Genomic DNA, 144,179 nt, shown 5'->3' on the forward strand with positions numbered 1-144,179 from the left:
GCACATCTGCACTTTAAATGTGGTGCCTGGTGTGATGAGGCGGGGAGGTGATAGTGTGACAGGCGAATCGGAGCCCACCTGCCATGGAAGTGGCATATTTCCCAGGAATGCATAAATAGTGGGGCGAGTTTTCATGCTATATCACGGCCGTCAGGTAAAACATCGTGAGTGCAAATCCGGGATGATTCCATCCAGTGTTCTAGAATTTCACTACCTTTTATGAGAAATAATAATCATGGCATCACCCCGGAATAACCTGGTTCTAATTTTAAGATTACGTCATCTTGTTCTGGGCTTCCACATCAGAGGAAATAATTTCTCTCTACCTTCCCTTTAAACATCTTAAACACTTCAGTTAGATCAGCTCTTATTTTTCTATACTCCAAGCCATATGTAACCTGTCCTCATAATTTAACCCTTCCAGTCCCATTATCATTTTGGTGAATCTGTGTTGCACCTTCTGCAAAGCCAACATATCCTTCCTGAGATATGATGACCAGAACAGATTGCAATATTCCAGATGACTGCCAGCCATAAATCTGTATTTTAACTTCCAGCCCTTTATCTCCAGACCTCTTGAAATGAAAGCTAACATTCCAATAGCATTTTTAAAGAATCCTTGGTGCCTCAGATGTTCAGGAAGTCAAATCGAGGCTTTTCCAGTCTTCCCCAGATATTTTCTGACCCGCTGACAAGGGTGGTGCTGTTGTTGTCTGGCGCACTGACCTCTACCTCACAGAGGCTGAGCGTCAACTCGCAGACACTTCCTCCTACCTCCCCCAGACCATGACCCCACCACTGAACATCAAGCCATTGTTTCCAGGACTGTTACTGACCTCATCACCTCTGGAGATCTTCCCTCCACAGCTTCCAACCTGATAGTCTCCCAACCTCGGACTGCCTGCTTCTACCTCCTACCCAAAATCCACAAACAGGATTGTCTTGGGAGACCGATCGTGTCAGCCTGTGCCTGCCCCACGGAACTCATTTCTTGCTATCTTGACACCATTCTCTCTCCCCTTGTCCAGTCTCTTCCCACCTATATCCGCGATTCCTCTCACGCCCTACATCATATCAACAATTTCCAGTTCCCTGGTCCCAACCACTCCTCTCCACCATGGATGTCCTCTACACCTCCATCCCCCACCAGGATGGTCTGAGGGCTCTCTGCTTCTTCCTTGAACAGAGGCCCGAACAATCCCCATCCAGCACTACTCTCCTCCGTCTGGCTGAACTTGTTCTCTCACTGAACAATTTCTCCTTAAACTCCTTTCACTTCCTCCAAATAAAAGGTGTGACTATGGGTACCCGCATGGGCCCCAGCTATGCCTGTCTCTTTATGGGGTACATGGAACATTCCTTGTTCCAGTCCTACTCCGGCCCCCTCCCACAACCCTTTCTCCGGTACATCAGTGATTGCTTCGGTGCTGCTTCATGCTCTCGTCTGGATCTGGAAAAACTTATTAATTTTGCTTCCAATTTCCACCCCTCCATCATTTTCATGTGGTCCATCACGGACACTTCCCTTCTCTTCCTTGACCTCTCAGTCTCAATTTCTGGTGATAGACTGTCCACCAATATTCATTACAAGCCTACCGACTCCCACAGCTACCTCGACTATAGCTCTCACACCCTGCTTCCTATAAGAACTCCAACCCATTCTCTCAATTCCTTTGTCTCCGTCGCATCTGTTCTGATGATGCCACTTTCAAAAGTAGTTCCTCTGACATGTCTTCCTTCTTCCTTAACCGAGGTTTTCCATCCACGGTGGTTGATAGGGCCCTCAACCGTGTCCAGCCCATCTCCCGCGCATCCAGCCTCACACCTTCTCCTCCCTCCCAGAAACATGATAGGATCCCCCTTGTCCTCACTTATCACCCCACCAGCCTCCACATTCAAAGGATCATCCTCCGCCATTTCCGCCAACTCCAGCATGATGCCACCACCAAACACATCTTCCCTTCATCCCCCCCAACAGCTTTCCACAGGGATCATTCCCTCCGTGACACCCTGGTCCACTCCTCCATCACCCCTTACACCTCAACCCCCTCCCACGGCACCTTCCCATGCAACCGCAGAAGGTGCAACACCCGCCCCTTTTTTCCCCCCTCCTCACCATCCAAGGGCCCAAACACTCCTTTCAAGTGAAGCAGTGCTTCACTTGCACTTCCGTCAATTTAGTCCACTGCATTTGCTGCTCCCAATGCGGTCCCCTCTACATTGGAGAGACCAAATGCAGACTGGGTGACCACTTTGCAGAACACCTTCGGTCTGTCCGCAAGCATGCCATTTCAACACACTGCCCTGCTCTCATGCCCACATGTCTGTCCTTGGCCTGCTGCAATGTTCCAGTGAAGCTCAACGCAAACTGGAGGAACAGCACCTCATCTTTCTACTAGGCACTTTACAGTCTTCCGGACTTAATACTGAGTTCAACAATTTCAGATCATGAACTCTTTCCTCCATCCCCACTCCCTTTCCGATCCCCCTTTTTCTAATAATTTATAATTTTTTTACAAATATATTTTTCTTTTCCCACCTATTTTTAAATTTATTTCGATCTATTGTTTCATCTCCCCCTTTTAGTCCATTTCGATCCCTTCCCCCCACCCCACCCCCACTAGGGCCATCTGTCACTAGCTTGTCCTGCTTGCTACCCTTCATGTCCCCATTAGCACATCCTTTAGATAATATCATCACCATCAACACCCCTTTGTGCTTTTGTCTATGACATCTTTGGCAGTCTCTTCTTGGCCTCCACCTATCACTGGCCCCCTATTGAGCTCCTCCTGTCCCACCCCCCCAAAACTACCAGCTTAAATTTCATCTCATTTCTATATTTTTTAGTTCTGATGAAGAGTCATACGGACTCGAAACGCCAACTGTATCCCTCTCTGCAGATGCTGTCAGACCTGCTGAGTCTTTCCAGGTATTTTTGTTTTTTTTCTGATTCCCAGTTGTATATGTGGACTTATATCTGCCTACCAGCTTTTGTGATTTCTGTACCTTGATCCCCAAATCTCTCTGCTTCTCCATAGTTCTTAACATCTCACCATTTAGAAAATACTCTGATCCATCAGAAGTGCATGATCTCATACTTCCGTATATTGAACCCATATGCCACAGTTTTACCCACTCATCTAATCTACCAATGCCCATCTACATTATTTATTATGCCACCTGACTTAGTGTCATCTGCAAACTTGGATTTACAGTTCTCTATTCCTTTATCTAAGTCATTGATAAATATAATGAAAAGCTGAGGCCAGGAAATCATTGAAGTTGACAGGACAGATTGAGAGAGTGGTTAATAAAGCATGTAGTATTCTAAACTTTATCAATAGGGGCATAGAGTACAAAAGCAAGGAAGTTTGATTAACCTATGTAAAGCACCAGTGCAGCCACAACTGGAGTATTGCGCCCAGTTCTGGGCACCATGCTTTAGGAAGGCATTAGCGAGATTGCAGAAAAAATTTACGAGACTAGTTCCAGGGAAGAGGAACCTCAGTTACGCAGATAAATTGGAGACATTGGAATTGTTCCCCATGGAGAATAAATGGTCGAAAGAAGATTTCATAGAGTTATTCAAAACCATGAGGGTCTGGACAGAGTAGATAGGGAGAAACTATTCCCATTGATGGAAGGATTGAGAACCAGAAGGCAAAATAAGAACTATAATCTTGAATAGGACTGAGTTGCCTGGGCTTTGAGGGCTGGATTACTAAGGTTTCGGATCCACATGTGGAGTCTTAGATTGGACACCCATTCAAATGAGGAATGGTTATGGCTTTGAGCCAGTAGTGCCCCTGTTGTCACTTCTGCCTACTATTTGAACATCAGCTTAGCCCAGCATATGCCTCACTGCCATGATTGGGCATAATTCTGAAACTAGTTCTGTTGCTGAAGCCAATAAGTGGACTTGGACAAAAAGAAATCCTATTTGTTCTTGGTCCAGATATGTAGTTCCACAATAACAAATGGAAAAAAAAGTTTGAAAAATTTGTGCAACTATCAGTGAAAAATATTGAGGAGAAAATAACCTTTCCTGTTATCTATTAATTTTGTCAATGGAAGATCAAGAATAAAACTTACTAAAGTGAAGTCTATATTTAAGTGTAGTACATTTTAAAACAAGACATAAATAATATCCATGCTGGATATTTCAAAGCCATCAACATGGAAAGTAACAACAATGGTAAGACTGTTACTGCAGCTGTAGCAGGAAATCACAGGTTTTAATGCTCACTGTGCAATATTTTCACCTGATAGCCACAAATTTAGTTAAATAATCTATGGCTTTGGTGAGAATTTCTTTGAAATGTCTTAGAAGCTTCCAGTTTCCAAATTTATGTTGTAAGTTTCTTTGCCAGGTGCCCCGTGACTTTTATAAACTAGCATTTCTGAAAGGTTTGTAATGGTATTCACTTCCAAGGGCACCCTGGAAAATTACTGACGGTTGCTGGGAATCTGCTCTCTGGAGTCATTGGGCATTTGACCAATACCGACCCCCACAACCCTGCCACCACCTTAAGGTCCATTTATATAACAACCACTTCCATTTTGCTCCAACGCTAAACTAACAGTACACAATTGGGGTCAGATGTTAAAAGGGCTGAAGGGGAGAGAAATTAGATTTTTGGGGGTGCTGACTGACATGGCTTGATATTGGCACTACAGGGGGTATAATGTAATTTTCTTCTAAATTGTAATGCTGGGTGGCAGATATTGCAAAAACACACGTGCACAGAGTTTTCTCTTGGACAGTGAATTTGAATCAGGATACCAAGCAGTATAAAGAAGGTTCTGTCTGGCTGGCATCTATACTTTAAGATAAATATTCACTATTTAGGAGCATAAGAGAACATAAGTAGTAGGAGTTGGCCCTTTGGCCCCTTCAAGCCTGCTCCCGCCATTCAATAAGATAATATCTGATCTGACTGTACCCTGAACTCCACTTTCCTGCATGCCCACAACCCATAAAGATAAAAAATGTCTAATTTAGCTTTGAATATATGCAATGATGAAGCCTCCACTACTTTCTGGGGTAGAGACTTCCAAAGATTAAGCAGCCTCTGAGAGAAGAAATTCCTCCTCATCTCCATCTTAAATGGGAGACAGTCACCTGCTGTCCTACTAACGCCATTTTGACTGGCAAGAAAGCAGCAACATTTTCTAAAAAAAAGGCTTTGACTTTCTTTTTCCCTCAGTTGAAAACCAAAGAGAATTTCCAATCGGCCATGTGCCAGAGGTGCCTTGGACTCCTGCAGAACCTTTGAGCGACAGTCAGGAGGTAAGAGCAGCGTGAATGTTGGTTGTTTAGGAATGGGCGGAGGTGGAGTCAGTGTCAAAGCAACGGACCATTCGCAGCCAAGCCTGGAATGGGCTGGAGTCTCCGAAGTGCGACTCAGTTCACCTTAGGAGAAATCAGACAGACTCTTCTGTCTGTGCTTGACTAGACAGGCAATGTAAGTTAGTAACTTTCTACCGCACCTTAATATGAGATGAAGCAGCTTTCGCGTGTACCGAGCCTATGATAAAATAACTAAACGCTTTATTATATCTGTTCAGTTCTGGCTTTGTTTTGCAGCAGGTAGAAAACTTATCTGATGAAATTTGTTTTGTGTTTTCTCACAGAATGTCGTTTGTGACCATCCAGCTTACTCTCGGTGCTCTGCTCATGAATGGTAAGAATGAAACATTATTGGCCTTTCTTACTCTTGTGCTTGCTAGTCCCAACTATCTTACATTAAACGACTCTTAAGCCACCCACTAGTTGAAATGTTAACTGTGTATACAGGAAACTTATTCAAAGTACCAACACCGGCGAACTCCAGGATATGTTAAAACCACGAACTTCGTACATTTCAGGCAAGGACACTTTTACTTAAATGCTATGTGAAAGTTACATTCCGCCTTACTGTAAAAAAAAGTTTCATCCTCCGTCTCTTCAGATTGTGTGATATTGTTTGCAAACTTTTTCTTGAATAAAATGCTCAATGTCATGGTGATGTGAAAAACACACTACATCCGTTGACATTGAACAAATTTGAATTTATTTGTATGGATATTTATGAAATGCTGTACAGTTAAAATTTAATTTATGCAATTTTTGAATGCCAGTCTGGTATGCTGAATGTATGAATAGCTGGAAAGCAAAAGTTTGGCCAAATTTGATAGCATAGAATTATTTGAAATTATAACAGAAAGCTTTTCGGTTCTGAAGAAGTCATATTGGACTCGAAACATTAACTCTGTTTCTCCCTCCACAGAGGCTGCCAAAACTGCTGAGTTTTTCCAGCACTTTTTGTTTTATTTCAGAGCTCCAGCATCCCCATTATTTTGCTTTTATAATAGGATAATTTGATTTGGGCTCTAATTATAATGAACAATTGTACTGGTAATTCGGACAAGTTCTGGGGCAAAATCTTCCCAGCCCCACGGAGACAGATGTGGAGGTGGAACTGGTTGCAAAATTTGAAGGTAGCACATCAGGTCACCTCCCCAACACATTTCCAGCTCTGAGCACTCTCTTGACCCGAGTTTAATGTGGCAGTAGCTGCCCCACCCAGCAGCAGCAGGTAACCAATTATGGACTTATTAAAGGCAAGATGATGCTGCTGGGATCTTCCCAATACCAGACAGGCCTCCCCACTGAGGTTGAAGCTTGATGGTAATATGGTGGCAGGTCACAGTGGAGGATCATTGATACCACTTCTAAATCCCCCCCACCCAAAGACATGGGCATCAGATGGCCACGGCCATGGCTATAAGCAATCCTGTGGCAGGGTTTCCCCGCCTCCATGATGACCTGCCAACTATGGCCATTCTTCATTTTGAAATTTTCATAAATCTTCAGAGAGCATCTCCATTTTGAGCTTATGTGCTTCAACAGCTCCTACCTTGCTGCTGGTTGTCCACATTTTCAGACCACCTGACTGGGCACCCTGCCTCGAGAACCCACCCACTGTCCTTAATTAGAAGATGAATGGGGAAGTGGCTCATTAACCAAATGTGGACAACATAGCTATTGTGATGTTGTGTGACCAGCCAACACCATTGAACTTGTGACCTGCTTTTGGTCCTGATACTAGAAAATTCTTGGAAGTGGTAAGATTTCACCCCTGGCCTCTAGATCTTCAAGTAGCCAACAGCAGTGGAAACAACATGTAATTTCTTGAGAAAGATTTGGTATTCATTTGTTTAGTGCCTTAACACATGCATCAAATGCCCCAGAGCAATTTTGCATCAAGTAAGATACTTGTTCTTGAAGTGTACTCACTGTTTTATGCCAGGTTATGTAGGGCACAGCACACCATCATATTGCATGACATTCTTGTTGGATGGTATTGAAGGGTGGCCCCTGAGTGGCCAAGATACCTAAACTTGTGGCCCAGATAGACAGCCAGGCAGGCCAAAAGCACCTGTTGAATCTCTTGTGTGCTGCTGCGGTGGATTGTTGCATTGTGTCAGCAACCAGGTCTTCAGTTGTACCCCTTGTCAGCCAGAAGCCAACCACTGAGGTTGTGCAGAAATCTGAAGAGCTGGAGACTTAGCACAAACAGGCAGACCCTCTTACAGTGGTCACATACTAGCTGCACATTGAATGACTGGAATTTCTTATGATAAATAAATACATCTGGCTGGTCTGTTGGAGCCTTGATAGCCAAATTGGTGCTGGTGCTGAGGAAAGCTGGCCATCGAGGAAAGCCTGCAGCCCTCTGGGCTTGACTGGCCACATCTTTTTCAAACTTGATGTACTGGATCGCTCTCAGATACAAGGCATCCGTGACCTGGCTAATACATTTGTGGACAGCTGACTGCAAAACTCAATAGATGTCTGTTGCTGATCTGTGAAATGACCCAGACATATAAAAGTTCAAAACAAAAACAGAATTACCTGGAAAAACTCAGCAGGTCTGGCAGCATCGGCAGAGAAGAAAAGAGTTGACGTTTCGAGTCCTCATGACCCTTCAGCAGAACTGGGTGAATCCAAGGAGAGGGGTGAAATATAAGCTGGTTTAAGTTGGGTGGGGGGAGAGAAGTGGAGGGGGGGTGGTGTGGTTGTAGGGACAAGTAAGCAGTGATAGGAGTAGATAATCAAAAGATGTCACAGACAAAAGAACAAAAGAACACAGAGGTGTTGAAGTTGGTGATATTATCTAAACGAATGTGCTAATTAAGAATGGATGGTAGGGCACTCAAGGTACAGCTCTAGTAGGGGTGGGGGGGCATAAAAGATTTAAAAATAATGTAAATAGGTGGGAAAAGAAAAATCTATATAAATTATTGGAAAAAACAAAAGGAAGGGGGAAGAAACAGAAAGGGGTGGGGATGGAGGAGGGAGTTCAAGACCTAAAGTTGTTGAATTCAATATTCAGTCTGGAAGGCTGTAAAGTGCCTAGTTGGAAGATGAGGTGCTGTTTCTCCAGTTTGCGTTGGGCTTCACTGGAACAATGCAGCAAGCCAAGGACTGACATGTGGGCAAGAGAGCAGGGTGGGGTGTTAAAATGGCAAGCGACAGGGAGGTTTGGGTCATTCTTGTGGATAGACCACAGATGTTCTGCAAAGCGATCGCCCAGTTTACGTTTGGTCTCTCCAATGTAGAGGAGACTACATTGGGAACAACGAATGCAGTAGACTAAGTTGGGGGAAATGCAAGTGAAATGCTGCTTCAATTGAAAGGAGTGTTTGGGCCCTTGGATAGTGAGGAGAGAGGAAGTGAAGGGGCAGGTGTTGCATCTTTTGCGTGGGCATGGGGAGGTGCCATAGGTAGGGGTTGAGGAGTAGGGGGTAATGGAGGAGTGGACCAGGGTGTCCCGGAGGGAACGATCCCTATGCAATGTTGCTGGGGGGGGTGAAGGGAAGATGTGTTTGGTGGTGGCATCATGCTGGAGTTGGCGGAAATGGCGGAGGATGATCCTTTGAATGCGGAGGCTGTTGGGGTGGTAAGTGAGGACAAGGGGGACCCTATCATGTTTCTGGGAGAGAGGAGAAGGCGTGAGGGCGGATGCAAAAGTTCAAGGTGGTGGTCGCCTTCATTGCAATGACCATTGAATGCTTTCAAGCAGCCTATGCTTGCAAAACCCAAATCAGAATATCTATTGTTAGATGTGACTCTGTAATTGGGTGGCATTTGTTGAACAATCCTGAGAATGCTAATAACTACACTAACAACCAATTTAAGATAATCAGTCAAGCTCAAAACGTGACTCTTTCAGGCATGCTAGAGGCGACATACGTTCATACACAGAGGCTTATTCTCTGAAAACAAAAGGAATATGTCCAAACCTTACGTCTTTTCGAGTTAACCAGGCGGTTAGGAAGCTGATAGTTCTCAATTGCTTTTTCCATGGCAACACCCATGCCAATCAGAGTAAACTTGGCAGCCAGTCAGCACTCTTTTCTCCTGTAGTATAAATTGTTGCAATCATTTGAAATTTGTTCTTGCATTTGTCCTGATGAGTGCAAGATGAAACATCTAGGCAACAAGACTCTCTTTTCAGCTGAATTTGGTATGATTGTTCTCAGTGTCTGTTAATCCCGTCTGTACCTGATCCAAGAGAGAGCTTCTATACCTGGCACACACGATTGCTATATAGCTCCCATTAACCTAGAACAATGTATATTCAGGGAAATACAGATGTTGGCAAAGTGTAGTATTTATTATTTTACAAATTTTAGCCAATAAATGTTATAGCATTTAGGATACTTTGGATCTTGCCTCCCAGGAAACTGAATTACATACACAGCAGAACTGACCCTGTAAACTATGAGGTTTAGTTTTGCCAATTTTATTCAAAAGCATTGTCCTTTTTATCAGAAGACCATTATAGTGTCTATGAGCTGATGCTTAAATAGTCAAACCTTTTTGTCAAAGTACTTTTCTTCCTGATTTTTGGAATTTCCCAAATTTGATTTGATTCATCTAAACATTAAATTCAAAAACTTTGGCTTTACTTAATCCCACAATTATTGCCTCAACCTAATTTAAACAAAACGGACACTGTGTTTTGAGTTTTGCAAGCACAGGCTGGTTGGATATGGTCTGTACTTTGCCTGTTGCGAACAGCAGTTGGGACATGCTGTTTGATATGTTTCAAAGACTGGCAGATCATATGGCCTACATACAAGCATCACACTGGCACTGAAATTCATATACCACATTACTCATTTGTGTGATAGGCAGAATGTCTTTTTGGCTTGATGGCATCATCCTGTTAGTGCCACATAATGGAATCGCATTATATGTGATTCAATGATTGGCTAAATAATCCTCTGTACAAAGAATGATGCTAACAGCCAAATGAATATTGTCAGTCAGGCTCGCAGTTACATGTACTGGAAGCTACATATATTAATACACAGGACCCTGTTCTTTACAGACAGAAAGAACATGTACACACATTGCGCCTGTTTCAGCTAAACAAAATAAGTGACAAATATTTTCTGACTTATTCCTCAGGGCAATGCCTTGACCCATCAAGATCAAGCTACCTGGTTTAAATTTTAAGCAATGCTTGGCAGTTAACTGTCAATCACCATCACTGGTACATTCTCCATGGCGATGCCTCTACCAGTCAGAGTCCACTTGCCAACCAATCATCTCATACAGTGTAAATTGTTATTTTCCCCTTATATTCATATTCTTGTGAAACATCCTGATGAGTGCAAGACGAAAAGCTTCGACATGACTCTTCTTTCAGCAATTCTCAAGTTCTGCACTACCAAATGACTATTAATAATATTGACCAGACCTCTCACCTAATCTTCCTGAACCAGGTTTTAGAATTAATTGAGTAATGTAATAAAAAGCATTCTTTCATGCCAATTTAAATTTATTTTCATGTTATTAAGATACTATCCTGGTTAGCTGAGTTGACATTGAGTTATCACTGACCATTTCTGTAAAACAAAACCGCAAGTATGTGCAGTAATATTATTTTGAAACAAATGACTAAAAACGTTGATCCTTCCTGTTGTTGTATCTACGTTGCTAATTTATAATTAAAAAATCTTTCCTGAGTAAGGGGGAAATAATTGGACAAAGTTTGATACAAGCATGAACAATAAGGGCTGAATTTTGTCGTCGGCGAGCAGGGGGCGGGGCCCACTCGCCGACATGTAAAATGACGCGGATGACATTTGGGGGAACCCCTGATGTCACCCCGCCCCATTTAAATTTTCAGGAAGGCAGGGGCACAGCCAAATCAGCTGCGGGCCCACCAACCTGTCAGTGGCCACTTGAGGCCATTGACAGGATCATTTAAACAATTAAAGGACCTGCCCGTCTAACCTTAAGGTTAGCGGGCAGGCCAGGAGCCCCGGCGACAAATAGAGAAAACATGAAACCTCATCCACCGGCGGGATGAGGTTTCATGCAGGTTTTAAAACATTTTAATAAAGTTTTAGTGTAAATAATAAACATGTCCCATCTCAAGTGACATTGTTGAATGAGCGCACTCTTGCTTTTGGGGAATCCCCCCCCCTGCCCACACAGGAAACGCATGGTGCTTCCCACCAGATGTCATGCTGGGCGATCCTTAATTGGCCCGCCCAGGGAAAATGGTGGTGGGGATCGGCTCCCCGCCCGCCGGAGATTGGGTTGGGCCCGCCCGCCCGGCAGGCGGAAAATTCTGCCCTAAGATTATTTAATACACTTTTAATTTGTGTAAACCCTGTAGGTCCTACATCCCATTAAGAAATCAACCTCCTGTAAATGATTTAGATGGCGCTAAATGCCCAGATCCAAATCATGCTGTTTAGGCTCCTGCATTTAAATTACTCACATCTATTCTGTATACCATTCATAATAAGTGTAATAAATTTCAAGGAATACACTCTTAGTTTGTCTAATCTCTTCTTGTAATTTAATTCTTGGAATCGATTTACATTTCTAATAATTCTAAGTCACATACCCTGTAAGGCCAGTATATCCTCCCAAAAATGTGCCCAGAACTGCTAACAGTACTCCAGGTGTGGTCTAACCAGGACTTTGTATCACTGTAGGATTGCTTTTTTCTGTTTATTCATTCACTGTAGGTGTTGCTGGCTAGATCAGCATATATTGCCCATGAACTGAGTGGCTTTCAGGCATTTCAGAGGGCAATCAAGAGTCAACTGCATTGCTGTGGGTCTGAAGTCACATGTAGGCCAGACAAGGATGGCAGATTTCCTTCCCTAAATGGCATTAGTGAACCAAATGTGTTTTACAATAATTGATGATAGTCTCATGGTCACTATTACTGAGACTAGCTTTCAATTCCAGATTTGATCAATTGGCTTCGAATTCAATCAGCTGCTATGGTGGGATTTAAACTCCTGTCCCCAGAGTATTAGCCTGGGCCGCTGGATTACTGGACAAGTGCTATTACCACTACGTCGCCAAACCACTCCACCACCCCGCCCCCCCCCCAATCTTTGCCTTGTATTCTAAGCAATACCAGAAGAAAACCTATCACCACCTTCTAATGGACATCCAGGAATTGGCAGTAAATACCAGTCATACCAACCACACCCATATCCCAACAACTATTTTTTCTTAATCCCGCTAGAATAATGAGGGAAGACATTAGGTCTGGGCCCCAAACACAAGTGACATCAACAACAGGTCCTATGAATTTGGCATCTTGGATCATTATCAGGTCTCAATCACAATTTTTTGGCGAGTTGCAGGTGTCAAGCAGGCTCTCCACTGAAGCTCTCCCATCTGTTCCACAGTAAATTCAGACACCACACCATGCAGTGTGCTGGTAGTTAAGGCCTGCTTAAAGATGGGAGGTATGGACATTGGGATGTGGAGGGGAATTTTAAGAATGGGCTGGCAGCAGCCAGAAGTGATTTGTGTTGCCCGGGGAGCATTTTGATCCTTCTGGCTTCACAGAAATCTTGAAAAAAAATTTCATTAAGGCCTACTATGGCTCATCACCGCCTCCTCAAGGGGAATTAAGGATGGGCAACCAGTGTTGGCCTTGCCAATGAGGCTATATCCCAGAAACAAAAAAAAAGTCTAATAGGTCTGCACTGGCTGTAAAGAGATGGACTTAAGGCCACAGCTGACCATTACTCTCACCAGGTTTATTATTCTTACACAGCAAGAGATGTCCTTTCAGAAGATGGCATGGCACTACAAGTAACTGTGCTAAAATGGGCTCCATGCAGACAACTTTCTATAGTCATTAGCATGTGTCAGGGTCTGTAGGTGGCAACTTGGGTGTAGGCAATCAGGCTGTGCTTGCGGTTCATTATTCTAACATGCATTCTAACAAGGACACATTGTGATTGGTATAAGCAAAAAACTGCGGATGCTGGGAATCCAAAACAAAAACAAAAATACCTGGAAAAACTCAGCAGGTCTGACAGCATCTGCGGAGAGGAACACAATTAACGTTTTGAGTCCTATCCAGCTCTACCTGTCCCACCCTCCTTAAACCAGCTTATATTTCACCCCTTTTCTATTTTTCCTTAGCTCTGTTGAAGAGTCATACGGACTCGAAATGTTAACTGTGTTCTTCTCTGCAGATGCTGTCAGACCTGCTGAGTTCTTCCAGGTGTTTTTGTTTTGTGATTGGTATACTTGTGAGAAAACAGGCAGCCACACCATTATTCAGATGCACACATATTTTAGAAGTCTGAGGTCTATTGTGGCAAATTTCTTTATGATAATGACTGTCTCCTTTTTCTTGAATGGCAGGAATAAAGGAACAATGGCCACTAAGAAAGAAAGAGCTATTATATAGGACCTTCTACTTCATCAGGATGTCCTTAAGCATTTCACAACTAATGAATTAGTTTTGAATTATAAGGGGTTTAGTTTAGAAAGAATGACTTGTTGGTGGTTCAAATAGGGCAGCACACCTGGGGAAAGAGAATGTAGCAAAACCCAGATGGTTTTAACAGCCAGACCAGATTTTAACATTGTACATCTGCCTCCTGGCTGAAGCTATGATGCCAGGGTTGGCAGGTGGGAATGGGATTTGTGATGGGAACCAGATGCCATTGGGGACCAAAGGGAATGGCCCCTGACATAAGGTGAATGGGGGGATAGGGAGGTGTGGGGGCTCTCAGAGCTAATGTAATTCAAGGGAAGGATTGGAACAATCATAACAAGAGATGCTCAAGGATTCTTTGTGGGGTCTGAAGGAGAATTCATGCTTCTGGCTCCCAAGAAATATTCCAAAAGTTTAAAAAAAAAACTTGCCTCTTGAGGACACTCCGCTGCCTCCCAATAGTCTTCTCTGGGGAAGTTTACCATGATGGTACACTCCTCCTGATTTCCAGTGAAAGTAGCATAGTATTGATCATGTCAGCGAGCCATGGCATTCACGTTTAAATAAGGCCCTCATCAGTTTGTGACAGGAGTCTCATTTGCCTTGAAAGTCGACCAAGATAAAATGCTACTTGGTGGGAATGCAGAGGCTTCATGCTGATATATTGACTCATCCAATTTTAATGCTCCACACACCATTCCCCCCTGACAAACTGCAGGGGTCAGAGGTTAATGGAGACCTGTTGTTTGCGGCCAAATGCTGCAGGCAGATCCCACAAATAACAAAGAGATAAATAGCTGGTTAATCTGTCTTTGGTGACATTGGTAAAGGGATGATTGTTGACCAGGACACCAGGGCAACTTCCTGATCTTCAAAAAAAATTATATCCATCTGAAAGAAGTCAGCTCAGTTAAATCTTATGAGAAAGACAGCACCTGAAGATACTGCACTCCCTTAGTACTGCACTGAAGTGTTAGCTGAGATTATATAATTGAGTGATGGGTTGGGGCTCAAACCCTCAATGTTCTAACTCACAGAAAAGTGCTGCCATCTAAGATAAATTAACTGTTGTTAGTAGCACTAGTCAGGGAAAGTACAATGGATGCACCATTCTCGGGTACAATCATCATTGAGAGACAAGTGTGCAGCGTATGTAGCATATAGGACATCACTTGTAGTACAAACATGTCATCAAAAATTATGAAATGCCTCTAGTTGGTGATGTGTCACTATTTTACTCATTTTAATTTACATAGCCAACACTGTTAGTGCATACAAATTTATTTCGGTAGTTGGTATGTTATATATTTGGAGATTTAGTATACTTAAAAAAAATACTGCTGCCTTTGTTGGAGATGTTTATTTTTATTTTATGGATTTGTTTTATTTACTTATAAGTTGTTTTAAGTATCCTGGCAAAGCATTCAAATAAAAGTAGAACTAAGACCACATTGATGGTATGAATAAAACTTCAGCAATCACTTGAATTGGGTTGTGGCCAGACTAACTAAGAGGAAATGTCTTAGCCAGTGTCGCTGCTCTTGATCATTATCCAGAGACTCCTGATGGGAAGTGAGTGTGTGGATGTTGGCTGGGCACAACTTTGGACTCGGCTATTATTTCCTATCCCATAGCTTGTTGATTCTCTTAGTACAGGCTGGCACATGAAGAATGGCGAGTTGGGCCAAATACTGAGAGGAGCCAGGGCCTCTAGAATCTTAACCTCGCTGTAACTTCAGGAAATGAGATGGATAATTACTGGTTACTGAGCTTTGGAAGGATCAATTACTTGGAGGATCTTCCACACATTGGTATGCTGGTTCAAGTGCTCTCTTGCCACAGAAGATGCTGCCTCTAGCCTTCTGCAGAAAGTCTTGTAGAAAACACACTTGAAAGGTAACGTACCAGAACTGCAAGGAGGAGATTAGCTTGCCTAACATTAATGCAATGTATGCATGGACTGAAAGGTCAACCTTTTCTGCTAATTGTACTCAGTCCAACAACATAATTGCAAGTTAATCATATTGTTGTACAACCGAGTGATTCCAACCTGCTTATGGGAATACCAAGGCGAGTGGGCTCAGGGATGCCATGTCAGTGCAAGACAGGCAATAAGATATGTTTTAGCGGACCAACCAGCTTGTTTGGTTCAGTCTAGTAAAGGATACTGTAATGGATAGAAGGCCTTCCTGCCTTTAGCAGCACGGTGTTTTAAATCTCTGGTTGTCATATCTTGGCTTGAAAAAGCACTCTGGTAGTTGCTTTAAAAAAATGGTTCAGGTAAATATAACTGTATATGTCCCAAAATCTGCTCCTGTGTAGAGTCTCATTTGGCAGCAGTGAAGATCAGACAATTAGGATAGAGATGAGCATGCTCATTTTGCACCATTGCCTTCTCTTCTCTCTTATTCTTGAAGTCACTTCTTGTTGCTATACTTTTCCTAGTACTGTGTATTCCGCTACCTTGTCTAAGTGATTATTCTTTGTGTGAAAGTTAAGATAGAGCAGATCAGCAAGTTATTTGACAGTGGAGGATATCACAGCTGAGCCCCTTCATGTTCTCAGCCACTATCTGTACCCACACATGGTTGGAAATCCCAACTGATATTTTTCATTCCCAACCATTGTGTCCACTTGTCATGTGTCTAACTGCGGCTGAGCTGAGACCAGTATCTCAGCACAAACTGAGAATCAAAGTCAATTACCTATCAAAGCTTTTCAAGTCTTCCGTCGATGTTTTTTTGTTGTAGCATTGATGTCAGTAATATTGTCTTTCTGGCAGGGGTTGCAACTGCACCATTTTTAGCTGATGAAGAAGCCAACCACTTCATTCGAAACAAAAGGCAAACTGATACAATGCAAGGATACTGGGACCCAAACAGTGCAAATAATGTGTGGGGAGTCACTCAAGCAGAACAGGTAAAGCTTGAATGTGATCAAACTCTGATCTAGTTGGATGTGATAATGCGCTTGCATGTACTTCAGATTTGGGGATGATTTTCCTTCGGTTGAATTTAAAATTACAGATAACTTAGGTAATTTAGAGAATTAATCCTACGGTGTAGTCGGCTTACCTCTAGCACACCAAGGAAAATTGAACAGGGAGTTTTGTACACCTGGAGAGGAATTTTCTGTTTTGATTGCCCCCTGGAGACTTTTTAGGTCAGTCACTGCAGTCATTTTAAGTTTTGAACATCAATCCGTGGGGGTCATTTCCATATGAATAATTAGAAACACAACATGTGGTAATTGTAACATGTGTGGAAGGGACATATGACCATTGTTCCTCGATTGGGGATTTTTGCTAACATCATGTTTCAGTCTGCTGCAGATATATTGCTGGAGATTGACAACCATAATTAGTGTGGGTGTACCAACACCACATGGACTGCAGTGGTTCAAGAAGGTAGCTTGCCACCACCTTCTCAAGGGAAACTAGGGATTGGTAGTAAATGCTGGCCCAGCCAGCGAAGTCCATCCCATGGATAAATGAAAAAAATCATTTTTATTGTATGATTACCAGGATGAAGAAGGTGCACTAGATGGACCTTTTTTTGTCTAACAGTATCCATATTCCTGTGCATTGCAACCTACTTTAGATTTATTTTCGGACAGAAAGCTATTGTTGTAATTGTTTGCAGTGGGTTTCATTGTTTCAACAACATTGTTGTCTTTAATTCATAAAGATAGCAGAGCAGGTGATGTGTTGCAATTGCAGAATGTAGGAACTTGTGAATGCCTTTGTGTTCCAAGGGAAACACTTCTAAAGTAAGTGCCTGTAGTTCGAGGAGCTTTGGCTCAGAGTCATTGAGCTGGAGGCCAAGCTGCAGACTCCGTGACACATCAGGGAGGGGGAAGTTACCTGGGTACTTTATTCCAGGAAGTTGCCATGCCCTTTAGGATAGGGTCTTTTGATTTGGTCAGTGTTGAGGACAGGAGGGTATGACCGCGAGTAAAGCAGGTAAACAGACCGAGAATGTATAAGTGGAGAAGCCTCAGAAGTTGCAATTGTCCAACAGGTTCGAGGTGCTTGCAAGCTGCATGGATGAAAGCGAGCTTGCAGTGTAGATGAGCAAACTAACCATTGCATGATAGTACAGGAAGCCATTCAAATGGGGGGCAGTTAATAGAAATATAGTGGCACACCGAGACCATGAGTCCAGAAGGCTGTGTTGCTTGCCTGGTGCCACGGTTCAGGATATCTGCTTTGGGCTGGAGAGCAACCTGCAGTGTGAGGGGGAGGATCCAGTTGTCTTGGTCAATGTTGGTACCAATGACATAGACAGGATAGAAAAGAGGTTCTGCTTAAGGAGTTCAAACAGCTAGGGGCTAAATTAAAAAGCAGAACCTCAAAAGGTAATAATCTCTGGATTATTACCTGAGCCACAAGCAAATTGGCATAGGGCAGATTAGATTAGAGAGTTAAATGTGTGGCTCAAAGATTGGTGTGGGAGAAATGGGTTTCAATTAGCGGGGCACTGGCACCATTACTGGGGAAAGTGCAAGCTGTATCTTTGGGACAGTCTTCACCTGAACCTTGCTGGGACCAGGGTTCTGCCAAGTCGTACAACTAATGCAGTAGAAAGGGTTTTAAACTAAATAGTGGAGGCGAGGAATCAAGTGTGGGAAGATATGATAAATTAAAGAGTGAAGACCAGGCAAGAGAGCAAGCAATAAGGGAAATGATAATCAGGGTGGCAAGAAGGGACAGAGCCAACAGATAAGGGAAGAGGTTGTGAAAATAGTAAAAGAACAGAACCAAAGGCTCTGTATCCAAATGCATTCATAGCAAATCAGGTTAATTGAGAACTCAAATAGAAACAGACATGACTACAAGATGAGAATGGCTGGGACCTGAATATTCAAGGGTACATTACATTTTGGGAGACCATAAGACCATAAGACATAGGAGCAGAAATTAGGCCATTCAGCCCATCAAATCTGCTCTGCCATTCAATCATGGCTGATAAGTTTCTCAACCCCATTCTCCTGCCTTCTCCCCGTAACCTTTGATCCCCTTACCAATCAAGAACCTATCTATCTCGGTCTTAAATACACTCAATGACCAGGCCTCCACAGCCTTCTGTGGCAATGAATTCCATAGATTCACCACTCTCTAGCTAAAGAAGTTTCTCTTCATCTCTGTTCTAAAAGGTCTTCCCCTTACTCTGAGGCTGTGCCTTCGGGTCCTAGTCTCTCCTACTAATGGAAACATCTTCCTCACGTCCACTCTATCCAGGCCTTTCAGTATTCTGTAAGTTTCAATCAGATCCCCCACATCCTTCTAAACACCATTGAGTATAGACCCAGAGTCCTCAAACGTTCCTCATATGTTAAGCCTTTCGTTCCTGGGATCGTTCTCGTGAACCTCCTCTGGACCCTCTCCAGGGCCAGCACATCCTTCCTGAGATATGGGGCCCAAAATTGCTCTCAACATTCTAAATGTGGTCTGACCAGAGCCTTATAAAGCCTCAGCAGCATATTCCTGCTTTTATATTCTAGTCCTCTCGAAATAAATGCCAACATTGCATTTGCCTTCCTAACTACGGACTCAACCTGCAAGTTAACCTTAAGAGAATCCTGGACTAGGACTCCTAAGTCCCTTTGCACTCCAGATTTCTGAATTCTCTCCCCATTTAGAAAATAGTCAATGCCTCTATTTTTCCTACCAAAGTGCATGACCTCACACTTCCCCACGTTGTATTCCATCTGCCATTTCTTTGCCCATTCTCCTAACCTGTCCAAATCCTTCTACAGCCTCCCCGCCTCCTAAATACTATCTGTCCCTCCACCTATCTTTGTATCATCTGCAAACTTAGCCAGAATGCCCTCAGTTCTTTCATCTAGATCATTAATGTATAAAGTGAAAAGTTGTCCCAACACTGACCCCTGCGGAACTCCACTAGTCACCGGCTGCCATCCTGAGAAGGACCCCCTTATTCCCACTCTCTGCCTGCCAGACAGCCAATCTTCTATCCATGCTAGTACCTTACCTCTAACACCATGGGCTCTTATCTTACTGAGCAGCCTCTTGTGCGGCACCTTGTCAAAGGCCTTCTGGAAGTCCTAGTAGATAACATCCATTGGCTCTCCTTTTTCTAACCTACTCATTGCCTCCTCAAAGAATTCTAACAGATTTGTCAGGCATGACCTCCCCTTGATGAAACCATGCTGACTTTGCCCTATTTTACCAGGCACTTCCAGGTATTCAAAAATCACATCCTTAATAATGGAATCTAAAACCTTACCAATGACCGAGGTCAGGCTAATTGGCCTGTAATTTCCCGTCTTTTGCCTCACTCCCTTCTTAAACAGGGGGGTTACATTGGCGATTTTCCAGTCCTCTGGGACCCTCCCAATTCCAGTGATTCCTGAAAGTCACCACTAATGCCTTCACTATCTCTTCAGTTATCTCCTTCAGAACTCGGGTGTAATCCATCTGGTCCAGGTGATTTATCCACCTTCAGACCTTTCAGTTTTCCTAGCGCCTTCTCCTTGGTAATGGCCACCATACTTACCTCTGTCCCCCGACTCTCTTGAACTTTGGGGATGTTACTCGTGTCTTCCACCGTGAAGACTGACGCATAGTACCTATTCAGTTCCTCTGCCATTTCTTTGTTCCCCACTACTACTTCTGCAGCGTCATTTTCCAGCAGCCCAATTTTGCCTCTCTCTTGCCCTTTATAGATCTAAAAAAACTCTTGCAATCTTCTTTTATATTACAAAACAGAATTAATTAATGACATCGTAGTAAAGGAGCCCTAGGTAGCAGTGATCATAACATGACTGTATTTTGCGTTCCCTAGATTCTGGAAAGATCCCATCAGATTGGAAAATAGTGAATATAAAGGAGGGAAATAGAAAGCAGAAAATTACAGGCCAGTTAACTTAACATCTGTCATAGGGAAGATGCTGGAATCTATTATTGAGGTTGTAGCTAGGCACTTTGAAAACCTCAGTGCAATCAGGCAGAGTCAACACAGTTTTGTGATAGGGAAATCAATGTTTGACTAATTTATTGGAGTTCTTCGAGGAAGCAACAAGCAACTGAAAAAGGAGAAACTGTAGATATGTGGTACTTAGATTTCCAGAAGGCATTTGACAAGGTGCCACATTAAAGATTACTACATGAAATAAGAGCTCATGGTAAAGGGGGTAACATGGGTAAAGGATTAGTTAGCTAACAGGAAACAGAGAGTAGGCATAATTAGGTCATTTTTGGGTTGGCAAGATGTAACGAGTGGAGTGCCACAGGAATCAGTGCTGGGGTCTCAGCTATTTACAACTATATCAAATGATTTGGATGAAGGGACTGAATGTATAGTTAATCAATTTGCTGATGATACGAAGAAAGGTCAGAAAGTAAGTTGTGAAGAGGACATAAGGAGCCTTCAAAGGGGTATAGATGGTTAAGTGACTAGTCACAAATTTGGCAGTTGGAGTATTATGTGAGAAAATGTGAACTTGTCCACTTTAGCAGAAATAATAGAAAAGCAGCATGTTATCTAAAAGGAGAGAGATTGCAGAATCCTGCAGTACAGAGAGATCTGGGTGTCCTGGTACATGAATCACAAAAAGCTAGTATGTAGGTACAGTAAGTGATTAGGAAGGCAAATGGGATGTTGTTGTTTATTGCAAAGGGAATGGAATGTAAAAGTAGAGAAGTTTTGCTACAGTTATACAGGGCATTAGTGAGACCACACCTAGAGTGCTGTGTATAGTTTTGGTCCCCATATTTAAGAAAGGACATAAGTGCATTAGAAGCAGTTCAGAGAAGGCTCACTCGACTTATTCCTGGGGGGGTTACCTTATAAGGAAAGATTGAACAGGTTGGACCTGTATCCGTTGGAGTTTAGAAGAATGAAATGTGATCTTATTGAAACTTTTAAGATCCTGAGGGGGCTTGACAGAGTGGATGCTGAAAAGATATTTCCCCTTGTGGGAGAGACAGAAACTAGAGGACAGAGTTTAAAAATAAGGGGTCTCCAATTTAAGACGGTGATGAGAATTTTTTCTGTCGAACTCTGTTCCCCAGAGAGTGGTAGAGGTAAGGTCATTGAATATTTTTAAGGCAGAGGTAGATAAATTCTTAACTAACAAGGGAATGAAAGGGTATTGAGGGTAGGCAGAATAGTGGTGTTGAGGCCACAATCAGATCAGCCATGATCTTAGTGAATGGCGGAGCAGGTTCAAGGATGCGAATGTCCTACTGCTCCTCCTGTTTGTATGTTCTTATATATGTTCATAGAGGAGAGAGTCATAGAGGATTTGATAGTGGGCGAAGGGGCTGTGGGTGGAGAGGGATACGAGGAAGTGATCGGAGTTGTCTTTACCTGTGATTGATGCGATAGGAGTAGTGATGCCATGTGAGGTGGCAAGGTCAAGGGTGTTTTATTTCAGAAAGTTGGTGAAGGATGGAACTGGAACCGATCTTTGCATAGGCTTTTTTCCAAAATTACCCCCTTATCCTCACCACAGAACCTGAGCAATGATTAAGAAAGGGTCAATCAAAATAGGGTGAAGTCTGGTGGGTTGAATGTCAACTCGCAGACACTTCCACCTGGACTATGACCCCACCACTGAACATCAAGCCATTGTTTCCAGGACAGTTACTGAGCTCATCTCCTCTGGAGATCTTCCTTTCACAGCTACCAACCTCATAGTCTCCCAACCTCCGATGGCCCGCTTCTACCTCCTACCCAAAATCCACAAACAGGACTGTCCCGGCAGACCCATCATGTCAGGCTGTTCCTGCCCCAAGGAACTCATTTCTTGTAATCATGATTCCATTCTCTCTCCCCTTGCCCAGTCTCTTCCCACTTACATCCGCAATTCCTCTGACACCCTACATCATTATCAACAATTTCCATCTCCCTGGCCCCAACCGCTTCCTCTTCACCATGGACGTCCAATCCCTCTACACCTCCATCCTCCACCGGGATGGTCTGAGAGCTCTTCACTTCTTCCTCGAACAGAGGCCCGAACAACCCCCATCCACCACAATTCTGCTCCATCTGGCTGAACTTGTTCTCTCATTGAACAATATCTACTTAAACTCCTTTCACTTCCTCCAAATAAAAGGTGTGGCTATAGGTACCCGCATGGACCCTGGTTATGCCAGTTTCTTTATGGAGTATGTGGAACATTCCTTGTTCCAGTCCTACTCCAGCCCCCTCCCACAACTCTTTCTCCGGTACATCAATGACTGCTTCGGTGCTGCTTCATGCTCTCTGGTCCTGGAAAAATTTATTAATTTTGCTTCCAATTTCCACCCCTCCATCATTTTCACATAGTTCACCTCTGACACTTCCCTTCCCTTCCTTGACCTATCTGTCTCAATTTCTGGTGATGGATTGCCACCAATATTCATTACAAGCCTACCAACTCCCACAGCTACCTTGACTACAGCTCCTCACACCCCGCTTCCTGTAAGGACTCCATCCCATTCTCTCAGTTCCTTCGCCTCCGTCGCATCTGTTCTGATGATTCCACTTTCAAAAACTGTTCCTCTGACATGTCTTCCTTCTTCCTTAACTGAGGTTTTCTACCCACGGTGGTTGATAGGGCCCTCAACCATGTCTGGCCCATCTCCCCACCCCCTTTCCGATCCCCCTTTTTTCCAATAATTTATATAGATTTTTCTTTTCCCACCTATTTCCATTATTTTTCAATGTATTTCCATCCATTGTTTTATCTCTACCTTTTAGCCTATTTCGATCCCTTCCCCCCACCCCACCCCTACTAGGACTATCTGCACCTTGCTCGTCCTGCTTTCTACCCTTAATGTCACCTATTAGCACATTTCTTAGCTAATATCACCACCGTCAACACCTCTTTGTCCTTTTGTCTATGACATCTTTTGGTTATCTCCACCTAGCACTGGCCCTCTATCTAGCTCCTCCTGTTCCTCTCCCCACTGCCCCCCCCAACCCCACCCCCCCCCCCTTGCTTAAACCAGCTTCTATTTCACCTCTCTTCTATTTTTCCTTAGTTCTGATGAAAAGTCATTTGGACTTGAAACGTTAACTGTATTCCTCTCCGCAGATGCTGTCAGACCTGCTGAGTTTTTCCAGGTATTTTTATTTTTGTTTTAGTGTTGTGAAGTATGGTGGGACTCCTTATGGTTAGCAACCCTAGGATTACACAGCAATGTTACGACTGAGGTGGGAGGAGTGCACGAAATATCAAGCCCCACTACTCCACAGGCCGTACCATTAATTTAAGTGTTTAATTTTCTCACCAAAATGGCCAATTGTGTACCTGCACCTCTGATACCCAGAAGAAAAGAGACTGACCAGGTTTCTTTCAAAAAATCAGAATAATTAATTTATTTTAAAACAAAACTTCTTTGCAAGTAATGGTCAACCCACTCACACTCACACTCTCCCTGCAGAGACGAGCTTTAGAGGATTGGCGTTATAAAATAAAAGATAAAGTCCACAGGGTCCCGACACCCACGAGGGTTTGCTGGCTACAGATTGATAGCCACACTCAATTTTAGACAAGGTAGAGAGAGGGAGCCAGCCAAGGTAGCCTTCCTTTCTCAGCTTGTTCTCCAACAAGAACTGCCTTCAGAAGAAGCAGGTTCACAACTTAAGTTTTTTTCCCCTCTCCCATGTGACTGCCTGTTTTGTCTCCCAGCTTTTCATTAAGTAAAGTGCTTTGCGGTTCAAACAAACAACTCTTTCTCAGGTACCATATAGGTCAAGAGATTTCTTGGAAGAGGCCTGCTTGCGTACAGTTCCAAGGTGAACTTACGACCTACTTTTAAAAAAGATCCCAGGTTAGCTTCCAGATGACCAGATCATGCTTTCCATTTTGTAAAAGAAAACTTCAGTCTTGAGAGATATGACTCTAACAGCAGATGGGGACCTAGCAAACAAGTCGTCAACAGCAGTAAAGGTGGAGGAAGATGTGCCGTCTGGAATATCTCAGCAGCTATTCTAGCAGACAAAGGCTGCAGTAGAATGAAACCTCTAATTGTCTTGGTTTCCTTGCCATTGGATCAAGGTTTCGTTCTGTCAAGACACGTGTGGAAGCTGGTGTACAGTGGTTTCCCCTTGCTAAAAGATGTCACCCACAGGTTTCTTTCTTTCCAAGCACATCTCCCAAGCCCTTTGGCGAGTGGCAAACGGTGACGGGGGCAAGATTGCTTTGTCTGGAAGCTTTTAATCATGATCTGCCACAGAGGCAGCAGTTATAAGATGGTCGTCTAGCACTCGGACAAAACAGGAGTGACTTTCAGCAGCTGTAACTGCAACTGAACTTCAGGATCCACTCTGCTCACCCTTTACTGGGGAGGGGGCTAGAAAATGTGCCCTAAACAGAATCTTCCCCACCCCTTCTGACTGGATAGACCACATCTAGACAGCTGCATTGTCATACATAAATTCTGGCAATATGTCATCAACATTGCCACTCTGAATGAGACCTGGAAAGCTGGTGAGGGGCAGCTCAAGAAGCTCTGAGGGGGCTGCACTTTGTTCTGGGAAGGGAAATCAGAAGAAGAATGCAGAGTTCATGGAGTTGGATTTGCCATCAAGAATGAACTTGTGAACTGTCTTCATGAGCTCCCTCTTGGAAGAAATGAATGCCTCATGACTTTTCATCTCAAAGTGGTAAGGAGCCAATTCACCACTGCAATCAGTGCACATGGCCAATTCAGGGCTTCAACAATGAAACCAAGACAGATTTCTTTGCCAAACTTGACCAAGCTGTCTGTGGAGCTCTAAAGCAGGGTAGGCTTATTTCTCTGAGATTTCAACCCCAGAACTGGAAGAGATTCCAGTCACTGGAATAAAACTTTAAAAAAAAAAATTAATTCATGGGATGTGGGCGTCACTAGCTAGGACAGCATTTATTGCCCATCCCTAATTCCCCTCGTTCAGAGGGCATTTAAGAGTCAACTACACACATTGCTGTGGGTCTGGAGTCACATGTAGGCCAGACCAGGTAAGGGTGGCAGATTTCCTTCCCTAAAAGACATTAGTGAACCAGGCTGGCAGGAAAGAATTGGAAATGTCAACTCCAATGGCATTCTTCTCCTTACCAAATGGACAGAACATGGGCTTATCACCAATGCCCTGTTCCACCAGGAGAACAAGAACAAAATGTTTTGGCAATATCCATGGCCCAAACATTGGCACCTTTTCTTTTATATTCATTCATGGGGTGTGGGTGTCGCTGGCTAGGCCAGCATTTATTGCCCAGTCCTAATTGCCCTTAAGGAGGTTGTGGTGTGCTGCCTTCTTGAACTGCTGCAGTCCACATGCTGTAGGAACACCCACAGTACTGTTAGGAAGTGAGTTCCAGGATTTTGACCCAGTAACAGTGAAAAAAATGGTGATGTATTTCCAAATCAGGATGGTATTTGGCTTGGAGGGGAACTGCTCCCATGCATCTGCTGCCTTTATCCTTCTAGGTGGTGGAGGTCACAGGTTTGGGAGTTGCTGCTGAAGGAAACTTGATTACATCATCGTCCGTGCCCAGAATCGCAAAGATGTCCACACCACCAGAGCAATGACAAGGCTGATGACTGCTGGACCAATCACCGACTTATTCATTCAATTATCTCCATCAAACTGGCTCCAAACGATCGGTGCAACAGACGAGATGTCCATGAATGATCAACGTCGAAGCTCTGAAGAATCCAAAAGAGATTGATTCCATCAATGCCTTAGGGAAAAAGTTTCAAATTTCAAACAAGAATAGAAGAGTCTCCAGAGTATTTGAGATGTCCTTAAGTCCAATATCATCAATCCCTGCAAAGAGACACTTGGAATTTCTGTCAGGAAGCATCAGGGTTGGTTTGGTAAAAATGACCAGGATATCAACAAACTGATCACAAACACAAGACTTTCTGCACCTGATGGAATGTCCCAAACTCAAAGCAAAAGAAACTGTTTTACCAACAAGTGAAGGCCGAGGTACAAATGTGCACCCGAGATATGAAGAACATGTGGTGGGCAGACAAGACAAAGGAAATCCAACATCTCTCTGACATGAATGGTATCTATGGCTATGGCCTAAGTACTCAAGGACCAGGTCCACAGAGGCCTAAGGATGGGGGAGACCTGAGCAAGGAAAGGGAAGCTGTCATGCCCAGTGGAGGAAGCATTTTGAAGACCTTTTCAATCAAGAATCAATTGTTGACAAGAGTGTTTTCAACTCCATCCCATAACACCCATTTCAAGATGAGTTTGAAGGTGATGAAAGCCATCACATAAAATGAACAACAACAAAGCAGCAGGAAGTGATGGAATCCTGCTGAAATCTTTAAGCACAGAAGAGACAAACTAACATTCCAGCTCCATGCCCTTATCCCACAGATCTGGAATGAAGGGGAAGTTCTGAATGATGTTAAAGACACCATGACTGTAACAATCTTCAAGGGGACAAATCCAACTGTGGAAATTAAGGAGGCATCTCCCTGCTTTCATTGAGGAAATATCATTACAAGAACTCTTCTGAACCGACATATTACACTTGCTGATGAGCTACTCCCCGAGTCTCAATGTGGGTTTAGACTATCAAGAGACATGGCCAACATGATCTTTACATCTCGGCAACTACAAGAAAAATGTCACAAACAACATCAATCTCTCTACATAGCGTTCTTTGACTTGACAAGGACATTCAGCTCTGTAAATCATGAGGCACTCTGGAAGATTCTGCTGAAGTATGGATGTCCTCCAAAACACACTACCATCCTTCACCTACTTCATGATGATTTCAAGAGGTCATCCTTAACAGATCCGTTACAGACCCTTTTGAGGTTGAGACAGGAGTCAACTTTTTTCGATCTTCTGTGCTGCCATGTTCAATCTGACTAGAGACAAGCTCCCTGCTGGAGTGCAGCTTAATTATCGAATGGACGGTGAACTATTTAACCTCCAAAGGCTCCAATCAAATACTAAGACCACTCTGACCTATCATTGAGCTCCAATACGCTGATAATGCTGCAGTAAGTTCTGTGTCAGAAATGGATCTCCAGATAATCATCAACATATTTACTGAGCCATACAAGGAGTTGGGACCTACACTTAACTTTCAGAAGACCAAAGTCCTCCATCAGCAAGTTCCAAATGCACATGCCCCAGCTCCATTGAGTGGGATTCATGATGGGTGCCTGGAAAACGTGGAACACTCCCATTAACCTGGATGTTATATTTCACAGAAGGCTGAAATTGACAAAGACATCCAACATTGCCTGAAATCTGCTCGGCAGCCTTTGGCCACCTGAGAAAGCAAGTGTTTGAAGATCATGACATCAAAAGTGAAAACACGCTCATGATCTACCATGTGGTTGTGATCCCTTCTTTACTGTGTGGGGCTGAAACATGGGCAACATACAGGAGGCATCTCAAAACAACTGGAGTCATACCATCAATGCTGCCTGCAATTAATCCTCCATATTAAGCAGGAGGACTGGCGCACCAACATCAGTGTCCTCTCACAAGCAGGCACCGCAAGCATCGAGGCTATGATCATCCACCATCAACATTGTTGACTATATAGTTCGGATGTCAGATACCAGGCTCTCAAAGCAGATTGTCTTCTCCTAGTTCAGTCATGGCAGATGCATCAGAGGAGGACAGAAGAAGCACTTCAAGGATTTGCTGAAAACCAATAAGAAGAAATACAACATTGACATCAATTTCTAGGAGACCACCGCCTTAGATTGAATTAGATGGCAGCACTGTCAGTGGGAAGGAGCCCAGCATTTTGAGACCCAATAATGTCAAAATAGAGAGAGAAAGAACATGTGGTGATCAAACTGATGAAATATAACCAGACATCCCACATGACGACAAATGTCTGCAGATCTCGAATTGGCCTCATCAGCCATCTTTGGACTCATGGAGGACAATCATCCTCTCGAGCAAGGGAAAGTGTCTAGCAATAATAATAACTTTATAGAATTACACATTACAAGTACATACACCCTAACCCAATAGCCAGTTTTAATCCATGTTTATTTATAGGGGGCTCAAATGAATTCCCAATTAATTCCCAGTCAATGCCATCATTTGTATACGGTACAGTCAAATACAACTAAAATATATTTAATATAGGGATGGTCTTGATAATGTTGATGAGTTTACATTGAAGGAGAGATTTAGTGAGGATAGGAAGGCAGTAAGAGTGCATGATGAATTGAGACGAAGGTTGAAATCACTGAGGATGAGAAGTTGCTTGGCGCAGAGGTTAAGGGAGGACAGCAGTAAAGATTTCTCAGTGAGAAATGTGGCATATACTTAGGTAGGCAGTAGAGAATGAGGACATTAAATGAGAAGTGAGTAGTGTGGAACAAGGTAGATGCCCAAAGGAGGAGAAGGTACCAGAGGGAGAGGCTTGAGAGGCTAAATGACCTATCCACATTCCTATGTTCCTAAGTAAGGTGTGTAATTTGGTGATAAGAACTAGGCTACCACTGTGCCAGTTTGGGGAGCGGGAGAAGAAAGGGGGATTTGGCAAGTAGTGAAACTTATAGCCATAAGGAGAAATGTGCCATCACTTCTCAGCCAGGTTTCCACCTAAACCTGGATGTAGATGCAATCATTAGCCTTAAGCTGATGGATGGCAATGGTCTTTCTCACAAGTGAATAGACATTCTGCAAGCTGCTGCAAAGGGAGGCAGTGATATCCAATCCAATAGTAAAGTCCACACGTGGTCAGCCCCAGGTGGAGTGAATGGGATGGGAGTTTTTTTTTTAATTCATGGGATGTGGGCTTTGCTGGCTGGGCCAGCATTTATTGCCCACCCCTAATTTCCCTTAAGGTGGTGGTGAGCTGCCTTCTTGAACCACTGCAGTTCATGTGGTGTAGGTACACCCACAGTGCTATTAGGAAGGGAGTTTCAGGATTTTGACCCAGCGATAGTGAAGGAACGACGATATATTTCCAAGTGAAGATGGTGAGTAACTTGGAGGGGAACTTCTAGGTGGTGGTGTTCCCATTTACCTGCTGCCCTTGTTCTTCTAGAAGGTAGTGGTTGTGGGTTTGGAAGGTGCTGTTGAAGGAGCCTTTGATGAATTCCTGCAGTGTATCTTGCTGCTGCTGTGCGTCAGTGGTGAAGGAAGTGAATGTTTGTGGATGTGGTGCAAATCAAGAGGGCTGCTTTGTCCTGGATGTTGTCAAGCTTCTTGAGTGTTGTGGGAAATGTACTCACCCAGGCAAGTGGGGAGTATTCCATGACTCTCCTGACTTGTGGCTTGTAGATGGCAAACAGCTTTTGAGGAGACAGGAGGTGGATTACTCGTCGCATGATTCCTAGCCTCTGACCTGCTCTTGTAGCCACAGTATTTATATGGCTTGTCCAGTTCAGTTTCTGGTCAATGGTAACCCCAAGGACGTTGATAGTGGGGGATTCAATAATGGTAATGCCACTGAACATCAAGGGGCAATGGTTGTATCCTCTCTTGTTGGAGATGGTCATTGCCTGACACCTGTGTGGCATGAAAGTTACTTGCCACATGTCAGTCCAAGCCTGGATATTGTCCAGGTCTTGCTGTATTTGGACATGGACTGCTTCAGTATCTGAGGAGTCACGAAAGGTGCTGGACATTGTGCAATCATCAGCGAACATCCCCACTTCTGACCTTATGATGGAAGTAAGGTCATTGATGAAGCAGCTGAAGATGGTTGGGCCGAGGACACTACCCTGAGGAACTCCTGCAGTGATGTCCTGGGACTGAGATGACTGATCTCCAACAACCACAACCATCTTCCTTTGTGCTAGGTATGACTCCATCCAGTGGAGAGCTTTCCCCCAGTTCCCATTGACTCCAGTTTTGCTAGGGCTCCTTGATGTCACACAGTATCAAATGCGGCTTTGATGTCAAAGTTTGATGACCCTCACTTTACCTCGGGAGTTCAGCTCTTTTGTCTATGTTTGAACCAAGGCTGTAATGAGGTCAGGAGCGAGTGGCCCTGATGGAACCCAAATTGGGTGTCAGTGAGCAGGTTATTGCTAAGCAAGCGCTGCTTGATAGCATTGTTGATGACCCTTTCCATTACTTTTCTGATGATGGAGAGTAGACTGAGGGAGCAGTAATTGGCTGGGTTGGACTTGCTTTTTGTGTGCAGGGTATACCTGGGCAATTTTCCACATTGCTGGGTAGATGCCAGTGTTGTAGCTGCACTGGAACAGCTTGGCTAGGGGCACTGCAATTCTGGAGCATGTCTTCGGTACCATTGCTGGAATATTGTCAGGGCCCATAACCTTTGCAGTATCCAATGCCTTCAGCCACTTCTTGATATCATGTGGAGTGAATCGAATTGGCTGAAGACTGTATCTGTGATGCTGGGAACCTCCGGAGGAGGCAGAGATGGATCATCCACTCGGAATTTCTGGCTGAGGATTGTAGCAAATACTTCAGCCTTACATTTTGCACTGATGTGCTGGGCTCCTCCATCATTGAGGATGGGGATATTTGTGGAGCCTACTCCTCCAGTGAGTTATCTAATTGTCCACCACCATTCATGACTGGATGCGGCCAGACTGCAGAGCTTGGATCTGATCCGTTGGTTATGGGATTGCTTAGCCTTGTCTGTCACTTGCTGCTTATGCTGTTTGGCATGCAAGTGGCCCTGTGTTGTAGCCTCATTTTTCAGTATGCTCCTGGCATGCATTTTGCACTCTTCAGTGAATCAGGGTTGATCCCCTGGCTTGATGGCGCTGGTAGAGTGGGGGATATGCTGGACCATGAGGTTACAGATCGTGTTTGAGTACATTTCTGCTGCTGCTGATGGCCCACAGCGCCTCATGGATGCTCAGCCTTGAGTTGCTAGATCTGTTTGAAATCTATCCCATTTAAGAGTGGTAGTGCCACACAACACGATGGTGGGTATCCTCAATGTGAAGGCGGGACTTCATCTCCACAAAGACTGTACTGTGGTCACTCCTACTAATACTGTCATGGACAGATGCATCTGTGGCTGGCAGGTTGGTGAGGATGAGGTCAAGTATGTTTTTCCCTCTTGTTGGTTCCCCCTCCATCCTGTCTAGCAGCTTTGTCCTTTAGCGCTTGGCCAGCTTGGTCAGTAGTTGTGCTACCAAGCCACTCTAGGCGATGGACATTGAAGACCCCTACCCAGAGTACATTCTGCACCCTTGTCTCCCTCAGTGCTTTCTCCAAGTGGTGATCAACATGGAGGAGCACTGATTCATCAGCTTAGGGATGGTGTTATGTAGTAATCAGCAGGTGTTTGGCATGATTAGCCCCCTATTCTCCTCCCTGGGCATGTTAATCAGAGAGATATTAGATTGGGGCAGCTGGAGTTGGTGCTCTAAAATAAAACAGCAGCAAGTGGCGTGATGGGCCTTTCAGAAATTGCCAAGAGAGGCATAGAGGGATGCTGTATCCTTAACCAAGAGGAAGGCAAATCTGGGACAGTGGCAGCAGAACAGGAAAGCAAAGGACTGAAACACACTTAATGCTTTCAGTTGCTTGCTTGTGTGTGGAGTAATGCTGTAGCCTGTTCACATCTCTTACTCTCCTTTACCTGGCATTCAAAATAGTTTAAGCCATTTTATGTACTTTTTATAATATATTTTGATGATCATTGAATGTGTTGTGAGAAACAAATGGATAGGGAGGAGAGAAACCAGGGCCTGAATTTTATACTCATCGTGCATGCACGATCGGTGGGTCTGGAAGTGGACACGATATCCACTTTCGGCCACGATCGCGACTGACATGCATTTTTACTCTGGCTAGCCAATTAGCTGGTGGCCAGTGTGAAACACGCTTTGAGAAAGGCTCAGCGTTGTCAGGGATCGGGTGGGAAGAGGGCGGTTGCCGAAACAAGTGAGGGTGCGGGTGGGCAATTTATAATGAGCTCCCTGAAAGTTAACAACTGCTGTGGAGCTGCCTCAAGGAGCTGCAATGTTGTTCAAAGGATATTTGCACACAAAAAAGCCACAAACTATCTCTAATGCAACTACATAACAACTGACAGCATTATTCATAACTCCTTACCTTAAACATCTTCTGGGCACCATATCCCACCCTGGATCGAGAATGATGCAAAAGTATGAAGGCCGCCTAGCTGATTGGCCCATGTGTCAAGCATAAAAACGCATGGGCCACTAAAAATCTTGGTCGAAAGGGGCTTTAATTGGCTTAATTGCAACTTTGATTGTCAGCAGACATGCTTCTGATTCCTGCGCGCACCCGCCAACTATGATATGGTGCAAAATCGCTATGATGGCAGGACACCCACTCAATGTTTTTTTGTGCTATTTTGCATTAGTTTAGGTCAACTGCACATCCGATCATGGCACGTAAAATTCCAGCCCAGGACTCTGTAATGAGTGATGACATCTTAGGATTCATTTATAAAGTGCAATCATTGTTGTCACGGACAGAATGTATGTACTGTGTTATTTCCCATGGTCTATATATTTTGTATGGAAAGAGGTATGTCTTTTATGCTTTGAGTGTGTATCCCAATTTAATAATTCAGCAGAAAGCTTTTGAGAGTTTAAGAATAGAAGTTATTTATTCTTACACACTTACCCAAATTTATTGCAACGTCTCACACTTGCTCTCACACATGCACCCACACACACCACGATTGGATAAAGATAAAGGTAGTGCACTCTTACAGATTACACTTAACTTGATCTCTGGTTCATGATCTGAGGAGTTCACAGCAGGTTGGGAGGATTCTTGTAGTCAAATACCTAGGAGTTTGATTGTCGGGTGAACTTTAGTCTGAAACAGGTTACGTACTTCAGCTGCTTGATGTTTTGCAGCTTCTTTCTGAAGCTGGTTCAGATTGACTGAACTGATAGTTCTGATGGCCCGGTTAGATCCGATCAGCAAACTGCTCTTAGCTGGACTTTTAAACAGACAAAGAAGAGGTTTTTTTCAAAAAAGGTGTGGTGTTTATGTTGATTCCATTTCCTATGGGTTAGCACCTCTGAGGGTTTGAGACAGTCAGTGTCTTTGTTTTAAAATGACCCATTCAAATCAGACAATACCCCTTTGATTAGTTTTTAGGGAAGGGCATCAAATCACATCAGTCTAGAACGTTCTTTGGTTCCCTTTTGAAATAGGGGAATGGAAGAAGTCAGTTGACCTTGGGAGCCCATCTTTTCCATACTTTTTTGCTTTTCAAATATGAAATTAGTTTGAAGTTCAGGAAATGACATGCTGGTACTGGGTATGATACTATTATTAAATAGGCAAAATTGGCAACTAATTAGCACACAGCAAGGTCCCACAAGTTGCAAGTGGCTAAATGGCTAGATTATCTGTTTTTGGTAATGTTTGTTGATGGAAAAATGCTGGCAATGAATCTAGAAGTCCCTTCTCCTCTTCTTAAAAGTGCCACAGTTCATTCATATCTATCTCAGCCACCCGAATAGACAGGCCGGATTTAATGCCTCACCTGAAATCTGCATGTTTGATATGTGCAAGCATATTACCTGATGGCTTAAACCTTCTATTGGGGCCTGAACCCCCACTTCGTTGATGCAGGGGTGAGATTGCTACTTACTGAGCCAAGCAATATAGTTGGGTTGGATGAGGCATTTACAATGATAGTGACATCAGTCAAGGGACCCTGTAAAAAAAAATGTAATGCTCCCCTAAAATTTCTTAGGGGCAGGGCAGATAATGGGTATGATTTTTAAAGGTTGAAAAGTATTTTCAGGGAACCATGTCATCAACAAGAAATTTGAATAACTCAGAAGAGATCACAAATACCTACAAGAACATTTTAAATTCCACACAATGTCCCAGTAGAATAAAAGTAGCTAGAAAAGCATTGTGCATTAACAATAACTCTTAGAGAATACCAAACACATTCTTTAAAGATTTCAATGGGTAAATTCAATATTCAACAACTTTAGGTCTTGAGCTCCCTCCCCCATCCCCACCCCCTTTCTGCTTCCCCCTTCCTTTTGTTTTTTTCCCAATAAATTATATAGATTTTTCTTTGCCCACCTATTTCCATTATTTTTAAATATTTTAAAATCTTTTATGCTCTCCCCACCCCCACTAGAGCTATACCTTGAGTGCCCTACCATCCATTCTTAATTAGCACATTCATTTAGATAATATCACCAACTTTAACACCTATGTGTTCTTTTGTTCTATTGTTGGTGACATCTTTTGATGATCTGCTTCTATCACTGCTTACTTGTCCCTACAACCACACCAACCCCCTCCACTTCTCTCTCTCTCTCTCTCTCTCTCTCCTCCCCCCTCCCCCCCACACCTTAAACCAGCTTATATTTCAACTCTTTCTTGGACTCGAACTCAAGTTCTGTCGAAGGGTCATGAGGACTCGAAACGTCAACTCTTTTCTTCTCCGCCGATGCTGCCAGACCTGCTGAGTTTTTCCAGGTAATTCCGTTTTTGTTTTGGATTTCCAGCATCCGCAGTTTTTTTGTTTTAATCCTTTATTTATCCTGCTAGTTACATATTCAAAAACTCCGATAAATTTGTCATTTTTCTTTAACCCTGTCGAATCATATTATGATTTTCTAAGAGCCCTGTTACCACTTTTTAAATAATTGATTCTAACATTTTCCTGGCAACTGATGTCAGGCTAAGTGACCTGCAGTTCACTAGTTTTCTCTCCTCCTTTCTTGAACATCATTGATGAAGCAGCTGAAGATGGTTCGGCCTAGGACACTACCCTGAGGCCCTGCAGTCTTGGGACTGAGATGATCGATCTTCAACGACCATAGCCTTCCTTTGTGTTAGGTATGACTCCAACCAGCAGAGAGCTTTCCCCCTGATTCCAGTTTTGCTAGGGTTCCTGGTGCCACACTCTTGTCAAATACTGCCTTGATGTCGAAGGCAGTCACTCTCACTTCACCTTTGGAGCTCAACTCTTTTGTCCATGTTTGAACCAAAGCTGTAATGAGGCCAGGAGCTGAGTGGCCCTGGTGGAACCCAAACTGAGCGTCAGTGTGCAGATTATTGCTAAGAAATGCTGCCTGATAGCACTGTTCATGATCCCTTCCATCACTTTACTGATGGCTGAGAGAAGAATGATGGGATGGTAATTGTTGAGTTGGATTTGTCCTGGTTTTTGTGTAAAGGATATATCTGGGCAATTTTCCACATTGCAGTGTAGATGCCAGTGTTGCAGCTTCCAGACCTGGTAGACCACTCCCCTTTTAAAAAGACCCCCTTCCACTGTATTTTCATTTCTGGGAGGCTGGGGTGCAATTGAATCATGTTCACTGCGTCTGGAAGCAGGCCTGAGGCAGCCAAAGAGGTGGGTGGGTGGCCAAGCTGGCAGGTTAGAATGCCCACCTCCATTTACTGAGATGTTGACCCAGTTTTAATGATGAATGTCAGGCCCTAAAACATTCACCTCTCACCCCACCCCTACATGCTTTCCCATGTATCCTAATTTTCCCCATACTACACCCATGCTTCATGTCCACCATGCCCCCTTCATACCTTGCTATATCCTGAATTCCCCTCCATTACTTCTCAAATCTGCCATACAAACATGTGAACTAGGAGCAGGAGTAGGTCATTTGGAGCCTCAAGCCTTCTCCACATTCAATATGGTCATGGCCTACCCCGATATCCTTTGGGCCATAGAATCTTAGAGGTCTACAGCACAGAAAAAGGCCCATCAGCCCAATGAGTCTGCACCAGCCAAGCAAGTATCTAACTATTCTCATCCCATTTTCCAGCACTAAGCCCATAGCTTTGTATGCCATGGCTTTGCAAGTGCGTTTGACTCCTGTGCTAGTCAAGCATCTATCTACCTTTGCTGTAAAAGTATTCAATGACCCCGCTTTCTGGCGAAGAGCTCCAGAAACTCATGACTCTGAGAAAAAAAATTCCCCTCATCTCCACCTTAAATGGGAGACCCCTTATTCTTAAATATTCACAAGGAGAAACATCCTCTTAGCAATCCATCTGTCAAAACCCCCCCACCCCCCCAGGAACTTATATGTTTCAATAAGATCACCTCTCATTTGTCTAAACTCCAGTGGATATAGGCTCAACCTGTCCAACATTTCCTTATAAGATAATCCCCTCACCCAGCAATAAGTCAACTAAGCTGCCTTCGAACTGCTTCTAATATAATTATGTCCTTTCTTAAATAAGGTGACCAAAACTGTACACAATGCTCTCTATGTGTTCTCACCAATGCCCTGTAAAACTGTAGGAATACTTCTTAACTTTTATATTCCATTCCCCTTGCGATAAACAAGAACATTCCATTTGCTTTCCTAATCACTTGCTGTATCTGTATGCTAACTTTGTGATTCATTACCAGATCACCCAGATCCTCCTTTAGCACAGGGTACTGCAATCTCTCTCATTTAGATAATATGCTGCTTTTCAACTCTTCCTGCCAAAGTGAACAAGTTCACATCTTCCCACACTATATTTCGTTTGCCAAATTTTTGCCCACTCACTTAATCTGTATGTATCCCTATCTTTGGGTCAGCCTTTAGTAACCATATATTCAGTCCCTTCATCCAAATCATTGATATAGTTTTAAATAGTTGAGGCCCTAGCACTGATTCCTGTGGCACTCCACTCATTGCATCTCACCAACCCAAAAATAGCCTAATTATCCCTACTCTCTTTTAGATGACCAATCTTCTAACCATGTTGCCCTCTATACCATGAGCTCTTATTTTGTGTAATAACCTTTGATGTGGTACCTTGTTAAATATCTTCTGGAAATCCAAGTATGCCACATCCATGGTTTCCCCTTCATCCACCTTGCATGTTACTTTCTCAAAGAACTCTAATAAATTAGTCAAACATAATTTCCCTTTCACAAAACTATGTTGACTCTGCCTGATTGTGTTGAGATTTTCTAAGTGCCCAACTATAACCTAGTTGATAATACATTCCAGCATTTTCCCTATGACAGATGTTAAGCTGGCTGGCCTGTAGCTTCCTGCTTTCTGTTTCCCTCCTTTCTTTCTTGAGTAGAGGACTTATATTCACTATTTTTCAATCTGATGGGACCTTGCCAGAATTGAGAGAATTTTAGAAATTTAAAACTAATGCATCGACCATCTCAGTAGCCACTCCATTTAAGAACCAAGGATGAAGTCCATCAAGATCTGGAACTTGTCAGCTTTTAGATTTAAAGCTCTCAGTACCCTTTCCATATTGATAGAAATTGAAGTTCCTCGCTCCCTTTTACCTCTTGATTCATAATTATTTCAAGGGTGTTATTTGTATCTTCTACAAAGAAGACAGATACAAAATAGGTGTTCAATTCATTAGCCATTTCCTTATTTTTTTATTATTAATTCCTTATTCTCACTCCCTAGAGGACCATCACTCGCCTCATTTACTCTTTTCCTTTTTAAATACCTGTAGAAACTTTTAGCATCTGTTTTTATATTTCTAGCTAGCTTTCTCTCATACAAAATTTTCCCTTTTATTATTCTTTGTCATTGTTCACTGTTTTATATTCTGCCCAATCTTCTAACCTACCCCCATTCTTTGCAGAATTGTACACTTTTTCTTTCAACTTGATACTATCTTTAACTTCCTTAGATAGCCATGCCTGCTGTGCCCTTCCCCTAGAGTCTTTCTTTCTCACTGCAATATATCTTTGAGGACTATGAAACATCTGCTTAAATGTCTGCCACTGCACTTCTACTGATCTATCCCTTAACCTAATTTCCCAGTTCACTTTAACCAGCTCTGTCTTTGTTCCATATAATTGCCTTTATTTTAGTTTAAAACATTAGTCTTAGACCCAGTTCTATCTCCCTCAAACTGAAAGTGAAATTCAATCAGTATGGTCACTGCTACTTAGGACACATTTATTATGATATCATTAATTAATCCTGTCCTGTTGTACATTACCTAATTTAGAATAACCTGCTAAATGGCTGGCTATAGAATGTGCTGCTCTAAAAAACCATCTCAAAAACACTATGGACTTACCTTCCAGGCTACCCCTGCCAATTTGATTAGTTCAATCTTTAAGTAGATTAAAATCACCCATGATTTTTGCTGTACCTTTTTTCATGAACCCCCATTATTTCTTCCTATTTACCCCAATCCTACCATGTGGTTACTGATAGAAACATAGAAAATGGGAGTAGGAGGAGGTCATTCAGCCCTTTGAGCTTGCTCCACCATTTTAATATAGCCATGGCTGATCTGCTATCTCAATGCCATTTTCCTGTGCTCTCCCTGTACCCCTTGATGTCTTTAGAGTCCAGAAATCTGTCTATTTCCTTCTTAAATATATTCAGTGACTTGGCCTCCACAGCCTTCCATAGGAATTCCATAGGTTCACCACCCTCTTGAGTGAAGAAGTTTCTCCTCATCAGTCCTAAATGATCTACCGTATATCCTGAAACTGTGACCCCTTGTTCAAGACCCTCCACCCCCAAGGCAGAGGGAATATCTTTGCTGTATCCAGTCTGTCCATCCCTGTCAGAAGTTTATATGTTTTAATGAGATCTCCTCTCATTCTCCTAAACTCCAGTGAATATAGACCTAGTCAGCCCAATCTCTCCTCATACAACAATCCTACCATCCCAGGAATCAGTCTGGTGAACCTTCCCTGCACTCCCTCTATGGCAAGTATATCCTTTCATAGGTAAGGAGATCAAAACTACACAATACTCCAGGTATGAGCTGCTTCTACAAATGACTTCCCACCTTTACTATTTCTTATCTCTGCCCAAACTGATTCTACATTTTAATCTTTAAATCTAAGGCTATCACTCTTTAATGAATTAATTAACTTAATTAACATTGCTACCCCTCTACCTTTTCCCTTCCAGTCCTTTTGAAATGTCACGTACCATTGAATATCTAGATCCCAGTCATTATCATCTTGCAGCCATATGTCTGTAATGGCTATCAGATCATGCATATTTATTTTTATATAAGCTCACAGTTAATCCATTTTGTTATGAATGCTGTGTGCATTTAAATACAGAGCTTTTAGTTGTCCTTTTACTGTTTTTACATCTTCTAGCCTTTTCTGTTAGCTCAGTCATTCAAACAAGGAGCAGAAGTAAGCCATTCGGCCCCTTAAGCCTGCTCCACCATTCAATAAGATCATGGCTGATCTGATAGTAACTTCAAATCTGCATCCTGCCCACCCCCAATAACTTATCACCCCCTCGCTTACCAACAATCTATCCACCTCTGCTTCAAAAATATTCAAAGACTCTGCTTCCCCCATCTTTTCAGGAAGATAGTTCCAAAGACTCACGACCCTCTGAAAGGAAAAAATTCACCTCATATCTGTTTTAAATGGACGACCCCTTATTTTTAAACAGTGACCCCTAGTTTGAGATTCTCCCACCAGAGGAAACATCCCCTCTGCATCTACCTTGTCAAGACCCCTCAGGATCTTATATGTTTCAATCAAGTCACCTCTTACTTGTCTAAACTCCAGCAGATACAAGCCTAACCTGTCTAACCTTTCCTCATAAGGCAACTTGTCCATTTATTACCAGGTATTAGCCTGGTAAATCTTCTCTGAACTGCTTCCAACGCTTTATATCCTTCCTCAAATAAGATGACCAATACTGTATACAGTACTCCAGATGTGGTAACACTAGTGCTCTGTATAACTGAAGCATAACCTCCTGACTTTTGTATTCAATTCCCCTTATAATAAATATTCTATTCTATTAGCTTTCCTAATTACTTGCTGTACCTGCATACTAGCCTTTTGCAATTCATGCACTAAAAAACCAGATTCCTCTGCATCAGAGCTTTGCAATCTCTCACTATTTAGATAATATGCTTCTCTTTTATTCATCTTGCCAAAATAGGCAATTTTACATTTTCCCACATTATACTCCATTTGCCAGATCTTTGCCCAATCACTTAACCTATCTATATCTTTTTTTCAGCTTCCATATGTCCTCTTCACAACTTACTTTCCCACCTACCTTTATGTCACCAGCAAATTTGGCAACATTCCCATCCATCTGTTCATCCGAGTTATTTATATAAATTGTAAACAGTTGATGTCCAAGTGCTGATTCCTGTGGCATACCACTCATTACATCTTGCCAACCTAAAAAAAAGACACATTTATGCCTACTCTCTGCTTCCTGTTAGCCAGCCAATCTACTATCAATGCCAATATGTTACCCCTATACCATGAGTTTTTATTTTACGCAATAACCTCTGATGTGGCATTTTATCAAATGCCTTTGAGAAATCTAAGTAAAGTACATCCACTGGTTCCCCTTTATCGACAGCACATGTTTCTTCCTCAGAGAACTCCAATAAGTTGGTTAAACTTGATTTCCCTTTCACAAAACCATGTTGAATCTGCCTTATTACCTTGAACTTATCCAACTGCCCTGTTATAACTTCCTTTAATAATCACTTCTAACATTTTCCCTATGTTAAGCTAACTGGCCCGTCATTTCCTGCTTTCTGTCTCCCTTTTTGAATAATGAAGTTACATTTGCTATCTTCCAAGCTAATGGGACCTCCCTGAATCGAAGGAGTTTTTGAAAATTAAAACCAATGCATCAACTATCTCACTAGCCACATTTTTGAAAACCCTAGGATAATTGTCCATCAGGACTTGTCAGCCTGCAGCTCCAACAATTTATTCGATACCACTTTTCTGGTGATTGTAATTTTCCCGAGTTCCTCCCTCCCTTACATTTCCTGATATTTTGGCTGCTTCTTGGATGTTACTTGTTTCCTCTATAGTGAGGACTGTTCAGTTTATAGAGTCATAGAGGTCTACAGCACAGAAAAAGGCCCTTCAGCCCATTGAGTCTGCGCCGGTCAAACAAATACATAACTATTCTAATCCCATTTTCCAGCACTAGGCCCATAGTTTTTTATGCCATGGAATCGCAATTGCACTTAAATGTTATGAGGGTTTCTGCCTCTACCATCTTTTCAGGCAATGAGTTCCAGATTCCCACCACCCTCTGGGTGAAAAAATTCTTCCTCACATCCTCTCCAAACCTCCTGCCCCTTACCTTAAATCTATGCCCCCTGGTTATTGATCCCTCCACCAAGGGGAAAAGTTCCTTCCTGCCTACCCTATCTATGCCCCTCATAATTTTATACACCTCAATCATATACCCCCTCAATCTCCTCTGCTCCAGGGAAAATAACCCCAGTCTATCCAATCTCTCCTCATAACTAAAACTCTCCAGCCAGGGCAACAACCTGGTAAACCTCCTCTGCACTCTCTCTAGTGCAATCGCATCCTTCCTATAATGCGGATTCTAGAACTGCACGCAATACTCTAGCTGTGGCCTAACCAGCATTTTATACAGTTCCAGCATAACCTACCTGCACTTATATTCTATGACTCGGCTAATAAAGGCAAGTATCCCATATGTCTTCTTAAGCACCTTATCTACCTGTCTTGCTACCTTAAGGGACTGGTGGACAGGCACACCAAGGTCCCTCTGACCCTCGGTCCCTACCATTCATCATGTATTCCCATGCCTTGTTTGTCCTGCCCAACTGCATCACCTCAAACTTATCCAGATTAAATTCCATTTGCACTCCCCACCTATTTCCATTATTTTTAAATGTATTTCCATCCATTGTTTTATGTCTACCTTTTAGCCTTTTTCGATTCCTTCACCCCACCCAACCCCCACTAGGGCTATCTGTACCTTGCTCACTCTGCTTTCTACCCTTAATTAGCACATTCCTTTACATAATATCACCACCTTCAACACCTCTTTGTCCTTTTGTCTGTGACATTTTTTGATTATCTCTACCTTTCATTGGCCCTCTATCCAGCTCTTCTTGTCCCAACGCCACCCCCCCTTAAACCAGCATATATTTCACCTCTTTTCTATTTTTCCTTAGTTCTGTTGAAGAGTCGTGTGGACTCGAAATGTTAACTGTGCTCCTCTCCACAGATGCTGCCAGACCTGCTGAGTTTTTCCAGGTATTTTTGTTTTTGTTTTAAATTCCATTTGCCGCTGATTAGCCCATCTGACCAGACAGTCTAAATCCTCCTGTGATCTAAGGCTATCCTCCTCACTATTTACCATGCTAACAATTTTCGTGCCATCCACGAACTTACTGATCAACCCTCCTACATTCAAGTCTAAATTGTTTATAAATAACACAAACAACAAGGGACCCAACACCAATCTCTGTGGAACTCAGCTGGACACAGGCATCCAGTCACAAAAACATCCCTCGACCATCACCCTCTGCTTCCTGCCACTCAGCCAATTCTGGATCCAATTTGTCAAATTGCCTTGGAACCCATGGGCTCTTACCTTCATTATCAGTCTCCCATGCGGGACCTTATCAAAAGCCTTGCTGAAGTCAAAGAAGACTATGTCAAATGTATTGCCCTCATCTACACACTTGGTCACTTCTTCAAAAATTCAGTCAAATTGGTCAGACATGACCTCCCCTTAACAAAACCATGCTGACTGTCCTTGATTAATCCCTGCCTTTCAAGTGTAGATTAATTCTGTCCCTCAGGAATTGCTTCTAATAGTTTCCCCATCACTGAAGTTAGATTGACTGGCCTGTAGTTCCCTGGTTTATCCCTTCCTCCCTTCTTAAATAATGGTACCACATTGGCTGTCCTCCAGTCCTCTGGCACCTCGCCTGTGGCCAGAGAGGTATTGAAAATTATTGCCAGCATCCCCTGCTATCTCCTCCCTTGTCTCACTCAACAGTCTGGGATACATTTCATCCGGGCCTGGAGATTTATCTACTTTTAAGCCTGCCAGACCACTTAGAACCTCCTCCCTTTCTATGCTAATTTCTTTAATTATATCACAGTCCTTCTGCTTGATTTCCGTACAATCTTGCCAAACTCCCTTGTGCCTTAACCAGCCTACAATTTCTATGCCTTCCAGACTCACCTGCTCTCTCTTCTAATTGTGGCCGTGCATCTCCCCCCACTGAACCTCCTCTCAGGATCCCATCCCCCTGCCAATTTTGTTTAAACCCTCCCCAACAGCACTAGCAAACCTCCCAGTAAGGATGTTGGTCCCATTCCTGTTCAGGTGCAACCCATCTGCCTTGTACAGGTCCCACCACCCCATCATTCATTTGGCATCTCCTTGTTTTCCATTATCAATTCTCCAGACCCACCTTCTATAGGCCCAATGCTCACTTTCTTAACTCATTTATTTTTAAAATATTTATAGAAACTCTTACTATCTGGTTCTATATTTCTGGCTAGCTTTCTCTCGTGCTCATTTTTCCCCCTCATTAATCTTTAAGCCATCCCTTGCTGATACTGTCTTTAAGCTTACTAGTTAACCACAGATGGGTGTCGGTCCTTGGATTATTTCTTACTCGTTGGAATGTATCAATTCTGTGTATTCTGAAATATTCCCTTAAATGTTTGCCACTGCATCTCTATTGACATATTCCTTAACCTAATTTGCCAATTCACTTTAGCCAGCTCTGCTTTCATGCCCTTAATTACGTTTGAAAACATGGCCTTGAACTCAATCCTCTCTCCCTCAAACTGAATGTAAAAGTCAATCATATTGTGGTCGTTGCTACCTAGGGCCACCTTTACTATTAGATCATTAATTAATCCCATTTTGATGCATGGTAGCAGGTCTAGTATAACCTGCCCTCTGGTTGGCTCCAGAACATACTGTTCTGAGAAATTATTGCAAAAACATTCTAGGCTACCTTTGCCCATTAAAATCTCCCATGATTATTTTTGTGCCTTTCTGACAAGCTCCCATTATTTCTTCCTTTATGCTTCACCCTACCATGTGGTTACTATTAGGAGGTCTGTACACTACTCCCACAAGTGACTTCTTGCCTTTAGCATTTCTCATCTCTACCCAAACTGTTTCCACATCCTGGTTTCCTGAGCTTAAGCCATCTCTCTCTACTGTGCTTATACCATCATTAACTAACCAAGCTACCCCTCTACCTTTTCCTCACTTACAGTCTTTCCTAAATGTCTAAAACTCTTTAATATTCATGTCTCAATCCATGTCTTCCTGCAGCCATGTCTCTGTAATGGCTATCAAATTGTGTTAATTTATTACAAAAGTAAAATACTGCAGATGCTGGAAATCTGGAACAAAAACAAAAAATGCTGGAAAAACTCAGCAGGCCTCTCAGCATCTGTGGGGAGAAAGACAGAGTTAATGTTTTGAGTGCATATGAATCTTCTTCAGAGCAGAAGAGTCATACGGACTCGAAACGTTAACTCTATCTTTCTCTCCACAGATGCTGTCAGACCTGCTGAGTTTTTCCAGCAACTTTTATTTTTGTTTGTGCTTATTTATTTCTATGTTTGCTCCCAGTTTATCTGTTTTGTTTCAAATGCTTCATGCATTCAGATACAGAGACTTTAGTTTTATCCTTTTTATAACCTTTATCCTCATCTGTTAATTTACTGTTAGATTTGTACTCTCCATCCCTCCCTGTCATGGTCTGTTTTTCATTACCTGTAATAACACCTTTCTCTTTTGCCTTGTCTCTACTCGATTTACCACATCTTCCCAAATTTGATCCCCTGTCCCCACTACTCAGTTTGAAACCTTCTCTTTCCCTTGTTATGCGTCTCGCAAGAACACCAGTCCTAGTACGGTTCTGGTGCAGGCCCTCCCAGCTGTACAGATCCCACTTTCCCCAGTACTGGTGCCAGTGGCCCACAAACCAGAACCCACTTCTCCCACACCAGTCTTTGAGCCATGCATTCATCTCTTTAATCTGATTTGTCTTTTGTCAATTTGTATGTGGCTCAGGTAATAATCCAGAGATTATGACCTTTGAGGTCCTGCTTCTTAATTTGGTGCCAAGGTCCTCATACTGACTATGCAGAACCTCCTTCTTTCATTGGTACCCTACATGGGTCCTCCCCCTCCCACTGCACATTCCTCTCTAGCTCCAGGTAGATGTCCCAAACCTTGGCATCAGGCAGGCAACACAGACATGTGGAATCACTCTTTGCCACAGAGAGTGGTGTCAATCCCTCAGACTATACTGTCCCCAACTACCATTGCATTCCCTGTTACTCCCTCCACTGAATGACTACCTATACCATGGTGCCTTAGTCAGTTAGCTCATCCGCCCTGCAGCCCCTAATCTCAACCAAACAAGCTGAAAAAACCTCAAACCTGTTGGACAATTGAAAAAGTCAAGGCTCATGCACACCTACCCTCTGGGTCCCCTTAACTGCCTCAATTGCAGTCACACTGTCCTGTCCCTGACCAAATCAGAAGACCCTATCCTAAGGGGTGTGACTGCCTCCTGGAATAAAGTATTCAGGTAACTTTCCCCCTCCCTGATGTGCCACAATGCCTGCAGCTCGGCCCCTAGCTCAATAACTCTGAGTTGAAGTTTCTGCACCGCAAACATTACTGCAGATGTGTTTGCCGTGGATCACACCGGTTTCCAGAATCTCCCACACCCTGCAATCGCAGCACATCTCCTGCCTGCCCTGCCATTTTCGATATGTCCCAATTAAATAATAATTGCTAATTAATTTATAAATTATTTATTAATAAAGCCTATACCTCCCAATAGGTTTAGGCATTACCAAAACCTTACAATATTAATAAAACAGTACAGTATTTACAATACTGATAAAACTTAAGTTTCTAATAATACTGGTTACTGATTTACCTGCTTCTTCTGCTGCACCAAAGTGGAAATCAAATGATGGAGGCTGAAAAAAAGCACCTCCTCCCTGTTTTTCACCAAACTCCCCACTCAACACATACTACTTCTTGCAGTAAACCTTACCCAAAGCACCTCTTTCCCCCATGCAGCAAATTCCCACTTTGAACCAATTATACTCACTTGGTCAAAAACAGAATTACCTGGAAAAACTCAGCAGGTCTGGCAGCATCGGCGGAGAAGAAAAGAGTTGACGTTTCGAGTCCTCATGACCCTTCGACAGAACTACTGAGTTTTTCCAGGTAATTCTGTTTTTGTTTTGGATTTCCAGCATCCGCAGCTTTTTTGTTTTTATACTCACTTGGTCTCTGTTTCGCTAAGGCCAAAGTCACAGACCATGCACCATTACTTAAGTGTGTTCGCTCTGTCCCTTCTTACTACCCTCTGATTATTATTTCCCTTATTGGTACCTTGGTCTGTTGCCTTGACTTCACTCTTTAATTTATCATGACTTCCCACACTTGATCCCTCAACCCTCCTATTTAGTTTAAACCCTCTCTGCTGCCCTAATTATACAACTCACCAGAGCACTGATCCCAGCACCGTTCAGGCGAAGACCATCCCAACGATACAGCACCCACTTTCCGCAGTACTGGTGCCAGTGCCCATAAATCAAAACCTATTTCTCCCACACCAATCTTTGTGCCACACATTTAACTCTAATCTTACTTACCCTTTGCCAATTTGCTTGTAGCTCAGTTAATGATCTATGGAATAGTGACTTTGATTTAATTTAGCCCTGAGCTATTCATAATCCCGAAGTAGAACCTCTTTCTTTGTCTTATCTATGTCACTGATAACCACATGGACAACGACCACTGAATCCTCCTCTTCCACAAGAAGTTACACTCCAGCCTTGAGCAATAGTCCTGAACCCTAGCACTGGGCAGGCAACACAGTCTTCTGGACTCTTGCTCTCAACCGCAGAGAACTGTGTCCATTCCCCTACTACCACTACATTCCTATTAACTTGAATGGCTTCCTGTACCACAGTTATCATGGTTATTTCACTCATCCACCCTGCAGTCCCTGCTTTCATCCATACAGGCTAAAAGCACCTCAAACCTGCTGGACAATTGCAACTGCTGAGGCTCCTCCCTTTCTACCTTCTTGATCCTCATAACTGCCTCACTCACTCGCACACCCTCCTGTCCCTGACCACAGACCAAATTAGAAGACCCCAACCTAAAGGGTCCTGCCTCCTGGTACAAAGTGTCCAGGTAACTTTCGCACTCCCTGCTGCATCGCAATGTCTGCAGCTCAGTCTCCAGTTCAACGACTTTGAGCTGAAGCTCTTCTAGCTGAATCCACTTGCTGCAGACATGTTTGTCCTGGATCATACTGTCGTCCACAAGCTTCAGTTCTACAGTTGCCACACATCACCTACCCTGCCAACTTTATTATGAGCTAATTAATTTATTATTTCTCTCCCTCTTGCTGGGTCTCTCCCCTTCACTGGTCTCTCCCCTTCACCCTGTTTCTCCCTCTCACCAGGTCTCTTTCCCCCTTGCACCGCTTTTGAACTCTCGCTAGGTCTCTTCCCCTTGTCCGCTTTTGGACTCTCACTGGGGGTTTCCCTCTCGATCCTCCTCACTCCATGTTTGAACTCTCGCTGGGTCTCCCAGTTGTTCCTGCTAGCATCACTTTTGAACTTTCACTGGGTCTCCCTCTCACTCCCCATCATGCCACCTTTGAACTCTCTTTTAAGACTCTCCTTAAAACCTACCACTTTGACCAAGTTTTTGATTATCAGTCCTAATAGCTCAGTGACAAATCTTGCTTGACAACATTCATATGAAATGCTTTGAGATTTTTAAAGGTGTTATATAATTGTACATACTATTATTGATTGTTGTTGAAATACTGCAAGGCTTGGGAAACACAACCAAATTAAAACAACTGCCGAGGATGAGGACAGTTATTTCAAAAAATTGATAGATTGTAGAATCTTATAGCAGGCCATTTAGCTCATCATGCCTTTCCTAGATCTTTGGTAGAGCAATCTAATTAATCCCAGTCCTCTGCTCTTTCCCATTAAATTTTCTGTGTACTTTGGTTAACAGCCATTCTGCCACTGAAAGCAATTTCTTTGTATTTACTCTATCAAAAGTATACATAGGCCTGAATTTTACCTTTGGCGGGCAAGCCTGATTGGCGGGCCCGGGAGCGGATAGGAAACAGACTGCCGACTGCGATTGGCCCTGAATGCGATTTCACACTGGCTGGCCAATTAGCCAGCATGAAACATGCACTGAAATGCTCAGCACTGCTGGGGCGGGAAGAGGGCAGGCGATGACTTTTCCGCGGGCACGGATGAGCACTGCGAGAAAGCTCCTGTGAAGGCAAATAGCTGCTTCGGAGCTAGAGATCTGAAAAAGCTGAAAAAAAGTGTCCATACATCATAATAAATTACCTGAAAGTATAGCTGATAAAAGTGCTATCCACAGAAATTTATTTTTATTTTATTTAATCACAGAAATTTCATCCCACCCTTGAATGAGGTTTGATGAAAAATGCAAAGGCTGATTCGCCCGTCCGCCAACTGTAAGGTTGGGTGGGCAACAAAAAATCAGCGTTGATTGCACCGTTAATGGGTTAATTGCCTTCTTAATTGTCGGTGGGCGCGCTTCAGACTTTTGTCTGAAATATCGCGCGAGTGCCTGATGACGTTGGGATGCTCGCCCAATGTTTTTTTGGGTGATTTTATGCCTGATTGGGCCAGGCGTACACCTGCCCACGGGACATAGCATACTACCCAGAATTTTGAATTCCTCTAATATATCTTGGGATTTGTATAAGGAAACTCAATTGCATTGAAGTATCTCGCCCGACAGACGTAAAGAACATATCATTTTCTTCAACAGTCGCTGCTCTGTTAGAGTTTTATTTCAGTTGGCTTAAATTAGTGTTTATTTTCTCCAAAGAGGTTTTTGGCTGTGCACAGCATGAAGCCCTTGGGGTGAAATAGGCCCTGAGTGACAGTGCATTATAAACGATAGCTAATCGGCTGTAATAATGTCAGTGATAAAGAAAATTTGGTGGGGTGTAAAATTGGCTGTTGATTCTCCATCACAATTTTGTGCTGCTGTGCAAAATTATTTTACTTCTCTAGAGCTTTAATGTGAAAAGCTATTCCGGCAGGGGCTGGAATTTTCCGAGTTTCCACAGCAGCAGAGCCCCACGTGATGGCTACCACTGATCTCAGTTGGCACTATACTTAGCTGTATGAATATTTAAATATGAATCAGATGGACGATGGTGAAAACTGGTAATTAATTTGTGATAAGATTTTTACTATTCATGAGTAACTGTGAAAGACAAGTGGTAGTACAGAACTGGTGAGTTGTTTTCAGTCGCTGGAATGGCTACTCACCTTTTTAATTGAGGTCACTGTAATTAAGCAGCTACTATTAATTTTCTGAAACAAAAACAGAAAATGTTGGAAAAACTCTTTTTATATTCTACTCTATCTATTAATTTTCTGTAGGTCACTTGAGCAATCCCTGTGTAGTAGTTAATGTATTACTAATTTTTACAAACATGAGTTCCTTTTTGATTTCCTATTTCTCACGCTTATAACTACTAAATAAGCAACTATGAAGGAACATCAATTGCTAAAGCTATTTTATAATAACAGATAGCAGGAATCACACCTTCACAAGTAACTAGTTGGTTAGCTGGGCATTCTTATGGTAAGGTGACAATCAGTGTGTGATTTTCCCTTGTACCACATTCCTTAATGTGGTATGGCTGAGATGTGATATGGTAGTTTATGACAAATTAGTCCAAATTGGCCCAATGCCATGAAATTGCAAGGACTTTCACTTCACTTCACAAACAGATGATCTCTGAATCAAGTCTCTACTTTGTCTGACACAGACTTCTCTGTTGTAACTTAACTTGCGACTTTAAGAAATACCCCTCAGCAACATGACACTGCACCTTGGAAAATGCAAAAAGTTGTTACATCTCCTAAATTTTACAACTATGTGAATTAAAGCATGAAAATAAGGGACAATTTTCTGATACTGGCTGGTGACATACTGTAGATCATGGAATATAAATCGACCCATGTAGAGGCCAACCCCATCTTTTCAGCTCTAAAAATCATGTTTTTACACATACTTGGAGTTTATGTTGTTTCCCCTTTTTCAGACAGGACATGCAATACACGTAGTGGTCAACCTCAATTTTTCACCCCACAAGTGGATGCTTTTCTTACTGGTACCTTATAACTGGGTGCAAGGGATCAGGCAGGTGATGCAGACTGTATTGCAAAGATGTGTGGATATTTAAGACAGGCCCACATAGAGCAAAGCCCCTGTACCGAATATGACCACCCACACCCACGCTGGTAGTTCACTTTTACATTCAGTGCATAAGTTGACTCCTTCACAGTTTTGGAGGGACTTTTCGAGGCTTCAGTGGTTGACTTATACGCCGACATCTACAGTGGTTGGAAAGTCATCACAATACAAGCATGAAGCCCACAATTAAATCATGGATTGACTATCTTAATTACAAATCTATCCACTATTCAACTTATCTTTTAAAAAAGCTTATGTACCTATTTAAGTTTGCTTAATGTTTTAATGTGTTAATAATAATGTACAGTATATAATGTAATCAAGAATTTCTGAACAATAACTGGTGTATCATCCACCTCAGCTTCCTCCTGAGGACCCCAGCATCACAGGTGCCAGTCCTCAGACAATTTGATTTACTCCATGTGATATCAAGTAACAGCTGACTACATTGGATACAGCAAAGGTTATGGGCCCTGACAATGTCCTGGCTGTGGGCAGAATTTAATGCCCTTTCCCGTAGTAAGTTTGGAGGCGGGGGCATTTAATAAGGCAGGAGGATTCTGAATGCGGACCCCACTGCCTTCCCGTCTCCACCACGATTAAGTCAGTGGTGTGAAGGCCATCCATGGGGAGAATACCTCATTCAAAGGCACTCGATGCCTGATCGAGAGACGGAGCATCAGCAAAGGGGGCCGCACTGAGAGCCACCCCCAGCCCTTGCTGATGACATCTCTCCCTTGCAACACCTTCTCACCTGTGGCCTGGGATCCAGCAATGATACTAGACCTTGGTTGGGTGTTGTACTGGCAGCAGCCACTGCCTCGGTGGCACTGCTGTCCATTAGAGCTGCCGGCTTTTGATTGGTTGGCAGCTCTTGGTAGGCAGGACTTCTTCACTTGACCGCGGGGAAGGTCTGCTGCTGTCCATTTAAGTGTCTGAGTGCCACTTATTTCGGCAGGCCTTCCCTAAAAGAGCTCTCACCATTTCAGCAGCCGGAGGACAAAACTGCCTGCTTTAAACACCTCCATGTCAGACTGAAGACTTGTGCTCCAAAACTAGCTCCATACCTAGCTAAGCTATTCCAGTGCAGTTCCCTCACTGACTGGCATCTACCCTACAACGTGGAAAATTGCCCAGAGATGTCCTGTCCACAAAAAGCAAGACAAATCCAATTACCACCCCATCAGCCTACTCCTGATCATCAGGAAAATGATGCAGTGTTGTCAACAGTGCTATAAAGTGACACTTTCACAGCAATGACCTACTCAGTTTGGGTTCCACCAGGGACTTTAAGCTCCAGATTTCTTTATAACCTTGGACCAAATATGGACAAAGGAGCTGAATTCCAGTGGTGAGGTGAGAGTGACTGCCCTTGATATCAAGGCTGCGTTTGACTGATTGCAGCATCAAGGAGCCCAAGTGACATTGAAGTCAATATGAAACAGTGGGAAAACTCTCCACTGGTTGGAGTCATACCTAACATAAAGGAAGGCAGTTGTGGTTGTTGCAGGCCAATCAACTCAGCCTCTGGAGTTAGTTGCCAGAGCTCATAAGGCTGGTGTCTAGGCCCAACCATCTTCAGCTGCTTCATTAATGACCTTCCCTCCATCATAAGTGCAGAAGTAGGATTGTTCACTGATGATTGCCCCTCAGGTACTGAACCAGAAATTTCACCATCACTTGACTACATTCTTAAATGTTGGTCTCACCAGTTGGAACTGGTGACTTTCAGCAGTGCTTGCTCCTTCTCTGGAACTCCATCCCAATGAGCAACATGTAGAGGCAGCAAGACCTTGTGGTCCCAAATCAATTTCAAGTTGCTGACATCCCAAGACTTGGTTTCCTGTGCAGGTAAATGTTAGTGGGATCCATACTGAGCAATTCACACAGTGTCAACTGCCTTTAAGTTCTCTGTGTCCAATCGCATTATCATGCCAGGCTTATTCTTCACCAAATATCTAATCATAAGATCAGAAGAAATAGGAGCAGGAGTAGGCAATTCAGCCCCTCGAACTCTCACTACCATTCAACAAAATCATGGCTGATGTGATTGTGGCCACAACTCCAGTTTTCTGCCTGCTTCCCATCCCCCACCAACACCATTACCTCTGCTCCATTGCCTGCTCAACATTTCCTCATAAGACAACCCCTTCATCCTAGACTCCAGCCTGTGAACTTTCTCTGAATTGCTTCCAATGCACTTATATCCCTTCTTAATTAAGGAGACCAAAACTGTACACAGTACTCCAGCTGCAGTCTCACCAATGCTCTGTACAGTTGTAGCAAGACATCTCTACTTTTATACCCCATCCCCCTTGCAATAAAGGCCTACATTCCATTTATTATCCTAATTACTTGCTGTAACTGCATGCTAACATTTTCTGATTTGTGTACAAGGACACCCTGATCCCTCTGTACCATTGTTACTTCCTCAAGGAACTCCATTCTGCACTCACTCTTCTTTAAATTGACCCATTTATCCCTACTCTCTCTTTCTAGTCAATCCTCAGTCCATGCTAATATATCACCCCCAACACCATGAGCCTTTATCTTGTTCAGTAACCTTTTCTGTGGCACCTTATCAAATGCCTTTTGTAAATCCAAATAGATGACATCTACCAGTTCCCCGTTATCCACCTGCAAATTAAGTCATCTAAGATTTGTCAACCACAATTGCCCTTTCAGAAAACTACATTGACTCTGCCTGATTGAATTGTGATTTTCTAAATGTTTTGCTACTACCTCCTTAATAATGGATCCTAGCATTTTCCCAATGACAAATGTTAGACTAACTGGTCTAAAATTTCCTGCTTCCTTCTCCCTCCTCCCTTGAAGACTGGTGTTACATTTGCAGTTTTCTAATCTTCTCGGACCTTTCTGAAACTAGGTAATTTTGGAAGATTACAAACAATAAATCCACTTTCTCTGCAGTCACTTTCTTTAACACCTTAGGATGCATGTGATCAAGTCCAGGGGACTTGTCAGCCTTTAATGCCATTAGTTTCCTTTAGTGATCATGATTGTTTTAAGTTCCTTCCTCCACTTTGTCCCCTGCTTTCCTACAATTCTTGGGATGTGTTTTATGTTTTCTACTGTGATACAAAATATTTGTTCAAAGTCTCTGCCATCTCCACTTGTTTCCCATTATTAATTCCCCAGTCTCACCTTCTAAGGGACCAACATTCACTGTCATTACTCTTCTCCTTTTTAGATACTTGTTGATGGTTTTATTATTTTTTTAACATATCTTGTTAGTTTTTTCTCATACTCCAATTTCTCCCTCTTTAGTTTTTTAATCATCCCTCACTGGCTTCTAAAGTTTTCCAATCTTCTGGCCTACTACTAAACTTTGTACATCTTTTCTTTCAATTTGAAATAACTTCCTTAGTTCACCATGGTTGGTGCACCCTTCTCTTAAGAGTCCTTCTTTCTCAATGGAATATATCTTTACTGAAAGTTATGAAATATCTCCTTAAATATCCATCATTGCTTCTCTATCGTCTTACCTTTTAACTTATTTTCCCATTCCACTTTAGCCAACTTTGTCTTCATACCTGTGCAGTTGTCTCTATTTAAGTTTAAAGACACTAGTTTCACACCAGAATTTTTCACCCTCAAACTGAATGTGAAATTTCATGAAATTATGATCACTATTACCTAGAGGATCCTTTACTATCAGTTCATTAATTAATCCTATCTAATCACACATTACCATGTCCAAATAGCCTGTTCCCTGTTTGGTTCCATGATACATTGTTCTAAGAAATTATCCCAAATACATTCTATGAATTCATCCTCAAAGTTATTTTTGGCAATTTGATTAGTCCAATCTATATGAAGATTGAAAGCTTCCAAGATTAATTCAGCACCTTTATTACAAGCCCCCATTATTTCTTGATTTATACTTTGTCCCACAGTGTAGCTACTGAAGCCTATAAACCATACCTACTAATGACTTCTTTCATTTGCTATTTATGATCTCCACCCAAACCAATTTGGTATTTTATTCCTCCAACCAAGATGTCTCTCTACTGTGCTGATCTTATTCTTTATAAATAGAGCTATCCCACCTCCTTTTCCTTTTCTCCCGTCCTTCTGAGATATCAAGTATGCTTGAATGTTTGGGTGCAAGCTGTTGTCACTTTGTAACCATGGCAGAACCGTCCCAGATTTGCACTAAGTGCGATAGCAGGTGGGTAAAACGTTGTTTCACCTGCCAGCCGCAATGGTGGGTTTTCATGCCCTATTGTCCCAGGAAACACGCTGTTTCCATGGCGGGTGGGCTCTCATTCGCCCACCATGCCAACACCTCGCTGCATCACCACACCAGACGTCATAATTAAAGTCCAGATGCGCTCACACATCTCTCTGCTTCCAGCCCATGACTACTGCAGGGAAGATATCCACAAAATGAAAAATATTGCAGCCCCTAGGGTTAGTGACACGTCACTGGAACACCTTTTGGATGCCATGGTGGCTTGCTGTGATGTCTCCTATGCCAGCTCTGGCTGCAGGATGGGCAGCAGCATGACCAGCCAGGCTTGGGTGGCAGTGGCAGCAGGTCAGTGCCAATGCTGCTCAGAAGAGGTTGGCCATCCAATGCAGAAAGAGGATGAATGATCTCATCAGTGCAGCCAGGATATGGCAACCATCTCAGCATTCTAAATTCACACATTCAAGCCCATCACAAATTCACTGGCATCTCACTCACTGCCAGCTCAAAGGATATCACCACCCTTTCTCTCATGTCCATCTGGTCTTACCTCCTCTGGAGACTGTCTCCTCAGCCCTCACCATCTTGAAGCCACTTGCACAAATCAACAGGTGCCCCCACACACACCCTGGGTTACCCTCCTTCCCCAGTGCAGCTCTCGTCCTGCAGCCTCTTCCCTTGCCTGAGGCCATTTCTCCCTCTTCACCAAGCAAGCCCTAGCCCTGCAGCCATTGAAAAGCCACCCACATATGGTTAGTCTGGCAGGTAGAGACCTGCCGTGAGCCCCCTAAAAATGATCTGGTGCGTCTATGAAGCCTGGCGCTGATGACTGTGAGTGCTGACTAAAGCAAGGTAAGCAAGCAAAGCATGAAGACTGGAGTGAAGAGCAGCCCGCCAGGTGCACATTGTTTACGTGCTGTTGTGAAATACATTGGCGTGTTTTCCCACTGACGTGGGTGGACAATCCAGTGGGTGGGGGGACGATTCCAGCTGGCTGGCCTAATAATGACATGCTGGTGTATTACAATGAGGCACCCAAAGCTTGATGGCAGGAAACGCAGTCTGCCATCGGCTGGCTGAGCGGACGATCGCAAACTGGTTTCACGCCATTGTGAAACTGATCATGCCATATTGTCCGCTCAAGCCGCCAAACATACCCGATGCCTGCAGGCCACGGAAATCCTGGCCCATGTCTTTCTAAGGCTATCACATCACATTCATTTATTTTTATTCATGCAATCAATTCATCCATCTTGTTACAGATGCTCTGTGCATTCAGATAAAGAGCCTTTAATTCTGTATTTTTAACCATTTTTCCCTACTTTGACCTTATTTGCTGGTGCACTCTTATATTTTTATGCTCTGTCCTTTTCTGTTATACGCTAGTTATCACTACCCTACATGATTGCCTTGTGTTTTCTCTTTAACTTTCCAAATTTTCCTTCATGCGAACCCTCCCTCCCCATGCCCCTCCCCTCCCATCCGTGCCTCCCCACCCCAGCTATTTAGTTTATAGCCATCAACACAGCCCTGGTGAAACATTTTGCTGGTACATAGGTGCCAGTATGGTTCTTGTGAAGGCCATCTCAACAGTACAGCTCCCCCTTTCTCCAGTACTGGTGCCAATGTCCCATTTAGTGAAACCCATTTTTCCCATACTAATCTTTGAGCTATACATGCAGCTGTACATACATACAAATCTTATTTGTACAATGCAAATTTGCTCATAGGTCAGCTAATAATCCAGAGATTACCTTTGTGATTCTTTTTAATTTAGCCCTGATCTGTTCATACTCTCTCAGCAGAACCTCTTTCTTAATCCTACCTATGTTATTGGAGGGGGGTACTTACAGTTACAATCATCAGGGGAAGGGTATTTAGGAAATTATTAGGACTAAAAGTGGACAAGTTCCCAGGTTCAGATGGACTTCATCCTAGGGTCTTAAAAGAAGTGGCTGCTGAGATAGTAGATGCATTGGTTTTAATTTTCCAAATTTCCCTAGATTCAGGAAAGTTCCCGTCAGATTGAAAGATAATGAATTTGACTCTTCTATTCAACAAAGGAAGGAGACAGAAAGCAGGAAGCTACAGGCCAGTTAGTTTAACATCTGTTGTTGGGCAATTGCTGGAATCTATTATTAGGGAGGTTATAGCAGAGCACAGAAAATTTCAATGCAATCAGGCAGAATCAACATGGTTTTGTGAAAGTGGAATCATGGTCAGAATCTTTGAGTTGGCATGCAGGGATGGCCCTGCTCGCCGACAAGTAAAATGACGCATGGTGACATCGGGCATGTGTCCCGACGTCACTGCGCGTCATTCTGATCTTCAATTCGGCGGGCGTGCACCAGAGTTGGCTGCGTGCCCGCCGAATTGTCAAAGGCCTGTTTAAGGCCATGTAAAAACTAATTAAAAGGATTAACAGGGCTGCCTATCCAACCTTAAGGTTGGCGGGCAGGCGAAGAGCCCAGGCGGCCTTCACATTTATTATGAAACCTCATCCACGGGCGGGATGAGGTTTTATGAAGGATTTTTAAATCAAATAAATTTTTTCATCAAAATTCATTGACAGTGTCACATGAGCTGGGACATGTCACATGAGGGGACATGTCTGAAAAAAATTTTTTCTTTATTTAAATTTTTAAGAATGAAATTAAACTCGCTGGGGCAACTCCATGCCTCAGGGAGATTTCTGCACCCTTTTGCGTGCATGCATGAAAGAGCACAGGCCCTAAACCTGCCCCTTCTCCCTGCCTGCACAGGGAGCGCTCAGCGCTTCCGGGTGCATGTCACGCTGGGTAGGCCTTAATTGGCCCGCCCACATAAAATAGCAGCACGCAGCTGATCATGAGCGGCGATCGGCTGCACACCCGCCCGCTCACACACAGCACCCCCCGACAGGGAGAAAATTCTTCCCCATGCTTCACTAATTGATTGGAGTTCTTTGAGGAAGTAACAAGCAACATGGATAAATGGTAACCTGTGCATGTGTTGTACTTAAATTTCCAGAAGGCATTTGACAAGTGCTGCATCAAAACTTATTATGCAAATAAAGAGCTCATTGCATGAGGTAACATATTAGCATGGATAGAGGATTGGTCAGTTAACAGGAAATAGAGAGTAGGCATAAATGGGTTGCTTTTGGATTGGCAAGATGTGACGAGTAGAGCGCCACAGGGATCAGTGCTGGGGTTTCAACTATTTACAATTTCTATCAATGAGTTGGGCGAAGGGACTGAATGTATAGTTGATCAATTTGCCGATAACACAAAGGTAGGGTAAGAAAATAAGCTGTGAGGACACAAGGATCTACAAAGGAATATAGATCTGTTGAGTGAGTGCAGAAAATTTTGGTGGGTGGAGTATAATGTGTGAGAATGTGAACATGCCCACTTGAGCTGGATGAATAGAAAAGCAGCATGTTATTTAAATAGAGAGAGAGATTGTAGAACTCTGAGGTTGAGAGGGATCTGGTTGTCCTGGTGCATGAATCAGGCAAAGTTAGTACACAGGTACAGCAAGTCATTAAGAAGGCAAATGGAATGTTGTTGTTTATTGCAAGGGGAATGGAATATAAAAGTAGGGATATTTTGCTACAGTTGTACAGGCATTGGTGAGACCACATCTAGAGTTCTGTGTATAGCTTTGGTCGCTTTATTTAAGAAAGGATATAAATGCATTAGAAGCAATTCAGAGAAGCTTCACTTGACTGATACCTGGAATGAGGGGGTTATCTTAGGAGGAAAAATTGGACAGGCTGGGCTTGTATCCATTGGAGTTTAGAAGATCGAAAGGTGATCTTATTGAAACTTGACAGGGTGGATGCTGAAAGGATGTTTCCCCTTGTGGGAGAGTCTTGAACTAGGGGATAGAGTTTCAAAATAAGGGGTCTCCCATATAAGAGAGATGAGAGAAAATGTTTTCTCTCAAGGGGTTGTGAGTCTTTGGAACTCTCATCCCCAGATAGTGGTGGAGGCAGGGTCAAAGAATATTTAAAAAACATAGGTCGATAAATTCTTGACTAACAAGACAGTCAAAGGTTATGGGGGTAGGAAGAATGTAGAGTTGAGGCCACAATCAGATCACCCATGATCTTATTGAATGGTGGAGGAGGCTCGAAGGGCCAAATGGCCTACTTCTTCTCCTTTTTGAATTCATTTATGGGATGTGGGTGTCACTGGCTAGGCCAGCATTTATTGCCCATCCATAATTGCCCTTGAGAAGGTGGTGGTGAGCTGCCTTTCTGAACTGCTGCTGTCCCTGAGGTGTAGGTACACCTACAGTGCTGTTAGGGAGGGAGTTCCAGGATTTTGACCCAGCAACAGTGAAGGAACGGCAATATACTTCCAAGTTGGAATGGTGAATTGCTTGGAGAGGAACTTCCAAGTGGTGGTGTTCTCATGTATCTGCTGCCCTTGTCCTTCTAGATGGTAGTGGTTGTCGGTTTGGAAGGTGCTGTCTAAGGAGCCCAATTGTTCATTGGTATCCACGTCGACCACGACAATGGGATTCTTCCCCTCCTACCCCCAAGTTCCTTTCGAGCCCTGAGGAGATGTCCTTAACCTTACCAGGACAGCAACACAGCCTTCTGGATTCATGCTCTAGGCTGCAGAGAACAGTGTCTAATGTCATAACTATATTGGTCTCTACTACAAATGTATTCCTTTTTGTTCCCCCCACTTGAATGGCCCACTGCAATATGGTGATATGGTCAGTTTTCTCATCCTCCCTACAGTTCCTGCTCTTGTCCACATGAGTTTCAAGAACATCAAATCTTTTGGACGTTTGCAAGGGCAGAGGTTCCTTAATTGCTACCTTCTGGATCTCCATACCTGCCTCTTTAACAGTCACATCCTCCTGTCCCTGACCATGGACCAAATCTGAGTACCTAACCTAAGCTGTGTGACTGCCTCCTGGTACAAACTGTCCAGGTAATGTTCCCCCTCCCTGATGTATTGCAGTGCCCAAAGCTCGGACTCCAGCTCATCAATTCTGAGCTACAGTTCCTCGAAACTGTGCATTTGCGGATGCCATGGTGTCCACTGCATCCACATGCTACAGCTGCAACACATCACCTGCCCTGCCATCTTTATTTTCTCTGTATTTAACTAATTAGATTTCAAGTTTAGAATATCACTCAATGATTATCCATAGTTATATTATGGAGTTTAACTAGTTATATTATAAATTTAGCACCATACTTAAATCTCCTCAGTACCTGTTAAACTACTGCCTCAGTTTAGATGGGAAAAAAACTAAAAACTCACCTGACCACCTAATTAATGCCTCTGGGCTTCAGCTGTCAGGTCCAGCTGTCTCCACTTCCCTCTCTTGAACCACCTTCAAGCTACATATTTAATTTGTTCAATCTGTGTGATATATGCCAATTTTTAAAACTTCTTTCATGGGATGTGGGCATCACTGGCTAGGCCAGCATTTATTGCCCACCCCTAATTATCCTTGAGAAGGTGGTGGTGAGCCGCCTCCTTGAACTGCTGCAGTCATGTGGTGAATGTACACCCACAGTGCTTTTAAGGAGGGAGTTCAAGGCTTGTGACCCAGCGACAGTGATATAGTTCCAAGTCAGGATGGTGTATGGCTTGGAGGGCAACTTGCATTTGGTGGTGTTCCCACATGTCTGCTGCCTTTGACCTTCTTGGTGAAGGTCGGGGTTTGGAAGATGCTTTCGAAGGAGCCCTGGTAAGTTGCTGCAGTGCATCTTGTGGGTGGTATGCTCTGCCAGTGGTTGAGGGAGTGAATGTTTAAAGTGGTAGGTGGAGTGCCAATTAAGCGGGCTGCTTCATCCTGGTTGATGTCAAACTTCCAGAGTGCTGTTGAAGCTGCACTCATCCAGGCAAGTGGAGAGTATTCCATCACACTGCTGACTTGTGCCATGTAGATGCTGGGGAGTCAGGAGGTGAGTTACTCTCTGCAGAATTCACAGCCTCTGACCTGCTACAATTTTTTTATGGCTGGTCCTGTTCTGTTTCTGATCAATGGTAACCCCCCAGGATGTTGATAATCGGGAATCAGCGGTGGTAATGCCATTGAATTTCAAGGTGAGATGTTTAGATTTTCTCTTGTTGGAGATAGTGATTGCCTTGCAATTGTTTGGTATGTATTTTACTTGCCGTTTATCAGCCCAAGCTTGAATGTTGTCCAGGTTTTGCAGCACATAGGCATGGACTGCTTCAGTATCTGAGGAGTCACGAATGGTGCTGACCATTGTGCAATCAGTGAACATCCCCACTTCTGTCTTCATGATAGTGGGAAGGTCACTGATGAAGCAGCTGAAGATGGTTGGGCCTAGGTCAATACCCTGAGGAAGGCTTGCAATGTGTCCTGCGACTGAGATGATTGATCTTCAATAACCACAACCATCTTCCTTTGTGTAAGGTATGACTCCAACCAGCGGAGAGTTTTCCCCGATTCCCATTGATTTCAGTTTTGCTAAGGCTCCTTGATGCCAAACTCAGTCACATGCCGCCTTGATGTCAAGGGCAGTCACTCTCATCTCACCTTGAATGGCATCCTGTACCTTGGTGCTATGGTCAATTTTCCCATCTATCCTGTGGCCCTTGTTCTCATCCAAACACAGCAAGTACTTTCGTAGCCGATGGATAAAGGCAAAGGCTGAGGCTTCTCCATCACTACATCCTAGATCACCATACCTGCCTGACACACAGTCACAAACTCTGCCCTTGACCATTGTCCTACTCTAAAGCACTGCTGAATGTAAGGGCTGTGAACTGCCTCCTGGGATAAAGTGTCCAGATAACTCTCCCCATCCCTGATGCCCCACAATGTCTGCAGTTTGGTCTCTAGCCCAAGCACTCAGAGCTGATGTTCCCGAGCTGCAGACATCACATATGTAGTTATCCTGGATCACAATGCTGCCCAGAATCTCCTACATGCTCCTGCTGCAGCACATCACATGTACTGCCATGTCTAACTAAACTTATTATTGAATAACTGGTTATTTATTTAGTTAAAACTATTATTCAATAAGTTATTTTAGTTGTATAGATTAATTTGTTTATCTAGCTTATTCATTTAATAAAGTAATCGTAAGTTCTGGATTATTAACTCTGAGAAGGACACACATCTCTAGTTTAAAAGAGCAAAAATAAAACTGCAATACTCCCCGATCAATCACATAACTGCTGTCTTTGATATCACTCCTTGATTTTTTTTTTCGTTGATTTTGCAGCTCCAGCTCAGAACTCTGTTGCTCTCATTTTTCTGCAGGTTCACACTCGGCCTGGTTTCCTGGGTCACTGTTCTCTCCTTCCTGATGGTTCACACTTGGGCTAGTTTTATCCTGGATCACTGCTTTCATTCTCCTGCAGATTCATTCTCAGTCTGGTTTTATCCTGGTTCACTTTCAGTCTCTCCTGAAGGTTCACACTCAGTCTGGTTTTATCCTGGTCCACTGTTCACTCTCTCCTGAAGGTTCATACTCAGGCTAGTTTTATCCTGGGTCACTGCTCTCATTCTCCTGAAGGTTCACACTCAGTCTGGTTTTATCCTGGGTCACTGCTTTCGTTCTCCGGCAGGTTCACACTCAGTCTGGTTTTATCTTGGGTGACTGCTCTTGTTCTCCTAAAGGTTCACATTCGGGCTGGTTTTATCCTGGGTCACTGCTATTGTTCTCCTGCCCGTTCACCCTCAAGCGTGTTTTGTCCTAGGTCACTGCTCTCTCTCTCTCTCTCTCACGCTCCCTCCCACCAGTTTAATCTCTGCCCTGGTTTTTTCATGGCTCTCTCCTCTTTCTAATAGTTACAATTAAGCTGATGTGTTTTCATGTAAATGTGAAAAAAAATGTAAAATAGTTATTAAAAAATTATACATTGTATGACTTGTTTCCCGTTTAAAACCAGAAAGCATTATACATTCACTTTGTCCATTTTTTGACTGAACATGTTTACTACAATTTAGGCAAGTGAATATTGGACCTCCTTGAGAGACACAGCACAATACTATATTGGTTTGAGTTCAATTGGCTTTGCATCGGATCCATCTGTTGTACAGTGAGTACTGAATTGGTTATTTTATCCAAATGTTGTATTTTACAAAAAAAAGAATAGCCTGGTGTGAATGTTAAGCTGAAGTCAATGGAAATGCAGAAGAAACACAAAGAAATGTTTGATGCTGGTTACAACTTGCATCCAGAAAGGCAGATACCCCAATATTGTGCTTGGAGAACAGCCTCGTGCCAGCGATTCGTATGGTCCATGGAATGAGGCTGGTTGGCCTGAGCAAGCTTGACATTTCAATTTCCAATTCCAAATGGGAATTTCAGGAGGCTGAGCTATGAACAAGCACTAATCTCATAAATCCCATGCAGATTATTTAACTAAATTATGTAATGGGTCCCACAGTGAATTCCATAAGCTCTTGTGAAGCGCAGCTCCTCACTCACTGAATGTGAAATCGGGGAATTATCCTTGACATCTAAGCATTGACAGCCTGGCCCTGGTACAAAATGTTAATTAGGTAGTTAAAATCTCTTGTTCCTTGTGACAAATGACACAATCGACATGCTCTTCAATTATTTCTTGCAATGCACAACTGTTAAATTATTTTGTGCAGTCACATTCACAGTAACTTAAAGGTAGCAATTTGTGCACAGCATGTGTGGGAATTTTCAAGGTTGAGAAATAATTGAGATTTATGAATGGCCCAGATAGAGTGGATAGGAGGGATCTGTTTTCCTTAGCAGAGAGGTCAGTACTGGGGTGGGATGGGAGGCATAGATTTAAAGTAATTGACCGAAGAATTAGAGGGAAGTTGAGGGAAAAATCTTTTCACCCAGAGAGGTGGGGATCTGGAACTCTCTGCCTGAAATGATGTTAGAGGCAAAAACCCTCATTTCATTTTGTTACACAGTTGAAGTGCCATGATCTGCAAGGTGACAGACCTAGAGCTGAAAAACGGGATTAGGCTGTATAACCCTTTTGGCCAGCAGAGACATGATGAGCCAAATGGCTGCCCCATCTGCTGTAAATTTTCTATGATTCTATTTGTTTCCAATCAGAGTATCATCTTGCCTCAATCTAGTAGATTGTGTTTTTCCACAAGTGATGTTTATATTTGCAAGTTTGCACAGAATCATCTTAGTCTGGGTTGTTTTCATAACAAAGGGCATCTTGACATCGACAAAAACAAAAACAGAATTACCTGGAAAAACTCAGCAGGTCTGGCAGCATCGGCGGAGAAGAAAAGAGTTGACGTTTCGAGTCCTCATGACCCTTCGACAGAACTTGCGTTCGAGTCCAAGAAAGAGTTGAAATATAAGCTGGTTTAAGGTGTGTGTGTGGGGGGCGGAGAGATAGAGAGACAAAGAGGTGGAGGGGGGGGTGGGGGGGTGTGATTGTAGGGACAAACAAGCAGTGATAGAAGCAGATCATCAAAAGATGTCAACGACAATAGTACAATAGAACACATAGGTGTTAAAATTAAAGTTGGTGATATTATCTAAACGAATGTGCTAATTAAGAATGGATGGTAGGGCACTCAAGGTATAGCTCTAGTGGGTTTTTTTTTATATAATGGAAATAGGTGGGAAAAGGAAAATCTTTATAATTTATTGGAAAAAAAAAGGGAAAGGGGGAAACAGAAAGGGGGTGGGGATGGGGGAGGGAGCTTACGACCTAAAGTTGTTGAATTCAATATTCAGTCCAGAAGGCTGTAAAGTCCCTAGTCGGAAGATGAGGTGTTGTTCCTCCAGTTTGCGTTGGGCTTCACTGGAACAATGCAGCAAGCCAAGGACTGACATGTGGGCAAGAGAGCAGGGTGGAGTGTTGAAATGGCAAGTGACAGGGAGGTTTGGGTCATTCTTGCGGACAGACCGCAGGTGTTCTGCAAAGCGGTCGCCCAGTTTACGTTTGGTCTCTCCAATGTAGAGGAGACTACATTGGGAGCAACGGATGCAGTAGACTAAGTTGGGGGAAATGCAAGTGAAATGCTGCTTCACTTGAAAGGAGTGTTTGGGTCCTTGGACGGTGAGGAGAGAGGAAGTGAAGGGGCAGGTATTGCATTTTTTGCGTGGACATGGGGTGGTGCCATAGGAGGGGGTTGAGGAGTAGGGGGTGATGGAGGAGTGGACCAGGGTGTCCCGGAGGGAGCGATCCCTACGGAATGCCGATAAGGGGGGTGAAGGGAAGATGTGTTTGGTGGTGGCATCATGCTGGAGTTGGCGGAAATGGCGGAGGATGATCCTTTGAATGCGGAGGCTGGTGGGGTGATAAGTGAGGACAAGGGGGACCCTATCATGTTTCTGGGAGGGAGGAGAACGTTTCATTTTATCCTTTGGCTCATCCGACGCCTCAACAAGAAACTTTTTCTCTTTCTCTCAAGTGCTAAGGAACGCAAGCTACAACAACTCATTGACACCAACACCCATCTAGGACCCCCCACCCCTGCCTGTTCCTCCGTCCCCACCCTTTCTTCCAATCCCAACCCCAGCCGTGTATTCACTATACCCCCTGACCTTCCCCTCTCCGATGCTGAACGTTCAGTGCTCAGCAAAGGACTTAGTTTCATACCCTTACGCCCTCACCTCAATGAATTTCGGGCTCAGCATGATACTAAACTCTTCTTCCGCCGTCTTCGTCTCCGGGCTCACTTCTTTGGGCAGGAGTCCTCTCCCAGTTCAACAGATCCTTTTACCCATCTCCAATATTCTCCCTCCACCTGGACCCCTCCCTCTGGATTCTTACCTTCTCTCGATCTTTTCATTGAGAACTGTCGGCGCGACATTAGCCGTCTCAATTTCTCTGCTCCTCTCACCCATTCTAACCTGTCTCTCTCTGAACTTACTGCACTCCATTCTCTCAGGTCCAACCCTGACATTGTCATCAAACCCGCTGACAAGGGTGGTGCTGTTGTTGTCTGGCGCACTGACCTCTACCTCGCGGAGGCTGAGCGTCAACTCGCAGACACTTCCTCCTACCTCTCCCTGGGCCATGACCCCACCACTGAACATCAAACCATTGTTTCCAGGACTGTCAGTGACCTCATCTCCTCTGGGGATCTCCCTCCCACAGCTTCCAACCTGATAGTCGCCCAACCTCGGACGGCCCGCTTCTACCTCCTACCCAAAATCCACAAACAGAACTGCCCCGGTAGACCGATCGTCTCAGCTTGCTCCTGCCCCACAGAACTCATTTCTCGTTATCTTGACTCCCTTCTCTCTCCCCTTGTCCAGTCCCTTCCCACCTACATCCGTGATTCCTCTGACACCTTACGTCACATCAACAATTTCCAGTTCCCTGGCCCCAACCGCTTCCTCTTCACCATGGACGTCCAATCCCTCTACACCTCCATCCCCCACCAGGATGGTCTGAGGGCCCTTAGCTTCTTCCTCGAACAGAGGCCCGAACAATCCCCATCCACCACTACTCTCCTCCGTCTGGCTGAACTTGTTCTCACACTGAACAATTTCTCCTTCAACTCCTCTCACTTCCTCCAAATAAAAGGTGTGGCTATGGGTACCCGCATGGGCCCCAGCTATGCCTGTCTCTTTATGGGGTATGTGGAACATTCCTTGTTGCAGTCCTACTCCGGCCCCCTTCCACAACTCTTTCTCTGGTACATCGATGATTACTTCGGTGCCGCTTCATGCTCTCGTCAGGACTTGGAAAAATTTATTAATTTTGCTTCCAATCTCCACCCCTCCATCATTTTCACGTGGTCCATCTCTGACACTTCCCTTCCCTTCCTTGACCTCTCTGTCTCAATCTCTGGTGATAGACTGTCCACCAATATCCATTACAAACCCACCGACTCCCACAGCTATCTCGACTACAGCTCCTCACACCCCGCTTCCTGTAAGGACTCCATCCCATTCTCTCAGTTCCTTCGCCTCCGTCGCATCTGCTCCGATGATGCTACATTCAAAAACAGTTCCTCTTACATGTCCTCCTTCTTCCTTAACCGAGGTTTTCCACCCACGGTCGTTGACAGGGCCCTCAACCGTGTCCGGCCCATCTCCCGCGCATCCGCCCTCACGCCTTCTCCTCCCTCCCAGAAACATGATAGGGTCCCCCTTGTCCTCACTTATCACCCCACCAGCCTCCGCATTCAAAGGATCATCCTCCGCCATTTCCGCCAACTCCAGCATGATGCCACCACCAAACACATCTTCCCTTCACCCCCCTTATCGGCATTCCGTAGGGATCGCTCCCTCCGGGACACCCTGGTCCACTCCTCCATCACCCCCTACTCCTCAACCCCCTCCTATGGCACCACCCCATGTCCACGCAAAAAATGCAATACCTGCCCCTTCACTTCCTCTCTCCTCACCGTCCAAGGACCCAAACACTCCTTTCAAGTGAAGCAGCATTTCACTTGCATTTCCCCCAACTTAGTCTACTGCATCCGTTGCTCCCAATGTAGTCTCCTCTACATTGGAGAGACCAAACGTAAACTGGGCGACCGCTTTGCAGAACACCTGCGGTCTGTCCTGCAAGAATGACCCAAACCTCCCTGTCACTTGCCATTTCAACACTCCACCCTGCTCTCTTGCCCACATGTCAGTCCTTGGCTTGCTGCATTGTTCCAGTGAAGCCCAACGCAAACTGGAGGAACAACACCTCATCTTCCGACTAGGGACTTTACAGCCTTCTGGACTGAATATTGAATTCAACAACTTTAGGTCGTAAGCTCCCTCCCCCATCCCCACCCCCTTTCTGTTTCCCCCTTTCCCTTTTTTTTTCCAATAAATTATAAAGATTTTCCTTTTCCCACCTATTTCCATTATATAAAAAAAAACCCACTAGAGCTATACCTTGAGTGCCCTACCATCCATTCTTAATTAGCACATTCGTTTAGATAATATCACCAACTTTAATTTTAACACCTATGTGTTCTATTGTACTATTGTCGTTGACATCTTTTGATGATCTGCTTCTATCACTGCTTGTTTGTCCCTACAATCACACCCCCCCACCCCCCCCTCCACCTCTTTGTCTCTCTATCTCTCCGCCCCCCACACACACACCTTAAACCAGCTTATATTTCAACTCTTTCTTGGACTCGAACGCAAGTTCTGTCGAAGGGTCATGAGGACTCGAAACGTCAACTCTTTTCTTCTCCGCCGATGCTGCCAGACCTGCTGAGTTTTTCCAGGTAATTCTGTTTTTGTTTTGGATTTCCAGCATCCGCAGTTTTTTTGTTTTTGACATCGACAAAGCCTGACTGACAACTCCTATTAGCAGAATTGGTGGACTTTGTCTAGTCTGCTCCTACCTTTAAATCTGTCAGACTTAAATGCCTTTAACAGAAGTTATCATCTTGGCAGCTTGGCTCACAGGGTCATAGGAGTATGCAAGTTTTTCTGCAATGTCACTGTACAGTGTCTAAGAGTGGGTGTAGGATTGGGAGTGTGTGGTATTTTCTTTCGAAAGTAGAATTCCTCCATTGAAAGTTGGGTTGAAGGATTGTGAAGATTAGCATTTTCTCCAAAGTATCTGGCTTGCCAAAATGTCCCTAGTGCATCATTTCTGCAGCTTGCATAATCTTGAAATTCTTTGGTGCATTCTTTTAACAATTGACATTAATTTTGTAAGTAAATATCCTCTGTCCTCTTCCCACATGCAATTACTTGAACATGGATTCAGTCTGAAAGTTCTATTTCTCCCAAGGAATAAAATCTTTGCTCAGAGATTATTAAGAATAATTGTATGACTTTCAGGCTCCCAGCAGCAGCCTTACCCATTGGAATACTAGGTGCACACTGCATGGTCAGGAAATCATGCCCTTGAATTTCTGAAATGCACTCCAGTGGTGAAAAATTTGCCCTATAAGTAACATGTTTGTTTTAGAAAAATTACAGCCTGTTATAAGAGATTTGTTTCATTGTAATGTATTTCAGATTTGTTGGTACATGTGGGGTTAGTAGCTGTGCCCTGCGGATTGGTTTCCAACACCCTAAGAAAGTACGCAATTTCACAAATATTGTGAAGTTAGTTTCTATATTTCTGGAAATTGCCATTGTAATGTTGCAGCTCTTTTGGAAAAAATGTTCACCTTCAGAAGGACTGTGCTAACATAACCCTGTGGATTGTTGTCTGTCTAAGCCTGCATTTCTACTGTGGTCCTTTGTAGGGAGCATATCAGGAGCTACATGGATTACCTGCGACAGACAAGCGTTTATCTTCAACAGCAACCCACATACAAATGATTCCAAAGAATTGATGGATAAAAATGACTTCAAACAATTCTAATCTTGTGATTAATTCAGAGCAGATAGTAAAGGCCCAGAAATCATGTCATTGCCAATCAGTCTGCCCTGACAGCATGGGAATGCCTCTCTGCTTGCAACAAAGCACAATGTAACCACAGCTCAATGAGCTCTAACTGTGCCAAGATTTATCCAGAGTAGGGGCCATACATTCAGCATTGCCTGAAAAATGTTAATCAATAAATATTGATGGTAAAAAATTCACTCTGTGTTGTGATATTATTTATCTGCACATCCCTGATTTTATTCAGAATGATTTGTAATGTTTGCTGACATTTTAGAACTAAATAAACTGACTGTTTTCCCCAGTGAGAAAAGGATAGAAACAGTCCAGCATCCATGTCAGATGCCAGTACATTACATTAATTCCCCAATGTGTTCCTGAACTGGAAGCATCACCAGAGATCATGGGTAGACAGCCTATTATGTTAAAGAGATACACTTACATTAAAGGCTTTTCCATCACAGTCAAACTTGAAAAATTAGCCTTACAACCTTGCAGCATCTTTAAATGTTAGTGCTTGGTATATAAAGATATTCAGGTTAAAGGCTGAATTTGTATGCTGTTTGTGGTGAGGGAGCCCAGTACTGAGGAATAGAATGCTTTGCCGTTGTCATACTCAGTCTTGATTTGCACATTTTACCCTGTCATATTTAGCAGAAATATAGAATTTAACCTAGATTCCAAACAACCTGTCAGACTTTCACATGCAACGCATGTTGTGTGTTAGTGTTGCGAGGTCTTAAGACCAACCCAGTAAACATGACAAAGGGACGGGACTAGTCATCCTTAACAAGTGTGACTATATCAACAAAATGCACGCCATTTTTAATGACATGTCCAAGGTCATATCCATTGGACATGCCGCTCAACATGACTGGACAGCCTTGCTTGAAAGTAAGCTAAAAAAAAATGCTTGCTGGACTTGTGCAAGAGCAATGAGCTACTGTGTGGTATATATGGCAGGGTTTGTCCTCATGGTTTGCTATGTCTGCATATGTATGGCAGCCCAAGACACACAAAAGTTATGACCCTCTACGCGCTACCTTATCTGTGACTAGTTCTGCACAACATGAATTGGCCAAATGGTTGGGCGAATTGTTACAACCAGTTTTGATCAAGTTTTCCACATACACGGTGAAGGACTCCTTCACATTTGCAAGGCCATACAGGACTTGCATATCGATAGCAGTGCTGTGTCTATGTATTCATTTGACATTGCTAGCCTATTCACCAATGTTTCACATAAGGAAGCCATAGATATATGCGTTGCAGCACTATATCATGGCGATCTAGACCCGCCACCATTGTGTGAATTAGTATCCATTGAACTTATGAACTCAGCAACTAAGCACAGTTGAATTCAGTTTTCATGAAATCATGTACACCCAAATAGATGTTGCCAAGGGATCCCCTCTTGGCCCAGCTCTCTCAAACATCTTTGTTGGGTTCCATGAAAAACTGAACGTATTTCTGATATGTGGATAATGTATTTGCTATATTTAAATCCGTAGCAGCATGTAGTAACTTCCTTACACATCTTAATGGGCTCCATCCTGTGCTCAAATTCACCGATGAAATGGAGCAATCAAATGAACTCCCCTTCCTTGACATAGTGGTTGAGAATTCTGCTGGGGGTTCTCTACCATGGTCTATGCAAGCCTACCTTCACTGGTCAGTATACACGTTGGGATTCTTACAGTTCTACATGCTATAAGATTTGTTTTATTAGCAACCTTGTGCATAGAGACTGAGCCATTTGCTCATCGTGTAAGCTTGATTCTGAAATAGGGCGCATCAAAGGCATCCTGCAGGATAATGGATACCCTGATCTAATCATTCCACACTGCAGATCAAGCAAACTCATGAATGGGCCTAAAGCCATCACTTTCGGCCCTGAAAAGTGCCCAGTCTACCTCTGATTACCCTGCAAGGGCAAGGCATCTCAAAAATTTGAGCAACAGTATAAATTGTTATTTTTTTCCCCCTTATATTGGCATTCTTGCAAGTGTGCTGATGAGTGTATGATGGAAAGCTTAGACATGTCTCTTTTTCACCATACTCAAGTTCTTTACTACCAAAAGACTATTAATCTTGAATATGTAATCTGACACTCTACACAACAGTAGTACACAACAGTAGTAATTGCAATGGAGACAGGAATTCAAAAGCAAAATATTTTGGATGCTGGAAATACTCAATGGGTCTGGCAGCATCTTTGGAGGGAGAAACAGATTTCATGTTTTAGACCTGTGACCTTTTGTTGGAAGTTATGGAAGTTATAAATATAATAGGTTTCGAATGAGTGAAAAGGGGAGGGTGGAAGTATTGAGATATCTGCAGATTACTGGGACCATGGACTTAAAGATTGATATATGTCCCCCAAGGCTCCAAAGGTATCATCCATGAGAAAGCTTGCTGAGGCACAGAGTCACTCATAAGGCTGTAGGTATGATTTCCAGCCAAAGCAGTTTGCAGATCCAGGAAGAGCAGCGATTTGGGTTTCTGTTATGGTCCATATTAAGAAATGTCCTTGGGTGGAAATCAGGTAAGTGGGTGCTGGGCTGTATGTGCTCTCTGCTGAGTAACCTGCCAAAATCCACTGTATGAAGAATGTTACTGGGTGAGATTTGGATGTGTACCCAATCACCATTTAACTGTATTCCAGCAACTGTTAACATTTGACTAAAAGGATTATTTGTCTTTTCACTATAGGCAGAATTTTGGCCCTGATATTGTAGTATAAGGTAGTAACTGAAGGTATATCCTCTCCTACTGTCTATCAGGGGCCATGTGATGTTCTTGGGGGCCCCAACCAATGAGTTCTAAATGCAGGTAATCCAGGGGGCAGGGTTTCCTGTTGAGGATCCTGTTCAAGCTTGTAGCACCTGAAAAGCGCTCTGTAATAAAGTTTATGTATTTCTTGTTGAAACCTGTTTGGTATATCAAGTCATTTACATTTGGTGACAAGGGTAAAATAGCTCTGACGCTGCACCTTGCCTTGTTAATGTGAGTACATCAGTCCTTAAGAAAAAAGAAAAGACTACTCTCTAGGCATGCCATTCTTCAGCAGAATTGATGCTTACCATGTGACAATGGAAGACTGGAGCCAGTATGTAGAGCGCCTTGGTTTTTATTTCGTAGTGCATGAAATTACTACAGAAGAAAAGCAGAAAACAATAATTTTGAGTGTATGTGATAGCAAAACATACAATCTCATCCTCAATCTGACGGCCCTGGGTGTGCCCAATTCTAAATCCTTTAGTGAATTAGTGGGCCTCGAGAAAATGCATTTCCAGCTGAAGCCATCTGTAATAATGCAGGGGTTCAAATTTAATTCCAGAGTTAACCTACATAGCGAAGTTGAAGCAGCTGACAGAACACTACGATTTCAGAGACATACTAAATGATATGCTGAAGGACCGATTAGTTTGTGGAGTTCACGATGACATGATTCAGTGACATTTACTTGCGGAGGTTGACATCAATTTGAAGCGCACTACAGAAATAACACTAGCCATGGAAAGTGGCTAGTTGCACTTTACAACACATAAAACATGACGCTGTTCTTCACGTGGGGCAGGAATCTACCGCCGGGTGTAGCGTGAAAACCAGAGAGACAGTGGTGAAGCAAGACGCAATATCCACTGTTAGAAACACGAAAAGGCCTAACAGAAATACTTTGGCAGCAATTCCAAGGTTACTTTGTTATAGATGTGGGGGTGACCACATACCAGACACAGAATGCCATTACTGCCATATGAAAGGTCATGTAGTAAGGCAATGCAAGGCAAAGTCGAAACAGCCCATAAAGCAGCAATCCGACATGATTGAATTCAAAAGTACAGCAGAACCTGAAGCTGCCAATATTGATATCTATTCCCTGTGTATTGTCACCGCTGTAAAAAACGAACCTATCACTGCCACAATCCAAGTTAATGGGAAGCCACTAATAATGGAGGTAGATACGAGAGCCTCAACTACAGTGACAGGACAGCACACATTTAAATAACTAAATGAAGGTACCCAGCGGCTAAAACTGGAGCGGACAACTGCTAAAGTGAAGACAAACACTGGAAAATCTGTACAGATAAAGGGCATCGCCACAGTACCAGTGTCTTAAAGGCAACAGAAAGCTCAGCTCCCAGTGATAAGTGAATATTATTTGATAGCCATTACAGAGACATGGCTACAGGATGACATAGATTGGGACCTGAATATTGAAGGGTGTGTGACATCTAGGAAGGGTGGAAGTTAGGAAAAGGTGGAAGTGTGGCTCTGTTAATTAATAATGATATTAGCACATTAGAGACAGATGACCTAAGTTCAGGAATTAATGATGTAGAAGCGGTTTTGGGTTGAAATGAGGAATAATGAAGGCAAGAAGTCACTTGTGGGAATGGTGTACAGGCCCCCTAATTATAATACAGTAGGACAGTGTACAAAAGAAGAGATAGTGGGAGGTTGGCAGAAAAGTACAGCAATAATCATTGGAGATTTTAATTTACATATAGACGGAAAAATCAAATGTGCAAAGGTAGCCTAAATGAAAAGTTCATATAATGTTTTCAGGATAGTTTCTTAAAACAGCACTTTCTGGAGCCAACCAGAGAGCAGGTTATACTAGGCCTGGTCTTGAGCAATGAGATAGGATTAATTGATAATCTCATAGTAAAGGCACCCCTAGGTAGCAGCGATCATAACATGATTGAATTTTACATTCATTTTGTGGGAGAAACAAGTGCGCCCATAACTAGTATTTAAATCTTAAATAAGGGCAATTATGAGGGCATGAAAGCGGAGCTAGCTAAAATGAACTGGCAAATGAGGTTAAGGGAGAGGTCACCAGAGGTTCAGTGGCAGACATTTCAAGGGATATTTCAGAATACACAGAATAGTTACATTCCAATGAGAAATAAAAATTCCAAGGGGAGGGTCCACCATCTGTGGTTAATTAAAAAAGTTAAACACAGTATCAAACTTAAAGAAAAAGCATATAATTATGCATGTCAGAAGATTAGCAACATAAAGAACAGCAAAGAATGTCAAAAAGATTAATAAGGAGAGAAAAATTAGAGCATGCGAGAAAGATAGTTAGCAATATAGAGATGGATATTAAAAGTTTCTATAGATATTTAAATAAGAGAGTTAATAAAATGAGCGTTGGTCCTATGGAGAGTGGGTCTGGGGAATTGATAATGGAAAGCAGAGAGATGGCAGATGAATTAACCAAGTATTTTGCTTCAGTCTTCATAGAAACATAGAAAGTAGGAGCAGGAGTAGGCCATTCGGCCCTTCGAGCCTACTCCGCCATTCATTATGATCATGGCTGATCATCCAACTCAATAGCGTGCTCTTGCTTTCTCCCCATACCCTTTGATCCCTTTTGCCCCAAGAGCTATATCTAAAACAAAAACAGAATTACCTGGAAAAACTCAGCAGGTCTGGCAGCATCGGCGGAGAAGAAAAGAGTTGACGTTTCGAGTCCTCATGACCCTTCAGCAGAACTGAGTGAATCTTAGGAAAGGGGTGAACTATAAGCTGGTTTAAGGTTGGGTGGGGGGGTGGTGGTGTGGTTGTAGGGACAAGCAAGCAGTGATAGGAGCAGATAATCAAAAGATGTCACAGACAAAAGAACAAAAGAACACAGGCGTTGAAGGTGGTGATATTATCTAAACGAATGTGCTAATTAAGAATGGATGGTAGGGCACTCAAGGTACAGCTCTAGTGGGGGTGGGGTGGAAAGGCTAGCAGGGCATAAAAGATTTAAAAATAATGGAAATAGGTGGGAAAAGAAAAATCGATATAAATTATTGGAAAAAACAAAAGGGGGAAGAAACAGAAAGGGGGTGGGAATGGAGGAGGGAGTTCAAGATCTAAAGTTGTTGAATTTAATATTCAGTCTGGAAGGCTGTAAAGTGCCTAGTTGGAAGATGAGGTGCTGTTCCTCCAGTTTATATTCCTCCAACTATAACTCCTTCTTGAAAGCATACAATGTTTTGGTCTCAAGTACTTTCTGTCGTAACGAATTCCACAGGCTCACCACTCTCTGGGTGAAGAAAGTTCTCACCATCTCAGTCCTAAATGGTCTACCCCGTATCCTCAGACTGTGACCCTTGGTCTGGACTCCCCCACCATCGGGAACATGCTTCATGCTTCTACCCTGTTTAGTCCTGTTAGACTTTTATAGGTTTTATGAGATCCCCCCTTATTCTTCTGAACTCCAGCAAATATAATCCTAACCAACTCAATCTCTCCTCATATGTCAGTCCCGCCATCCCAGGTCTGGTCTGGTAAACCTTCGCTGCACTCCTTCTATAGCAAGAATATCCTTCCTCAGATAAGGAGACCAAAACTGCACAAAATATTCCAAGTATGGTCTCACCAAGGCCCTGTATAATTGCAGCAAGACATCCCTGCTCCTGTATTCGAATCCTCTGGCTAAGAAGGCCAACATACCATTTGCCTTCTTTACCACCTGCTGCACATACATGCTTACCTTCAGCGACTGATGTATGAGGACACCCAGGTCTCGTTGCACATTCCCCGCTCTCAATTTATAGCCATTCAGATAATAATCTGCCTTCGTGTTTTTGCTACCATAGTGGATAACCTCACATTTATTCACATTATACTCCATTTGCCATGCATTTGCCCACTCACGCAACTTGTCCAAATCACACTGAAGCAGCTCTGCATTCTCCTCACAGCTCACCCTCCCACCCAGCTTTGTGTCATCTGCAAATTTGGAGATATTACAATTAGTTCCCTCATATAAATTATTAATATATATTGTGAACAACTGGGGTCCCAGCACCGATCCGTGCAGTACCCCACCAGTCACTGCCTGCCATTCGGAAAAAGACCCGTTTATTCCTACTCTTTGTTTCCTGTCTGCCAACCGGTTTTCTATCCATCTCAATACATTGTCCCCAATCCCATGCGCTTTAATTTTATTCGCTAATCTCTTATGAGGGACTTTGTCGAGAGCCTTCTGAAAGTCCAAATAAACCACATCCACTGGCTCCCTCTCATCAACTCCATTAGTTACATTCTTGAAAAATTCCAGTAGATTTGTCAAGCATGATTGCCCTTTCTTAAATCCATGCTGAGTCTGTCTGATTCTGCTACTGTTTTCCAAGTGCTCAGCTTTTAAATACGTTATAATGGGCTCTAGAATTTTTCCCACTACCGACGTCAGGCTGACTGGTCTATAATTCCTTGTTTTCTCTCCACCTCCCTTTTTAAATAGTGGGGTTACATTAGCTACCATCCAATCTTTAGGAACGGTTCCAGTGTCTATAGAATCTCAGAAGATGACCACTAATGCATCCACTATTTCTAGTGCCACTTCCATGAGTACTCTGGGATGTTGATTATCAGGCCCTGGGGATCTATGGGCCTTCAATCCCATCAATTTCCCCAACACCATTTCCTTACTAATACTGATTTCTTTCAGTTCCTCCCCCTCAGTAAACCACATTTCTGGTATGTTATTTGTGTCCTCCTTTGTGAAGACCGAACCAAAGTATGTATTTAGTTGGTCAGCCACTTCTTTGTTCCCCATTATAAATTCCCCTGTTTCTGACTGTAAGGGACCTACATTTGTCTTCACCAATCTTTTTCTCTTCACATACCTATAGAAACTTTTACAATCAGTTTTTAGTTCCTCACAAGCTTACTCTCATGCTCTATTTTCCCCTTCTTAATCAATCTCTTGGTCTTCCTTTGCTGAATTCTAAACTGCCCCCAATCCTCAGGCCTATTGTTTTTTCTGGTCAATTTGTCTGCCTCTTCCTTGGATCTAATACTATCACTAATTTCCCTTGTAAGCCATGGTTTGGCCACCTTTCCTGTTTTACTTTTGCAGACAGGAATAAACAATTGTTGCAGTTCACCCATGTGCTTTTTGAACGTTTGCCATTGCCTATCCACCGTCATCCCTTTAGGTAACGTTTCCCAATCCATCATAGCCAATTTGCACCTCATACCATCATAGTTTCCTTTATTAAGATTCAGGACCCTAGTCTCAGGATCAACTACATCACTCTCCATCTTGATGAAGGATTCTATCATATTATGGTCGCTCATCCCCAAGGGGCCTCGCACAACTAGATTGCCAATTATTCCTTTCTCATTACAGAATACCCAGTCTAGGATGGCCTGTTCTCTAGTTGTACACTCCAGGAATTCCTCCTCTGTGGTATTGTTACTAATTTGATTTGCTCAATCTATATGCAGATTAAACCCACCCATAATTACAGATGTTCCTTTATTGCATGCATCTCTAATTTCCTGTTTAATGCCATTCCTAACATCACCACTAGTGGGGATCTATATACAACCCCCACTAATGTTTTTTTGCCCCTTAGTGTTTCGCAGCTCTATCCATACAGATTCCACATCTTCGGAGCTAATATCTTTCTTCACTATTGCGTTAATTTCCTCTTTAACCAGCAAGCAACTCCACCACCTTTTCCTTTTTGTCTGTCCTTCCTAAATACTGAATACTGGATGTTCAGTTCCCATCCCTGGTCACCCTGCAGCCATGTCTCCGTAATCCCGACTATATTATACCTGTTTACATCTATTTGCGCAGTTAATTCATCCACTTTATTGCAAATGCTCCTCGCGTTAAGACACAAAGCCTTAAGGCTTGTCTTTTTAACATTACTTGGCCCGTTCCCACTATTTTTCACTGAGGCCCTGTTTGATTCTTGCCTTTGATTTCTCTGCCTATCACTTTTCTTATTCCCCTTTATGTCTTTTGTTCTTGTCCTTGATTCTTTCTCTTCTGACTCCTTGCATAGGTTCCCATCCCCCTGCCATTTTAGTTTAAACCCTCCCCAACCACTCTAGCAAATATTCCCCTGGGACATCGGTCCCAGTCCTGCCCAGGTTACACCTCCACCACTATAGAGGACACAAATAACATCCCAGAAATAGCTGCAAATCAGGAAATGGAATGGATGGAGGAACTCAGGAAAATTACAATCTCCAGGGACTCTTCTTATGGTGCAGTTGCTGTGTTATCACATAGTATGGAAAATGGATTAGAAAGGTTCATTGGCTAAATTTCGAGAACCCTCTCTACAGCCGAGAAGGGTTATTCCCGGCTATAAAAGGAGGGTTAATCAGTGGTATTCGGAGTGAAGAAATTCCAACAGTATCTGCATAGACAACATTTCAGCATTGTGTCAGACCATAAACAATTAATGAATTTATTCAGTGAAGGTAAGGCAATTCCACCAATAGCATCAGCAAGAATAGAATAGGCTTTGATATTATCTGCATTTGAGTATACCTTTATGCATCGTCCTGACCTATGCATCGCAAATGCAGACACACTCAGTTGTCTCCTGTTACCAGATAGCATTGTACATGCTCCAGTGCCACAAGAAGTTGTGCTTGTACTGAATTTCTTGGATTCTTTGCCTGTGTGTGCGAATCAATTTAGAAATTGGACGAACAGAGAGTCAATTTTGTCAAAAGCCTTGTATTGCAAGGGTGGTCAAATTTACAAGTTTCTGAAGAGATGGGACCATTCCATGCCTGAAAAACAGAGTTAAGTTGTCAAGAGTTGTCATCCATTCACAAGGAAGAGAACCACTCTTGACAGAGCTTCCCAGTGTGCATCCAGGTGTATCAAAGATAAAAATGTTTGCGGGAAGCTATGTCTGGTAGCCAGGCATAGACAATGACATTGAAAGCATGCTCAAGCACTGTCTCCATTGTCAGCAACAACAGAAGTTGTCTGTTTCAGCTCCACTGCATCCGTGGGAGTGGTCTGGTTGACCCTGGGTTAGACTACATATTGATTACGTTGGACCATTCTTAGGTACCATGTTTTTATTAATCATAGATGTGCATTCTAAATGGATGGATGTATATGAAGTCAGATCATCAACATAGAGTGCAACTATCGAGAAGCTGTGTCATAGTTTTAGCACACATGGTCTACCAGAAATTATCGTTTCTGATGTCTTTACCATGTGTTTCAGAGATTCATGAATTTAAATAGAATCAAACATATTAAAACACCCCCATACCATCCCTCATCAAATGAGAGAACTGTGCAAACTTTCAAATCTGGAACGAAGAGGTTATCAGAAGATACTCTAGAAACTCAACTTTCCCACTTTCTTCTCAGTTATCATACAGTGCCTCATTCCACTACGGGTTCAACACCACCTGAATTATTGATGAAACACCGCCTATGTACAAGGTTAAGTCTGGTGTTTCCAAACTTGGAGGGGAAAATAGAGAGGAATCAGAGTAATCAAAAAATTGAATCACAATATTCTTAGAAAAGCTTGCAGATTCACTGTAGGAGACACAGTATTTGTGCGGAATTTTGGAACTGTTGGATTCCTGGAACCATTGTCTCCGAAACTGGTCCCTTATCCTTCCAGGTGGAAGTGGAAGACAGAATTGTTTGAAAACATGTGGACTATCTTTGGAATTGAGAGACATTCCAACAACCTACTATTCCACTTGTGATCAAGGTTGAACCATCAATCCTTGAGGTAACAGATTGACCTAGAATAGACATGCCCAATATCTCTGTAGAGTTACCTAACCCTGAACTGCCATTTTCAAATGATGTATCTGGTGCAGTTCCTGATCCTGTGGAAGAACCTCAAGTGGTAGAGCTACATGCTCCAACCAAATAAGGAAAGCACCTCAGAGACTTAATCTGAGTTGTATATACGTATATGTTATTGGATAGTCAAATGTTTTCTGTAAATATAAACTGTAAAAACTAGAGGGGGAAGAAATGTAGTAACTGAAGGTATATCCCCTTGTATTGTATATCAGGGGGTCACATGATATTCTTGGAGGCTACAACCAATGAGCCCTAAGTGTGGGTAATTTGTGGAGTTGGGGCTTCCTGTTGAGGATCCTGTTCAAGCATGTAGCACCTAAAAAACTCTCTATAAGAAAGTTTATCTGTTTCTTGTTGAAACCTGTCTGGTACGTCTAGGAGTTAATTCTAACTGTGTGATATTCTAATGAGACACAGTATACAAGATCACAGGAAGTGATGCAATGTCTCATGATCTTGCTCACTCTTGTAGACATCATGGCAAGGAAGCCACAGTAAGAGATGTTCCAATAAAGTTAACATTTTCCTTACCTCAACAGACTCTGTAAATGTCCTGTATTAGCACTACGAGACTAAGAATATTATATGATCAGCACGTAAAAGAACAAGTATGGAAAAGTTTCTGCCATTATTGGAAAGCTTCAAGCAGGTTACAGGTCTCAACCAATCAGCAGCATGGCTGAACCGGCACTGAAGATTTCCCAGATATCTCAGTAAGCAGGTCAGTTTGCTATTGTATGCAATGGGTGGCTGTGCAATTGATATCCTAGTCAGGCACAGGATCGATGAAGTAATAAAGGCCTACTTTAATTTGCAAAAGAATACCATTATCAAGTAGGCTAAGTTTAAAGAGCATATCCAAAAACAAGGGAAAAGTACATTTATCAACGATCTGTACAGACTTAACAAGGAACTGTGAATATGGTGGCATAAAAGATGAACTAATAAGGGACAGAGTTGTTGTCAGAGTCTTGGATGAAGTCTGACTAATTGCAGTTGAGAGGTGATTTTACCTTAACAAATGCAATTCAACCGAGCGGACAAGCTGAGGTCAGGGATCAAAATCAATTGGTGATTCAGTATTACAGAGAGAACCATGTGCCAAAAATGACTGGCTCAGTGGAGTATGTTAAATTTAAAAGTAGAAAGGTAGCTGTACAAAAGCAGCAGAGGCAGGAAAAACATCCATGAACCATCGCAGCTAACTGTAGTTGGGATGGCGGAAGAAGCACAGGCATGGAGATTGTTCCCTCCAAAGAGGCCGAATGCTATTTTTGGAGAAAGTAATGTCACTTTCCGGATGTGTTGCGCCAAGAAGCTTGTACATAATAGGCAAAACAAAAAGCCTATGAAAGGTGGAAAGATCCATTAAATGGAAGATAACAATGATATTGAGATGCCTTTCCTTGCAGAAATCCAGGAACCAAGGGGAAGCTACTGGACTGCTGATATCCTCGTAGAGGGAGAGAAGATGCACCTTAGGTTAGACATAGGTGCAGCAGTTTTGGTTCTTTCTGATGCTGAACCGTGGTTGGAGAAAAGTTCTCACCAGCCATCATGCAAAAAATGCAATGGAGCAGGAAATACAGAACTCAAGGCCAAAAGACAACCAAATGCAACCCTTTTTTATGGAGAGAAAATTCACTGAAACCTTAGAAATGATCCTAAACCAGGATTGTTTACTCTTAAGCAGTAAAGCCTCTACTGACTTACATCTGATTTGCAGAGTAGAGGAACTGGAAAGCTGAGATCAGCTCAAAAACTTCAGAGCTGAATTTCCACAGCTGTTTATAGGACTAGGAAAGCTAAAGACAGCATACCACATGGTTCCTTGTCCTGAAACGAAGCCAGTGTGCCTGTTTACACCCAGAAAAAGTTTCTCATCCACTCTTAACAAGGTAAAGAAAGAAATTGACTATGTTGAAGCAAGGAATTTTTTCACCTGTGACAAAACCAACAAGCTGGTACTCAGGGATGGTCCCAGTGCCAAAACCTAACGAATCTTACCCAGCTGAACAAAGCAGTTGAACATGAAATTCATCCCATGTCATCTGGACAAGGGCTTGGCTAAATTGCAAAAGAGTTAAATCTTCCTGAAGCTAGATGCAAATAATGATTTTTGGCAATTAACACTTGATGAAGAGTCTAAGTTGCTCACAAACTTCATAGTCCATTTGGGAGGTTTTGCTACAGCAGACTACCCTTTGGCATCACATCAGCATCAGAAATCTTCCAGCGGACAATGATAAGTATCGTAGAAGGACTGAATGGAGCTGTGTGTCATATGAATGAAGTCCTGATCCATGGATCCACTCAGACAGAACATGACAGTAGCGATTTGTACTACAATGTCTACAGGAAGCAAGACTTACACTAAACAACAAACTCAAATTCTCACAGTCAACTGTCAAGTTCCTTGGGCATATTGTGGATGTTTCTGGTGTCAGAGTTGATCGACAGAAGACAAGAGCAATCAAGGAGTTTCCTGCTCCTCACAATGTGACTGAGCTCCAGAGATTCATAGGTATGATAAACCAAGTTGGAAAATTCCTGCCCAACTTAGCAGTTCGTCAATGAGCCACCATGTCAGCTGTTACGATAGGAGGTCTTTTGAGAAAATCAAAGAGATGCTGATATCATTATCGTTGCTGCAGATGCATCTTCTACAGGACTGAGAGCTGTACCTTTCAGATATTGATGGAAAGTGTGGACCAGTTTGCTACACATCCCGTTCACTGGCAGAGACTGAACAGATATATACAAAAAAACACTAGCTGTTACATGGGTTTGTGGAAAGTTTGCAGATTATTTTCTTGATCTCTACTTCAAGATAGAAACAGACCACAAACCCTTAGTGACACTCTTAAATTCTAAGGATTTAACAAAATGCCTCCACGAGTACAATGATTCAGGCTGAGGATGTTGAGGTTTTATGCAAAGACAGAGTATGTTTCAGGAAAATAGCAGAACACAGCAGATGCTTTGTCCCATATCCCAGTGGCAAGACCTGAACAAGGTGATGGAGCCCTTGTTGAGGTAAAAACCTTTGCATTGATAAAAATCACAACTCTACCAGCAACAGCTCAGTGAATGAAATCAGAGATGCGCAGAAATCTGATGTAGAATGTGCTCAGGTCAGAGAGTACTGTGTTAAAGGATGGCCAGCAAACATGTCACACAATCTCATTCTCAGACAGTACTATGAACAAAGAGGATGCCTGAGTGTAGTTGATGATTTACTCACCCGTGATGAGAGATTGGTCATTGCAGTGTTTGAAACTTGATAAAACTACAACGATTGCACCAAGGCCATTTGGACATCACAAAATGTCGAACAAAAGCAAGATATTCTGTTTGGTGGCCAAGTCTCAAAACCATTGGAAGAGATGCTATCAAATGGAATTTCTTGTGCTATTCATCACCAGGACAAGGGGACAGCTGATGTCATCTTCCTTTCCATCAAGACCATGGGAACATCTTGGGATGAACCTCTTTGAAAATTGAATTAAGATGTTCTTCATTACAGTTGACTACTATTAAAATTGGATGCAAATCAAGCAACTGCAGCTTCACACTTCTGAACCAGTAATTACACCGCTAAAGAAGATATTTGTGGCCAAGAGACCAAGAATGTTATAGATATGGGGATGGAATCTGAGGTGGGTGGATTTGTAATTTTCTGCTGCCAGTCAGTTTGTCAGCACCGTGATGGCCTTGAGCCATATTTGCAGAAGTCAGATCAGAGGCAGAATGGCTACCCACCTGCAAACACCATTAGCTTCTTAAGGCAATTAAAAGGAAAATTAAAGTCATTTACTGGAATTTTCAAGTTGGCTGCAGGCCCTCTGCAGCAACAGGATCACGGCAGCTGCCAGGAGCCAGCCTCTGATGGCAGATCAGAGTCCACTGCTCCAGGATGGCTCTGAGGCCCCCCACCCCACTCCTACCCCTACAGACCACCCCACACCACATACCCCCAACACCAACCACCACCCCACCCCACCCCACCCCCCACCCCCCAGCTATCTTGATAAAGCTGGGTCAACAGATCACCCTGTGGAGGCGTTTTCCCTCACAATGGTGGTCTGGGAGCTCTGGCCATTTTTAGTTCAAAGCTTTTGAAAATGCTAAGTGGGTAACTCAAGGTGGAGGTGCTCTCTCTCTATCCTTATTACCTGCAACAGCAGGCTGCAGCCCCTTTCATGATGGGGTGGGTGGGGGGGGGGGGGGGCAGGGGGGTGTCCTTTTGGCCCTCCAGCTTCGAGAGACCACCCACCATCCTTAACTGGACAACGAGCATGCCATTTGGCCACTAATTGGCCAATCCAAGCAAAATCTATGTCAGGTGACTGCTCCCAACATTTGACCCCAATGCCCAGGTCCCAGCACAAAACAAAAAAATCCTGCCATGTGATCCAATTCATCTGATTAGTTCACTGCAGCAGATATCACTGTTTGCTTACAATACATCAGCTGAGTTCTGGTATGATAGCCAAGTGGTTATGATACTGTGTTTATAACCCCAAGATCAAGAGTTCAAATCTCACCATGGCAAATTATGAAACAATGTAATTTCATCTGAATAGGAACAGATGGAAACGTGTTTGTACTCGAAAGAGTTACAATACATCAGCTGCTTTCTCTCCAGATAGGGAATGACAAATGTTTTTAGCTGGAAATATTTAGGGAATTTGGGTTTAAAAGAATCTTAAACAGGAATGCATGACCATCTGTTCTATAAGCTGTATTTCATGTTTTCTGACCTGTGCGCAAAGAATTTATTACCATTAAGATTCAGTTTGCCATTATTTTAACACCCATTAGGGGTTACCATTGACCAGAAACTGAGCTGGACTAGCCATATAAATACTGTGGCTACAAGAGCAGGTCAATGTCTGGCTGGGAATTCTGTGGTAAGTAACTCACCTCCTGACTCCTCAAAGCCTGTCCACCATCTACAAATCACAAGTCAGGAGTGTGATGGAATACTCTCCACTTGCCTGGATGAGTGCAGTTCCAACAATGGTCCATCCAGGACAAAGCAGCCCACTTGATTGGCACCCCATCCACCACCTTAAACATTCACTCCCTCCACTACTGACACACAGTGGCAGCAGTGTGTATCATCTACAAGATGCATTGCAGCAACACACCAAGACTCCTTTGACAGCATCATGACCTCTATCACCTTATAGAATGAAGGCAGCAGATGCAGGGGAAAGCCACCACCTGAAAGTTCCCCTCGAAGCCACACACCATTCTAACTTGGAACTATATTGCCTATCCTTCACTGTTGTTGGGTCAAAATCCTGGAACGCTCATCCCAACAGCGCTGTGGGTGCACCTACAATGCACGGACCACAGAGGTTCAAGAAGGTGACTCACCATCACTGTCTCAAAGGCAATTAAGGATGGGCAATATACATATAATATATAAATATAGTGCTGGCCTAGCCAGTGACACCTACATCCTGGGAACAAATAAATAAAATAATGACTCTTATATGGTTATCTTGCACTTACTGTATACATGGACAGAATTGAAGTATTTATGCTCCAATACTCAGACATTGCAATCCCTGTGACTGGGGACTCATATGTGCTTCATGGAACATTTCCTTTCCCTTTTAATGTCAATTGGCATGTTTTTATAGTTTGCTGCAATTAATTCCCCCTAACTGCCTGTTGGTTCCACATGATTTGGAGTCATGTTTCTGTTAAATATAATGGTGATGGGATATGTGCTGTGCTTCATTTAAAGGAAGAACTCACTGTGCCTTTTATGACCTCAAGCTGGTCCAAAATGCTTCACAGTCAATTACATACCTTTGAAGCGAGGACACTATTGGGAAACATGGCCAATTTGTGCACAACAAGCTCTCACAAACAGCAATGAGATAAACGGTCAGCTAATCTCTTTTTGGTTGTTAATTGATGCACAAATTTTAGCCAGCTCACAAAGAGTACTCCCCTGATCTTCTTTGAAAAGTGACAAGGGATCTTTTACATCCACCTCAGGGACAGGTGGAGCAGGAGTTAAGGGTGCACAGAATTCTTATGATCACCTGAATCAAAACAAATCAAGAGACAGCTAACAATCCTTGGGTAAGCGGGAAGGCTGTTTTGGGATGCAGTTACTGACCAGTGCCTTCTTCAAAACGATGAGCTATAAAGATCGTCTTCAGTTAGCATCACCCTCTTTTGATAGCCAAATTAACGATGGTTCTCAATATGTTGCTTCTCGGTCCGCACAAAGATATCAGAGGCTGTGCTGCTGTTCTGTTCACAGAGCTCTAAGATAAGTGGCTGATATGTTGGGTGGAATTTTACAGCCCCGTGGTGGCAGGGGTGGGGCCGTAAAATGTGGCAAGCCGTTCGGAAGTCCACTGACTTTTCCGCCTGTTGTTTATTTGTACTTTGCAGTACAACAAAGTTGGCAATTCCAAGTGCAGCTGAGCTTTCATCAACTCACTAATTTCCGAACTTTTCAAAGAATAGTGTTGTACCATTGTTGTTATACCAATTGTAAATAAGTTAAAAGTGAGGGTGGTATGTTATCACCAATTTCTGATTGTAAACCACATGTACATGGGAATGGCCATGATTCCTAAACTTGCACTGACACAATGGTTAGTGTTTTCTCTTGGATTTTGGTGGCTGCATTGTGACGGGGGCTTCTGGTGTGTCATGACCACTCAAACACCGTGGTTGAGGTGCAGTGAAATGAGGTCCATGCCTAGTCTTGGATGCTGATCAAGTGGGGCATTGGCATTTGGTCATCCTGTACTGGCAATTGTCTAATGGATGCCCATGAGAATGGAAAGAAAAATGAGGAGAGATATAAAACTGATTGTTGACTTAATATCATTCGTTTTGCATCACTGCCAAAAGTCAAGGTCTACTCCAGTGTGTAGGCATGTCCCCAAAAGGACTATTGGTTTTGTTGGGCATAAAACCAATATCAGGAATTAGTTGCTGTCTAATAGTTTGCAAGCTTGCTGTGACTGAGACAAAGTTGGCTCTCTAAGTCTCCACCTATCCCCAAAACTGTAGTCATGATCACTGTGAGATGTAGAATCTTTTGACAATTGTTTCCCTTCAGAACTTAAAACTAGAGAAACTACCTGGATCATCTTACCCATGTCATATAGGCTGCTTGTGATTTTGGGCACAAAGTAAGTGAGATTGATGTGTGTTTTCTTTGTCTTAGCCCAGAGCCAACTGCATGAAAAGAAGTAAGCAGAAATAAGAAAACAAAAACAGAATTACCTGGAAAAACTCAGCAGGTCTGGCAGCATCGGCGGAGAAGGTTTTTCCAGGTAATTCTGTTTTTGTTTTGGATTTCCAGCATCCGCAGTTTTTTTGTTTTTTTTTCTCAGCAGAAATAAGAGGCTGTTTCCTTTCAGAATGTCCTCATTATTTCTTTTCTCTTTCCTCCTCTCCTCCCTCTCTCATCTCCACTTTTGTCCTCTTTTCTTTCCTCCATTCTCGCCTCTTTTTCTCTCTTACTTTCCCTCCTCTTCAAAGACAATGAAATAGAAATTGTTCCAAGTGTGTTTCCTTTCCAGAATTGGGGCCATGCTTTGGAGAATGTGCTCCTTCACATAGAACTATGGTTACGGCACAGAAAGAAGCCATTCAACCCATCGTGTCTGTGCTGACAAAAACTAGACACCCATTCTAATCCCAGCTTCCAGCATTCAGTCTGTAGTCTTGCAGGTTACAGCACTTTAGATGCAGGTCCAGATACCTTTTAAATGAGTTGATGGTTTCTGCCTCAACCACCAATCTGGTCCGTGAACTCTAGGCACCTACCCTATGGTAATACATCACCCAAAATTCTTGTTCATCATTATTTGAAATAAAATAAGCAGGCTACTAGCACTAATTATGCTCTTCATTGGCAGCTTTTCTAATTAGGGACATTAATATTGCACATTGCCAATGATTTTAAAGGGCAACCTGTAACACTTAATAGTGAGGAACACTTTGGCTGCAGGCAACTGTCAGCGAAGATTCTGCCTAATGGTGGCACTTCAGAAGCTGCAAGGACCCTTGGGTTTTGCATACCGCTTTGGAGGTTTTGATGGAGAAGGTTAGCAGGATGAGGGAGATGCTCTATCCACTTGCGGAGAGGAACACAGTTAACATTTCAAGTCCGAATGACTCTTCATCAGAACTAAGGAAAAATGGAAAAGAGGTGAAATATAAGCTGGTTTAAGGGGGAGTGGGACAGGTAGAGCTGGATAGAGGGCCAGTGATAGGTGGAGATTGCCAAAGGATATCATAGACAAAAAGGACAAAGAGGTGTTGACAATGGTGATATTAGCTAAGAGATGTGCTAATGGTGACATTAAGGGTAGAAAGCAGGACGAGCAAAGTACAGATAGCCCTAGTGGGGGTGGGGTGGGGGGGGGAAGGGATCGAAATAGGCTAAAAGGTAGAGATAAAACAATGGATGGAAATACATTGAAAAATAATGGAAATGGGTGGGAAAAGAAAATATGTAAATTATTGGAAAAAGGGGGATCGGAAAGGGGGTGGGGATGGGGGAAGGAGTTCATGATCTAAAGTTGTTGAACTCAATATTCAGCCCGGAAGGCTGTAAGTGCCTAGTCGGAAGATGAGGTGCTGTTCCTCCAGTTTGCGTTGAGCTTCACTAGAACATTGCAGCAAACCAAGAATGGACATGTGGGCATGAGAGCAGGGTGGAATGTTGAAATGGTAAGTGACAGGGAGGTGTGGGTCATGCTTGCAGACAGACCGAAGGTGTTCCGCAAAGTGATCACCCAGTCTGCGTTTGATCCCTCCAATGTGAGGAAACTGCATTGGACTGTCACTGACCTCATCTCCTCTGGAGATCTTCCTTCCACAGCTACCAACCTCATAGTCTCCCAACCTCGGACGGCCCGCTTCCACCTCCTACCCAAAATCCACAAACAGGACTGTCCCGGCAGACCCATCATGTCAGCCTGTTCCTGCCCCACGGAACTCATTTCTTGCTATCTTGACACTATTCTCTCTCCCCTTGTCCAGTCTCTTCCCACCTCTATCCGCAATTCCTGACACCCTACATCATATCAACAATTTCCAGTCCCTGGCTGCAACCGCCTCCTCTTCACCATGGATGTCCAATCCCTCTACACCTCCATCCCCCACCAGGATGGTCTGAGGGCTCTCTGCTTCTTCCTCGAACAGAGGCCCGAACAATCCACATCCATCACTACTCACCTCCGTCTGGCTGAACTTGTTCTCTCACTGAACAATTTCTCCTTAAACTCCTCTCACTTCCTCCAAATTAAAGGTGTGGCTATGGGTACCTGCATGGGCCCCAGCTATGCCTGTCATTTTATGGGGTATGTGGAACATTCCTTGTTCCAGTCCTACTCCGGCCCCCTCCCACAACTCTTTCTCCGGTACATCGATAACTGCTTTGGTGCTGCTTCATGCTCTCGTCTGGACCTGGAAAATTTTATTAATTTTGCTTCCAATTTCCACCCCTCCATCATTTTCACATGGTTCATCACTGACACTTCCCTTCCCTTCCTTGACCTACCTGTCTCAATTTCTGGTGATAGGCTGCCACCAATATTCATTACAAGCCTACCAACTCCCACAGCTACCTTGACTATAGCTCCTTACACACCAATTCCTGTAAGGACTCCATCCCATTCGCTCAGTTCCTTTGCTTCCATTGCATCTGTTCTGATGATGCCACTTTCAAAAACAGTTCCTCTGACATGTCTTCCTTCTTCCTTAACCGAGCTTTTCCACCCACGTTCGTTGACAGGGCCGTCAACCATGTCTGGCCCATCTCCCGCGCATTCGCCCTCACACCTTCCTCTCTCTCCCAGAACCATGATAGGGTCCTCCTTGTCCTCACTTATCACCCCACCAGCCTCCACATTCAAAGGATCATCCTCTACCATTTCCAGCAACTCCAGCATGATGTCACCACCAAACACATCTTCCCTTCACCCCCTGGCGGCATTCTGCAGGGATCATTCCCTCCGGGACACCCTGGTCCACTCCTCCATCACCCCCTACACCTCAACTCCCTCCCACGGCACCTTCCAATGCAACCACGGAAGGTGCAACACCTGCCCCTTTACTTCCCCCCTCCTCACCATCCAAGGGCCCACACACTCCTTTCAAGTAAAGCAGCATTTCACTTGCACATCCTTCAATTTAGTCCACTGCATTTGCTGCTCCCAATGCGGTTTCCTCTACATTGGAGAGACAAAATGCAGACTGGGTGACCGCTTTGCGGAACACCTTCGGTCTGTTCGCAAGCATGACCCAGACCTCTCTGTCGCTTGGCATTTCAACACACCACCCTGCTTTCATGCCCACATGTCCATTGTTGGCCTGCTACAATGTTCCAGTGAAGCTTAACGCAAACTGGAGGAACAGCACCTCATCTTCCGACTAGGCACTTTACAGCCTCCTGGGCTGAATATTGAGTTCAACAACTTTAGATCATGAACTCCTTCCTCCATCCCCCCGTTTCCGATCCCTCTTTTTCCAATAATTTATATATATTTTTCTTTCCCACCTATTTCCATTATTTTTCAATGTATTTCCATTTATTGTTTTATCTCTACCTTTTAGCCTATTTCGATCCCTTCCCCCCACCCCACCCCCACTAGGGCTATCTGTACCTTGCTCGTTCTGCTTTCTACCCTTAATGTCACCTATTAGCATATTTCTTAGACAATATCACCACTTTCAACACCTCTTTGTCCTTTTGTCTATGACATCCTTTGCCAATCTCCACCAATCACTGGCCCTCTATTCAGCTCTACCTGTCCCACCACCCCCCTTAAACCAGCTTATATTTCACCTCTTTTCTATTTTTCCTTAGTTCTGATGAAGAGTCATTCAGACTCGAAATGTTAACTGTGCTCCTCTCCGCAGATGCTGTCAGACCTGCTGAGTTTTTCCAGGTATTTTTGTTTTTGTTTTGGATTTCCAGCATCTGCAGTTTTTGCTTTATCTTGGAAGATTGGAAGCTGCCCACCAGGTATTGGGAGATTGAAAGACAAGCTGTCCAAAATTGGTGGGCAGAGGCAGCAGAGTGAGTGAGTGGCAAAAACATTGACCGAAGCGCATGGCAGTGATGTTGAAAAAACTTTAAAGATCTCAAGATGAATGCTAGGGTAAACTTCTAAACTCATTTCTCTGCTTAGCCTGCATTTCCTGTTTTCCAGCGTCCATAACTCTTTCCACCCCATACCAGCAGCCTCCTCCAATCACCGAAGCATTCTTCATTCCACCTCCTTCTAGTTCTACCCAGGATAATGCTCTGGGGACCTGGGTTTGAATCCTGCTTGGCAGTTGGTGGAATTTGAATTCAATAAAATTCTGAAATGAAAAGTCTAATCATGACCATGAAATCAGTGTTGTAAAAACCCATCTGGTTCACTAATGTCCTTTAGGGAAGGAAATCTGCCGACCTTACCTGGTATGGTCTACATGTGACTCCAGACAACAGCAATATGGTTGACTCTTAAATGGCCTAGCCATGTAGTTGTATCAAACCAATACAAGGTCTCAAAAAAGGAATGAAATTGGACGGAAAACCTGGCATCGACTGAGGCACCGGAAACAACAATGGTAAACTCAGTCTTGTTGACCCTGCAAAGTCCATCTTACTAACATCTGGGGGCTTGTGCCAAAATTGAGAGCGGTCTCACAGACTAGTAAAGCAACAATCTGACATAGCAATACTCACGGAATCATACATTACAGATAACACCCAGGGATGGGGATGGTGGTGTCTGGGATATGTCCTGTCCCACCAGCAGGACAGACCCAGCAGATGGTCTGTGGCACAGTGGTATACATTCGGGAGGGAGTTGCCCTGGCAGTCTTCAACATTGACTCTAGACCCATGAAGTCTCATGGTATCAGGTCAAACATGGGCAAGGAAACCTCCTACTCATTATCATGTACCGCCCTCCCTCAGCTGATGAATCACTGCTCCTCCATGTTGAACTCAATCTGGAGGAAGCACTGAGGATGGCAAGGGCACAGAATCTACTCTGGGTGGGGAACTTCAATGTCCATCATCAAGAGCGGCTTGGTAGTATCAGTACAGACCGAGCTGGCCGAGCCCTAAAGGACATAGCTGCTAGACTGGGTCTGCGGCAGGTGATGAGAGAACCAACATGAGGGAAAACATACTTGACCTCATCCTCACCAACCTGCCGCAGATGCATCTGTCCATGACAGTATCAGTAGGAGTGACCACCGCATAGTCATTGTGAAGACGAAGGCCCACCTTCACATTGAGGGTACCCTCCATTATGATGTGTGGTTCTACCACCGTGCTAAATGGGATAGATTTCAATCAGATCTAGCAACTCAAGACTGGGCAATCATGAGGTACTGTGGGCCATCAGTAACAGCAGAACTGTACTCGAACACAATCTGTAACCTCATGGCCTGGCATATCCTCCACTCTACCATTACAAACAAGCCAGGGGATCAACCTTGGTTCAATGAAGAGTGCAGGAGGGCAGGCCAGGAGCAGCACCAGGCATAACTAAAAATGAGGTGTCAACCTGGTGAAGCTATAACACAGGACTACTTGCCTGCCAAACAGCATAAGCAGCAATGATAGACAGAGCTAAGCGATCCCACAGCCAACGGATCAGATCTAAGTTCTGCAGTCCTGCCACATCCAGTCGTGAATGGTGGTGGGCAATTGTGCAACTCACTGGAGCAGGAGCTCAGCACACCAGTGCAAAAGATAAGGCGGAAGTATTTGTTACAATCTTCAGCCAGAAGTGCTGAGTGGATGATCCATCTCAGCCTCTTCCAGAGGTTCCCAGCATCATAGATGCCAATCTTCAGCCACTTCGATTCACTCCATGTGATGTCAAGAAACGGCTGAAGGCACTGGATAATGCAAAGGCTAGATGCCCTGACAATATTCTGGCAATTGTACTGAAGACTTATGCTCCTGAACTTGCTGCGCCCCGAGCCAAGCAGTTCCAGTACAGCTACAACACTGGCATCTACCTGACTACGTGAAAAAAATTGCCCAGGTATGTCCTGTACAGAAAAAGTAGGATGAATCCAACCCAGCTAATTACTGCCCCATCAGTCTACTCTTGATCATTCAGCAATGTAATGGAAGGGGTCATCAACAGTGCTATCAGGTGGTTCTTGGTTAGCAATAACCTGCTCACTTATGCCCAGTTTGGGCTCCGCCAGGGCCACTCAGCCCCTGACCTCATTACAGCTTTGATTCAAACATGGACAAAAGAGCTGAACTCCCAAGGTGAGGTGAGAGTGCCTGCCCTTGACACCAAGGCCACATTTAACTGAGTATGGCATCAAGGAACCCTAGCAAAATTGGAATCAACAGGAATCTGGGGGAAATCTCTCCACTGGTTGGAGTCAAACATAGACAAGTGAAGATGGTTGTGGTTGTTGGAGGTCAATCACATCAGCTCCAGAACATCACTGCAGGAATTCCTTAGGGTAGTGTCCTCAGCCTAACCATCTTCGGCTGCTTCATCAATGACCTTCCCTCCATCATAACGTCAGAAGTGGGGATGCTCGCTGATGATTGCACAATATTCAGCACCATTTGCGACTGCTCAGATACTGACGCAATACATGTCCAAATGCAGCAAAACCTGGACAATATCCAGGCTTGGGCTGACAAGTGGCAAGTAACATTCACACCACACAAGTGCCAGGCAATGACCATCTCCAACAAGAGAGAATCCAACCATCGCCCCTTGATGTTCAATGGCATTACTATCACTGAATCTCCCACAATCAACATCCTGGGGGTTACCAATGGCCAGAAACTGAACTGGACTAGCCATATAAATACTATGGCTACAAAAGCAGGTCAGAGGCATGGAATTCTGTGACGAGTAACTCGCTCCTGGCTCCCCAAAGCCTGGTCACCATTTGCAAGGCACAAATCAAGAGTTTGATGGAATACTCCCCACTTGCCTGGATGAGTGCAAGTCCAACAACACTCAAGAAGCTTGACACCATGCAGGCCAAAGCAGCCCACTTGATTGGCACCACAACAACAAACATTCGCTCCCTCCACTACCCATGCACAATAGCAGCAACGTGTACCATCTGCAAGATGCACTGCAGGAATACTTCAAGGATCCTTAGGCAGCACCTTCCAAACCCATAATCACTACCAACTAGAAGGACAAGGGCAGCAGATAGATGGTAATCCCACCATCTGGAAGTTCCCCTCCAAGTCACCCACCATCTTGAATTGGAAATATATCTCTGTTCCTTCACTGTTGCTGGGTCAAGATCCTCGAACTCCTGTCCTAACAGCACTGTGAGTGTACCTACACCAAATGGACTGCAGCGATTCAAGAAGTCAGCTTAAGGATGGGCAATAAATGCTGGCCCAGCCAGCGATGCCCACATCCCATGAATAAATTTAAATACAGAACACAGCCTTTGTGCATGCTCTGGAAGCACACATCATAGCTTTAGATAATGTGGAGGGGAGCTATGGGATAGCAGTGACGGTGTACTGAAGCTGAAGTCTGCTCTTTATTAGAAATGATTCGTCACATTGAAGGTCTCATGATGTCTGAGAATTTTGGAGTTCTCAAGGAACAGGGTTGGCCCTTGGCACAATTTGTGCCTTAAAGAAGAGGCATTTTAATGTCTGGCACACAAGTGATTTAATGTCATCATTTTCAGGTGGTCCACATGCATAGTGAGGTGAGGATAAAAGCAGGCCAACATCCTTAACTGAGAGTGCTGGATGTTAATGTAATAGAGAAGGTGACACCAAGGATTGAGTCACCTCTGATTTGATGCAGACCTTTGGAACATCCTCGGCTGTCTTGGCCCAAGTGTCACCTCTCAGTTTCACCATAGTGATTACACAGAATGAGTTGTCCTATTGCTGGAAATGGATCTCCTTGAGGAGCTTTGTCAGACTGAAGGCATACAGCTCTGAGCCCAATGAGGATAGTGGAACAGTTGTTGGCACTTGTAGACTGCTGTTGTGACTGTGATGCTGGAGATATGCTTGAAGAGGCAGCATTTTCTGATGTCGGATGCCGGGACTCCCTCTCGAGGTATCACTTCATCTCAGCAAGGACACATGCTCCCGGGGCTTCATCATCCTTCAAAGGATCATAGCAATATGAGCCTGATGTGTAACTATTCACTCTCATATTGAAGTGCATGGTTGAAATGAGAGGAATCGTAATACTGGTGTTAAGTTTGGCCCAAGGTCGGGATACTTGCCCAAGAGAGTACTCACTGCAACTTGTCATCCTCCTAGTGGAATTTGGTAGCTATGAGAGCCTCATGTACACGCCTGCCTTGTCTGACCTGTGCTATGGCCTCTTCCCCTGTAGCCTTGGCTTCCTCAAACTCAACACCCTCATCCCCTTCAATTCCCCCTCATCTGAGCAGATGTGCAGCTCCTCCATGTCGGCATCTGACAAATCCTCCCCACTTTGCTGCACCAGGTTGTGCAGCATGCTGCAAGCCACAGTGACCTGTGAGATTGTCTGGGGACTGTACTGGAGCGCTCCACCAGATCTGTCCAGGCATCGGAATTGTATCTTTAAGATGCCAGTAATGTGCTCCATCAATGTTCAGGTAATGGCATGAGCACCATTGTACCATCTCTCTGCAGGATTCTGTTGCCTCCGCACAGGCATCATCAGCCAGGTTTTTTGCAGGTGCCCCTACTGATTAAGAAGCCAGTTCTGGATCCTATGTGGTCCCTGGAAGATGTCCAGGATCTGTAATCTACTCGAGAAGTATGAGTTGTGGTCGCTTCCTGGGTACCTGGCACAAAAGTACATGATCAGTTTTTTGTGGTCGCAGACCGAGCGGAAACAAATGGAAACTTTTCCTGTTTATGTATCAGAGTGCCTGTTGCCAAGCAGCTTTCATAGCCACATGAGTGCAGTCGATGGCACCCTGACATGTGGGAATTCAGAAATTGTTGCAAAGCCCAGTGCTCTGGCATCCTTGCTTGCTTGATCTCTGTCAAAGCTGATGTAATTGTGGGTCTTGGCAAAAAGGGCGTCTGTCACCACCTGGATGCATTTGTGTGTGGACACTTGAGAGATCCCAAAGAGATCCACAGTGGAGCACTGGAAGGAGACACTTGTGTAGAAGTTCAGTATGGCGGTTACTTTTACAGCCAGTGGCAATGGATGCCCTCCCAGTCCGCGTGGCATCAATTCTTGGAGAATGTAGCAAATGAGAGTCACCAGGTCCCTGGACATGCAGAGCCATTTGCGACACCATCTCTCGCTCATCTGCAGATAAGACATGCAAGTTCTGTAGACCCTCAGTCTTGCGAAGCACCAAAGCATGACGTCTCCATGAGCCTCAGCCTCTGCATCCGAAGGGGACCCTATTTCCCCTTGGTCTTGAGTGTTTAGCTCCTCTCTTTGGCGAGCCTGGTGCCTCCATTGCAATTTTCTCCTGTTTCTCCTGCCTGTTTTCGATTATGCAGGCAGCAATAAATCCAGGCTTCATCTTCCTGATAGTCTCCTCTCTGCAGCATCAGTGAGAAACAGACAAGAGTTAGCATCAGTCTGAAGGTCCCATTTCTGTCAATGACTCGTCAGCAAATGTGGGTTCAAGGGCTTTGTTCCAGTGTCATAAACTAGACCCCCAAAAATCCAGGCCAGCGCAGGGTTCGTTTCAAGGTGCACCCCTCAACCCTTTACATGGCCGTCTGCTATGAGATTGCTTTGGCCAGGCATTTGGATGTGCTGTTTTCAGCCCAGGCATTTGGATCCTTATTCACTGCACTCTAACACCACACTCTTTGGAATAAACATGAGGGAAAATGTTTAGTCAGAAACTGAGATTATTTGAGGGGGTCCTGAGGCTTCTCTTCTGTGAAGTTGTCAGCACCACATTTATAATGTGCATCTGAAGCTTGTCCAGTAACCCTCTAGATTTCATTATTGCTTTGGGGAATCTCCAGACTGTGAACAAGTGGTTAATGCAAGAAGATCAATTGGTGCCACTTTGCTAGATTAGTCTCACATGAAAGCACATCATAGCTTCACTTTCGTGATTCCCTGCATTGTCTTTAAATGACTCCTAACATGTCTCAGCTGTGCATCTCTCCTCATTTAGGAATGCACAGTTCAGTTGGGTGCCCCTTTAATTGCCATCCCTCCCTGCAACCACAGTGCATGTACCTGCCCTCCAATTGGCCCTCAGAGCCCTCACTAGCAGAGCATCTCCTCATTTTAATTTTGCACTTCGCTATAGCTGCGGAGCGGAAGATGGTGGTGCTGAGTTCTCACTATGAGACCAGCGTGGACCCTCCCTGTGTGAGTATGGAAATCCCTCCCATCGTCCCAGAGGAGCATAATGTTCATGTTTCGTTACATCCAAGAACCTCTCAATCCCCACCTTATACTCCTTGATCCCATTGTGATTGTGGTGGATGTCCCTTTGTTACCCTCGGAACATAGTGAAGTAGATGTGCCTATGTGGACCTCACCCCCTTCCCATCTTGATGCCATTTGCACAGTCTGACATATACTCCGCCTTCCAACATCCTTGAATGCTGCGTGATACTTTTCCCCCATCTAAAGGCTGCAATGCCTGCCCTGACTGAGTGTGGCATCTGCAGCTCATTATGATGCTAGAAACCCCCTGGACAAACACGCCTGATGTTACGACAACGCCCTGCGCACAACATGTTGAGCACAACTGAGACTGGACTGACATGATCTCCCCCTGCCTGGACTGCGACAATGACAGTCTTTGCAAGCTCAGCATTGAAGCGCTTCTTCACTCAGCCATTATTCTGGCCCAAAGTTGCTTATATCATTGTTACCAACTCTCTCCTCATCCTGGTGCTAAGGATGCTTCTCCACCATCCTCCATCCCCAAGTCATTTGACTGAGTGCAACCTTCCCCACTCTCACCACCCCCGTGGGCCTCTTACCCTGCAGTCCCTTCCCTCACCTCAGGCCAGTTTCCCCCATTCCCCAGTGGAGTCCTTACCCTGCAGTGCATTAAAAGCCACCCCCGCCTTAGCACTGGTTACTTGTCTCTGACACCCCTCTGAAAGCACTGTGGTACTGCCTGCAAAGCCTGGCGCTGAGTCTGAGTTGTCACGAGTACTGCGCAATGCAAGGTAGGCAAACGAATCTCGAAGTCACAAGCAAAGTGCAGGTCTCTAGATACACAATTGCTTATATATCCTGAAATGCATTGGTCTAATTGGACGTCAACGTGCCCTCTTGATCCAGTATGGGGGCATGATTCCAGCGAGGAGCCCTTATAATGAGAGGCAAATGGATTAAAATTACATTCCCTACGGCTGTGGTGGCAAGTGCGGTCCGCCATTGATGGCTGGAGCACGTGATCCCGGACTGCTTTTACAACAGTGGTAAACTGATTTTTTCAATCTCGTGATATTTTCCGCTCCTGCTCACTATGATGCCCTCTGCAGGCAGGGCCAGAAAATCCTGTTCTAAGACTTGCCATGCTAAAATGGACAAGCAGTAACTTTTTCTTGCCTTTTGAATCCTTAAATTGCAACCAATTTTCTCATTAATACCTGAGCCACAACACCACAAACATCTCTCAAGCCACTGTACGCCCCCATTTCATTTAGAACAACATTTCAAGCTTTCAACATTCTTCTAACCCACCTGCACTGTGCCTCAATTCCCCTCTCATGCAATCTGATTCTCCTCCAGTGCAGCTCTGCCTTCAGATATTGGACGGGATAGTCATAAAGAGAGAGGAAATACTTGAAGGGTGGAAATCCTTGAAAGTTGATAAGTCACCAGGGCCAGATGGATTGTTTCTGAGGCTGCTGAAGAAAGTCAGGGAGGAGATAGCAGTTGCTCTGAGGATGATTTTCCAACCTTCACTAGATACAGGGGAGGTACCGGAGGACTGGACAAATGTAAACGTAGTTCCATTGTTTAAAAAGGGATCAAATGAAATGCCAAACAATTATAGGCCAGTTAGTCTTACATCGGTGGTGAGCAAATTAGTAGAATCAATCCTGAGAGATAGGATTAACTGTCAAGGGGAAAAGCATGGAATAGTCAGGGATGGTCAGCATGGATTTGTTAAAGGAAGGTCTTGTCTCACAAATTTGACTGAATTCTTTGAGGAAGTGACAAGAAGGGTTGATGAAGGTAGTGCAGTGGATGTTGTGTACATGGATTTTAGCAAGGCATTTGACAAGATCCCACATGGCAGATTGGTCAGGAAAGTAAAAGCCCATGGGATTCAGGGTAATGTGTCAAACTGGATAAAAGGATTGTTTTGCAACAGGAAACAGAGGGTAATGGTCGATGGATGCCCTTGCGAATGGAAAGTTGTCTCAAGTGGTGTTCCACAGGGCTTGGTGTTGGGACCCTTGCTGTTTGCGTTATATATTAACAATTTGGACGTGAATGTGGGGGGCACGATTGGGAAATTTGTAGATGACACAAAGATTAGCTGATAGTGGATAGTGTGAAGGATAGCCATAATCTTCAAAACGATATAGATGGGTTGGTGGAGTAGGCGGTAAAGTGGCAGATGGATTTTAACATAGAGAAGTGTGAGGTCATACATTTTTAGGGAGGTCAAATAGTTACAGGGATTACACAATAAATGGGAATATACTAAGAGGGGTAGATGAAGTGAGAGATCTTGGCGTACAAGTACACCAAGACAGCAGTTCAAGTAGACAAGGTTGTAAAGAAGGCATATGGAATGGTCTCCTTCATTGGCAGAGGTATAGAATATAAAAGTAAGGATATAATGTTGGAATTGTATAAAACACTGGTGAGGCCACAACTAGAGTATTGTGTGCAGTTCTGGTCACCCACATTACATGAAGGATGTAATAGCTCTGGAGAGAGTGCAGAGGAGATTTACAAGAATGTTGCCAGGGTTAGAAAAGTGTAGCTACGAGGAGAGATTGGATAGATTGGGGTTATTTTCCCTGGAACAATGAAGGCTGAGAGGTGGCTTGATTGAGGTGTACAAAATTATGAGGGGAATAGATCGAGTGGACAGGAAAAAGTTATTTCCCTTGGTGGAGAATTCTAGAACCAGGGAACATAGATTCAAGATAAGTGGCAGAAGGTATAGGGGGAACATGAGGAAGAACTTTTTTATGCACAGGGTAATGCGTGTCTGGAATCCGCTGCCCAAGTTGGTGGTAGAGGCAGAAGATCTAAACTCTTTTAAAAAGTACCTGGATCTGCACCTTAAGTGCTGTAAGCTGCAGGGCAATCGGCTGAGTGCAGGAAGGTGGGATTACAAAGGGCACCTGGGAGTCCTCGGGCTGGCATAGACAAGATGGGCCGAATGGCCTCCTTCTGTGCTGTAACTTTTCTATGGTTCTATGGTTAGTAATTTGCATATGCGCTATATAGTGTAAATGTTTTATTAAACAATGGATATACTTCACTGCTTGGTGTTTGTGATTTAGATATTAAATGTGTTTCACTAATTATGGATGACTGATATTTCACTTTGTGAGATAAATCTCAAAATATTCGGATTACAAAATTCCTAAACATCTATTTATTTATTCTGTCAGATCCAAGCCTGCATAAAATCCTTTGGATGTTTTAGATGAAGGGATTATTTTGCCACACTCAATCAGTTCTGATATAAAGGACAAGGAAAATGAAGAGGTGTCATAGGTGGAGTTGATTGGGTCGGGATTATCATTGTATTTGTCACATTTTTGGGTTCTTGTGTTAAGTATTTTCTCTGGTCTACATTACCAGCAATTTCTATAAGTGGACCATTTATTCTCTATGATCCAGATCTGTCAAATACCAAGGTAAATGATAACAAGACCCAAGAATAACACCAGAGAATTCTTAGGCTAGAATTTTACGTTCAGGGGTCAGGCGTGCACTCAACCCAGCCGACTGTAAAATATCATCAAATAATGTTGGGCACGCTTCCCAGCGTCATTACGCACATGCTGAATATCGCAGTTGGTGGGGCGTGTGCATGAATCGGATCCGTGCCCATCAGTATTTAAAAGTCCAATTAAGGCCATTAACAAGCCAAGATCAGTGATGTTATGCTACCTGTGCAATTTTTAGCTCATCGTACGGGCAAAACAAGTGGGCGGAAATCATGTTATAATCATTTCCTCATCCACGGGCAGGATAAAAGATCTCTGGAGCAGCGGCACTTTCTAGGTTATTGCCAGTCCTTTGCTGAGTGAGTACAGAGTTGTCCCAGAGTTTCTGTGCATCTCATTTGATTTTCAAGCTTGCTTTTCAGCATCTCAGGTCCTCACCTTCCCTGGAAGATTTCCCTGAGTATTGCAGCACAGCGCTCCTTCATTTTCAAGGCACTGCTCCTCTGCATCCCACCTATTGGGGATAGTGTATTCTGCTGGTGGAACTTCCTCTGAAGAGGAAGAGAGGGGCAGGAGGGAGAGGAGGCCTGGTGGGCAAGGGCAGCTTCCCAGGGACAGACCTTTAAGAGGAGAGGCACGGGCTCAGTTGGTGCAGGGTCAGCAGGGAGGCCAAGGCGGGAGGGCATGCCAAAGACGCCACTTCCCAAGTCCGGACTGTTCAGGCAACACTCCAACTACCTCCTGATGTCCAAGGTCCTCTGCCTCAAGACCTTGTGCCTCCCCAGGATCTTCCTCTGAGCCATCACTTGAGTCATCCTCCCTGGCTTGTGGAGCTGCCTCGCTTTCCTTAGCCTCCAAAGCCAGGTTGTATGTGACGACTATAAGGGAGACACACTCTGGAGGAAACTGCAATGATCCCCTTGATCAGTCCAGGCATCTGAAGCACGCCTTCAGCACTACCGCCTTTGTGGAGGCGTGACACCTGTTGTAGGTCCAGTGCCGCAGGAGGCTCTGCCTCTCTGGGGACACAGTGACAGCAATATTTCACATGATAGGTCTGGAAATTGCCTCCAACTGCGTGGGTGGACACCCTATGCCGGTGGCTTTGAAGGTCACAGTGGTCCTTGACTTCTATTCCTCCGGTTCTTTTCAGGGTTCAGTGGGGGATCTGTGCAGCGTTTCTCAATCAGCTGCACACAGCTGCATCAAGCTCATGACTGATGCTACCTTTAGATTTGTCTACACGTTCATCCACTTTTCGATTTACGAGGTGAGCCAGGCAGAGAGAGCACAAGGCTTCGCTACGATGGCTGGGTTCCCCTACATCCAGGGTGTAATAGACTGCACTCACATTGCCATCAGGGAAGCTTTTGTAAACAGAAAGGGGTTCCAATAAATGTTCAGGTCATCTGTGATGACAGGACAATATGTGCCCGTTACCTGGGAGCTCACACGATTTTTACATCTTGCGGCACTCACAGGTACCAAGGCTGTTTGTGGCTCCTGCACAAGTGGATGAATGGTTCCTGGGTGACAAGGGAGGTGGCTGATGACCCCACTCCGTCACCTAAGAACTAAGGCTCAGTAGAGATACAACAGGAGTCACGCCTCCACAAGGGCGGTAGTGCTGAAGGTGTGCTTCAGATGCCTGGACTGATCAAGGGGATCATTGCAGTTTCCTCCAGAGTGTGTCTCCCTTATAGTCATCACATACAACCTGGCTTTGGAGGCTAAGGAAAGCGAGGCAGCTCCACAAGCCAGGGAGGATGACTCAAGTGATGGCTCGGAGGAAGATCCTGGGGAGGCACAGGGTGAGGATCTTGAGGCAGAGGACGGGAACCTTCATTTTTTTTATTCATGGATTCTGGGCGTCACTGGCTGGGTGATCATTTATTGCCCATCACAGAATCACAGTGCAGAAGAGGCCCTTCAGCCCATTGAGTCTGCACTGACACATGAGAAACACCTGACCTACCTACCTAAACCCAGTTACCAGCACTTGGCCCATAGCCTTGAATGTTATGACGTGCCAAGTGCTCATCCAGGTACTTTTTAAAGGATGTGAGGCAACCCACCTCCACCACCCTCCCAGGCAGTGCATTCCAGACTGTCACAACCCTCTGGGTAAAAATGTTTTTCCTCACATCCCCCCCTAAACCTCCTGCCCCTCACTTTGAACTTGTGCCCTCTTGTGACTGACCCTTCAACAAAGGGGAACAGCTGCTCCCTATCCATCCCTAAGAATCAACCACATTGCTGTGGGTCTGGAGTCACATGTAGGCTTGACTAGGTAAGGATGACAGATTTCCTTTCCTAAGGGCATTGGTGAACCAGATGGGTTTTTACAACAATCAACAATGGTTTCATGGTCATCACTAGGTTTTTAATTCCAGATTTTTCTTGAATTCAAATTCCAACATCTGCCATGGCAAGATTCAAACCCTGGTCCCCAGACCATTACTCTACATCTCTGGATTACTAGCCCAGTGACGATACCACTACACCATCAGCTCCCCCTTCATGGAGGCAGGGACACCAGGGATGCTTTGATCCAGCGAGCCATCAGCTAGGCATCCAAGGCATCGATGCCTTATCAAGCCAATCCTGTCTCCTTTGCTAACAATCAGTAAATGAGAACCCACCCCAGTACACCAGCACCACACAATGCCATATGTTTACAAGCCTGTGCTGCATCTGGCACCTGTTCAAAGCATCCAGCCAACACAGCCCATTTAAATCAAATAAACACTTATGTTACTTCACATGAACATACAAAGCACAAATGAAGTGTCCACCCACAACACAAACATCAAAATAAATAACGCAAATAACGTCACCTGTGACAAGCCCCAGTTGTGCTCAAGGTGCCTTCAACTTATGTCTGCGAGTGCTGCACCTTGGTGTGCTCCCGCCCCCTCCCCCCTCCCCCCCTCTCCCCCTCGCTGACAGTGGCGTTGGAGGCAGTCTGCTCACTCTGCTGTCCTGGTGGCCCTGATGACCTTGGCAGTCGTCCTCTGGCCGCAGGAGCCTGAGCAATCTCTGCCTGGGAGGGTGCATCCAGCCTCATGGCTGGGCATTCCTCAGTCATTGCGGCTTCATCAGATGCAGCGGATACCGGCAGAGGGCGGAGGGGCTGGTGCCTCACCCAGGGCGCCCTAAGAGAAGTTCACAGAGATGATGGGCAGCTCATCTGCCAGTGTGAGGCGCATTTGCACTTCCCTGCTCACCATTGATAGACAGGTACCCTGCTGAGGGACTAGGTGCCTCATCCATCTCTCATACTGGTACTGATCTCCTGAGCTCACAGCCTGTGTGAAAGCTTGTAGGCCTGAGTGCAACCCCAGGAACCCCTGAGTCTGCTCCTAAAGGTGCCTCTTCGTGAGAGTCACCACTCTCTCAATGGAAGAGGCTGGGCGTTCGGTGTTAAGGGTCAATACCGAACACATGGTCCACATGGACTCCTCCGTGACAGAGACCACTGCATGCAGACCCTGATGGATCTCCGCCAGATCTCCCTGCGCATCACTCTGAATGCCCAGCATCTGGCGTCTGATGGATGACTCCAGAGGCTAGCCATCTGCCTCAGAATCAGCATGGCCCTGGTCTCCAGCTGTGCTCCCACTGTCAGCCTCCTGGGACCACTCTGCCTCTGCCAGCTCCTCATGTGAATGTGGTGTGCCCTCACCTCTGTGTTTTACCCATGGAGCCGAAGAACTAATGCCCACTGACATGTGAGTATATGCGCTGGTGCATGGTTCAAAGAGACGGTGTGACGCTGGTGCAGATGTGATGTCTTCGTCAGACCTCAAGGGGGAGGGCCCCTTGGGGTCCCCGGTGGCTCCTGCAGATGGCGCATCTGCGGGAGGAAGGCAAAAAATCAGTACATTCAATTATCATAGTCACTATGCATGCTAGCCAGGCTGTGGAGACAGCAGAGACCTGCTGCATGGTGCCACCTGCACTGGAGCTTCAATGGGCTCTCTGGCTATGACAGTTCAGTTTCTGATGAGAGGAGCCTGTTATGTTTCCAGTACCCACTGCACACACATCAGTCGCCTGCACTCTTACCTTCATCCGAGACCCCCACCTCACCACGACCAGAGGAGCGAGCTGGCCGGTGGCATTCCAACTCCAGTGTATCACTCGTGTGCTTCATGAGGATGTACAGATTTGGCACTTCTCCATCCACTCTGCAGCGTTACGACTGCTCTTTTCCTGATAGGGAAAAATAGAAAGGTTCATTATTGCTCCTTCTCTTGGAAGGCCCTTTCCTGACTCCTACCCCCCGCCCGGGTCACTGTGCCACATCTCACCTTGAAATGCACTGAGGCCAGTCATCCTGACATCCCAGTCTTGGCAGAACGGGCTTCAGTGCCAGTTGGCATACACACTCTTAGATTCCTGAACGTTCTGAGAAATAGGTACCTGACTAAAGTTCTCCACACAGGTCCATGCCACCCCTACACTTATCCTTGCTGACCGCAGCAGATCATTGCACCTTTTGCGGCACTGAAGCCACATGCAGCACACCACGTCATGCCCACTGACCTGGACAGTGACCCCTATCCAGGCCTTCTTGGTCAGGTGGGGCGGCCGCGACCGTCTCTTGCTGTCCCTGGGCATTAAGATATGTCACCGGGCATTGATCTCCTTGACCAGCACTCCCAGGCACTCATCTGAGAATTGGGGTGCAGAGCGCCCACCCATCTTCCATGACACCAGGTGCTGAGACCACGACTGCACACGAGGGCTCTTGGATAGCTTCAAAACAGCTTTCCCAGTCTCCCCCACAACTTCTGGCAGCCTTCAGGGAGCTGCCTCTTCCATTTATGAACATCCTGAAAGAGGCTTCTCATAAAAATACTATCCAAGTCCCTCTGAAGTCACATGGAAACTGCTACATTTCTCTTATCAGTATTAATGTGGACCAAATGTATGACAATGGCCCCTTGATCTGCAGTCATTTGACCCAATGAGCAATTGCATTCCAACCAATTCAGATTTTATGAAGCTCACTGCAGCCAATTTTATGGATGTTGAGCTCATGACCGTTTTCAGAAATACTCTGCTTGACTTTGGGTTTTAACTGCTCATATACTGTTCCCAGCAATGAAAAATCTAAATTAAAAATTCAACATGAATAAAGCATTTGTCACACTTCATGAATAAATTGGGAATCTTATTTTCCAAATTGCAGAAAAATGATACATTAGTATCTGTTCTATTTATTTTGTATTATAATTCAGATTACCAAAGTGCCATACAAATCCATAAAAATACCTAAAATTGGGATATTTTTCCTAGAATTGATCAGTGTTCAGAAAAAGGTTCCATTCCATGATTGCTCTGCCGAGTGCAGGTACTTGGCTCATTGTCTGCTGATGCTTCACCCTGAGCTGTTTTCCTTGGCATTTTTTGTCAGTGATGGTGTACTATCACCTTCCACTGCCAGGGGCAGGGCACAGAGGCAAGAAGCAGGTCTATTTCAGCCAAAACTGGAATCAAACCCACTCTATCAGTACTATTCTAAACCATATGCTAGCCATCTAGCCAATTGAGCTAACCAGCCCCCTTCAGGAAAGATAGTGAAGACAAAGGAGAGGCAGTGCTGAAGTACTGATAAGGGAAGACATTGTAGTATTGGAAATAAAGGATATCCTTGAGCAGAAAGGGCAGAACCCATTTGGTTAGAATTGAGAAGCAAAATTGTCAAGAGGATTGTCAAAGGATACAACAGGATATAGATCGGTTGGAGACTTGGGCGGAAAATTGGCAGATGGAGTTTAATCTGGACAAATGCAAGGTAATACATTTTGGAAGGTCTAATACAGGTAGGAATTATACAGTAAATGGCAGAACCCTTAAGTGCATGGACAGAGGGATCTGGGTGTACAGGTCCACAGGTCACTGAAAGTGGTAACGCAGGTAGTTAAGGTAGTCAGGAAGGCATATGGCATGCTTGCCTTCATCGGCAGGGGTATTGAGTACAAAAGCTGGGAAGTCATGCTGCAGCTGTATAGAACCTTGGTTAGGCCACACTTGGAATATTGCGTGCAATTCTGGTCGCCACATTACCAGAAGGATATGGAGGCATTGGAAAGGGTGCAGAGGAGGTTTACCAGGATGCTGCCTGGTCTGGAGGTTATTAGCTATGAGGAGATGTTGGAGAAACTCAGATTGTTCTCACTAGAGCGACGGAGATTGAGGGGTGACGTGATAGAAGTTTACAAAATTATGAGTGGCATGGACAGAGTAGATAGTCAGAAGCTTTTTCCCAGGGTGGAAGAGTCAATTACTAGGGGACCTAGATTTAAGGTAAGAGGAGAAAACTTTAGATGAGATGTGCGGGGCATGTTTTTTACGCAAAGGGTAGTGAGTGTCTTGAATTCGCTGTCAGAGGAGGTGGTGGAGGCAGGTACGATAGTGGTGTTTAAGAGGCAGCTTGACAAATACATGAATAGGTTGGGAATAGAGGGATACGGACTCCGGAAGGGCAAAATGTTTTAGTTTGACAGGCAATATGATTGGCGCAGGCTTGGAGGGCTGAAGGACCTGTTCCTGTGCTGTACTTTTCTTTGTATCTTTGTACCTTTGTAAAAAAGATAGGGTCATATTACTTGGGGTATTCTATAGGCCTCCAAATAGTGAAAGACAGATTTGTGCAAAAACTATAAAATGGTGATATTGAGACTTTAGTTACCCAAATATTAGTTAGGATAATTTTAGAGTAAGTGAAAAGGAGATGTTGGGTTGGGGCAGGGGGTGGGGAGTTGCTGGGTGGGGGGAATTTCTGTAATCTGTTCAGGAGAACTTCCTTGACCAGTATATTCATAGTACAACAAGGAAGGAGGCATTGTTGGATCTGGTACTGGGATTGAGTTGGGCCAAGTAAACCAAGTTTCTTTGGGATAATACAAGAGCCAGGATTTTACAGCCCCTCCCGCCTGACAAGATATTATGGTCCCACCAAACTGAATGGAGATTTAAATGGCTCGCCACATCTGCCAGGGGGAAACACGCTGAGGCGGGGCCATATCGTCCTGGCCAAGGATAAGGTTAGGGTTGTATCATAGGATTTAAATTAGTAATGGAGAAGCGCAAGGAGCAACCTAAAGTGGAACTTTTAAGTTGAAAGAGGGCTAACTTCATTGGAATGAGAGGGGGTCTGGCCAGGATAAAATGGAACCAAAGGCTGACAGGAAAACTGTAAAGGAAACAATGGAACAATCTTTAAAGAAGAGATGACTCAGCTACAGGCTAGGTACGTCCCAACAAGAGGGAAAGGCAGGGGAGCCAAAGCCAGTGCTCCTTGGATGATGATGGAATGAAACAAGAAGTTGTATGCTGAACGTCAGGTAAATTCTTCAAGTGAGAACCAAGCCAAATGCATTAATTTAAGAGAGGAAATAAAGAGGAAAATAAGGCTGGCAAAGAGAGAAAATGACAATAGAATGGTGGTTAACATAAAAGGTAGCCCAAAAATCATCTATCAGCATGTAAATATAAATAAGTAAGCAGGTGGTATGAGGTGGAGTGGGTTCTATTAGGGAAATATTAGGGATGCTTAGATGCGCAGGGCAAGACTAGAATATTTATTGAGTATGTTGTATTGGTGTTTACAAAGGAAGTAAATGTTGTCAGAATATCAGTAGAAGTGAGTTAGTAGAGGTTGCAGATGGGGTGAAAAATTGAGAGGGAGGAGGTAATGGTAAGCCTGGCTATGCTTAGTGTGGTTAAGTCACATGGTCCCGATAGCTTGCATCCCAAGTTGCGAAGGGACATGGGGTTGGAGATGGCAGGACGGCTTCCCATAATCTTCCAATATTTTCTAGATGTAGGCAGTTGCCAAGGAATTAATTGAGGGTGGCAAATGTGGCACTCTTTCACAAGGAAGTGACTAAGGACATTCCCAGTATAGGCCAGGCAACTTATCATCAGTAGTGGATCAGCCTTTGGAAACAATGGGCGGAATTTCCCAGTCCTGTCAGTGGTGGGATTTTGAGTTCGGTGTGTGGGCATGGTCGGTGGGCCTGGGAACAGCTGTGAAACAGGCTGCCACCCATGATTGGCCCCGGACAGCGATTTTGCACTTGTGGGCCAATTAAGGCCCACTGAGCGTGAACGGCGACTACCCAATGGTCATGAAGGGGCGGGCGGGTGCCTGTCTGTTGTTGTGTCCAATGGCGAACCCGGTGGCCAGTTTAAAACTGGCACAGGCAGGCCCTGGAAGGCTGCTGGCAATGGACACATCTTCGGTGTTATCATCAGGAGATTAAAAATTATAGATTTAAACGCAACTGCCGACGTTAAGTGGGAGGGCAGGACAGACGGGCACTCACCTCCATCCCCATTCCCCCGCCTCTCTTCCCCCCCCCCCAGTATTCTGAGTGCCTCACAGTACTCCTAAAGGAGGTGGCTGCCAGGAGGGACACCCTTGTCCCCAGGGATGGAAGGGAGAAGCCACAACACCTTACAAAAAGAGCTTGAGAGGCGGTGGCTGTGCTGGTCAGCAGCCATGATGTGATGCCGTGCTGCAAGAGGTTAAATGACCTGCTGCGCTCAGTAAGGGTGAGTACTGTGTTGGCATGGGTCAGTGTGTTGAAGTATTAAGGGCTGTGGAGCTCGGGGTGTTAGAGTCTGAGTGCCAACTGTGAATGATGCTGAGCTGGCCAGGTGGGTGAGCCCTGATTGCTTGGAGTGAGTGCCTTGCGGCTCGAGGACCATGACTTGGATGTGCCCTGCAAGGTGCTCCTCAGGCGGCAATGGCACTGCAGGTAGAAAGTGGACTCATCAATGCTCCCATGCTCTATCAGGAGAAGATGGCCCATAAACACATTGAAAGGTCACAGACCGGCGGAGGCCCCACTAACCTCCTAATCCTAACCAGATACTAGCAGGATGGCTTGGAGCTAGAGAGGCGCCACGCACCTCAGTCAACTGGCCGCGGAGAGGCTGGGGTGTCAGACGAAGGTGAGAGTGCAGTGCACAGAGGTGAGAGTTTTGGATGGTGCAAACATTCTTGTGTAGTCTCATCATTGATGGGAACCTCAAAACTGGATTCCCCATTGATCATTGAAAGACGATGGCACCATGAAGCAGATCTCCATGGTCTCCAGGCATGCACAGTGACAGTGTGATGACTTAAACTAATTATGTCATTGTTCTTCCTTAGGTTTGCCAACCAATTGGCACCCCTGGTGCCAGAGGACCGCTAGGCTCCACATACATCTGCGTCACACCCGGTCTCTGAACCAGGCACCAGTGCAGATACCAGCACCTCGCTGGGCGTTAGATCTTTGGCTAGAATGTCAGTGCATAGTGGCGAGGGCAATTCACACTCGCTTGAAGTACAGACGGAGGAAGAGAGTGCCCTGGGCACCGGCAGTCGGAGGGCTGCTAGGGACCAGGACGATGCTCAGTCAAAGGCAGTTGATCAGCCTCTGGAGTCATCCATTAGGCAGCAGATGCTGGATGTCCAGTGAGATGTCCGGGGGGATCTGGCGGAGATCCATGAGGGTATGCATTATGGAGGAGTCCGTGCGGAGCGTGAGCCTTATGGTCGAGCGCAATGCCTCCTCCATTGAGAGAGTGGTGATTCTCAAGGAGAGGCAGCTCCGGGAACAGAATCAGGGGTTCCTGGGATTGCGCTCCGACCTGCAAGTCCTCAAGCAGGCACTGACCTCAGACGGTTCGTGTCGGTGTGGGAGATGGATGAAGCACCCAGTATCCCAGCTAGGTGCCCGTCAATCAATGGTGGGCAGGGAGATCAAGAGCAACCTCATGTTGGTGCACGAGCTGCCTGTGATCTCTTCGGGCTCTTCTCAGGGTGCTCTGGAGGATAGCAGCAGTTCCTCCGCCCCTCTGCCAGTGATGAGGCTGCTGCGACTGGGGAGATGCCAACCGTGGACTGGGCCCTCCCTCCCAGGTGGGGCCAGCACAGGCTCCATTGGCCAGAGGACGACCGCCAAGGTGATCAAGGCCAACAAGACAGCAGAGTCATAAGAACTTAAGAAATAGGAACAGAAGTGGACCATTCAGCCCCTCGAACCTGCTCCGCCATTCAATAAGATCACGGCTGATCTTCTTGTGTTTCGATTTCCACATTGCCATCTAACCCCAATAGCCTTTGATCCCCTTGCCTAACAAGAATCTATCTACCTCTAACTTAAAAATATTCAATGACCCACTTCCACCACCTTCTGAGGCAGAGAGTTCCAAAGTCACACAACCCTCTGAGAGAAAACATTTCTCTTAAAGTCAGCAGGCTGTCTCCAACGCCGGTGCCAGTGAGGGGTGAGCACCAAAATGTAGCACTCGCAAACATAAGTTTAAGGCACGAGGGGGATTAGTCACGGGTGATCTTCTGTTGTACAATGTTTTATTTATTTTAACCTGTCTGGGGTTGATGACCAACGTACGTTCTGTTAATTTGTTTACACTGTCAACATGAGATAAACTTTCTTTTGTCGTAATGAATATGCTTCACCTTTTTTATTTAATGTGGTGCAGGTTACGCCAGTATGTAATGCTGGATGCGGGTGGCTTGAAACCTTATTGCGCAGGCACTGAGTGGATTTTGTGGTCAAAGGAAAAGGTCATTTCAGACATCTGGGATGGAGGCTGCAAACCTGGTATGAGGTGGCGGTGCTTATTTGGCAGCCTAGCTGAAGGAACGTTGGATCAAGGCATCCTTAGTGTCCTTGCCCCCCTGGACGTTATAGAGGTCTGCCTCTACGCCATCAGCGTTCTCCTCATCGTGCTCCTCTCTTGACTCACTACTGGATTCATCAACTGTGACCTGTGCAGCTGCGTCAATATGCTCTTCCTCCCATTGGATCTCCCCCTTGCCAGAGCCAGATTGTGGAGAGCGCAGCATGCAACAACTGTCAGTGATACCCACTCTGGAGGGTATTGTAGTGGTCACCCTGAATGGTCCAATCATCGGGAGCGAATCTTCAGAAAACCTATGGTTCTCTCTATCTCCAGCCTTGTGGAGGCATGGACCCTGTTATACCGATGCACTGCCTTGGGTAGTGGAGAGGTGTCATAAGCTATTTTTTCAAGGGATAGCCCTTGTCACCCAGCAGCCATCCATCCAGTTGGGCTGGAGCACTGAAGAGACTTGGCACCTGGGAGTGTCGGAGGATGTGAGCATCATGGGAGCTGCCCAGGTATCTTGCACAGACTCGCTAAATATGCATACCACGGTCACACACTATCTGCACATCATGGAGTGGAATCCCTTCCTGTTGACAAAGGCACCCGGCTAACCCGCTGGTGCCTTGATGGTCACATTTGTGCAGTCTATGGTACCCTGGATGCAGGGGAACTCAGCAATCACTGCAAAGCCTCCGGCACACTCAGCCTGGCTGGCCTTGTTCATATGGAAATTAATGAAAGTCAATACCCACCTGAACAGAGCTTCTGTCACCAGCTTGATGCAACTGTGCACAGCTGGTTGGGAGACGCCACACAGATCCCCCACTAACTTCTGGAAAGAGCTGGATGCATAGAAGTTGAGGGCCATTGTGACCTTCAGAGTCACTGGCATTGTGTGTCCACCCGCACAGTCGGAGCTGGTCTCAGGCCCAATCATCTGACAGATAGGGGTCACTGTCTCCCTTGAGAGGTGGAGCCTTCTTTGGCATTGCACCTCGGACATATTGAGGTAGCTGCATTGCCGCCTGTAAACCCTGGCAGCAGGATAGTGGTGTCTTCTGCGGCCCCTTCCACCTTGGACTGCCAGCTGGCCCTGCGCCCCTTGTGCCTGCATCTCTCCTCCCACTGGTTGCTCCCCTGGAAGCTGCATTGGGACACCTGGCCTCCTCTCCCTTCTGCCCCTCTCTTCCTCCTCAGAGGACGTGCCCCCAGCGGAGACCACAATCCCCATTCCCAGGGTAACGTTAGGCTGTCTGATACCTGGAAGGGTCCACAGGGTCTGAATTCTCCGGGGTCCTTGGAGACAGCAAGGAGACCTGAAATGAAGCTTGGAAATGCTAACAATTAAGCCTTGAACAGAGGTGAAGCTGCCAAGTACCAATAAGCCACCAGCAGTAAACTGTCTACCAAACTCCTCACTACTCACACTGGCAATGCTGTTGACCCTTTTTATCCCGGCCGTGGATGAGGTTTTTGAAATTGTCGGCTGGCTGCCTGCCCATTTTGCACATGCGACAAGCATGGAATTGCACGGGCAACGAAAAATCACTGTCGATTGATTTTTTAATGGCCTTAACTGGTCTCTTAATTAATGGCGGGTGCGGTGCTGGCACCCGTGCGCCCGTCAACTGAAATATCACATGAGTGCGTGATGACGTCGGGACGCTCGCCCTATGTCATCATGTGCTATTTTATGCTCGAGGGTGTCGGGCACGCGCTCACACACCGAGCGAAAAATGCTGCACCATGTGCTTTTTTGTTGCTGAGAGTAAGTCTATTCTCCAGCTCCCTTTCTTCCAGTTGGATCTTTCCAGTTTACCCATTATCATTGGTGAGGATGACATGCGAAAGGTCTTTGCCCTTTGTTACTTTGAAACCAGAAACTAAGAAATATGTAAGGTAAGCCTAGTGTCTCCCTCAGAGACTGAATATATGTTCAACAGCCCAGAGAAACTTTTTTAGCCAGAGTGGTGAATCTATGGAATTCATTGCCACAGAAGGCTGTGGAGGCCAGGTCATTGAGTGTATTTAAGACCAAGATAGATAGGTTCTTGATTGGTAAGGGGATCAAAGGTTATGGGGAGAAGGCAGGAGGATGGGGTTGAGAAACTTATCAGCCATGATTGAATGGCGGAGCAGACTCGATGGGCCGAATGGCCTAATTTCTGGTCCTATGTCTTATGGTCTTATGGTCTTATGACAAGAATGAATTTTACACATTTTGGGAAAGAATAGGTCTGCTAGACTATAAACCTTTATTCTCATTGCTTACTTTCTTGCACTCTTAAATTGAGAAAATTAAGTACCATTTTATTGAGAGGATTTATGTTCCTGCAATGTCACTCAACTTGTCAGGCTCAGAAAGGGAACAATTGCAACCTTGGTAACTTATTCCTACAGGTAGTAAATCATTGAATTTGAAGTTCAGGAATCAAAAGGGTTGCTAAGTACAGTTAGAGAGAGAAAGATGGCCAAATACGCACATTGGAAACAGTAATCCCATTGCCTTGTCCCGATAACAACTCAAGGAGAAATTGAGGGTAAAAACAGAAAAGGAAAAAGGAAAATTGAGTGGATAACATTGAGACATGCACTGAGGGAAGCTTGAAGAAAGCCAGAAAAAAAGCAAGACAATGCTACTGGCCCCACTAAGGCTGTGGTGACAACAAATGCAAGTTTTTTTAGCTTTTAAATTTTTCTCTTACTTTTCCATTCTTTCTTCTCTCCGTCTTTATTTGAATTTTCTTAGTCCAAACTCTTTACTTCTTTCCGTATCTGTTTTGGCTCTAATTCACCCTATTTCCTTCTGCAGTGATCCTGTTTCTTTCTCAACACTTAACATCATATTGGTTAAGGAGAAGACATTCTCTTGTTCACCATGGTCCCAATTGTCCCAATTGCCCTCAGCACATGGTTTTCAGCTCACACTTCCAGCAAACTACTTGCCATGCAAATTTTGGGCTGAAGAGTAAAGGAAGATATCTGTTGAACAGGACACACCACAAGATGATCACGCCAGCGACATCTAAGCCAATGTTTTCCCAGTTGCCTCACAGTCAAAATCTGGCAGTGCTTTGAAATTACAGTAAAACTAACCAAACTAGTATGTATGCAAGGGTCCTAAGGAGGAATGGGCACAGAATTATCAATGACATAAGTGAGCATGTGCTTTGGTAAAACTATTTTTAGAACTTCTTCTCAGGATGTGAGTGCCACATTTAATGCACATGCTGAATGACAATGAGAAGGTGGGAGCAGGAACTCTTTTCTAAGAATTGTATTTACAACACATTGTTTCCTAGGGTACTTCAGAGGACATTCAGGCTGGAATTTTCCAGGCCTTTTTCTAACAGGCTGGGAGGCGGGAGGGCTGGCCAAACGGTGGGGGAAGGTGTCTGGGGTGAGAGAGCCCGATGTCTGTCTGCCACTGTGCCATTTGCCATTACGGAAAGGTGGAAACTCAGATGCCCACTGGGAGGCCAACTGAACCAATTAAAGGCCACTTCCCATCTCTGCAGACATCTTGTTTATGTTGTGAGAGCCCGCCACCATGTAGGTAGACCACTGAGTGAAACCTGGCAGCCTCACAGTGAGCTCTGGGGGAAGTGTGGGGAAAGCCCCCTTTATGAGCAATCCAAGGCAACAGTATTACATTTTACCTTCCCAGTCACTGACCATCACAGTATCCACTTGGTCACAATGCAAAAATAAAAAAAAAAACACAATATAAACATTCAAAACCAAATTTAAATGAAATCATGCCATATTCAATTCAAAAGTCAACCAAACATTCTTGTGCATTTCCTTAGTGTCTGTCTTCCATGTGCATTTTGCTGTTCCAGTTTGCCCTCACTGTACTACTCCAGTGGCTGCAGCGTGGCTGGTGGAAGGCTGCTGATTTTCAGTGGGGGAGACTGCAGATAGCCTCGGAGGACAGCCCGAGCAGCTCTGAGCTGCAGACTGCACAATCTTGGCATGGGCAGCAGTAGTCTGGGCTGGCTGGCGGAAAGACAACAGCAAAAGTGCTGTGGAATGGCAGGAGTGGGAGGGTGAATGTTGTCATCCTGAGACAGGACAGCAGGTTTGTGCTCCACTCCCAGGGATTGGCGTTTTAGCAATCCTGGTAATTTCTCAGGGGACAGGTGGACCATTGCGACACCCTGCAAGCCCCTTCATGAACTGAAATCCGCATAAGTGATAGCAACAGTCAGAGCGGTCACAGTAGCAAGTTTCATGGTGGTCCCATGAGGTAAGGAAGGTTAGGTACAAGTATACCATAATCTCTGATGTTTTCAGCCTCACTGCTGGCTATGGCCTTGGTCATGGTCATCCCAATAATGTTTTCTCCTCCATGGGGATTAGGACCTGCAGGGACGTCAGTTTGCCTTCCTTCAGCTCCTGCTGCATCTGGTTGTATGCCATTTTCTCCTGCAAAGGACAGGGAATGACCATCACGCAATGTTTTTGGCTGATGTGTCTGTGATGTGGTTGCAAAGTCGGCACTATGTGCAACCTGTGAGATGAGGGTATATGAGGATGAAGTTGTTGGTAGGTGATTAATGAGGGTGTGATGATTTGTGGTGATTAGGCTACTGGTGCAGTTGGTGGGATTTGACATTTGAAGACACATTTCACTGACTGTGGTCACTTGTGACATCATTGAACTTTTTGCAGCTCTGGATCCAGATTCCCAGGACTTGACTCCCGGCATTGACTTCTATGGCTATTTGGTTGCACTGCCTTTTAACCATGTTTCTGGAAGGCCTCTTTCCTCCCTGTGAATACAGGACATATCCCCTTCTTTCCATCTCTTTCACCAAGACTTCCAGTGCAGTGTTCCAAAATCTTTGATCCTACTCTTCTGTTTTTCCATTCCTCACTTTTTCCCAGGTCAGATTTCCAGCACCTATTCCAGACACAATGTATGTCCCCTTTAAGAGATGCAGGCTAGCTTTAAACATTGCAGACTAACTTTAATTGGTGCTAGGCACTCACAATATTGGTCCCCTGCTCATACATGCAGCAGATAAATAGTGCGGTCAGCACTGGCTGGACACAGAAATCATACAAATGAGCAGGCAGCATAAAGTTAGTGTGCTGCCTGCATTACAATCAATGGGTGCAGGTTAACCACACATAACGATTTGTGGACTTTTTTTAGCAGCTATCTAATTAAGCCCTAGACTGTGCTCAAACAGGAAATGCATCATTAGCAGGTTGGTAGTGGCAAAATATGCACATAGCAAACCAATAGTGGTACAATATGCACCTATCTTGAATGACAGGCAGTTGTGTTCACATTTTGTCATTCACATTTACAGAATTACAAAAATGTTTACATTTTACAGTAATTATTATTCTTTCAAGGAGGAGCATCCCCAGAAAAGTACATGCTCGATGCCTTGTAAGAAAAAAAAAAGACATGAATATGAGTTTTAATTGACTTGCAAAGTAAGTTTCTAGTCAGGATTTACTCTAATTCATTAACGGGATTGTGTTATATCAATATTCACTAGGCCACTAGGTGGGGCACTCAACCACATGAATACAGGAGCTGAAGCACAGGGCTCTGGGTTGAAACCTTGATACTGCAGGCTGGATTTGTTCAACGGGTATAGGTAGCTCCTTCGCTTGGACTGAAACCAGGTCCCAACCCTATGCAAGAAGGTGGGAGAGGGTGAGGGGACCCCCATGTCAAACACAAGTCTGGAGTTCATCGATATCCCTCCCAAGATTGATCAGATGTAAGTTATTAAAAGGGAGTAAAACAAAACAAGAATAGGAAATAAACAAATAATAAAAAGTACAAGAAGACAACAAAGAATATGAGTTAGAGAAAAGGCTGGACAAGCAAAAAATAGAAAAATTCAAAAGCTGAAAGTTTGTGACTAGAGAAAGGAAGAAGTGCAATCGCACAGAATCCAACAATCTAGTTCAAAGCTTTCATTCACCCTTTATAAAAATATTACCCCACATTTAAATTTAATTTGTTGAAGGTACATATATATATTTGTGGACTACAAACAGGGGCACCTAATGGTAGATACCAAAGGTTTGAAGTGAGCATATGTCTTATTTGTGCATGTCTCTTTCTCAGTCTATAGCCGTAGGCTCCAGTCTCAGTGGAGACTAGCATTAGAGTGCAGTCATATGTGTGATGAGCTTTTCAGCTCTCAACCTTTTAGTATTAAGCTGACAACCTTGGCCAGGCAGTCTGAAGGACAGACAGCCCTTTTAAACCTACCATGCAAATTATCAGCTGTGCAGACAGAGTACTATAATGCAAATCTAGTAGCGGATCTTGTCAACGTTTCTGGATGGAATGTGTCAATCGTAGTGACTTGCAGCCCAAAATAATTCTGGATTCAAAGGTTGAATGAGTATCTCCCACTGTAAACATTCCTGTGAATTATTTTCCTCTTCCAAGTGCCTATTCACGTTCACCCTTATCCAACAGTGACACGCTCCCCTGACTTGATGGACTTGACAAAGGGTTGGTAATACATCAAAAGAAAAATATCTAAATGTTCATTGAAATCAGACTGAAAAATAGAATAGATCAGTCATGAAACAATATTATCTCCATTTTAATTTTTTAACTGATATTTTTTATTCCAACATTTTTGTGATCTGTCATCAGCGTGTATACATGACTTCTTTCAATTCTCAATGTACTATTTTTTCTTTTCACTCTACTGTTCAAGACTTACCACAGCTCTGCTTTTGGTTTTCATTTGCTCCTGGTGACTAGAGAAGCTAGCCAGTGGCATTCCCTCCAGGAAGGTCACTTCCTCCTCCCACCATTTGCCATCCCTCACCCTCCATATTACTTCGAACTCAGCAACATTAAATGTGTTGCACAATGGGTTAAAGACACCCAAAGTTTATATAGCCACCAAAATTGTAGCTTGTCTTTAGTAAATTGACATTTCGATGCCCAGCAAAAGTTTAGACCAAGCAATCCAAGATGATAACTGCAAAGTTCCAGCTTTGTCATTCGAGCATCTGAATGAGGACCAGAAATGGCTGCCCGGTAACCACAGCACAAATTTGTCACCTAAATTGGTTTAAATTAAACTATTGGTCATAACTGATAAATATCTTTTTTTGAAAAATCAAGTGGCACAATCCTTCATTTAATAAAATGAACAGGTGAAAAATTGTCAGTAGCTTGTGGTTGATTGTGTGATAAGGCTTCCACCGAATGAAGCCTTTACAAACTGACACTGACACTGAAGGAGGACATCTACTCCTTTGTGTTTTTATAATATTGAAAATATCTGCTGGCATGTAAACTTAAGGCTTATGGTTTAAAAACTAAGCTAAGTATTAAATTGAGCCACAACATTACACATTTCAGGTAAATAACAGGTGCAATATTTTATCTAGATTAAAAACTATTAACATTCTTACTCATTAGCCGATCATACTAAACAAGATCCTTATATTGTGATGCATCACAAATGGCAAACGCCACGAACATATGCAGTTTGATTTTTCCATAAAGTGACTGTGCTCCTTAACTTGGGGTTAAAATTCTATTGTAAAATGTATCCACTGAGACTTGACAGCAGCTGTTTAACCACCTGCAGTCATGTCTTCCATTTTCTTTCAACTATAGAATGACTGTCCACCACTCAACTGTTTGCTGTTGACAATTAAAATCACCACATATGCAGCAGGGTTACCCATGAGAAAAATGCACATTTCTTTGTAACTTTTTGCACCTTGCTTTTGAATATTCCCTTATATATTTGCTTCCAACTGAAATGCCTGTGCAAAATTGTCAATCAGTGCCATGATTGTTTTAACAGTGATAGAAATGAGAACTGAATCTAAAATAGCCAGAGCTTAAGTTGGTGAAGAGAGCTTATGTTAACATAAGAACTGCTATCATGACTTCTGAAAATGAGAATTTGCATGTAAGAGAGATATGACAAAAATAAAATTCATGCACAACAAAAATTATACATTTAAACTAGTGGCTTATTTTGTCATTTGCACCAGGCATTCTGAGTCATCTGTTGTGAAGTTGTGGTATTGTGGCACAAAACCAAGGGCAGGATTTTTCAGTCAGCAGTGGGCACGATCAGCAGGCCCAGGATTGGCTGGGGAACGGACCACTGCCCCCAATTGGCCCTCGACCGCGATTTCATGCTGGCTGGCCAATTAATGGCTGAAATGCTCAGCGCTGCTGGTGGTGGGGGGGTGGGGGCGGTGGTGCAGGCGCTGACATAAGCCGGCAAAATGCTGAATGAAAGCTCCCTGAAGGCAGAGAGCTGCCTCAGGAAGCTGAAGACTTGAAAAGAGTTAAATAAAGTTCGTAAAATCAGGTAAAAAATGTTCAAGCATCACAATCAGTCAGCTGAACATACATATGATAAAAATGCTGTCCATAGATTTTCATTTTTAAATATTTAACAACAGAAACCACATCCAGCCCTTGCATGAGGTTTCATGAAAAATGAAAGTCCGCCTGACAACTTCGCCCGTTCACCAACCGCAAGGTGGATGGAGCACAAAAAATCATAGACAAATATAACTTTAATGACCATGATAGGCCTCTTAATTGTCGGTGGGCGTGCTTCTGACTTTTGTGCGTGCCTGCTGACTGAAATGTTGCGTGATTTTACGATGGATTGTGTTGGGTGCGCAGCCGCAGGCCTACCTAAAAATTCTGCACCAAAAGCCTTAATGCTGCTTATAATATTTAACTTGAAGGATAATTACATAATCTCACAGGTATTATAATGCTTCTCTATTCCTCTATGATCATATACTATTTTCATTGTGTCCTTAACTAGCCTTGAACATGTAGAATACATAGCGCAGGTCATTCAGCCCTATCAGTCATTTATGCTCACCTTAAGTCTCATCCCATCCTTCCTCATTTAAATCTATCAGCATAATCTTCTATTTCCCTCTTCCTCATACGTTAACATAAGAACTGCTATCTAGCCTCCTATTAAATGCATGTATCCAATTTGACTCAGCTATTCCCTGTGGTTTGAATTCCACTTTCTTACACCTCTCTGGGTAAAGAGGTGTCTTCCAAATGCGCTATTCGATTTGTACGTGTCTATCTCATATTGATGGCCTCTAGTTTTACTCTTGCCTACAAGTAGTAAAATATTCTCTGTGCACTCACATCAGTTTCCTTGGTGGATGGGGAGGACATACAAAGGTTTCATCCTTGACATCATTGAAGAACACCACCCGACTGCACAGGTTGCAGCCCATGGAACTGTCTGCAAAGTAACATGGTGTAGTGTGCCTTGCACACACATTTTTCTCCCTCTGACTTTACTCCACTATGTTAATGTTTAGATTTAAATTTAAATTTTAAAGTCCACTATTAGTTCACACATTAGCCTCTGCTTTTAAAGGGAAAGGAGACACAACCTATTCATCTTTCCCTGGTAGGTATAACCTTGAATTTCTGGTATTATCCATGTTAATCTTTCTAGCAACCTCTCCAGCATCTCTATGTCCTGTTTTTTTTATTCATTCATGGATGTGAGTGTCACTGGCTAGGCCAGCATTTATTGCCCATCCCTAATTCCCTTGTTCAGAGGGCATTTAAGAGTCAACCACATTGTTCTGGGTCTGGAGGTAACATGTAGGTCAGACCAGGTAAGGAAGGCAGATTCCGTTCCCTAAAGAACATTAATGAACCAGATGGGTTTTTACAACAATAGGTCATCATGGTCATCATCAGACTTTTAATTCCAGATTTTTATTGAATTAAAATTGCACCATCTGCAGTGGTGGGATTCAAACCCAGGTCCCCAGAGCACTACCCTGGGTCTCGGGTCAGTAACAGTATCACTATGCCACTCCTTCCCCAGAACTATGAGTTCTGTCCAAGTGTCATGCTCTCCGTGCATTCCTTCTTTCCTTCCCCACAATTTCCCCCTATTTCTTTAGTCACTCATGGTATCTCAATAGTATTTAGTTCTTGTTTTTAGTGGAATATATTTTTCCTGGATTCAGTTGAACATCATTTTAAATATTGTTCCACATCAGTGTTTGCCAAAATAGTTGTCCATTCATTTTTTCCAAGTTCAATTCCCAACCCCCCAAAGTTGTCTTTTCACAACCCTATTGTTCTTTGCAATGCTTATATCCTTCTCAATTATTAATTTAAAGCATATTATATTGTGGTCACTATTGCCTAGATATTCCCCTACATTTAGTTTTCTTATCTGCTCTGGACTTAGAACCATAGAACCATAGAAAAGTTACAGCACAGAAGGAGGCCATTCAGCCCATTTTGTCCAGGCCAGCCTGAGGACACCCAGATGCCCTTTCTAATCCCACCTTCCTGCACCCGGCCCATAGCCCTGCAGCTTACAGCACTTTAGGTGCAGATCCAGATGCTTTTTAAAAGAGTTTAAAGTTTCTGCCTCTACCACTAACTTGGGCAGCGAATTCCAGACACCCACTACCCTCTGCATAAAAAAAGTCTTCCTCATGTCCCCCCTACACCTTCTGCCACTTATCTTGAATCTATGTCTGCTGGTTCTAGAATTCTTCATCAAGAGAAATTTTATCCTGTCCACTCTATCTATTCCCCTCATAATTTTGAACCAGCAGTGAATCCTCCTTTGTTGGGCTTCTTACATACTGGGTTAGAAATGAATCCTATAGACATTGGAAGAATTCCATTCCATTATCCCCCTTATCTGCTACTTCAGGGGAATTAATTTTTAGGTAGTTGAAATCCTCCATTATAATTTCATGTTTTTTACTCATTTTCCTAATTTGTTTGCACATTTCTTCCCTAGCCTCTCTTTCACTATTAGGTAGTCTGTTAACTACCCCTTTTAGCTACTTGAAGAGCTCACAATTCGTCCTACTCATTTGTGTTTTACCATTGAACTGAATGAGTATGAATTAAATTCATTTTGAAATTTGAAGAAACATTTTAGTGTGATTGTAAACACAAACTACACTGAGCTCAGGATTTACTGTGAACTAAAGTAATATTACTGAATTATGCTGACTGGACTGTCTATCATGAACTACACTGGCTGCACTGCCTATCATGAATTACACTGGCTGCACTATCCATCATGAATTACACAGGCTGCACTATCCACTGCGAATTACATTGGCTACACTGTCCATTGTGAATTACACTGGCTTCACTGTCCATCACAAATTAAACTTAGAAAACAACGATGCAGCCTAGACAATAGCTTGCAGTCCAATCTGTCCATGATAATCTCAATCAACTGTGATTCCAGTGACCCAGTTCCTCATTAATTAACAGTCCCACACCTTGCTTTCTCTCTGTAAACATCACAGCATCACAATGCTGAAATAAAAGCCATTACAAAAGAAGCATTATGAATCAAGGGCATTGTGGAGTGTCAGGGATGAGAAGATGAATGCTGTCATCTTGGGAAAGGACAGTAAGTTCATGCTCCATGCAGACACTGCCACTCTCCTTGGGCAGTGCCTCAGCATCCAAGTAATCAGATTGCTGAACTGCTGTGACAACCTGCAAATTTCTTTACACACTGCAATCCATAGATATGACAGCAACAGTCTTCACTTCCATTGCAGCACTTTGATGCTGTGTGGTATCTGCTACAATGGAAGATGTGATATCAGTTATCAGATACTCATCATGGTTGGGTCCACAAGTGCGCGAATGAAGTTGGCCACCATTTCCATATTGGAAATTATGGGCTCCAACATCTGCCAGAGTCCTGTGCCAGTGTAGTGCTAGACTCCTCCATGCTACTTGTTATGGATAGAGTTGCCAATCCTCTTGGAATGGCAGGGAAACAAGTGGAATCACCCTCAATCTCCCAGCAGCTATTAAAAGCAGATTTTAAAATGGTAGGATTCGGATTGTCCATTAATCAATGAATTCCCAAGAGCCCAGAGTCCATTTAACTGAATGGCAGCACTCACGCACAGGTGCATCCAGCATGTTGATGTGCATGTGTACTGTGCTCGTGGATGTCACAGTTTGCTGCCATACCTATTTTATTCCCACAGCGACTGGTGCTGAGCCTGTCTGAGAGTGTGCGGAGCAGCCAAGCTTTGAATTGAGTCCTTGAGTGACTCACTCGAGGTTCAGAGAAATGAATAAATGAAGGAGCCAGCCCAGCCAGAAGGTAAAGGGGCAAGCAATAGGGTTGGGCAACTGAGCTGCCTGAACTTTCAACAACTCCTTGCTGGGAACCACCAGTCCATGCCCTGGAATTTTCCAGAAAATTCATACCACAGTGTACAGATTCCACCAGTGCAGCCGAGCCGAGAAGTGGGTTCCTGGACCCCGGCTGAAAAGAAAGCCTCAAGAGAGGCCAAGACTCACTTGAGGTAAGAGGAAATGTTTCTGCTTCCAGTTTCTTGCTTTGCTGCTGGGACCTGGGCTACAAAAATGTCATTGGTTAAAAAGGCCTAAAAGCCAAACTTAGAAAGCTTTTGGTTGAGAGACTTAGTCAGAGTCTCATACTAAAATAAAAAATGATGTCTTTATTGTGCATGTTTTTGGAAATGACAGGTCAAAGGTCAACTGATGATGTCATCATGTTCTGGGGGAAAAAAATCTCTCAGAATAGATTTACTCTATTGGCACTCAGGCTTTCTGCCAAACTTCCCATTTCTGGGTGCATATCATCAGCTGCCTTCTGTTGGCTGCACAATAAAAGCAGTTACCTGACTCCTCTGCTGTTGAAGTCATGTTAAATTTTGCTCTTCAATTTTGCCTCTTCTCCTGATGCAGGCCACTCAAGCCCAGTATCTCACTATGTGCAGATTCCAGCCTTTATCTTCTAAATTGCACACAGAGGCTCAGGTTTTCACTCCCCAGATTGGTGCACAGAGACAGGTGAGTTCCCAGCTCTGTAAACACAACCTTTAAAAATGGCCGCCCACAGTCGGGATTTTTGTCCTGGGAACCGGGCTGGATTGAAAATTAGGTCCGCTGACCCCAGAACGAGTCCAGAGGCCGCCAGAAGTGGAGGTGAGCTGGCAGAAGGCCTGTTTCTGTGCTTCAGCACTTTGTTTACGTCATTTAAAAAAAGGTTAAAGCAAAAACAGCCTTTCAGCCCTCACCCTTCACCACCTCTCACCACTCCAACAAGCTCCCCATGCCCTATCCATACCAAGTTATGCCGATTTATCTCACCCACACCACATGGCCTCTCAAACCCCCCAATCCCAACCCATGCTCCACTACCCACCTGTTACAGCCCCCTACCTCTTATGCCAAAGCATGCCCCTCTACCCATCCCCCATAGCCCCTCCTACCCCAATGCCAATCCATGATCCTCTAAACACCACATGGCCCTTCATATCTGGTATACCTCCCACATCCCCATGGCCCCTTTTAGCCCCATGCTAACTTAGTGCCAACTCATGACAGCCCATGCCCGCTACCCAACATCCTTTGCCCTTACCCCCTCCATGCTAACTCACCTAGTTTCCTTTGCCAGTTCTTTGACATCTTTGACAGCTTTGATAGCTCCCTGACAGCTGGGACAGCTTTGAAAGCTTTGACAGTTCCTTGACAGATTGACAGCTCTTTGACAGCTTGACAATTCCAGTGAGTTTATGTGCTTTTTAGGCACAATGACATTTACTCTTAACAATTCCAAAAGGTGCGTTACCTCTCACACAGTGTGCCTTAACTCTCACAAAGGCATCCTAGAACCTTACCTCTCCAAAGGAGTACCAAACAAATCCACCAAGTTCAGACCTCCTCTTACCTGGTTCAACATGCACACTTTGGGTTTCCAACTCCTCACCTACCAAAATCCCACTTCAGTGGAGGGAGCTGATGATTTAAATGGCTAGGTGCCTCCATAAACAATGCATGCACAAATCCCAGACTGACTCCAGTCCTGCCCCTGCAAAAATAAATACTGTGTTCAGGGGCTGGACATAGAATTTACAGCCATTTCTGGGATTTTCACAATGACAGAGAGGCTCTCTGTCATGACAAAAATCAGGACCAAGGGGTCAATACTTGAGCTGGTGACTGAATGTGAAATCGATGGAGAGCGTGTCGTCATTATCACTGTCATTTTACTGTTCCTCCACCACCTGGCCAAACTGCTTCTTGGGTGTCTGAGAAAGGCATGGAATTAAGTGGTGCGGGGTAGGAGGCAAAGTAAGAGGTGTATGTTCACACCATGTGCAATGTGTAAATTTGTAGACACTGTGGGGTGTGAAGGGAGGTGATGAGAGGAGAAGGATTCTTTGGTGGTTTAAGCTGCGCTGCTGGCCTCAGCATTGGCCATCCTAATAATGGACAGCCTTGACTCCTCCATATGGGTCATGCAGGTATGCCTGTCCTCCTCCAGTTAGAAACTGTTGCCTCCAATTGTGCATGACCTTGTTCTGCAAGAGAAAAGAAAGTGCATCAATGAGTGGTATACCATCTGTTTGGCTGATGTGGTTGTCATGACTGAGTGCACATACTGTGAGATGAAGGTATGAACCCAGAGTGTGTTTAAGGGTGTTCTGAAGCTTAAGAATGTCATATATAACTCCTGATTGAGGTATGAAAATGCCATCATCTCAGTGATTTCAGCCTCACTGCTGGCCATGGCCTCAGTCAGGGTCATTCCAATGATGGCCAGCACTTTCTCCTCCAGAGGGATTAGGACATGCAGGCACATCAGTTTCCCTTCTTTTAGCTTCTGCTGCACCTGATGGTATGTCATCTAGTCCTGCAAAGAAGAGGGAATGAGTGTTGTGCAATCATATTGGCTGATGTGGCTGTCATGGTTCAATAGTTGGCAGTGTGTGCAACCTGTGAGATGAGGGTATGTGAGGGTGAGGTGAAACATATGAATGTTAGGAACTAGGCCTGATTGATAGAAATTGTTTGCCGGTGAGTGATGGAGGTGTGGGAATTGAGCTCTGCCTAAGGCTACAGTTGAATTGGTAGGATATGGCACTTGAAAATGCATTCACTGATCTTGGCAGCCCATGTGAGGTTATTGAACTTCTTGCAGCACTGCATCCAGGTCCTGAGGGTTTGACCCCTGTCCTTGCACTCTATGGTTATCAACTCCCACTTGTCTCTTAACATGGGCTGAAATTTTCGTCCCATGGGTGGAGGTGTGCCTGACCCAAATGGGAGTAAAACAGAGCACAAAGACATCAGGTGAGTATCTTGATGTCATTACGCACTCGTGCAATATTTTGCTCGGCGAGCGCGTGCAGGTGCCTGAGCGACGCCCGCCATTAGTTAACAGCCCACTTAAGGCTCTTGGCAATCCAACTGTCTGTGATCTTCAGTTGCTCATAGGATTTTCTGCTCGTGGCATGTGCAAAACGGGTAGGCGGCTCAAACCTCATCCAAGGGCAGGATAAAAAGGGTCAGTAGCATTGCTGGTGTGAATAGTGAGCAGTTTGGGAGATAGTTTACAGCCCGTTGCTTGTTGGTGCTTGGCAGCTTCATCTCTGTTTGGGGCTTATTTCTTAGCATTTCCAGGCCTCATTTTAGGACTCATTGCTGTCTGCCAGACCCAGAGGATTCAACCCATGTGGACCCTTCTAGATATCAGATAGCCTTCCTTTACCATGGTAATGGGGATTGTGGGCTCTGCTGGGGGCACCTCCTCTGAGGAGGAAGAGAGGGGCAGAAGGGAGAGGAGGCCACGTGTCCCTATGCAGCTTCTAGGGGAGAGACCTGTGGAAGGAGAGGTGCAGGCACAAGGAGTGCAGGGCCATCAGGTAGTCCAAGGTGGAAAGGTCCATAGAACACATCACTATCCTGCTGCCAGGGTTTACAGCCAGTGTTGCAGCTACCTCAATATGTCTGAGGTGCACTGTCAAAGGAGACTCTGCCTCTCAAGGGAGACCATTACCTCCATTTGCCAGAACACAAAAAGCAATAAAGATCAGAGCCACATAAGTCCAGCATTGCATACTGGTGTACCCTGCACCAATTAAATAAAAAGGTGAAGCACACTCAGGCCATGACAACAAATACAAAATTGATTTCATTTTGACAATTACAGACTATTTACATTGACTTCTCTGGTCTTAAGTCCCAGAGCAGTATACATTAATTAAACATAAATGAACATAAGATCACCCGTGATCGGTCCCTCTTGTGCTAATGTGCCTTTAACTTATGCTTGCAAGTGCTGCATCTAGGTGCTCCCCCCTCGCTGGCACCAGCATTGGAGACAGCCTGCTTACTCTGCTGTCTTGTTGGCCTTGATGAGCTTGGCAGTTGACTTCTGGCCAGTGGAGCCTGTGCTGTCTCTGCCTGGGAGGGAGCGGCCAGTGCCACGGCTGGCATCCACCCAGTCGCCACAGCGTCATCAGATGCCACGCTCACTAGGAGAAGGGTGGAGGAGATGCTGCCATCATCCAGAGCACCCTGAGAGGAGCCCACAGAGACGACATGCAGCTGGTATGCAAATGTTAGATTGCTGTAGACCTTCCTGCACAGCATTGATGGATGTGCACCTAGCTGGATACTGGGTGCCTCATCCATCTCCCACACTGACACTGACCACCTGAGGTCTCTGCCTATGTGGGGGCTTGCAGCTCTGAGCGCAATCCCAGGAACCTCTTATTCTGTCCCTGGAGTTGCCTCTCCATGAGAGTCACCACTCTCTCAATGGAGGAGGCAGTGTACTCGCCTATGATGGTCAACGCAGTGTTCACGCTCCGCATGGACTCTGCTATCATGGAGACTGTGGCACCAGACGCTTATGAATCTCCACCAGATCCTCCCGCACATCTTGCTGGACATCCAGTATCTGCTGCCTAATGGATGACTCCAGAGGCTCATCATCAGCCTTCGACTGAGCATCGTCCTGGCTTCCAGCTGCCCTCAGACTGCCAGCACCCTGGGCACTCTCTGCCTCCGCTTGCACTTCAAGTGAGTGTGAAGTGACCTCACCAATGTGAATTCAGATACTAACCGCCGATCTAATGCCCACCGAGGTGCTGTTATCTGCGTTGATGCCTGCTTCAGAGAGCAGGTGTGATGCAGGTGACAGTGACACCCAGTTGTCCTCTGGCATCAGGCATGAACCTTTGGGGTCTGCAGATGAGAAGCTTGCTGGCAAACCTAAAAGGGAGAAGAAGGACAAGTCATTAGTTTAAGTCATCACACAGTTACTGTGCGTGCCAGGCACGCTGGTGAGTCAATGGAGATCTGCATCATGGTGCCATTGCTTCCCAACCATCAATGGAGACGCCAGGTTCATGGCTCACCTCAATGAGGAGACTGCACTAGAAACGTTGCACAATCCAAAAGTCTCACCACTATGTACTGTGCTCTTACCTTCATCTGGCACTGCCGCCTCTCCACGCCCAGTTGCATGGTGAACATGCCGGTTCTCCAGCTCCAGGGTATCTTGCTTCAACTGGGAGAGCATCAGCAAGCAGGGTGGGCCTCCACCTATATGTGCCCTCTTGGCTTAGTTATGGCTTGTCTTCTCCTGGAAGGCCAGAGGAGCATTGATTAGTCCTCTCTCTACCTGCAGCGTCACTGCAGCCTGGCCAACCCCAGCTGCGGAACACCTCACAGAGCACATCTGAGTCATAGCCCTTGAGCCGCAAGGCACTCAGTCGAAGCAGCTGGGGCTCACCCCCTTGGCTAGCTCCGGTGGCCCTGACTGTTGGCACTCAGGCTTTAGCACCCCTGAGGTCCACAGGGCGATATCCAGACCTTAACACTTCTGCACACTGACCCATGCCAACATGGTACTCACTCATCCTGAGCACAGCAGGTCATTGAAGTGCTTCTGGCACTGCACCCAGTTGTGCCGCGGCAGGTCGTGGCTGCTCACCCAGGCTGCTACCTCCTCTCATGACCTCTTGGTGAGGTGTGGTGGCCTCCTCCTCCCATCTCTGTGGATAAGGGTGTCCCTCCTGGAAGCCGCCTCCAACAGGACTGCGAGGCACTCATCCGAAAAGCGGGGTGCCTAGTGCCCACCTGACCTGCCCTCCTGCCTGGCATTTGCTGCCGCACTCGAGTGCATCATCAGAATGGCAGCCAGGCTTCCTTCTTTATACAGGCCACCGGCTCACCATTGGACCCGGCGGCAAACAGGACCCCGACCCTGCTCATAAATAGCCCCTTAAATAGCCCGCCAGCTTGAAATCGGGGTCGGGCCCCGAACGTGGGCAGAGGTCCGTTTTGCAGCCATTCCTGGGCCCACCTGCCGTGCCTGCCCAACGAGGGCAAAATCCAGCCCCATGTATCTGGAGGTCCCCTTGGCCTTCTGTGGCACAGAACATCTCTTCCCTTTTCTACCCCCTTCACCAAGCCTCCATTGCAGCCTCTGAAAATCTTGGGGCTGACTCTCTGACATGTCATGCCATTATTCAATGTTTCACTGGTCAGGCTCACTTTCTGCAAGACTGCCAGCACCTGCTTTAGCCACAATGCACCCCCTCTTCATAAAGATAGATCAAAAATGTTGTCATTTTTGACCCATCATTGTTGCTGTGACAAAATCCTGGAACTCCTTCCTAACAACATTGTGGATGTATCTACACCACATAAACTGCAGTGGTTCAAGAAGGTAGCTCACCACCACCTTCTCAAGGGCAATTAGGGATGGGTACTAAATGCTGGCCTAGCCAGTGATGCCCACATCCTGTAAAAGAATAAAAAACATGCAGGGCAGACAGCATCCATGGAGAGAGAACCAGAATTAATGGGCTGAAGTTTCCCAGCCCCACAGGGCGATTTGGAGGTGGGTGATGAGATATGACAAGGAAAATGCGAATGACACACATGGACCATCTCCACATGCTCCCAGTTCCATGCACATTTCCATGAAGTGGTATCCCAGCAGCGCTGCTATGCACGTGACAGTAGCAGATAGCTAATTAATGGGGCAATTAGCCAATTGTGAAATTAGATTGCAATTTTTCCAACAGCGCACTCCACTGTGTCAGATGCCTGTAAATTGAGCAGAGGTGGCTTGACACTGGGAGGCCTGAGCCACAAATCATGTGAGGCCTTTTATTAAGTTGCCAACATCAATTTGCATTGCTCAGGTTTCCCCTGCAGAAGGCATGTCATTGCAGCCACCTCATGGAGACTAATGTCTCTGCTAATGAAGTTCTTGTTGCACTCCACTCCCACTGAAGCTATCTCCATGGTGCTGCTGACACTCCTGCTGCTGGCCCCTCAGCAGCCACACAACAAAGCTGATCAGCAGGCCCTATCCACAGGCCACACTGAGCCAAGACCTCCCAAAGTTGGAACCCGGTTGCCAGCGCTAATTGAACGGGACTCCTGGAGGCAGGTGCTATGGAATTGATCAAGGCTGACCTCAGGATTATGACTCAATCTGCTGAATATTTCAGCATTTTCTGTTTTTATTTCAAATTTCCAGCATCCGGAGTATTTTGCCCTCATTCCACTTTAAGCAGTTCAGGCTAGTTTTAATTGTGCTAGCCAGTCACAATATCGACCCCTTGCTCAGGTATCCAGCCAACCAACTATTTGGTCAGCACTGGCTGGATGCTGAAATCATTGAAACGAGCTGACAGCATGAAGTTGGTATGCTGCCTGCATTGTAATCAATGGATGCAGGTTAATCAAGTGTCATAATTGCCATGCAAGTTTTCAGTTTCTGTTGAATTTAGTTAACATTAAGTGCAACACAGGTGCCACACCAACTTGGATTGGTGCAGAACAGAGACTCAATTATCTTGCTGCAAAGAACAATAATGGCGTTGAGTATCTGAGCTTGTATATACATTTTACAAACCCACCAACAAGTGAGGTTCAGGTTCTGGAACTCCCTCCCTAACAGCACTGTGGGTGTACCTACACCACATGGATTGTAGCAGTTCAAGAAGGCAGCTCACCACCACCTTCTCCACGGCAATTAGGGATGAGCAATAAATGCTAACCTAGCCAGCGACACCCACACCCCACAAATGAATAAACAATGGTCTGCTCTTTTTTTCCAATTTTTTTTCTCTTTATTAATTAGCTCCAACTATAGTATGTTATTTTGTAATGTGCTGGGTAATCTATTAATGTCAGATCATTTCACTCTGAATCAAAACTTGTTGTGTCACTTTCAATATCCTTCTGTAGTGCTACACTTCACCTCCATCAGTTTGCTGCAGGACAGACAGAAGACTGAAAAAAATATATTAGCTCAAAAATAATTACAAAGAAAAGACCTCCCTAACTTTCAAAACTGGGAGCTGACGTTTTTTTCTGTCTTCATTTTATTCCTGGTGCTTATTATCCAGCAATAAATCCAGATTTATTACCCAGCAGTACTCCAGTCATGAAGCATCTCCCAGCCTTTTACTTCACACAGCTCCCAGATGCATGGCCACAGCCAAACAATGGTATCAAGACAAAGGTCTGCATAAATTATAACTAATGGCATGGAATAGACAACAGTTCTAATGCTGTTATGTTTCTGATGACATTTAGAATACACTCATCCCTCGTCTCCATCATTTATAATGCTATTAACCCCCTCTATTAGATATACTGCTTTGTAATCACTTTCTCCTGTCCATAGATCTAAATATTTCCAAAAAAAAACAAAGAAGTCAGCAATACTATATTATGATTTTTATTTAAGTCTGCAATTGTTTAAATCACCAGGAAGTGACTGTATCTATTAGTGAACTTAAATAAAAAACCAAATGAATAGTTAAAAATCACATCACGTCAATAAAACCTGTATATTTGCAGCCTTTGATAAATGATTTCTATTTTGTGTTCTTGGTTCTATTTCTGAAGGTACGGGGAAACATCAGTAATGGCTTTGCTTGGTATTATGTTTTCAAAATGGGAAACCCAGATCAAACAGTGGACTTAAGTTTCAGGCACACTTAAGAAAGTTGATTGATGATCTGAACAGGTGAGGGGATTTGCCACTGGCACTATTTGTGAGTATAGACACCATTAAAATTGAACATGATACCAAAACAAAATGATCAAATTGCATCAATTCTTTTGGAGATTCTTATAATTTGCTTTAACTAAAATTTAAAGAGTCATTCTTTACCTTATATGGAGGAGACGTGCATTGCTGTGAGTCTAGATTACAAAATTTCAATGGAATGTCATCTTGGGATGCACATTAACAATATTTGTTTAAATTAAATTAAATGTAGGATGAATCTAACCACTCTTAAATCCCAAGCATTGCATGTGTTCCGGCAAATGAAGATTATTAAATATACACCACTTTTTAATCCTAAAATCCCTTTGCTGCCTTGAACTGACTCTGAATTATATCTCTGGAAATAATGCATTAACTGCTGAGGAAGAACACATGAAGCATGCACAATACAAAATAATTGATTCAGAAACCTTTTAGTGAACAACAATAACATTCTTCCTTTTCTCAAAAGACATAAGCAGCAAAATTTGGCTCCGCCATGCTTGTATTTTAACATTACAGGTGATGTTTTGAGTCCAAGATTTCATTCACTCCATGCATGCACACTTGTAATATGGATTGCACCAGATGCCATTTTGGTAAGGACATTAACATAGGCGTTAGGAGCATACACTGGAAATATGCAAACTAAGCAGGCAGTGATGTCATTCCTACAGGAATGGCTGGAAGACGACTGAATTCATCCTCAATTTCCTGGAAGTTACTGAAAGCAATCTGGGAGATTTTAAAACGATAACTCTGTGATCCTGTAATTCATACAGGAGCTCTGGGCGGACAGTCCCTGGCCACAGTACATTCATGAACCATGATGATTGCAGCCACAGTGTGGTGCAGTGTGGTGACATATAATGTAAACTGACGGCCGCACACACATACTGTGCTCATGAACGTGACTGCGTTCATGAACATGTTTTTCCGTCAGCACTGCCTGAGCCTCAACCTCAAGAGGAGAGAGAGAGAGAGAGAATCTAGAAGGCCGTTTGCTGCTGGGCTAGAAAAATTTCATTGGGCAGAATTTTCTGGCTGACATTCAGGTGGCGGAGCCCACACATCAGCGCTTAAAATGTCGCGTGCTGACATCACGCGAGTGTCCTGAGGTCAGCGCATGGCATTGCGATATTTAGGTTGGTGGGAGCGCTATGCAGTGGCACGGGCGCCCGCCATCAATTAAAGGCCTTGATAAGGCCCTTAAGTCAGCAATTGACGATGATTTTGAGGAGCCTGTGCAAACTTTGGCTTGGCGCATGGGCCCAACAGGCAGGCGGGTAAGTGATTTTTTAACAAAACTCGTACTGGTGGGATATGTGGGCTCAGAGGGGTTGTTCATATTTTTTCTGAAGTATTTAATGCAGAAAGTGGTTGAAACTTGCCTGTGTGATTGTTATCAGTTCAGATTGATTTCTCTGTACTTTGAAGCTTCAGCTTACCAGAATGCAGACAGTATTCTTTATCGGGTCTGCAGCTTTCCGGAGGCCTCCTTTTAGGCTGGGTATGGGTTCTGACATCTCCACTGGAGGCAGCTCCTCTGAGGAGGAACGGAGGGATAGAATAAGGAGGAGGCCAGGAGTGGACAATCAGCCTCCAGGGGAGCCACCTTTGGGAAGCCAGGTGCAGGCACAAGGGGCGCAGGGCCAAGAGGTTGTCCAAGGTGGAAGGTGCTGCAGAAGACGTCACTATCCTGCTGCCAGGGTTTACAGGCGGCAAAGCAGTTACCTCAATATGACTGAGGTGCAGTGCCGAAGGACGTTCCGACTGTCAAAGGAGACAGTACACTTCATCTGCCAGATGATTTGCCCTGAGATCTCTCCTAACTGTGTGGACGGACACTCCATGCCAGCGGCTCTGAAGTTGCCCTCCATTTCTATGCATCTGGCTCCTTCCAGGGCTCAGTGGGTGATCTTTACGGTGTCTCCCAATCATCTGTCCACACTTGTGTCAAGCAGGTTACCGACGCTCTGTTCGCTCATGCATTGACCTTCATCTACTTCTGCTGCAACCAGGCAAGTCAGGCACAGTGAGCCAGAGGCTTCGTGGCCATTGCTGGCTTCCCCTGCATCCAGGGTGCTATAGACTGTACACATGTGGCCATCAAGGTGTACTTTGTCAACAGGAAGAGCTTCCACTCCATGAACATGCAGATAGTGTGTGACCACAGGATGCTGATTCTACAAGTCTGTGCAAGGTACCCAGGCAGCTCCCACGATGCCTACATCCTCAGACGCTCCCAGGTGCCGGCGCTCTTCCTGGACAGTTGGCTGCTGGGTGACAAGGGCTATCCCCTCTGAAAGTGGCTCATGATGCCAATCTGCCATCCAAGAACAGAAGCTGATTAGCGGTACAATAGGAGCCACGGCACCACAAGGGCTGTGGTGGAGAGTACCATCGGTCTTCTCAAAATGTGCTTCCGTTGCCTGGACCACTCAGGGGATGCACTCCAGTACCCCCCAGGTCGTGTCTCTGTGATAGTGGTAGCATGCTGCATTCTGCACAATCTTGTGCTGGAAAGGGGGGATGCAGTAGATTATGAAGACCTTGAAGCACTGAATGAGGCTGCACATGATAAATTCAACAGTGGCTCAGAGGATGAGGAAGCACAGGGCCATGCTGAGGGGCTGAATGCCAACCTGCTACTACACCAAGGAGGCAGGGACACCCAGGACAACGGGACAATTTAATCCAAAGAAACTTCAGCTAGCTGCACACACATGGATCTGCAGGACCAGCATTGCCTGGCGCTTCAACACGTGGCACTTAGGTGCTACATCTTCCACCCCATCAGCTGCAACTAAGGGCTTAGTACAGAAACATCAATGTCCACTCAAACATTCATGAGATCTCTGTAAAACATACAAATGTAGCACAAAGGAAACACCCTCAGCCATGGTCAGAAAAGTCTAACATCAAACACAAACATCTCTCTTACAAACATAACTATTTTTTCCCTAATCTAGGGCCAACACAAAATCACCAGTGACATACCCATGGAGTGCCCAACGTGCCTTATACTTTCGTTTGCGGTTGTTACATCTAGATGCTGCCTCATCGCTTGGAGTGGCTTGTGAAGCACCCTGCTGGCTCTGCTGTCCTGTTGGCCTCGATGACCTTGGCGGGTGTCCTCTGGCCTGTGGAGCCTGTGCTGGCCCCACCTGGGAGGGAGTGGCCAGTTCCAGAACTCACACCTCCCCAGTTGTCGCAGCCTCAATGGATGTAACGGTCACTGGCAGAGGGGTGGAGGAGCTGCTGCCCTCATCCGGAGCACCCTGAGAGGAGCTCGCAGCAACGACAGGCAGCTGCTGCGCCGACGTGAGGTCACATTGGACTCCCTGCTCACCGCAGATGGATGGGCACCGAGCGGCGACACTTGGCCCAGAACATCTCTCACATTGGGAATGACCACCTGTGGCCATTACCGCTGTGAGGGCTTGCAGGTCAGAGTGTAACCCAATCAGAAGAGTCTCCATCCGATCGAAGCCCCTCTCCATGAGAGTCGCCAATCTCTCAGTGGAGGACAAAAAACAAAAAACAAAAAACAAAAAACTGCAGATGCTGGAAATACAAAACAAAAACAGAATTACCTGGAAAAACTCAGCAGGTCTGGCAGCATCGGCGGAGAAGAAAAGAGTTGACGTTTCGAGTCCTCATGACCCTTCGACAGAACTAGGCGAATCCCAGGAAGGGGTGAAATATAAGCTGGTTTAAGGTGGTGGGGGGGTTGGGTTGGGTGGGGGGAGAGAAGTGGAGTGGGGCGGTGTGGGGGGAGAATAAAAGATTTAAAAATATTTTAAAATAATGGAAATAGGTGGGAAAAAGAAAAATCTACATAATTTATTGGAAAAAAAAAGGAAGGGGGAAGAAACAGAAAGGGGGGTGGGGATGGAGGGGGAAGGTCAAGACCTAAAGTTGTTGAATTCAATATTCAGTCCGGAAGGCTGTAAAGTGCCTAGTCGGAAGATGAGGTGTTGTTCCTCCAGTTTGCGTTGGGCTTCACTGGAACAATGCAGCAAGCCAAGGACAGACATGTGGGCAAGAGAGCAGGGTGGAGTGTTGAAATGGCAAGTGACAGGGAGGTTTGGGTCATTCTTGCGGACAGACCGCAGGTGTTCTGCAAAGCAGTCGACCAGTTTACGTTTGGTCTCTCCAATGTAGAGGAGACCGCATTGGGAGCAACGAATGCAGTAGACTAAGTTGGGGGAAATGCAAGTGAAATGTTGCTTCACTTGAAAGGAGTGTTTGGGCCCTTTTATTTTTAAATCTTTTATGTTCCCCCCACCCCCACTAGAGCTATACCTTGAGTGCCCTACCATCCATTCTTAATTAGCACATTCATTTAGATAATATCACCAACTTCGACACCTATGTGTTCTTTTGTTCTGCTGTCTGTGACATCTTTTGATGATCTGCTTCTATCACTGCTTTTGCCTACAACACCACCCCCCTCCACTTCTCTCCCCCCACCCAACCCCACCCCCCCACCACCTTAAACCAGCTTATATTTCACCCCTTCCTGGGATTCGCCTAGTTCTGTCGAAGGGTCATGAGGACTCGAAACGTCTTTTCTTCTCCGCTGATGCTGCCAGACCTGCTGAGTTTTTCCAAGTAATTCTGTTTTTGTCTCAGTGGAGGACGTCTGACGTTCTGAGGTTCATGCCTTCGCTTACACATTACCTGGACTCCTCCACCACAGAGACCAACTGAAGCACACCCTCATGCAACCCTGCCAGATGCTCCCGCGCACTCTGCCTCTTGTCCTGCAGCTGCTGCATTGATGACATCTCCAGAGGCACATCATCACTGCCTGACTCAGCATGTGCCTGGTCCCCTGCAGTCCTCCAGCTGCTCGCGCCATCGGCAATCTCTGTCCATGCCACCTCCTCCAGCGATTGTGAAGTGCCCTCTCCACTGTGGCCCGGGACACTAGCCAACGTTACATTCCCCACTGAAGTGTTTGTCGCTGCGCTTGTGCCTGGCTCACTGAAAGGATGTGATGCAAGTTGCATTGTTGGCCCTCAGACTTGGATGGGGAGCTCTGGACTTGTTGGTGGCGGCCATGCAGTGGTGATGCTGAAATTAACAACAAGGACAGTGCATCAGTTAGCGTTAAGTCAGTAACACCTTTCTTCCCTTTCCCCCCCAGCCTCATAAGTCACTCACCCTTCAAGAACCTAAGGAGACGAACATTCGTGGGCTGGTAAATAGTCAAGAGGAGGCCCAACCATTACACACGTATACAGACAGGCTGGTCAGATGGCCTAAGGAATGCCACATGGAATGTTATGTGGATAAGTGTTCGGTTAAGCACTTGGGCAAGACAAGCAAGGTACGGGAATACATGAGTAATGGTAGGACCGTGGGAAGCCACGACGATTACAGGGACTTACTGGGCAGACCCAAAAGGTAGCAGAACAGGAACATAAGACGTTTAACAAGGTCAAAGCCAGACGTGCCTTCATTAGACGAGCAATACAATGTAAGAAAAGGGAGGTCATGTTGCGAGTGCAGAAAACAATGTCGAGGTCACATCTACACTTCTGTGTCCAGTTGCGACCTGTGCTTCATGGGAGGGATGTCATTGGAGTGGGGAGAGTGCAGAGGTTCCTGACCTGGATGCATGCTGGCCTGGAGAGTTGGAGTGATGGGGAAACATTGCAAACACTTACGACTTATGCTGTGGAGCACAGGAGATTGACAGGTCACATTATTGACCTTCATACCGTTATGAGGGGCGTAGAACGGCTGGACAGAAGACAACATTTCCCCTTGGTGCAGGGATGACTGATGTGGTGGCATATATTTAAGTTGAGTGCTATGAGGTTGATAGGTGAGGTGCTGGGGACCTTTTGGACAGAGTAATGTGGGACGCACTGGCTGAAAGGGTGGTGGAGGTACAAACCTTCCTAAGATGCAAAACATCTTTGGATGTGCAACAACGATGCCATAGCATGTTAGGCCATGGGGATAGTGGTCTCAAATGGATAAGGCGACTTTGGAAGGTGCCAGAGACGCACATCCTCAAGGAGCTGAGGGACCTTTGTGTATGACCCACAATTCTGACTGTATCAGTCTGTGAATGAGCAGTGTTGCTACATTAACGATTGCAGCAATCATCAGTGGTTTGGATGGTGGGGAGACAGAGTGGATGGGACTGTGGTCCTCAAATACCTGGCCGCTGCACCCCAGCCTCGCCGACACCTGTCGCCTGCCTCCTCGCCAGCTCCATGGCCTGCTCCTCATACCTGGTGAGGTGCTGCAGCACGGCGTGCCCACCACCAGTGCACTGGCACTTTCTCAGATTGTGCTCTGTTTTTGCCTGCAGAATAGAGAAGAGGATTTATTAGGGATGATCACTCATGTACTCTGCACGCGCATGCTGCACCCCAACCACAGTGGCCCATCTGAGGCCTCCAGTGGCTCCAGTCCATACTACTGGTGATCAGTCCCCAGAAGATAGCACAGCTGGTCCCAAACCCCTCCCCCAACGACCACCTTTGACACATTCGGAGTCCATCACTTAGCGCCCATGGCAAGGAGGTGTAACTAGGTGCGGCGCCGAGGCCAGCAGATTGCTCGTGGCCACGACACCTTGAGGCTCCCCTTCCACCATCTCATCACCATCAATAAGACATGTGTTGGAGTTCTGAGTATGTGTCTAGCTGCCTTCCCTGCAGGTTGCCCCCGGACTACTCAAATGCGACAAACACCAACATATGCTGTGGGGAGAACCCATCTTCTCCTCAACCATGAAGGCTGGTGTAAGCATGGTCACTATCTGTTTGTCCACCCAGCGTGCGCCAAATGCCCAATGCAGTAACGACACTAAGACATTGGGGAGGGGGGCTCAAAGGCTAAGGCTACCTGCTGGATCAAATGGCCAAGGCCGACATGGTACTCACCCTTCCAGAGCCCAGCAAATCATTGAAGCGCTTGCGGCACTGCATTCCTGTGCACTACACAGTATCATGAGAGTTAACAACCTCCACCACCTCCTGCCACGCCTGCCTGGTGATGTGGGGAGCCCTCCTCCTCCCATCCTCTGGACACAAAATATCCTGACGGTTGGACACCTCTTGGAGGAGGAAAGCAAGGCAGACATCTGAGAACCGAGGGGCACAGTGGCCCCCCAGCTGGCCTATCCTGCAGCCTGCCGCCCCCCCCCTCCTCCTGTGCCCTCAAACCAGCACGTCCTTCTCTGTGAGTGGCCATGGTGCACTGCCTCAAGGAGGCTGCCTGGCCACTCTTTATACAGACTGCCAGTTCCCCATTGGAACCGGTGGTCTGAGCATGCCCGCTGCCGATTCGATTTTCCCGTTGTACATGAGTCGCAAACCCGCTGGGCGTGTCTTAATTGGTCCACCCACCCGTCAAGGGCAAAATTCAGCCCATTGATTTAAAAGGCCTAAAATCCTAGAAACTTAGAAAGCTTTTCCCACCAAGAGACTTGACTCAGACTCACTCGAGCCAAGGTGATCTGGTAAAAGAAGACCTAACAGTATTAATAGCTATTATCACAGCTTAAAAAAAACCTAAAATAATGAATGAGGCAGGTGAGGGGAATTCCTTCACAACTGGCAATAGTGGTGGCACAATAAAAACAGAAAGTATTTTTGCTGTTTTAACAATGATTGCTGCAAAGAATGTGCATTTGAAAATTGGCGTTGCAAAGTTGACACAGTTACGGTAGAATGCATTCTATGTCATCAAGGTTTTTCAGTGAAATACAAGGCAAGAGAAGCACTGACCATCCATGCAGAGTGTACAAAACATAAAGAACTAGAGAGGCAACAGAAAGGAATTCCACAAATCACACTGCTTCTTTTTAACCAAAAGAGACTCATCACAAGAAAATCTGGGGACTGCAGCTGAAGTGGGACAAGTTTACCAGTGTACTTTGTGCAATTTAAGTTATGCAAGCCAAGATTGTAGGCAAAAAAAATGCTTCCAAGAATTTTACCTGACTGAAATTGTGAGAAATATGTCTTTTGGACAGACACAATCAACCAACATAGCAGAAAGTATTTTGACACCAAAATCGCACAAACTTTTGCTTAAGGATGCAGACAGTTTTTTTTCAGTTGGATCTGATGCCTCCAACAAAGGAAATAAGAAATTCTTCCAGGTAACCATCTGTCACTTTTCTGCTACAGAGGACATTAAGCATAGTTTGCTTGATTTTTACAACGATAATGATGAGACAATTGACGCAATTGTGACATGTGTCTTCAAAATTCTACAGGTGCATGGTCGCAGCAGTAATAATGTGTTCTTACATGGCTGACAATGCCTCTGTGAATGTTGGAAAACATAGGTCAGTGTATCATAAACTCAAACAGCTTAATGACTGACTGATACAGATGAGATGCAAATGCCATATCATCCACAATTTCCTCAAACATGGGAGGAGGGCATTGAGTTTTGATATAGAAGCACTCATCCTCGAGGTATACAATGAGTTTTCTTCCTCAGCCAAGAAGACATAATCTCTTAAGTCCTATTTCAAGCTTGTTGAAATGGAACACAAAGATGTGCTTCAGTACAGACCAACAGGGTGGCTGACATTTCTGCCCATTACTGAACAAGTATTAGAAAGCTTGCTAGTATTGAGGGCATACTTCTTGTCAGAAGGGGAAGAAGAATGTGTGAAGATTGTGAAGATTGTCTGGTACTTTGTATACTTCCAGTGCATGTTCCTAACACCTGTGATAATGTTCTCATCAAAGTGGCATTCAGTGAGGAAGAATATGAGTCTCTCTCTCTTTGTAATGTTTACTTTCTACACAACCTGATGGGAATGTTTCACAATACTGTGAAAAAAACTGGAATGTACAATAAAAACAGAAAATGATGGAAAAACTCAGCAGGTCTGGCAGGATCAGTGGAGAGAGAAACAGAGATAATGCTTCAAGTCCAATACGATTCTTCTTCGGAACTGGAATATGACAATGTCAGCTGTAAGAAACTGTACAGTGTCATGGAAAGCCTCCATTCAAAACCAAAGAAGAAGGGAGGAAAAATTCTAGAGAAGATCAGACCAAGTCATTTTGGGCAATGTTTCACCATCTGACAACAGAAAATTCCAAGAGGAAGCAGATAAGACATTGATGTGGAACATTGCATACATGGAGAAATGTTATGATGTCAAAACATCGGTTTTCAAACAAATGGTAGTGCTCTCACTTGACAATGATGTGACATAGTCTGATAGAAGACTCTCGCTACATAGAGATTGACATTGACAAGCTGTGTGATGACTATTGAATTTTACAACAATCAATAGAAAAGATTGTCTCAAATGAGCAGAGAATAGATCAAAGATGTGTGGGGGTTTTCTGACAAATACCAGAGACAGAGAGTGGTGGCAGCCAAATATTGAAATTCGTCTCTTTCACACTTTCCATTCCTGTATCCAATGCCGACTGCAAGAGAGATTTCAGTTTAATGGCACAACTGTGGTCCAAGGACAGAAACAGATTAAATGATAGGATTGTGAAAGCAGAGCTGCAGGTAAAATTGAACTTCAATATGTCCTGTGCAGAAAGAGAACATGGAGTTGCCTATAGCAGCAAGAGGCCAGCAGAAATAAAGGTTTAAAAGAAAGGCAGCAGAGGGTAATGACATTCTGCAGGTTAGGGACCAATAAGGGGAATTATGTGTGGAGGCAGGGGGCTTGGCTGAGGTGTTAAATGAATGCTTTGCATTTGTCTTTACCAAGGAAGCAGATGCTCCCCAGCCATGGTGACAGAGGAGAAAAAGTCTTGTCACTAGAAAGGTTCAAAATTGATAAGGAGGACTTAAAGTTGGGCACCGGTCACATCCTTCAGTCTTCTCTAGGCTCAAGGGGAATGCCAGAGGAATGGAGAATTGCAAACATTACGCCCTTGTTCAAAAAGGGTTGTAAGGATAAGCCCAGCAATTACAGACCACTCAGTTTAATCTCAGTGGTGGTGAAGCTTCTAGAAATAATTAGCCAGGATAGAATAAAATGGAAAAATGTGGGTAGATTAGGAAGATCCAGCATGGATTTCTTAAGGGAAAATCATGTATAACTAACTAGGTGGAGATTTTTGAAGAGGTAACAGAGAAGGTTGATGAGGGTAACACTGTTGATCTGGTGTACATGGACTTTCAAAAGGCATTTGATACAGTGCCGCACAACAGACTTGTGAGAAAGGTTATAGCTTATGGAATTAAAGGGACAATAGAAACATGGATATAAAATTGGCTGAGTAATAGGAAGCAGAGAGTAATGGTCAATGGATATTTTTCAGGCTGGAGGAAGGTTTGTAGTGGAGTTCCCCAGGGGTTAGTATTGGGACCCTTGCTTTTCCTGATATAGTTTAATGATCTAGATCTTGGTGTGCAGGGGACAATTTCAGAGTTTGTGGATGATACGAAGCTTGGGAGTGTTGCAAACTGTGACAAGGACAGTGTAGAACTTAAAAAGGACATAGACAAGTTGGTGGAGTGGGCAGATAGGTGGCAGATTAAGTTCAGTGCAGAGAAGTGTGAGATGATGCATTTTGGTAGAAAGGACATGGACAGACAATATAAAATAAGGGGTACAACTCTGAAGGGTGTGTAGGAGCAGAGGGACCTGGGTGTATATGTGCATAAGTCATTAAAGGTTGCCGGACAAGTGGCAGTTAATAAAGCATTCAATATCCTGGACTTTATTAATAGGGGCAGAGAGTACAAGAGTGAGGAGGTTATGCTGAATGTGTTAGACCTCAGCTGGAGAGTTGTGTACAGTCCTGGGCACCACATTTTAAGAAGGATGTGAATGCATTGGAAAGAGTGCAGAAGAGGTTTACAAAAATGAGAAACTTCAGTTATGAAGATAGATTGGAAAAGTTGGGACTGTTTTCCTTGGAGAGGACAAGGCCAAGAGGAATTTTGATAAAGGTGTTCAAAACCATGAAGGAGCCTGACAGAGTAGATAGGGAGAAACTGTTCCTGTTCACAAAAGGATCGAGAACGAGAGGGCACAGATTAAAGTGATTTGCAAAAGAAGCAAATCCGATGTGAAAAGAAGTTTCTCGCACTGTGGGTGGTTTGCGTCTGGAAGGCATTGCCTGAAAATGTGGTGGAGGCAAGTTCAACTGAGGCATTCAAGAGAGCATTAAATGATTATTTAAATAGAAACAATGTGCTGGGTTATGGGAAAAGGCAGGAGAATAGCACAGAGTCCATAATGCTCATTCAGAGAGCTGGTACAGACATGATGACCTAAAAGGCCTCCTTCTGCATTGTAACAGTTCTGTGATTCTCTGAGATGACCAGCTTTAAGGTGAAAACAACATTTAATTATAACTGATTAAGTATTTTAAAGTTTAAAGCTCTTCATTGTTGTTGCTCCAACTGTAGCTAGCTAACAAATACTCAAAAAGATGTGTAAATCTTGGTTTGAAATAAAATTATCATTTCGGTAACTGGAGCTGTTGGGCTTAACACAGCAGTTGTGGAACATAAGTGGCCACAACCTACCTTGAGCTCTTGACAAATGTGGGGCATTTAAAAAGCAGAAAATGACAGAAACAAAGCCTCGCAATGTACTGCAATCTCTGGATTTTAGAACCAGGGTTTGTCTTGCAAAAATTCAATTATCTGATTGGAATTTGTGAACCTAAATCGATCCAAATGATTGGATGTTGTTTACTGCCAATCAAATTGTTTGAGATTATAACTGAACAACCTTTAATTCAGCCAGACACCAATTCATTTAATTTAGATCCAGGACCATAAACAATTTAAAAGATCATGACATACAGTGTACAATATTTGTCAATATTTATAAGGCAGTAAAGTTATTGTGACTTCCTTATACAGGTCCTAGCAGACTAGTATTAGCAGGAACAACACAGGTATAGGGCAGGTGGATGGCATAGCTCTGAAGCTCAGTAAATGTGCACAGGTTGAACTGACAGGTCAATCAATGACATCATCATTTTTGGGGGAAAAAATCTCCAGGAATGGCTTCAGTCACAGTTGGCAACCACAGTCAGTGTGTAACACTGATTTGATGCAAGCTATGCCATTTTTACCTCAAAGCTCT

The 144,179-nt window shown here is 44.4% G+C and overlaps 1 protein-coding gene across 2 annotated transcripts; it reads left to right on the forward strand.

Moving 5' to 3' along the window:
- The first annotated feature begins 5,182 nt into the window (after positions 1-5,182).
- LOC121283780 (uncharacterized protein C3orf85-like) lies at positions 5,183-69,291 on the forward strand. 2 transcript variants are annotated; one of them, XM_041198491.1, is made up of 5 exons: positions 5,183-5,290; positions 5,635-5,684; positions 16,549-16,685; positions 62,834-62,925; positions 69,005-69,291. In XM_041198491.1, the coding sequence occupies exons 2-5, from the start codon at positions 5,636-5,638 to the stop codon at positions 69,078-69,080; spliced, it is 354 nt and encodes a 117-aa protein (XP_041054425.1). In that variant the 5' UTR covers positions 5,183-5,290; position 5,635; the 3' UTR covers positions 69,081-69,291. The 2 variants fall into 2 exon arrangements, with proteins under 2 accessions (XP_041054425.1, XP_041054426.1); XM_041198492.1 differs by lacking the exon at positions 5,183-5,290 and adding an exon at positions 5,383-5,465.
- Positions 69,292-144,179: the final 74,888 nt, after the last annotated feature.

Source organism: Carcharodon carcharias, chromosome 11 (genome assembly GCF_017639515.1).
Source record: "Carcharodon carcharias isolate sCarCar2 chromosome 11, sCarCar2.pri, whole genome shotgun sequence".
Lineage (NCBI taxonomy): Eukaryota > Metazoa > Chordata > Chondrichthyes > Lamniformes > Lamnidae > Carcharodon > Carcharodon carcharias.

Bases quoted from the DNA above. Each gene is read 5' to 3' on its own strand.
- LOC121283780 (XM_041198491.1), top strand. From the start codon at position 5,636: ATGTCGTTTGTGACCATCCAGCTTACTCTCGGTGCTCTGCTCATGAAT. The intron at 5,685-16,548 runs GTAAGAATGAAA...TCTTTCTGGCAG, and splicing joins CGGTGCTCTGCTCATGAATG to GGGTTGCAACTGCACCATTT. The intron at 62,926-69,004 runs GTGAGTACTGAA...GGTCCTTTGTAG, and splicing joins TCGGATCCATCTGTTGTACA to GGAGCATATCAGGAGCTACA.